Source organism: Cibotium barometz, chromosome 49 (genome assembly GCF_041138505.1).
Source record: "Cibotium barometz isolate CiBa-2024 chromosome 49, ASM4113850v1, whole genome shotgun sequence".
Classification (NCBI taxonomy): Eukaryota; Viridiplantae; Streptophyta; class Polypodiopsida; order Cyatheales; family Cibotiaceae; genus Cibotium; species Cibotium barometz.
In genome coordinates, this window is record NC_141094.1 from 41,957,466 (window position 1) to 42,101,644 (window position 144,179).

General features: G+C 39.8%; 2 pseudogenes; both read right to left on the reverse strand.

Annotated features, from left to right (window-relative positions):
* Positions 1-8,489: 8,489 nt before the first annotated feature.
* Positions 8,490-10,368, reverse strand: LOC147610603 (3-ketoacyl-CoA synthase 9 pseudogene; annotated as a pseudogene).
* On the reverse strand, positions 10,335-76,071 carry LOC147610604 (uncharacterized; annotated as a pseudogene).
* Between the last annotated feature and the right edge of the window lie 68,108 nt (positions 76,072-144,179).

Genomic DNA, 144,179 nt, shown 5'->3' on the forward strand with positions numbered 1-144,179 from the left:
CCTTGTGTAAGAGATATGTAATTCATTTTAAGTCACTCTAGAAGTATTGGGGGATTTTGAAAGTGATAAATGCAACTGTTTTGAACTATGAAAGTCGCTACATTGTAAAAGCTCTTCATTTGTGATATTTTGAACAAGCTACTAAGAGTATAAGTCATAGCTCTAATGTCCACGAATGAGAGTACAACCCACAGTATCTAGCTCCATGATACCAAATTGCATAGCAAGAGAGTATCTCTATGCATATCAACAGATCAACTAACCATGAGTTGTTAAGAACCACAAGTCAAATCCCATGACCTGTCTTGCATAAACTCTCAATGCATATTCTCAATCAACTAGCTCAATCTAGAGCTCTCCCAGTGGATCCAAAAGTATCCACCAAGTACTTTCCCAATGTCCAAAACAAAAGCTCAAGCAAGCTCTAGGCAAAACAAATGCTAAGAGTAAACAATGCTTAGAGTAAACAATGCATAAGCATAAACTACTAGTACTCTTATGCATTGTTTATGCTTGGCAAACAATGCCAAGCAGAAACAATGCATAAGCTCAAGACAAAAACTTTTGACTATAGTTCCAATTGAAGTCTCAAAACTCCAAAAGATTACTCAATCCATGGAGCATACCATAACATACATGACTAACACGATCCTCAAAGCATTTGAATCCAGAATGTTATATACAGATGACCAAAGAAGTATCACTCAAGCACAACTTGCCAAACATTTAGGAGTCATCAAGGGCCATAAGCATTTAAAATACATTAGCCCCAATGTCCACTACTCAATGAGACCATGCAAGTCCCATATAAGATGCAACCAAAAATACATACACAATGCTCCAACACTCAGCATCAATACCTGCTCAAACACTAAGTATCAACACTGCTCAAACACTGGTCCAAGACAACAATGACTTGAGATTTCCAAGCTGAGATTATATCAATCTCCCACTCCAACATCAAGCATTTACTACTAACAAATCACAGTGATTACAAAGCACATTGCGTCAACATGCATCAAACATAAATTGTGGACAACAAATTGGTTGAGAAACCATGATGTTCATGACCTGTAAATGGCTGAAAATTATCAAATGTACACTTTCATTCCAACTGCTCAAGACCAACACTAATGGCCACATCAAAATGACCCCAGCACATGTCCAAATGCAGCCCAAAAGTGGCTTGAATGGCGACCACAAGCTAGAGATGAAATGACCCAGCTGTTGCCTTCGTAAAATGTGCCAGAAAGTGTGGGGCTGATTTGCTGCTCATTGTGCTGGTTGCAATGTCCCACATCAAGGCATGAAAATCCTTGGCCAAAAAGTGTGGGACTGATTTGCTGCTCATTGCTGGCTGTAATGTCCACATCAAGGCATGAAAATCCTTGGCCAGAAAGTGTGGGGCTGATGTGGGACATTGCTGGCTGCAATGTCCCACATCAAGGCATGAAAATCCTTGGCCAGAAAGTGTGGGGCTAATTTGCTGCTCATTGCTGGCTGCAATGTCCCACATCAAGGCATGAAAATCCTTGGCCACTAAAAAGCCCCTGTGCAAACTCAAAGCCTCTGATCAAGTATAGGGAGAGATCTCGACAAACAACTCATAAGCTTTCGAGACGCAAACAAAAGTGACTCCGTTAGCCTCATGCTAAATCCATTGAAACAACCACAATACTTTCTTAAATATTATCCGAAACATCCACTTGCAGCATGGTTATAACAAAATTACCATGTCAATACATCTTGCTTAAATCATACATATGGGACCTATACATCTCATACACTCTAAAATTAGTTTTGCAAAAAACAAGATAGAATCTTGTGGACACATCTAGCAAAACTAATACATCTAATAGCTATACATTTTCTATAATCTGTACCGATTTTTATAGATGTACAAAAAGATAAATACACATTGTCGATGGTCACCTTCTCAAAATCTGAAGATTTCATTCTCCAATTTAAATTCCTACATCAGACAAAGAATATGAGTCAATGAGATTTTCATATTTTGAATTATTTTTCAAACTCATACAAAGTGTGTCTCATCAAACAAAGAAAAAAAAACAGATGCATCCTTGCTGCGTACCTAGTGATCCCTCACAAAATCATTAAAGACCTTCCAATCATTCTCATCAAGTTCATACTTGTTGCTGCCACAATCATATGTAAGGTTTGCGAGAGCGATGACGCTATCAATGCTTATCATATCAAGGTCGGTTAGGTTATACGTAAAGCACCTAGTTCCTTTTGCTTTTTGATACCAACCAAGTTGAATCTCCACCCCTGATGGCCTATTTGAAAGGCTAAATCCTCGCTTATATTCCACACATGCACCACTAACCATTCTTCTCATCTTTTGAACTCGTCCCAGATACCATACACTTTTGGCTTTCTTCTTGCCTCCTGAAGAGCTTGGCTTACATGACCTTGTGATCTTCCCTTGTACTATTTGTTCATGAAAGAACACAGCACAATCTAAACCAATGCCAAATAAATTCTCATTTGTCTCCATATACTTTTTTTCTTCTTTGGCATAGTACACACATTGTCGGACCCTGGTAAGTCTATCCTTTGACAAAGTTGGATTGCCATTGAGCTAGCTGACCAATGTAGACTTGAAGAGAAACTTATTGTCTTCAACTTCAACAACCGGGTTCACCTCTTCTTTCTCATCCAAAATGGAATCTACTACATGCCTTATTTCACTTGTAGAAGCATCCTCATCTGAATCTAATGCATGGCCCACCTCAGTAGGATATTCCTCATCTGTATCAGAGTCTTGTAGATTTGAATTTGCATATGTGTCAAACACTCTAATGGACCAAGGCTGCACCCACCATTTCTTGTCCTCTTTACCTTTTGGTCTCATTTGTAAGCGTTCACATAATTCTTGGGCACTTTGCAATCCTTTTTGCAAGGTAGCAATGACCTTCTCATCAGTTGAAACACAATCATAGTCACCTAAATTGGCTTCTTGCAAGTCCTCGTTAAGATTTAACTCTCTCCATATATGTTCCTGCTACTTGTGAGCTCTTATGAATGCCACACCATCCTCCTTGCATTCAAAATGGGCAAGCCTATTCAAAATGCCTATGCTATGAAGCATGTCCATTAAGTCATAAGTACGCTCTTGCCCAACCATACTTCCGACTTTGTTGAAGAAGATTTCAGTCGCATCTGTGCCGGTGAGATATAGACGGCACTTCAAGCTTGGGTGAAAGTCTCTGAAATACTTTATTAGCAACACCACAAAATGGCAACATCCAAGAATGTCTCCTTGCTAATGAAGTTTGCTGATAGTGTATATGTTGGATGTAATATCCAAGATCTCCAAATCTGAAAGAAAAAAGTCACTTTGGCTGCTAAATGAACTCTCCCTGCCAAGCTCATGTGTGGAGACAAGAAAATGTCAATATAGTCTCCACAAATTTCAAGGTAGGCTTGTGTCCCTACCATACTCCGCTCTTTTCTGTTCTGCCCATTGTTTGCCAATTCTCCCAAACACCATTGCACTTGTCTGCTACATATCCTTTGAGCTGCTACCCAATTTTGACGATCATCTTGCCTTCCCTGAGCATATGCTTGTCAACAACAAAGGAATCATAAAGTGTGCCTCTAAGATTGTCCTCTTGAAAAAATTTCTCTTTTAACATGCTTAGGTTTACTCAGAGCCTCCATAATTACCATCTTCTACATATATATATGAATACAAGTCTACCTTTGCACACCTATAAGTTGACCTCTTTAAACTCTTACCATTGGTTGTATATCATGCCCACTATCTTCTTATAAATAATAGAGCAAATAATTATATCATGCAAACTGTCAAGGTAAGTATATACTAAAGGCTTTACTATTTGGGTCTAGAAATAGACTCAAGGATGTTTGTAGATTTTTTCATAAATTATGGAGCTTATATTGTTATGTATTCTAATATTTTTTGAGTGCTTATCAAATAATATGCATATTTATGTATAGTGGTAGAATTTGTCCCAAAAAGTCCATTAAAAAAGTGTCTTATATTCATGAAATTTATAAAATAAATTTTTACTTGAAAAAGATTGATTTTTCTTTAAGTTATGTAGACTCCTATGTAATTTTGTAAGTCAAGTTTATTGTTTATAAATCTATGAAGGTCACAAGTATTTTCAATCTTGAAAAAAATAGTAAAATTCATGTATTTTTAAATTTATACATGGAATTCTATATGTGTTTTCAAAAAACTATGTTTTTAAGCCATTTTTGAGATTTCACACATTTTGAGAGGGAATCTTTTTAGGTAACCCTCGTCAGTTACCTATTTTGCTCGCATTAGTGTTCAAGTTTTGGAATGATGAAAATACTTCCGTACTACCTCAACATTGTCAAAGTTAGTATCCAAACCACTAGTAAATCATGATGGAGTATATAAATGAATGTGTAGATTGCAAGTATGATTAATGACAATCCCTTTCTTTGTGATTCTAGATTGTAATTCATGTAGATCACATTATTCAAAAGTGGTGGTATGTTATACAAGTTTTCCCTCATTCAAAACATATATTTCAAGATTAAGATGTTTGAGGAGGCCAAATCTCTGGATGAGATGCAAGTACTACCACAAATGAACTCATTGTAAGAAGATGATAATCAAAATGAACAAAATAATCTAGAGCAGGTGGATCAAGAGTGCGAGAAACATCATTCTAAAGAAGATGATGAGCCACAACCTATTGATCATGACAATGCTTTATTGGATGATGATAGTGATATTGACATTGAACCCCATCTTTTTATTGAGATTTCATGAGATGTAGAGATTGATTAAGTAATACAAATGGATCTATTACAAGATGGGATGGATTCATAATCTTGAAATTGTTTATGCAATTAATTCATTGCTCATTCAAAAAGTTTTCTTTCAAACTATCTCTTTAAAAAAAACATAGCTTTAAGGGTTTATGCCAGATTTGTTTTTTAAAACTACCGTTTTTTTCTCTATAAATATGATATGTACAACTTCAAATCAATTCCCAATCACTCTCAAGAAATTTTTTCATAGTTTAGCAACAAAAAAACGCTACTAACACAATGCTACTAGGTAGCATTATTTCAGGTCTAACAGCAATATTTCGTTGTTGAGCAGCAAAAAAACACTACCGAGCTGCGTTATTAGTAGTGAAAAAAGGTTGTTGAGTAATGTTAAAAAACTCCACACCCACGCTATAAGAACGCTGCTAGAAATCATTGTTGTGCTCCCAACGTGTTGTAGTGTCACAAAGAAGTATAACAAAAGAAAATCTTTTGATATGCATAAGAGATATACCAAAAAAATCTCTGATTCATAAAAGTTTTGCATAGCTCAATGCATAGATCTTATGCTCTTCCACATTAACCTATTCATAGAGCTCTATGTTTATATCAATGCATAAATCTTATGCTCTTATGTTATAAGCTCTTTTTATCTTATGCATAAGACCTCTATACATATCTCTTATAAAATAATAGATCTATACCTAAACTCTTATATATAAATTATGCTTATATATAAGAGCTATATACATACGGGTTAAAGCATGATAAGGTGGTATAGTTTCAATTAGTTGCTCACTAGCTTCTACTACTTGAAGAAGACCACCAGTACTACAAATAATGGAATAATGCCATATTTTGTAACTTCTTTTTTATTTTTGTAGACATTTTAAATGTTTAATAAGATTTAATGAACATGTTTTAATCCTCTAACTATGCCTAGAAGTGTTTCACAACCACTGTTTGGCACACAGGTCTTTGGTCCACCTATTCATGCATATACCCAAGCCCTTATGCATAACAACTCGACCTCGCATAAGCTCTTATGCATAATGCTTATGTAAAAGAAATATTATGGATAATCTCTTATGCATATAGCCTATTTTACCAAAGTTATGTGTAAAATAGGTTCAATGTTTATTACATAAAAGCATACAATTTTAGTAGGCCTTATTCTTTGATTTTTTTCATTCTCTCATAGTTTATCCATAACTTTAGCTATAGACATCATAATTTATTGTTTATGGGTCAAAAAGGTTTGCTCAAATCTCTCTTTGTAATGAGTTCAAGATATTAAAATTTAGAGACAGGTAGAGTACTCTAATCTCTCTTTAATTAGCTCAAGATATAAAAATTTAGTGATAGGTATACAATAATCTATCTTCGTAAATGAGCTCAAGATAGGTATACTCTAATTTGGGATTTTTGAATTGCATTTTTAGACCTAAGGTTTTACCTCGTGTATCAAAAATCCCAAAAATATAAAGAACATGCAAAACTTCAAACTTTACCCTCTAGGGTTTATTGCAAAGAGGGTTTTGAGATGATTGTTTTGAGCTAACAAACACTAAATTCTCACACATGTAGCAAAATTTATGAAAACAATTGTGCTCCCTATTTTTTTTGTAATAAGCATCCTCACAATGGGCTTATTGTTGTGAGGGTTATTTATCACATAGATAGGGAATATTATTCGGGCTTATTACAATTCTTTCACACCCAACACAAACATATTTTTAATTGTTTAGCATTGCAAAACATGTTGCAATGCCCTTGAGATTCCCTCAAAGCTGTTGTAGTGATTTATTGAGATTCGAATCTAATGTCCCAAAAAATGGCAGTATAAAAGGAGAAGGCACTCTTCTCTTCCAAATTTTTACATCAAGTCTCTTCCCCACCAAGGGAAAAAATAAGGGCTAATGTTCGCTAATGGGTGATTTTTTGGGGTTTTTCCAAAAAACACCCGGCATCTTAAAATATTCGCCCAAAATTTGGATGTTTTGAAGGGTTTTAGAAAATATTCACCCAATTTTGGACATTTTAGAGAATTTTTTGAAAATATTATCCCCATTTTCTATAATTTTAGATTTGCATAGGACGAATAATCGCCAACCCACCTACACTTCTATATTCATGGATGCATATTATTTTTTACCTTGTTTCCCACAAGATTTTCCAAGATGGCAAAGTAGGTGTATATAGGCTGCTTCACTTTGAGATACCACCTCCTTGTTTTGGGTCCAAATTTTGGAAGTCTTTGCCTTCTCTTCTTGCTTGCCCTTTATGACCCTTTCACATCTTTTCCTTCATACATGTGCATCATATTTTATGCATGTTAGGTTGCCCTAATATGTACTAGCATCTACACCCAATGTATAAGATACCCCTATAAGATATCCCTATAATGATTATAATAGTTCAACATATGTATTATTGTTGAGTTTATTGATGTAATATGTACTAGCATCTACACCCAATGTATAAGATACCCCTATAATGATTATAATAGTTCAACATATGTATTATTGTTGAGTTTATTGATGTAATAAACAGACCAATAGTTACATATACAAGGAACATAGTCCAAAAGGGTTTTTTACTAATCGAATTCTATAGGCCAGCAAGCAATTGGGATTCATATTAGATAGGATGAATGTCGTTTTATCTTTGAAGATAGGATGCGGGATAAAATATGGAAATGGCTAAATGAAGAGTGAATACTATGCAATTTGTCTAGTTTTGAAATCATCAGATGTATGTGGGTAACTTTTGAGAGATGAAAGGATGGTCATGATGTAATAGCCCTTATATAATATAATATATATTTTCCAAAAAAAGGAGAAGGCACTTAAAATCTTGACTTAAATTTGAAGCCCAAAGTAAGGTTTTATTTAAAAATAAATTAAACTTTCCCTCTTCACTTTAGACTATAAGGTGGCACCTTTCCATCCATTGTATTGCCTTAAGACTCAATTTCCCTCTTCACTTTAGACTAGAAGGTGCCACCTTTCCATCCATTGTTTCGCCTTAAGACTCAATTTTAACCTTCCTATCATTAATAAATTGTATCACTTATTTGCAATACATATTGTATGTTTGTAAATCTTCATGAAGAGAAATACCAAAAAGTACTCTATTTCCTTTGTGTATACAAATGACGCAAAGATGGACCAACTTACACCCAATGCCAATTTGGTGCATCAATAATTTTATAAGATTTCATGATTATAGTTTTGGAAAATTTTGGGGTGGGGAGGATAGCCGTGGTAGAGCTAGGAGCTATTAGTGTTGGGGGGAGACGAGTTCGAAGGAATGGGTTAAAAAAAGGATGTGTGAGTAAAAAAATCATCTCGCAATAAAAAATAATGAGCATCATGTGTTTTATATGACTAAGGATTATTGGGAGGCTTATTATAACGCTTTCAAACCCAACACAAAAAAACATGAGTTAGTGATTTATTGAGATTCCAATCTAACACAAAAAATTGACAAAATATTATGTACTAAATGAGAAGGCACTTGACATTAGGCCTAAATTGGAACCCCACCCCGTAAGGTTTTCTTAAACATAAATAAAACTTTCTCTCTTCACTTTAGGCTTTAAGGTGTCACATTTCTATCCATGGTAGCACTTTAGGTCACTTTAAACCTCTTTTAACCTTCTTGTCATTGATAAATTGCATCACTTATTTGCGATACACAATGTATGTTTCCATATCCTCATAGCTTGGTACCAAAAGATACTATTTTTACATGTATACAAATGACACAAAGCTAATCCAACTCACACCCGGTTTCGATGTAGTGTATCAATAATTTTATAAGATTTCGTCATTGTAATTTTGGTAGTGTATCAATAATTTTATCATTGTAATTTTTGGCAAATCTTGGGATGTTGAGGAAAGTCTAGCAAAGAACTTCAAAAGTCGAGGACAGTAGAACCGAGAGCTCTGATGGCTGAAAGGATGTGTTGAGTAAAAAATCATCTCAATTTTTTTAAAAAATATGGTAGATTTTCAAGTTTTACATAAAGCCTAAAACTGGCTTCAAATTTATTTAAGCACTGCTTGGCATTATGGGGTTACGACTTTTGAGAGCGGCAGGGTGCCTATGGATGCAGTCGAGCCAGGGACTATCAAGCGGAACTGAGATGTCATTGATGGCCTTCCAAACTGCACTGTTGCACTTGAAGCCAGACCCCAAAGCAAGCATCCAGACCTTGTGCCCTTTCTTGACAGTGCGCTTGGCCTCCATGTAAGCGAGCACGTACCACAAGCAGCTAGCAGAGGTGTTACCAAATCGGTGAAGGGTGGCTCGCGAGGCTTCCATGTGGTGATCAGAGAGGCAGAGGTTCTTTTGGACGTCGTCTATGACTGCACGTCCCCCGGCGTGAAAGCAGAAATGGTCGAATGCAAGCTTGAAGTCAGGCTGGTATTGCCTGACGTTCTGCTGCATGTTGAGGAGCTTTCTAGTGAGGAAGCTATTGATGTACAGCAGCTGCTCGGAGAAAGGCAGAACGCGAGGGCCAAGAGTGACTATGTTAGCTCTCAGTGCATCTGCTGCCACCCCCATAAGATCCTTTGATAACGCCACACCCAAAAACCTCTCTCCATCTTCTACCTGATAAGCACACGTGTGGGCCCTGTCACTCTTCGCCGTGTGCGTCCTCACACAATGCACAAACTCGTACTTGCATCGACCCCTCTCCTCTCGCTTGTTTGTCAGTAGCATCGCACCTCCCCCTAGCCTAAACAGGCAATTCGTCACTAATTGCGGCTTATTGTTCCCCACGTACCAATTAAGAGAGATGTTCTCCGTGCTTACCACCAAAGCATACTGACTAGAGTAAACCCTGAGCAAATCTCTAGCTAAATCGCATGCTATCACAGATGCACTGCAACCCATCCCGCCCAGGTGAATGGCTTTAACAGTCTCCTTCATCTTGTAGTGGTTTATAAGCATGGATGCTAAAGAAGGAACTGGGCTGTAGAGGCTACAATTGGTGATAACTATCTCAATGTTCCGTGGATCAACTCTTGTCTTTCTCAGGAGGCTATCTACACAGCCAAATAATACTTGCTTTGCTTCAAGACGAGCTATTTCATCCCTAGACTTGTTAATGTGGGCACCAGCAAGCATGTGGTGAGGCAAGTAGGTCTCTTCACCTAGCCCCGAACGGATAAAGATCCTGTTTTGAAACTCTAGGCTGGGTATGGTGAAGCTCCCAGTGAGCCTGGTGATATACTCCGACCTCTCATAGTTGCATTTCTGATCATCGTCGGGCTGAAAGCATGAGAAATCTACCAAGAAAACTGGCTTTGGCCTAAATTTCAGGTAAAACAAGGCTGCAGCAGAGGTGATGACAAAGACCCATATTGAGAAGAGAGGAGGCCAGCAGCTATGGCCTTTGCAAGCTTCCCTTATTAGCGTCAGAAACTCTTCATGCAGTGAGGTAATCAGAAAGATCATGGACACAGGAAAGAAAAGAGGCAAAGATTTTAGCATTGCGCAAGTGTACTAATGCAAGCAGCCAGGCGTTAGCTAGGTGCAGTTGTAGGCGAAGTTCCCTGTGTCACGTGTGCACACTGCAGATCAGCGGCGAGGCTCTTATTGATATGATGAGCTGCAAGATCCGCTGTGGCCGTGTCACAGTCAATCTCCTCTCGGCGGTGTGGCCGTGTGACAGTCAAGCTCAGCTGTGGCTGTGGAAGGAGGTTCATATTCATGGAGCCGGTAGACGATCGCTCATTAGGATCGAGACCGGCGAATGGTACATTCCAGCCAGCCTAGACGTACCGCACGTTAAAGAAGGTGCTCAGGTTGAGACAATAAAAAAACTCTGGTATCCTTTTGGAGAGCATGTGCGAAATTCAAGTTCAATTAACAACGGCCGTTGAAACTTAACATGAGAGGAAATTGCAGTTCAACCAACAGTGGTTGGCAGTTACCTAATCATCTCCACTCTGCCCGCTGCATGTGGAGGGCAAGATGTATAGGTGTCTAGATAGGAGCTGTTCCCACGGTCCAGAGTATTAATTTGGCCTACTCACCGTCACCAGCAGCCCTCCATCGGTGTTCTTCCTCCGGGTGGGATGAGCCTCCTGCACATTAAGGTCTAAACAGGATTCGGATTGCAAGAGGATTGATCGATTCACATACGGTTCTATTGACACATGTTGGGGTGAGATCAATCTACCTGTACGGGGCTTTTTTTGAAGTGATCCCACACCGTACCTACATGTGTGAATGAGACAAAGTGAGGCGGCTAAATGTATCCTAAGGTCTCGACTAGGCCGCTAAATGTATCCTAAGGTCTAGACTATCACCCACCCTTCTACTTATTTGATGGGATGGTTGAGGGACGTGGTTGGCCAAGGGGAAATGCTACTAGCCAAGAATCCGTTATCATATGCCACTCTTGTAAATTAGCAAAATTGAGATAATGTTTCACTTCTTCCTGCAATGTAGGTGCCAATATAGGCGTGTTCACTCACCCTCTCCGGTTTCCAAAAGCAAAGGAGGAAACCAGTTCTGATTTTGTCTAGCCTTGAATCTAACGATTCATATTTTTGAAAACTTTAATTATAGAACCGATTAACCTATGCATTTTTTAAATAAAACCAAGTTGACGTTAAAGGTCATCCTTTATTTCACTAGTTAGGGAAAAATTATTTTTGATATGCGTGAAAAAGGAATGTTAGATTTTGTAGTTAATACAAAAAGCCGAATGGGATACAAGAGAGACAATTATATGTGGTAGACTTTGGAGGCTCAAGTGGTCAGCAACTAGACAAGTCATGTGAGCAAGTACCATAGAGCAGCGCCATAGAGCAACACCATAGAGCACTTCAATGGGATATGAGAGAGCCAACTTTTCGTGGCAAACTTTGGAGGCTCAAGAGAGACAATTATACGTGGTAGACTTTGGAGGCTCAAGTGGTTAGCAAACTAGACAAGTCATGCGAGCAAGCACTGTAGAGCAGTGCCATAGAGCAGCACCATAGAGCACCTCAATATGGGATATGAGAGAGCCAACTATCCATGGCAAACTTTGGAGGCTGCTTTTGTTGGTCAATTGGTTAGCGATTAGACGAGTCATGTGAGTAACCCAATGTTCGAAAAAAACTACAATCTAGTGTATTAAGAAAAATTGGCCGAGATTTTAAGTAGCCTTTATTTTAAGGAATGATTTTTCATATGTTTTAGTTATAAAACTGGCATATAGTAGAGATTAAAAATTGGATAGATTTAAAAGTTATCCTTATTTTGACTAGTTGGGAAAAAACTTTAAAGTACTGGAACAAGCCATCAAGCACTAGAGAAATCCATAGAGAGCACTTCAATCATCAATGGGCTAACAGTCATTATTAAGACAAGTTGGCACATTAGGCTTTTTAAGGGTTCCATCTTGAGACAAGACCTTCAACCATCTAGAAAAAATACCTCTTTAGCTTTGGTATCTATTTTTGGTATTCAATATGGATCACTAAGAATCTGAAGGAGTTGGAGCTTTACATGAATTGTATACATGTCATAAACATCATCTTGATCCACTCTAAAACTTTAAGGCCATCATACTTGATCCGCTCTAAAACTTTAAGGCCATCAACAACCCCGAAAGAAAAAGAACTTACTTTGAAAATGGTAGCCTTTCTTGAAGGGAAATGAAATGTTGGTTGCTTTAGTCAACTCAATATGTACAAACCAATGCTGTGCATTTGAGGAAAAAGCCTAAGTAGGTTCGCACCTAGTGCTCAAACCAGCCTTGATAAGAATTTTGAAAGTTAAATTTAACAAAGGACTCATAAAAGAAGAAGACTTGTCCTTAATTTGACTAGTTGGGAAAAAACTTAAAAGCACTGGAGCAAGCCATCAAGCACTAGAGAAATCCCTAGAGAGCACTTCAATCATCAATGGGCTAATAGTCATTATTAAGACAAGTTGGCACATTAGGCTTTTTAAGGGTTCCATCTTGAGACAAGACCTTCAACCATCTAGAAAAAATACCTCTCTAGCTTTGGTATCTATTTTTGGTATTCCATATGGATCACTAAGAATCCGAACGAGTTAGAGCTTGACATGAATACATTTTATACATGTCATAAACATAATTTTGATCCACTCTAAAACTTTAAGGCCATAAAGCATGATCCACTCTGAAACTTTAAGGCCATCAACAATCTCGAAAGAAAAAGAACTTGCTTTGAAAATGGTAGCCTCTCTTGAAGGGAAATGAAATGTTGGTTGCTTTAGTCAACTCAATATATACAAACCAATGCTGTGCATTTGAGGAAAAAGCCTAAGTAGGTTCACACCTAGTGCTCAAACTGGCCTTGATAAGAATTTTGAAAGTGAAATTTAACAAAGGACTCATAAAAGAAGAAGAAAGAAAAAAAGAAAAAAAAGAGAAACATTAGTTAACTTTTGAGTAAAATTATTCGCATTTTATTTCTAGGATTAGTTTACTTCATGTTGAGTGGAAAAAAAGAATCTTATTTACATAGGAAAAATACTCAAGGTTTGAGATTTGGGTTTATGCTCTCTCTCTCTCTCTCTCTCTCTCTCTCTCTCTCTCTCTCTCTCTCTCTCTCTCTCTCTCTCTCTCTCAGTCGAAACATATTTGGGGATGCCCATTATTTTATTTTGGATGTGCCTTTTATTCATATCATCTATCAGGATTAATGTGTTTAATCAAGCTATGTGCGCACTGGTATGATATGATCAGGATTACTGTGTTTAATCAGTTGTATGCACTGACTATTTTTATTTTGGATGTATGCAAAGAATGAATGGCAGATTATGTGTTAATCATGGGTGGAACATGTGTTAGACCACTATGAGATATTTTTGAAAGACATGTGAATGCCTTTATGGTTTCATATTTAGGCATCTATATTTTTGTAAGACTAAGGCTTCATACCTTTTGTACATACCAAATAGTATTTTATACTTTTGGTAGACCCACACTAAAACAGAATGAGGGTTTAGTAGAATAGCAATGCTTTTATAACTAGAAGGGTACGGAGATGTCAGGCCCATTTTGCTGCTAAAAACGTTGCTATTTTCGATGCAACGGGTTCATTGCTCAACATAAAAAAGAGCAACATTTTTTTGCTGCTCTGCATAGCATAATATCGTTGTTGGATAGTGATATATCGCTGTGCAAAATATTGCTGCTATTGCAGTGAAATATTGCTGCTATTTTCGCTTCTGCTGGAGCAGTGAATGTACTGCATAGTAAAAAAAAACTAAGGCAGATATAAAGGACTCCCCAGTCTGCCCTAGCTCTTTTTTTTCTAATGTAGACACAATAAAAGTAACACAACTTCATGTCTTACTCATCGCCATGGACAAGTGGTGTAATGTAAAACTTGACAAATACAAAAACAAAGGACAATTGCAGTTCATGGTTTTAGGAATGTCGAAATTCAATGACAATACCTGGCGGAATTACATAAGTGTATGATTCCAAAAAACTCATATACAAGATAAAGCGTAATGAAAATCTATGGAGCTAGGGGCTACATTGAGGGGGTCTACATCTCATGCATTGTGATTATTAGTGTTCCTTGCATCTCCACCCCCTTCGTTTCTCACATTTTCATTGCTTCTTGCTTGGACATTTGCACCACTATTTCTAGTTACATGATCCTAAAACATAATAAAACGAACACAAGTGAAAATCAGTTATGCAAAACGAAGAGGTTTAGGGTTTAGGAATGTACTTACTTGCCATGCTTGCCAAGCATGTCCTCTAGTAACAATATATCCTTCGTCTTGGACCCTTTCAAATAGAGCTTCCAAAGCCCGTTGTAATGCAAAATCATATGCATCTTGCATAGGGGGGAAATCCACTTCTTGAAGCTATAGACATACAAACAAATGAACATTTTAGAAAGTTATTATTTAAGATAACCTTCTTTAATTAAAAGATAAGATACAATTTGAGGCTAATATATGTACTACAAATATTATTGGGATATCGACTCCTTCATGTGTAATATCATGTGTAACATCAACTCCTTCACATGTAACATCACGTCGCAAGTTATTTGCCATCTATCTAAGAAAAATCATAAATACTTAAAACTCTTATGCATATAGCCTTGTGCATATGGCTAATGCATGAGGCTACTGGCATGCCTAGGTATCTACTAGCATGCCTTGGTAGCTACCCACATGCATTGGAAGCTACCAACATGCATTGGAAGCTATCAGCATGCATAAGTAGCTATTCTACAAGCATGCATTGCAAGCTACCGGCATGTCTAGGTAGCTACCAGCATGTATTGGAAGCTACCGGCATGCCTAGATTGCTACTGGCATGCACTCAAAGCTACCGGCATGCACTGGTAGAGCTACCGGCATGCCTAGGTAGCTGTCAGCATGCCTAGGTAGCTACCGGCATACCTAGGTTGCTACCGGCATGCCTTGGAAGCTACTGGCATGCCTAGGAAGCTACAGGCATGCATTGGAAACTATCAGCATGCATAGGTAGCTACTACTGGCATGCCTTGGAAGCTACCAGCATGCCTAGGTTGCTACCGACATGCATTGGAAGCTATCGGCATGCATTGGAATCTATCGACATGCCTAGGTAGCTACCGGCATGCATTGGAAGCGACAGGCATGCATTGGAGGCTACTGTTATAAAGGTTATGCATATGGCTAATGCATAAGTCCCATGCATGAGGCTAAGGCATATGGCCATCTCTTGAGAGAAGCATAGCTCTCTAAAGGCTATCCATAGAGCATGGAAAAAAGAACAAACCCTAAACTTATAAACCCTATAACATGTAAAAGCATAGTAGAAAAGAAACATACAAGAAAGAGATCTCTTACCTTGTGAGGTTTGTATGTGTTGAAAACCTACAAAATCAAACCAAAAATAAGAAAAAAAAAGTATTAATAACAAACCCTAATCTTAAAATCCCTAAAACTTACAAACCCTATAAACATGTAAAAGCATGAAAGAAGAAACATACAAGAAAGAGATCTCTGTGAGGCTTGTATGTGTTGAAAACCTACAAAATTAAACCAAGTAAAGAAAAAAAAGTATTAAGAAAATTTAAGATCTCTTATCATATGAAGCTTTAATGGAGAGCTCTTAATTAGGGAAAAAGAAGAAGGAAAAATACTAGTAATAGTTAAGCTTCAATAAGAAGGAAAAAATAAGAAAATAAAACTTAAAAGAAAGGAAAGAGAAAGGAAATACTCACAAGAAAGCTTTCACGGAAAGATTGTTTGCATAGGAGATAAATGAAAAGAGTAGAAATACCTTGCTTGAGCTTGTGGGAGGATAGGGTAGGGGAGGTAGAAGTGATAGAAAAGGCATAAACTTGCAAAAAAACTCAGAGTACAAGTTTATTGTATTCAAAAGATAAAACTACGTGGCGAAAAAAGAAGAAAAAAAAACCAAGATATTTTTACATTATAGCAGCATTTTTTCACTGCAATACACGTTGAGCACTGGGCAGTGAAATATTGCTGCAAAAAAGCACGGCGTAGCAGTGTAAAAATATTGCGGAGTAGCGATAAATTACTGCTCAATATATTGAAAACCCCTGATATTTTTCTTTTGAAAATGCTACAAAAAGTTGTTGTGCTCCCGATGTGTTGTAGCACCAAGAATTTATATTAATGCTTTCTATATTTGTGTAGAGCTTACATGCTCATAAACTCAAAAGCACTTACTTGTGCTTTGTTTTTGAAATTATCTTTTTGAAAAGAAAGAACTTTTTCTAATACATATAAATATGGGAGAGTGATACAAGGGTCACACACTACCCAGGGGAGATTCAACCCACTCTTGTGTTGACGGTGACTTCTACTCAATCTCTCTCTTATTTATTTATGTAACATACCCATCTTCACCAATAAAGAAATGTCCATGTAATAGATAAATTTATGAGTTTTTAATCAATGATTTTATTATTTGAGTCATTTCTACTTAGAATCTTCAAATTTTGAGCCCAAATTTGGAATTTGCGTGCAATTTTACCCTAATATAGGATTTTACGGCATCCAAAACAGACACTGGATCAAGCTTATACGTAAATTTCAGTCATTTTTAGTTAAAAAGTGGCGACCTTTAAACCCTAATAAATGCACGACCGGGCGTCCGATTGACGAACGGTCTGAACCCCAACGACCAAGAGAACCTCTCGGATTAAAAAAAATTCACCCCCCGAGGCGGTCCGGCACGTAAATCAAGGCCGGCATCCCAAATTTGGGGACACCGCCCCAAAATTTGGACTGTACACACTTACCACGGTGCCCGTACGATGGCCACACAAGAACCAAAGGACGGTCGCCCATTGTGTGGTTCACACGTACCGCTACGTGGACACCCATGCTGCCCCTCAGGTACATGCGTACCACTCCTTTCCCTGTTCACCGACACCGTACCTTTTCCCTAGACCTATGCAGGCCACTGATCTACAGCCTTTGCTGGTACACCGTCCTTTTGTCTCTGCTTTCCGTAGCGCCCATACCGGTACCCCACAGTTATATAAACCCCCGGGATGCTCCATGGGCAACACATATTTCTGCGTAGCCTATGCTCTGCTGTGTCACCGTCCATCCCTGTGCAGTGTACTTGCTGTAGTGCAGCCACCCCTCTCACACTCCCTCATTTGCCCCTTTTCAGATAAGGAAATTTTCCTCTATCCCCCTCTTGCTCTAGGAGGCAGTGTCCTTAACTCTTCTCCCCCCCATGTGAAGAGACTTACAGCAGCCCTCAGCCCTTCTCCCCTTTTGTAAAACGTTTTTGTGTTAAGGACATCTCATAATTTCCCCCCGCCCCCCCTCCCCCATTTGCGTGGACTTTAGTAAGATGTTTTAGCCTTAAGAGAGGGTTCGTGCGCTATGGTCTTTTGCTCATATGATGCTCATACGATGAGCAAATGATCTCAGAATTGAGATCTGACTGAAGCGTTTCGACCGCGCGACAGCGAGCCCTACAAGATGACATCCAAGATGGCCCCTTCCCGAAAACGTCAGAATATTACCTCGGGAGGAGCGCGCAACAACGAGATTAGGGAAGATGTTCCCGATGCGGCTCCAACCCTCCCTTTACAAGCTCCTCAAGGGAATGGTGGCCAGGTTAGCTTGGTTATCTTTTAAAGAAGAGATTTTTTTTTATAGTGTTAATAAATGTGTATCTTTTCGTTTTAGAATAATGACATAAAATTGTATAAAGTTACGAATTGTGTGATGCTGTATTCAATAAATTGCATTGAAATTGTTATCTTCAAAGAGTGCAAGTTTTTCCTAGCTTCGATGCTAACTCCGTTCCGTGCTTGTGTAGCCGGGCGGCGTCGTTAACAAAGCCCAGGAATGGCACAAGGTATCCCTCATAGCATTGGGAGAATAAGGTTCGCCGATTGAGGCGAGAGATTATGATGCTGCCTAGTTCTGAGGGCCCAGGCTAGTGCGGTGAATAAGCCCACCCTAGTGTGCAGACATCCCTCTGAGGGGCGGGAGGATCGAGCGATGGAGCCTGAGAGGGCGACAGGCCGGCTTGAGTCCTCGCCCACAGCAGTCGACGACGATGAGGTGTATGGTCTCGTAGGGTTTTGCCCAGCATGTAGAGGCTGGAAGGCCGAATTCTAGATCATCGGCAATATAAAGGAAAAGAATAAAAGAGTCGGTTTGACTTGTATGAAATTGATTCATGTATAAACTTTTTTATAAATCTTGTCTTTGGCATTATTGTACTGTGGAAAAAGGCTGTTTTAACAAACCTTGTGAAAAGAGCCTTAATTAAGAAATATGTTTATTCAATCAGTGTGGTAGGATTAATTAGAAAACAAATTGGCGCGTGAGTAGGGTGAAAAGTGGGAGGATGGAATGCCCCGACGGCACCATCCTACGGACGGGTGGACCCGATTAGTCGGGTAGCTTTCCAACAGATTAAGTGAAAGTCCTAGGCTAGATAAATAGGTTCTTGGGCAACTCTATTCTAGAAGACTAGGCCAACGGCTGTGCCTTGCATGGATGAGGAAAAAAGCGTTGCCTCTAGAAATCAAGTCTACTAGTTGCCCAATTTATGATCAATTACCCTATGGGTGATTTGATTTTTAGAAGATCACGCTCCCCCTACGGGATAGGACTAGGTCTTACCTATGAATCGTATCCTTGAATCTCTACATGGTCAAGGTGTCGATAAATAGGAAATTTTCTCCAAGTTAAGACTTAGTGAACTATCTTAAGTGTTTTTCCTATTTTAGAAGGGGGGAACCTTACAATTTAATTGGTTTATTTTAGGTTTGTGGTTTCAATTTGTGCAAGTATATGATATGCTCTAATTTTGTGTTGAGATATTAGAGTTTCCTTCTCCAAGTGTCTCAAGGTCTTGATAGTGGTATCAAAGCTTTGGGGACCACTCAAGGAGAAGGATTTTTGAAGGAAAATTCAAAAATCAAGGTTTACCCAATTTACTTAGTGTAAAGAAGGCCAAAGGCTTAATTTTTTAGAATTTCACTTCAAACAAATCAAGGAGTAATATTATGAGAAGAGAAAAATCATGCAAAAAGCTATAACAAGGGTATAATTGCTTGTACTACAACAAAATGAGGGTGTAGGAGCACAAATAGTAGCGCTTTTATAACTAGAAGGGTAGGGAGATGTTGGGCCCATTTTGCTGTTAAAAAAGCTGCTATAATGGTCTTAGCAATAAAAACAGAAGTGAAATATCGCTACTCATAATAGCAAAATTTCACTGCTGAGTAATGATAGAACTGCGTGAAAAAACAAAGTTGGGGCAGATTCGGGAGTTATCACAGGACTCCCCTATATGCCCTAGCTTTTTTAAAAAAATACAAATATGGTAAAACTAACACAAGTTCATGTCCTACTCATTGTCATGGATACATGTAATGTAAAACTTTATAAATACACAAAAAAAAGACAATTGCAATTCATGGTTGGCAAATGTCTTAATTCTATTACAATACTTGGCAAAATTACATAAGTGTACGAGTCCAAAAAGGTCATATACAAAATAAATCATAATGAAAATCTATGGAGTTAAGGGCTACATTGAGGGGGTCTACATCTCTTGCATTTTGATTATTATTGTCCCTTGCAACTGCACCCTCTTCTCTCACAATTCCATTACTTCTTGCTTGCACATTTGCACCACTGTTTGTAGTAACACGGCTTGTAGTAACATGATCCCAAAACACAAGTGAATCAATTTTGTAAAAACAAAGAGGTTATGGTTTTAAGAATGTACTTACTTGCCATGCTTACCAAGCATGTTCTCTAGAAATAACAATCGGTCCTTTGTCTTGCACCCTTTCAAAGAGAGCTTCCAAACCCCGTTGTGCAATGCAAAATCATATTCCACTACTTCAAGATATAGATATACAAACAAATGAACATTGATTTTATGATGTTATTTAAGGGAACCTTCTTTTCTTAAAAGATAAGATACACTTTAAGGGTAATATGTACTTACAAAGATTGTTAGGATATCTACTCCTCCACATGTAACATAGTGCTGCAAGTTATTTGCCATCTATCGAAGAAGAAATATAAATACTAGAAACTCTTGTGCATACTTAAAACTCTTAGTGCATTGGAAGCTACCGACATGCTTTGGAAGCTACCGACATGCCTAGGTAGCACAGGGCATGCATTGGAAAAGCTACCGGCATGCATTGGAAACTACTAGCATGCATAGGTAGCATCGGGGATGCATTGGAAGCTACCGGCATGCCTAGGTAGCACCCGGATGCATTGGAAGCTACTGGCATGCCTAGGTAGCATCCGACATGCATTGGAATCTACCGGCATGCCTAGGTAGCACACCCAAGTTACCGGCATGCCTAGGTAGCATCGGACATGCATTGGAAGCTATCGGCATGCATTGGAAGCTACTGGCATGCATAGGTAGCATTCGGGATGCATTGGAAGCTACCGACATGCCTAGGTAGCACGCAACATGCATTGGAAGCTACTAGCATGCCTAGGTAGCACCCGGTATGCATTGGAAGCTACTCGGCATGCTAATATATAGGCCTCATGCATGAGACTTATGCATATGGCTAATGCATATGACTCATGCATATGGCCACCTCTTGAGAGATGCATGGCTCTCTAATGACTATGCATAGAAGCTTATGGTTAATGCCTAAGCCTCATGCATAAGCTTTATACATGAGCCTTATGCATGAGGCTTTGTGCACAAGTCTCATACATGTGGCTTATTCATAAGTATCATGCATAAAGCTTACATATAAGCCTCAAGCATGAGGCTTATGCATATGGCTAATGCATAATTCAATAAACGCGTTTCCTCTTCTCTCTTTGCAAATTTGCCACTTCCATTACTTTTCTTTAAGCATTGCACGCTGCTAATAAGCTTTTGTAAAAAGCTTAAAGCTTTAAGTTATAAAGCTTTATATTAAAAGCCTTAAGCCTTTAAAAGATTCTAGCAAAAGCTTATATTAAAAAGCTTTCTATTTGCAAGCTAGTTGGAGTTTTTCATCAGTCCAAAGGCTAAGTTCAAAGGCCTCCAAAGACCCCAAGTCATAAATTTGGAAATTTGGATCACTACAAAAGCAGATTTCACCAAAATTGATTTTTGGGGACAAAGGCAACCATTTCAAAGCACAATTGGGCTACTTCAACAAATTGATCTCGAAGGCTTCAAATGCCACTTACGGGCTTTGGACAATTGAAGCTGGAAATTCTTGCTCCACAAAATTACGACAACATACACCTTCAACAAATTCAAAGCAAGAACCATAAGTAGTACTATTCACATAATGTTTATTTACTTATCTTAATTATTTTCAAGTTTTTGTAAATTTACATTTTTTCTCTCTCTATCCCTCATCGTGTCAAACCCACAACCTCCTTCTATTTTCGAGAAACTTCTATCTCTTCAAGCTCAATTAAATAAAGAACAAGCTCAATTAAATAAAGAACAAGCTCAATGTGCATGCTCTTAAAATTGAATGCTATTCCTTCAAAGTATAAAATCAAAACTGCCTTTCAAATAACAAAGTATAATTGTACGGAGGAAGTTAAAAAATATTATTTTATCCATTGCACCATATTCTCAATCCTATTCATTTTTGGTTGCACCTTTGCATTTGTATGATGTTATTCTTGGAGTGCCATGGATACATGAGCATAACCCTCACATTGATTATGATTCACATGTCATACATTTTTAATTTAATGTTGAGAAATTTTTAATTCAATGTTTAGAATGTATGCTTAAAAGGATTAAGGGAAGCTAGTGATGTGCACTCCTTAGCATACCCAAGCTAAGCGAGCCATGAGGAAAATGAAAAAGACTTATCTAGTCATGGTTATGAGGTTTATTACTCCAAAGGACACCTCGCACCAACCATTCATTTCACAATTTTTAGATTTTTTATATGAAATAGTTACCTCCTGGATTACCTAATTCTAGACCAGAAGACCATAGGATAGACATTATGCCTGGTAGTATTCCTCCCTGTTGGGCTCCTTATAGAGTGAATTTTCTAGAGAAAAAACAGATCCAATCTCAAATTGAGGATCTACTTGGTAAGAAACTTATTAGGCCTACTGTTCATCATATGGAGCACCTATTATTCTCGTCAAAAAGAAGAATTATTGGTCAGCACATTCAAATTATTCTTTTGATGATGGTTTTCTTTTCTATCAAAAGAGATTATGCATTACTAAACCATTTAGGCAAACTATTATTGAATAATCTCATCAACCTCCTTTCGTTGGTCATAGAGAAGGATCATCTACTTTGCAAAGAGTTGCCATAAATTTCTTTTTGGCCTACTATGTGCAAACATGTTGCTAAGTTTGTTTCTAAATGTGTTGCTTGCCAAAAAACTAAGACTCATAAAGGAAAGAATTTTGGTTTGCTTATGCCTTTTCCTATTCCTAACGAACCATGGGAACAAAGAAGTATGGATTTTATAACTAGATTTCCTTTGACTGCTAAAAAATGATATAATTTGTACTATAGTGGATAGATTTAGCAAAACAAACTTATTTCATTGCTTGCAAAAATACATTGACTACATGTCAAGTTGCACATATCTTCATTAAACAAGTTTTTGTACATCATGGTTTACCAAAGATTATTGTTTGAGATAGAGATAATACATTTTGTATTGATTTTTGGATTACATTGTTTGATCATCTTGGTACAAAACTTGATCTCTCTGCTTCTTTTAACCTTGGATCTAATGGACAAATTGAAGTAACAAATAGCACAATACTTTATTTGCTTAGATTTTATGTTTCATCTCAACCTAAGCAGTGGAATAAATATTTGCATATTTTACAATTTGCATATAATAATTGTCCTCACACTACTACTGAGAAAGAACCATTTGAGATAGTCTATGGTAAGGCTTCTAGAGGATGGAGATTACTTTGTTAGAGACTTTGACCAAATTCATGAAGTAGTAAAATCAAACATTCAAAAAGCTCAAGAGAAATACATGAAGTAGACTAATCATAAACGCAAACATATCATCTTTAATGAAGGAGATTATGTGCTTCTTAATATTGAGAAAAGGAGACTAAAATCCATAGAGACTAACCCTATAGTTAAGTTAGGTCTTAGATTTTATGGAACTTTCAAGATAATAGTAAATATCAATGATAATGCATATAAGTTGGAGCTAGCTTCTACTTGGCATATATATAACTCTTTTCATATTAGTCTTTTCAGACCATTTTAGAGGACCTCTACCATCTCATCCTACATTAGAACAACCTCTTGAATTGGTAGCTAAAGAAGACCATCTTACGCTAGAGTCTATTATTGACCATGCGACCACCACTACACACACGGGTAACACTTATGTCAAGTATCTTGTGACCTTCAAGAACCATCCTATTGAAGATGCTAAGTGGATGCCAGAAAAGTTTTTCCATTCTTACCAAAATCTCATCCACTCTTATCATCCATGCAATTAAGGTCAATTGCAAACCGAGCATTGCAAACCGAGCAAGAGGGAATGTTAAACGGAACCTCTTTGGGGATGCCCATTATTTTATTTCGAGATATTTTATTTTGGATGTATCTTTTATTTATATCATTTACAAGGATTAATGTGGTTAATCAAGCTGTGTGCATTGGTATGATATGGTCAAGATTAATGTGTTTAATTATTTATTCTCACTAACTATTATTATTTTGGATGTAGGTGAAGAATGAGCAGAAGATTATGTGTTAATCACGAGTGGAACATGTGTTGGACCACTATGAAATATTTTGGAAGATATGTGAACACCTTTATAGTTTCATATTTAGATATCTTTAGTTTTGTAAGGCTAAGGCCTCGTACCTTTTGTACATACCAAATAGTATTTTATCCTTTTGGTAGACCCAAGACTTTACATTAGTGCTTGCTATATTTTGTAGAGCTTGCACGCTCATAAACTCAAAAGAACTTCCTTGTGCTTTGTTTTTGGAATTATCTTTTCGAAAAGCAAACACTTTTTCTAATACATATAAATATGGGAGAGTGGCACAAGGGCCACACTCTACCTAGGGGAGATTCAACCCACTCTTGTTTTGACCGGTGACTTCTACTCAATCCCTCTCTTCTTTATTTAATTTGGTTTATTTAAGGTTTGTGCTTTCAATTTGTGCAAGTATCTGTTATGCTCTAATTTGTGTGTTGAGAAATTAGAGTTTCCTTCTCCAAGTGTCTTAAGGTCCTCTCTCTCTCTCTCTCTCTCTCTTTCTCTCTCTCTCTCTCTCTCTCTATATATATATATATATATATATATATATTATATATGTGATATGTGGGTCAATGGTGGTGAGGCGAGAAAATGGAGTAGTTGTGGTGGCGCGGGAGCTATGCAGATGGTGAAAATGAACTATTGGGGGTTTAAAGCCAAGGTCCAGAACCTTAGTAATTTTAATAGTAAGGTTGATCTACACTATTATTTATTCACACACAATAAATAAAAGAACACACCCTTAATTTAGAAATCCTTAGTAGACTTTTGGGTTTGTGTGAAAATAATAATGTATCCCATATTCTTGGTGGCTAATGTTTATTCTAACTACATTCTTGAAAGAGAAAAATGGGTTAAAAAATAACATAAACTTCTTAAAACTATGCCCTCTCATAGTCCAAAATGCATCAAATGTGGACCAGAATGAAGCCAATGAACCTACCTAGAGCTTCTTAAGGCAACAACGAAGCAACTACGATGTAAGAACAAAACGCCAAGTACATCGAAAGGCTGGGCTCGCATCCAACCATCAATTATTAAAAGAGGTTTTTTACTCATAAATCAGTGGGCTCGCATCTAACCATCAATTATTAAAAGAGGTTTTTTACTCATAAACCAATGGGCTCGCATCCAACCACCAATTATTCAAAGAGGTTTTTTACCCATAAACCACCAACTTAGAATCCCTGGTTACACCATTGCATACATCACAACCATATATCTTATGATTTCCCTTTATGTTCCTCAACTTATGGATGTCTCGATCATGTAGATTTGCCCTTAAATAATGATATGTAAACATTTTCAACTCGATACATGTGTCATGGAGCTTATTGCTTCATATATTAGTTGGATTAGTGCTATATGCTATACATTAGAATGGTATAGCATATAGCACTAATCCAACTAATATATGAAGCAATAAGCTCCATGACACATGTAAGAACCAAACGCCAAGTACATCGAAATGTTGGGCTCGCATCCAACCATCAATTATTAAAAGAGGTTTTTTACTCATAAATCAGTGGGCTCGCATCTAACCATCAATTATTAAAAGAGGTTTTTTACTCATAAACCAATGGGCTCGCATCCAACCACCAATTATTCAAAGAGGTTTTTTACCCATAAACCACCAACTTAGAATCCCTGGTTACACCATTGCATACATCACAACCATATATCTTATGATTTCCCTTTATGTTCCTCAACTTATGGATGTCTTGATCATGTAGACTTGCCCTTAAATAATGATATGTAAACATTTTCAACTCGATACATGTGTCATGGAGCTTATTGCTTCATATATTAGTTGGATTAGTGCTATATGCTATACATTAGAATGGTGTTTTGGGACTTCCTTAGAGCACTTTGACCGCAACAATGATGGTCCAGCACACATTCTTTAGGGCTTAGACCCTCTAAACCGATGTCTTGCACTTCCCTAGGGCTTTTTGTTAATAAGGGAAACCTTGCAGTGATCCTCTAATATTCTTATATGTGCATCAATGTTGAGCATGAAATGGTATTGTATGTAATTTGAAATATTTTCATATATTTGTACCATGGTATTATATGTAATTTGAAGTGTTTTAATATATTTGTATCATGGCTCTTGATTAATGAACATTGTATTTAAAAATAATACAACTCACTTTTTATATTTTTTCCATACTTTGACATCTCAAAGCAAAAGGGACCATTGACAACAGCATAGCAAAGTTACTTGCGGTGGAATGCCCATGGAACCCAAGCCTTGACAAACATAACCTTTCCCACAATGAGTGTGCAAACCCGAGGTTGTTCCTCTTTACGTGCATTTTTTAATCTAATCCAGTAGAATCCTTGGTGGACCTAAGAGTTGGGCAACCACCGCTAGCTGTTGCCCATCCAATCCCACTTCGGTCACATGCAAATCTTGTAGTGCAGCCTAGCACCAATGACCATGCCCACCTAAAGGTGCCAACATTGACATAATTTGGAGTACCCCCACTCCTAGTGTGCACATAGCTCAATGGCATGATCATCCTTTTCCTTGAATCTAGGTCACTCCAATGGCCTAGCTTGCAACAAAAATAGTGTTTAGCATCGCAAAACACATTGCAATGCCCTCAACATTACCTCAAGCTATTGTAGTGATTTATTAAGATTCCAATCTAATGTCCCAAAAGAATGACAATATAAAAGGAGAAGACACTTAAAATCTTGACACGTAAATTTGAAGCCCAAAGGAAGGTTTTATTTGAAAATGAATTAAACTTTCCTACTTCACTTTGGAAAAAGCACTCGGATCTCAAGAGGATTGATTGGTTCACATGGACTAGATTATCACCCCAAGGCAATGATCCTGAAGGTGGCACATTATGCTTTTCAAGGGTTCCAAAGACCTTCAACCATCCAGTCAAAATACCTCTCTAGCTTTGATATCTGTTTTGGGTATTCAATAAGAATCACTAGGAATCCGAATGAGTTGGTGCTTGACATGAATACATTGTACACATAATCATCATGATTATCCCACTCTCAAACTTTAAGGCCTTCAACAACCTCAAAAAAGAAGTTATCTTGAAAATGGTAGCCTCTTGAAGGGAAATGAAATGTTTGTTGCTTTAGATTGCTTTAGACAAATCAATATGTACAAAGCAATGCTGTGCATTTGAGGAAAAATCCTATGTGGGTTCCCATCTCGATGCTAAAACCCATGATCAGAATTTGGACAAGTGAAATGTAACAAAGGACTCAAGAGAGAGGAAGAATTAGAAAAAGAATTAAAAAAGAGAAGAATTCACAATGGCCCCCTTTTTCAATTAACTCGAGAAAAATTATTCACATTTTATTTCTAGGATTAGTTTACAGCATGTCGAGTGGGAAAAAAAGAATCTTATTTATATAGGGAGTTGCATTTAAAGCGCAATCAGCGCGCTCTCTCTCTCTCATATGTGGGGCAATGGTGGTGGGCCAAGAAAATGGAGCTAATTGTGGGCGCGCGGGAGCCGTGGAGATGGTGCGGACTAGCTGCTGGGGGTTTGAAGGCCAGGTTTATCATCCCTTAGTATTTTTAAAAGTAAGGTTGGTTTATACTATTATTTATTCACACGTAGATAATAATAATTAAAAACAGCCTTAAAGAAATCCTTGAAAGACTTTCGGGTTCGTGTGAAAATAATAATGTATTCCACATTCTTGTTGGCTAATGTTTATGCTAAGTACATTCTTGAAAGAGAAAAAAGGGTTTAAAAATAAAAGAAACTCATTTGAATTATGCCCTCTCATAGTGCAAAATGCATCAAATGTGGACATGAATGAAGCCAATGAACCCACCTAGGGCATCTCAAGGCAAGGACAAAACAACTATGATGTAAGAACAAAATGCCAAGTACATCCAAAGGGTGGGCTCAAATCCAAGCATCAATTATTTTTTAACTCCGAGTAAAACACCAACTTAGAATCTCTAGTTAGACCATTGCATACATCACAATCATATATCTTATGATTTCCCTTTATGTTCCTCAACTTATGGATGTCTTGATCATGTAGACTTGCCCTTAATTAATGATATACAAACATCTCCAAATCAGCACATATGTCATGGAGCTTGTTGCTTGATGTATTGGTTGGATTAATGCTATATGCTCTACATTAGAATGGGGATTTTGAGACTTCCTTAGTGCACTTTGAGTGCAACAATGTTTTCCACCACACATTCTTTGGGGCTTTTTTTAAAGACCAATAATATATATACTATAAAAAGAAAAAGACAGCTTTACATAAACTTTCCATGCCCACAGTCAGCCCTTAATATCATCTGCATAAGAGTCACCATTCAACAAGCTACACATCAAATCCCATCTACCATCCTCTTAAACAAAAGAAGATTCACCCCAAGATAAGTGATATCCTAGAAAGATACATGCCTCAATCAAAGCTTTAGATGTGCAACCCCTAGGGGTCTGTTTTTCCAAAATCTCGCCCTTCATCTCCCCTTTTTGGAACCATATTTTGATAGTTGGTCTGGACCCCACTGGATTCTCAATCAATGCCACAAAGATGTAACTAGCTTGTTTGACCTTCTTATACCCAATGTCCCTTTGAAGCCATTTGGCTCTATCAGTGTCCAGACTTCTATTAACCTGTTCCAAAATCTTAGATTCACCTTAGTCCCTTCTAGCTAACACATCCTCCTTGAGACTGAGAGTAGCACCTAAATACTCCACCCATTTCCTAGCTATTAGACTCATCCCTTTCAATTCTTGCTGATTGTCATCCAGTATCCTTCCTACCACCTCTTTACCTCTCAACTTTTCAGATAGCTTGAACAAATATCCATCAGGTTTCCTTCTATTGGTAAAGGTTTTCCATTTATACCTAGCTTCTTCCTTCTTAGAACACTTCTCATCCTCACTTTTGAGCACAGTCTGGCACTTGAAACACCGATTAGTTAATTTCCCCACTTTCCTCTTCTTCTGAGATTCCCTTACCCTGGTACTTGAAATACCAATTAGTTAATTTCCCCACTTGCTTCTTCTTTTGAAGATATTCCAAGAGATTCCAACCATCTCTTTCTTTCCTGTCTACCCTCCTCAGCCCTTGATTTCCCAACTCCCCTAATTATGCTCTGCATTTCATTATCAAACAGTCTCCAAGACCCTTGCACATATCCTCTACCTTTAATTCTCCCTATGACTTCCTCAGTTTGCTGGACAAATAGCTCATCTTTTAAAAACACATGCCATCCCCACTTAAGGGGCATATGATCAGAAAGAGCAGTGTTGGAGCCAATAGAAATTTTAAGATTATGAGGAATCTAAGTGGCTTGGTGGGCTGAAGAAAACCCTATCAATTCTAAATGAAGAACCAAAGTATTGCAAGCTAAAATAGGTATGCCCCGGGTCAAAGTTCCAATCCCCCATCCCAAAACCATCTCTCAAACTTAATTTACCTCTTAGCCCTTCCTATTTCACCTTTTCATGTCCAATCAGCACAGTACTCCCCCCACATCTATCCCTTTGTTCCTGTACCATATTAAAGTCTCCCATAAGGATGCAGTGCCCCTGGCAGTTCAAGTTAGCGATCCATTCCCACATTCCACTCCTTACTTTATGGTTGTGAGCTCCATATAAGTTAACTATTTAGATCTTCTCTCCTTCCAAATCAATTTCTACTACCAAAATCCTCCCATTAGGATGATTAGCTATAATAATAGTACATAATAGTCATGACACCACTAAACCCTCCTTTCACCCCCCCATACAAAACATTCCAATCTCTAAACTTATCCTTTCTCAAAACTTTAGTCCCAAACAAATTATCTTCCTAGATAGCACAAATAAAAAAATCCCACTCCTTCATCAAACTCCAAAAAACAACACTCTTCTTTTTATCCTTTACCCCCTAAATATTCCAGGAACACCCACTTATTTTAATAAAACTCATGAGAGGGTTGTCTCGGGGACCATTTTTACCTCTTCTCCACTACCCCCTTGATCCCCTTCTTTTTGAATCCCCTTCTAAACTTCCTCCACCTACCAATTAGATTTTTTAAAAGTTTAGAATACATCACATGACCTAAGCCACCAGATTGATTGCTGCCATGGTTATTCCTTGCCCCACCCCCACTTGCTTTTCTCCTAGCCTCATCCTTAGCTTGACTCACATTCATTTTGCCCTTTACTATCTTCCATCCACCCTCTTCCCTAGAATCCTCAATATTTTTACCCTTGTCCCCTAGGCCTTTACCCTTATCCCCCTCCATCTCCCCCCTTTTCCTCTCTTTTCATGCACCGGGAAAGGGACCAAACTTCAACTTTGTTCACTCACGGGAACACGGATTATGGAAGGAGGCCGGAAGCAATTAATGCGAGAGAGTGGGATTGTAGCCATGGGAACATAAAAATGCACATAATTTTTTTCATATTTTTGTGTCGAAGTGCAATGTAAATCGTTTTAGGCCAATGTGGGTTCTAAATGAGAGTTCTAAGTGTATTAAGCAAGGCTCACTTATGGGGTTGTCCGCCCATGTGTGAAAGAGGTCTAGGGTTAGTGACATCTCTATAAAAGAGGTCTAGGGTTAGTGACATCTCTATAAAAGAGATGTTAGCTAAAAAAAGAGGACATTTTTGGCCATTCTCATAAGCTATTGAGTGAAGCTCTTGAGCTCTCAAGCTATGGCAACTCTCTAACTCTCTCTATTGTACTCTAATGAGAATTAAGCTCCAATGAGTATAGCTTCACTTCATTCTCTTAATCTATTTTAGCATCATTGAAGTAGATTAATCTATGATTAGTTGAATGCTTCTTTCTTTCTCTTGTGTATGCTTCATGCTTGTAGTGTGTGTGTGTGTAGTCTCCATTGATGCAAGCTCTTGCCCACTTCATTGGCAATGAGTTATTCATGGATAGACTCTCTCTATGAGCTTGTGGGTTTGTGAATGTTACATTCTATGCTTGCTTCAGCTTGTGGGTTAGTAGATGCACGCTTATGGATTTGCTGGCATTAGGGAAAGCTAAGATTTAATCAATGTTTGAATGGGATTAAGAGATTGCCATGCATTGCTTGTTCTCTTGATTAGTGTAGTGGGTTTAAGGGATTGAGAGATTGATTGAGGTGTTGAATGGTTGAATCGTCAAGTGGTGGTTCATGTATGTGAGCTCTCCCGCAAGGGATAAGCCTTCATGCACTAATCGGGTCGAGTCCTCGGATTGACATTGTGTTTCTCAACACATTTGTTGATCGGTAGTACTCTATATTGCACAGTAGAGAGAACCGCTCTACAAACTTCAACTCCAACTTTCCTAGTTCACCTTAATCCACCTCTACTGATTTAGGGGGTTTCAACTGTTCTATTCCATCAAATGCAGATGCTATTACCTTGCTTATTGCCAGCTTCATGCTTAGGCAGATATAATACCGGCCCAATCGCATGGGAAATTTCCCTCAAGGTGGGACAAAGCCATGGGGGTAACCCTATGAATTGAACTCACACAGGGAAGGATTAAACTAGACTTTTGTTGACATTAAAAAACGGATCGAAAGAAATCACATGCATAAGCTTATGATCCATGAAAATGGGAGATCTAGCGAATAGATCAAGGTAACTTGTGCCTTATTAAAAAGAACATTAAAGAAGCCTTTCCCTAGATAAAAGACCTGAGACACCACACTATCATGTAGAATGTCAACTTGTAACCTCCTTGCTACCTCAGCTTTCAAGGAGATATTTCCTGATGACCAGAAAATAATCACACTACACGAAGAGAACAATTCAATCTGGCTCCTCACCAGCTTGGAAGACACTTGCAGACACCATTTTTCACATCTTGTTAATGGTTTCTGATCTTGCGAGATGATCCTCTCATCTACTCTCTCAGGGGCAAGGACTTCTTACAATCCCTTCCCTCATCGTCGTTTGCGCGTGTCCTATTCATCTCAGCATCCACTCCATCCCCCCAGCCATTATCTCCTTCTTCCGGTCGATTCTCCCAAAAAAACTCCATGCATGCGTCTCATCACCTATCACTAAGTATGAGGACATGCACGTACACGTGTGAGGTAACCCCCACTCCCCCATGATCGTCGCCACCTAGTACCCACGTTAACTCTTGCTACTATCAATGAAAGATATGCACACCCTGTCCTCTAATAGTCTTCTAGCTGAATTCTCTACTGTCTTACATTCCTTGGGGCTTAGAGCTTCTAAACCAATGTCTTGCACTTCCCAAGGAATTTTAGTACCAAGGAAAACATATTAATAATCCTCTAAATATTCTTATGTGTGCAGCAATGCTGAGCATGAAAAGGTATTATATATAATTTGATATATTTTCATATATTTGTGCCATGCTATTATATGTAATTTGAAATGTTTTAATACATTTGTACCATGGCTCTTGATTCATGAAATTTGTATTTAAAAATGTCAAAAATCACTTTTATATTTTTCCATGCTTTGACATCTTAAAGCAAAAGGGACCATTGAGCATAGCAATTTTCCTTAAAACATGGTTTATAATTTACTAAGTAATTGCATAGGTTACATCATCCAAGATTTCATTAAAAAGATCTTGAAAAAACCTAGATAATCTAAAAAAGTGGTAGAATGCAAACTTCATTTTTAAATCAAGCTTGCTTTTTTTGCATATAATAATTAACAACACTGCTATTAAAAATTACTAAATTGACAAAACTATTTGGGATTAGTAAATTGTGATTTTAAAATTGACTAAGTGAGGATTCTCAAGAAAAAAAGAGAAAAATGTAAGGAAAAGAAAGAGAAATAAAAAAAGGAGGAGGAGGCAGAGAGAGAGAGAGAGAGAGAGAGAGAGAGAGAGAGAGAGAGAGAGAGAGAGAGAGAGAGAGGTGACACAACCCCTAGCAACATAACCCTACCATAAGTTAATGTCTCCCACATAGATATCTATATATCTATGTGTATATATATATATATATATATATACATATATACATATATATAAATATATATATATATGTATGTATGTATGTACATATATATATGTATGTATATATATGTATTTAAATATGTAAATATATATATATATATATATGTATATGTATGTATGTATACACACACACACACGCACACACACACGTATATACATATGTATATACGTATATATGTATGTATGTATGTATACACACACACACACACGCACACACACAGACGTATATATATATACGTATATACATATGTATGTATGTATGTATGTATGTATATATATACATACATACATACATACATATGTATATACGTATATACATATATACATACATACATACATATGTATATACGTATATACATATGTATATACGTATATATATATATGTATATACGTATATATATGTGTGTGTGTGTGTGTGTGTATGTATATATATGTATATATATGTATATATATATATAAATTTATATATATATAGATATGTGTGTGTATGTATGTGTGCATATCTAAATTATAGAAATTAAAAGACATGCAAAAATTCAAGAACATGCAAAAATTACAAAACATGTAAAAATTATAGAAATTGAACATACATTACTTCAAATTTCAACACTAATGCAACAACAATTTCAGCATTTCGTTTCTATCATTCTTTAAAAGAACATAGAAAACGGAAATATAACAAAAATAAATCATATGCACACATGCATTCAAAATGCATGGTGAGGCTATTCCTGCAGCGACGCCACTTATGGGAGGCCCTTGCAGCATAGAAAGAGTACATGCAGCATAGAAAGAGTACATGCACAAACCAACGTCACGAGGCTTTTCCTAACCGCAGTAGGAAGTATAAAAAAAAGCTCAACTAAGAAGCTAATCTTCCATAACCTAGCTCACAATTGCATGGGCAAGGTGTGTCACCCACCTCATGAATACCTATGCTCAGATTCTCATAGGAGACAATGTTGCCCCATGCAGCCACATTGTATGCTCCACTTCTCCACCACTTCTGCCCTCTAAAGGAAGCTTGACCCTCTTCTCACTCAATCTCTCTCTCTCTCCCACATACACTTACACATACATAATGAGCATATAATAGCTCGAGTTTAATTAGGCAGTCAAGAAACATAAGAGAGAAAGAGAGTAGAGAAAAAGAGCACTCTATTACTTGCATAAGATAATGAATGGTGAGAATACAAATTGACCCTTATCTTGCCCCCCCACAGCCTTCACACCTTGGCCGACCATACTTAAAATATAGGTCCATGGCTTTCTAAGGCTGCCTAGGCTTGTGTAAACACTCAATCTGACATGTAGCCTCCATAACTAATCTCGTGGCACACCTTTCATATCCCATGGAATGCCTTTCATAGACAAACAAGTCAATATTAGGTAATTTGGAAAAAATCTCACATTTTGGGAATCAATTACTCCATATAGTTTTGGACATATCTTAAACATACTAACTCCAAATTTGTCGGAGATCATAGATTTAGATTCTATTCTTCAAGATCTTAAACAATGATATGTCACATGAGGGGGTTTTGACAAACTTTTGGACAAGTTCACCATGCTCCCATTTTTCAAATGGGAATGGGATTTTTCCCAAATTATCTAATATGGTAATAAACGATGATTGCACAAGTAAAATATACAATATTAGCATTTTTAATATCAAAGATCAAATGAAGTGATGGTTGCTAAGGGATGACGGCCATGCTAGAGAGGTGTACAATGAGGGTTAACAAGCACCAACTAAATTAACAAGCTAAGTGTATTGGAGAGGAGTTGTGCAAGATGGTGAGCTCCTCAAAAGACTTATAAAAGAAACACTTTGAGATTGTTTTGAAAAAAAAAAAAAAGAGCATTAGAGAGAACCATAACAAAAATGATCACCTTATGCGAAAGAGAGGGTTGCAATAGTTATGTGAAAATATCCTCTAAAAATAAGAGAAAAAACTTAAATATTATGTGAGACAAAACAAGCCAAGCTACCACCAAGCCACACATGCTACATGTGCCCTACTTATTGTGAAGAAGAGCATAAGAAAAACAAATTTTTAAAGGAAGAAGCAAGTGGAGGAAAATCAAGGCAATAGCATACACAAATTGTGGTAAACGAATTTAATCCTACTCACATGCATAATCTTAACATTAATCCATCATCTAATGAATGTCTTCATGTAAACACATGCCTTCTCTTTTTGCATGCTTGAGGAAGAGAAGAGAGAGGAATTATCCATCATCTAATGAATGTCTTCATGTAAACACATGCCTTCTCTTTTTGCATGCTTGAGGAAGAGAAAGAGGAATTATGCATGAGCGTATATAAAGGTAGAGAGATGAGGGGTATGGCAAGGAGATGAGGTTGAGGATAAAGAGATAGAGGCAAAGGGTTAGAGATGAAGGTGTCAGATCAATGTGGTCATTTCATTTTATTTTAAATTTGATTGAGTTAAAAGTATACAAGTTGATAACAAAGTTGCAATGTGATGGGGACAAACTGAGAGCACTAAGGAGAGAGATGAGGGGTATAACAAGGAGATGAGGTTGAGGATAAAGAGATAGAGGCAAAGGGTTTGAGATGAAGGTGTCAGATCAATGTGGCCATTTCATTTTATTTTAACTTTGATTGAATTAAAAGTAAACAAGCTGATATTAAAGGTGCAATGTGATGGGGACAAACCGAGAGCACTAATTATACTCGACAATATTGTAACAAAGATTGTTTGAAAGGATCATGAAAATTGGGGTAGGACATTCTCCACAACAATTTCACATATTGAAATAGCTAAAAAGGTGACTACTTTCAAAACTTCCTTTCATGTCAGTGGGCAATTTCTCAAGTGGCTCAGCTTATCATGATTGATCCTAGCCACCAAGAGGTCATGCATTCTCAAGTCTTGACACCGTAGGGTTGTGTGTGACAGTGGTGGAGCTTCTAGATCAGCTACTTGGTGTCCCTCAAAAGGGGGCTTTTGGTGTTTGGGGGGGGAGAGACTCACTTCCATCTAACTTTTTAGATTTTAAGGCTTAGTGTCTTTGGATATATGCGCATACCACCAAGACTTTGAGCATATAATTCATGTCATGTGGAATCCCTCCAAGCTTCACCAATTAAATAAGTTGTTAAAAACCTAGATATGAGGCCGGTCTAAGAATGTACATAAAATCTGTAAATAAAGATGATTTATTGTGAAAATATGACTAACATATATTTGGCCACTAACCCAATATACCATGCTAGAATGAAGCACATTTAGGTGCATTATCACTTTGTGTGGGAGCAGATTCCAATAGGTGATGTAGATTTGGTATATGTTAGCATGGAGGATCAACTAGCTGTCATCTTCACAAAGGCATTGGGCACAAGAAATCTCCATAGGTTTAGGAAATTACTTGAAGTGTAGTGTGTGGAGTTGAGCTCGAGACGGAGTATTGAGATTCAAGCTCAACTACTAGTGCTACGGACATTGATGACCTGTGTGGGTGATAGATTCCATAGTAACCGATGAGTATACCATGCTAGAATGAATCACATTGAGGTGCATTATCACTTTGTGAGGGAGAAGGTTCTAGAAGGTGATGTAGATATGGTATATGTCAACATAGAGGATCAAGAGGCTGACATATTCTCAAAGGAATTGGAAAAAGAGAATCTCCACATGTTTAGGAGCTTACTTGGAGTGCAGTAGTGTGTGGAGTGAAGCGTGAGAAGTGTTGAGATATCAAGCTCAACTAGTGTTGTGGACATTTATGACTCACATGGGTGATAGATTCCGCACTTATGCCATTGACATGGTTGGGGAGTTTAGGGTTGATATGCCGCCAGATGACTGGCTATGTGATAGTCACTTTGGAGTACTAGAGTTATGGCATAGTTATAGCACCAGCTATAACTATTGTATATCGACCGACCATTGTATATTATTATTGTATATCGACCGACTATTGTATATCGACCGACCATTGTATATCGATCGACCATAGTTATAGCGCCAGCTATAACTATTGTATATCGACCGACCATTGTATATTATTATAGAAGAGTACTTTCCCTTATAGTATGTACTCTTGTCTTTTTAGTTATATGGATGTAAAGAAGAGAACAAGATAGAAGAAAATTTAGCCACCATCCATCTCTCTCTTGTGTCTTTCTCTTCTTGTGTGTGTGTGTGTTTTCTTCCAAGGAACTCAATCTCTCTCTCTTCCCCACAATCTCTTTAATTGTTTGTAACAATGTTTCGTTGCCCGTAAGTTACCAGTGATGAACACTTTTAGTTGCCTAAATGACTAAGAAACCACTGTTAGTAGTAATCCTTAGGAGTCCTTACTATGGTCTTGGACCTTGTCCAGACAACTATGCAGAAGTGCAACTTAGTAGGGAGTGGCAAGCTCTATTGAAATAGACTTTGAGAGCGTGTTGAAACATGCTTTTCAACTAGTCATAATGATAGGTGCTCAAATCATGCTAAAGAAATCTTGACAAGAAATACAATAATTTTTAACCTTTATTAGAGTTCAAGTGAACTTTCTTAATTGTTAGGAATTGATTGATGTAATCATCTCAAATGACGAGATGAATATTAGGGGAGGTTCATTCTTCAAAAATTCAAATGAGTAGGCCTTCTACTCAGATATAGGTAGAGGTAGAGGTAAATCATCATCTAGAGGGCATGATGGTGGTTAGTTTGGAAATCAAAGATAAAAACAATAATAGGAAGAATAAAGTTAGTGATCTCATTCAAGTGGAAGAGATCACTCTAGATGCAGGTGCCAAAGAGACCGAGGTGGTTGACAAAATCAAAATATAAATAGCATGGAGTGCTATCATTATGGTAAACTAGGGTACACTATAAAGGACTATGATAAAAATAAGAATGATGTCAAAAGTGAAAAATTACAACACAGGGTAGCTACACATCATCAAGTAAATAGAATGATGACATAAGTGAGCAGATGTTTATGATGTAGCATATGCTTAGTTCCACAACAAAGATTGGAACGAGGATGAGAAGATCTTTGGTATGTAGATTTTGGTGTCTATAACCACATGTCCACAGTGAGTGGTCTAGTAGGTAGGGAGTAATGAGAGAAGATCTATGGAGAGATGAACTCCTATCTCAATGCCTTGGTGTGTGTAAGAGTGAGATAGAGAGAGGGATACAGAAGAAGAAGAAGAGGCACGCAAGGGAGCATTACCTACAAGTTCACACACATACAACCAAGCAAGAAAGCATGCATCACATACAAGCTTACCACCATAACCACAAGAGAGTAAGAGGGAGAGAGAGGAAGACTCCATTGTGATAATAGGATTGTATATTCTTTTCATATTTCATAATTCACTTATATACATGAGCTCTCTTTTTACAATGGTCAGTCTCCCATTTAACAATTGGGGGCCAAAAATCAGTTCTCTAGTTCTATGTGCACCTAGGCTTATTGCTCATGACAAGCATTACACATGTCATAAGCTCGATCATCCCATATATCTTTTACATGAAGTGAGTAGGGGAGTTTTTCATAAAAATGGATTACATGAAGCAAAACCATGCTTAGAATAATGTTAACCAATGTGGTTAACATACCCCACCCTAGTTCAAGTCCATCCTCGAAACTTGCAAGAAGACTTAGCGGTAGTAGGAGTATGTGCGAACAAAATCTTATCTGATTTGGGGAACTAGGGGAATCAAATCTTTGTAGCTTATCGAGAACATGGTCTCCGTCATACCTTTGAAGGTTTAGAGACATGAGGTGGGAATCCACCACTAGATGCGTTCGTAGTAGCCAAAATGTTGCTTGAGTGTGGGGCCTTTGTTGATGCCGAATGTGAGGCCCTGGGTTCCTTCATGTTGATGCCGCGCTAGGGAAAATCTACCAAAAGGGTGGTGACGAGGTTAAAGAAGCTAATGGTGGCAATTATGGTTGGATCTAGCACCTCATCATATTTGGTGATGAATGCATTTATTTCGGCTAGCATGCTTTCTTTCGTTCATGGGTTTTGAGACGTGGGTTGAACCATGGACATTTTAACTAGCTTAGGTTATCCTTTTGTTCAGTGTGGAACAAGTCCTAGACCTAGCACCAATAGATGGAGAGTTAAGCTAGATTAATGTAGAGATTGTGGGGGGCTATAAGGGTAGCCTGTGTGTGCTACTACATAACTTCTTTTCCAAGACTAGAGTGCTGAGATCTCCTTCTTCTCCACCCAACCAAATGCCAAACGCTCACCATGGTTCCTATATCAAGATCCAAACTCTTTTAATAGCAAAAGTGATCTTCACATGTGCTCGAAAAGTCTTATTAGTGCTCGGCAACTCTTGGGTTCATACCTGGTCCTTTTGGTTTCCCTAAACCCCGCCCGTTCCCTTGTTTGGACAAGCGAGCTCTCTAGGATCCTGATAATGCTAATGTCATGACATTACTTCCCTCTTAAGAGAAGATTTCGTTCCCTTGTTTGGACAAGCAAGCTCTCTAGGCTCCTGATAATGCTAATGTCATGATATTACTTCCCTCTTAAGAGAAGATTTCGTCCTCGAAAATGAAATTCGGGAACCTCTTTTTGAGTGTGCTTACCTTTTCCTAGGTAGTACCTTATTTTGGTCCATCCTTCCACTTGACTAAACAATCCTGTTGTACATAGTGTCGAGTTCTTTTCTCTTGGAAACCGAAGACTTTTTCTAGTTCATGTGGGAAGGATGGGGGTTCGATAAGTTCTACTAGGATCTCTTGACTGACAAGATTATCGTCCTCACCCGACTTCTTTTTTAGTCTAGTGACATGAAAAGCTGGATGAACTTTGGAGCTTTTTGGTAAAACTAACTTATAAGAAACACTGCCTACTTTTTTAAGTATTGTAAATGGACCACAACACCTTGGAGATAGCTTCGGACTTCTCCTCCTTTTCAAAGATTCGAAATGTGCAGGAGCCTTTTAAAACACTTGATAACCTTCCTCAAAGATGATTTGTCTAGAATCTTTGTCTACATAATGTTTAGCACGATCATGTGCTCTCTTAACATTATCTTTCACGATTTTCATTATCTCTTGGGAGATCTTAAAGAAAATATTTAACTTTTTGTAGCTTTTATTTCTCGATTCCAACGGCCATTGGAGCTCGTGGTTAAAAACCATACATAAACATAAATGGACTAAATCCCATTGTTGAATGTTTGGCACTATTATAAGCAAATTCCAATATGGGTAAGTAATCTTTCCAATTGGTTTTCGTTTTTCTTACATATGCTCGTAGCATGTCTTCCAAGACTTGTTTGACTCTCTATTTTACCATCGCTTTGAGGATGATCAGCCGTACTCATACTTAGCATGGTGTCCAATCTCTTGAACACAGCACACCAAAAATTACTGTTCAACTTTGTATCTCTATCACTAAGTATATGGGCAAGTAAGCCATATAGTCGATAGATATAATGAATAGCCTTGCTAACTTAGGCGTAGTAATTATCATTTTTGTCAGAATAAACCAACACATTTTTGTCAACCTATCACTATGACCACCTAAACCGAATCATGGCCTCTATTCGTTTTAGGTAATCCAACTATAAAGTCCATTGAGATAATCTCCCACTTACCATTTGTGATATCTAGTGAGCTTAATAAGCCACCTACCTTTAGGCATTCTACTTTATTGACTTGGCACTTTTGGCAATTTAAGACATAGTCTTGGATGTACTTATTTAACCCAGAACAATAAAATTATCTCTTAACTAATGCATATGTCTTTCATATTCCAGTTTGACTAGCACTCAGACTATCATGACATTCATATAAAATTCTACGCCTAATGTCTAAGTCCGAAGGTATACATACTCTACCTTTATAAAGTAAGTAACTATTATCGATGGAAAAATTCTTCCAACGATTTCTTTCATCACTCGCAAACAAGTGACATGTCTCCTTGAGACATCTCTCGAGACTTACCCCTCTATTGGAAGTGTTTATCTTGTTAATGGGGCTATCTTTATTTTTAATTAAGGGATCCCTCTTCTCTATATGACACTCCACACATGGGCATAATGTGGATCATCAATGCATTTCCGCTTAAGTGATTCCAAAAAATCACTCTTAATTTGAGTAAAACTTCAACTTGTTAACCATGGGCATGTGACTCAAAAAATCGTCTACCACATTACATAATTTCCTTTTCTATATCACAGTTGAAAGTCAAACTCTATATCGCAGTTGAAAGTCAAACTCTACCACATTACATAATTTCCTTTTCTATATCACAGTTGAAAGTCAAACTCTTGCAGCAACTGTGCCCATCGAGCTTTGCATCCTTTCAACTTTTTTTGACTAGATATCCATTTGATAATCTCATGATAAAAGACTATCTCAAATATGGCACCATATAAATAATGCATCCACTTCTTTAAGGCATAAATTATAGCATATAACTCCCTTTCATAAGATGAATAATTTTGTTGAGCTATGTCAAACTTTTTACTTTCAAATGTAATAGGTTTTCCCCCTGTAAGAGGACTTCTCCTACTGCATCATTACTAGCATCCGTCTACCACAAAGGGTTGATTCGGATCAACAACTTGGAGAATGGAAGCTATAGCGATAGCTACCTTAATTTTTTCAAAACTTATTTGTTGGGAATCGCCCCAAATGAAGCTCTTTCCCTTTCTTTTAAGCTGATCCGTCATGGGAACATCTATCTTAGCATAATCTCGAACATACTTTCTATAGAATTCAGACAAACCAAGAAAAAATTGTAATTCTTCTAAGTTTGTGGGATGCGACCATTTCAATATAGCTTCAACTTTCACTAGATCCATACAAATTCCATCTTCTGAGATTATGTGGCCTAATTATTAAATTTCTTTTATGAAGAATTCACATTTGAATGCTTCGTATAAGTAACTTAAATACTTGTAAGTGTTCGAGATGTTCTTTCTTAGTATACGCCTGTAGATCAGGATATCATCTAGGAAAACCACAACAAATTTTACTAAATAGCATGATCAAAATGTTAACACGCTGTAGTAACAGCAAACATTTTTGCATATAGCACATTAGATTCCAAAATGTTGCATAGCTACCAGCACTTAGGGGGATGTTCCGGGTACAAGATGCACCACCACCAGTTCTACCACCGCATGGCTAAAATCAATCAAGTATTGATAGAAGATACGTAAGAAGATGTTGATGTGGTATGTGAAGTAGAACTTAGCAGAGACTACTATGAGGAAACGGTGGAGGTCACGCTTGAATACTATGTCCTACAGAACAATATGCCAGTACCTGTGTTTCAAACCAAGGTATAGTGGAAGGGCAAGGATATGAAATCGAACTTGAGAAGAGGATTGCTACAATGTTTTGGCTACAGAGGACCGCATCGAGTCCCGTTGAGTGCCCAAATAAGAATATAGTTCATATGCACCAAACCCAACAAGTGACTGCTATGCCCAATGACATGCCAGTACTCACCTGTACTACTAAATGTGGTATTGATAATTTAATCAAGGATTGTCAATACCGTGCAAGTGGTTCAACTCCTATGGCCAATCAAGCCACCATCCAAACCACCATGATCCAAACCACTAGTGTGTAACTTGGAAATATCACACCACTCAATGTCCTGAGACAAGAGACCAAGCTCAATTAGGAGACAAGGGAAAGAACCAAGCAGATGCAACTATTTCTAGAACTGGCCACAGGAGAAGGGTGAAAAATGTGGGTAAGGGTGACACAAGGGTCACAATCCAAGATGGATCTAACGAAGATACAATCAACACCTCATCCACCCAATCAAGAGAAAAGAGGGATCAAAGGGTCAACCACAAAGGGCCAGACCTAGAGGAGCAAAGGGAGAAACCAATAACTCCTAAAGGAGTCGGTGAGTAGCCCAATGCCAATGAGGAAATAAGAAAGCTCAAAGACGCTAGGGCCTTAGTCGAAGAATGCCAACGGCTTCATGAAGCCAAGATAAGGGCTAACTGAGTGAGGGATACAATGTATCCCCACAAATCAAAAAGGGAATTGGACATACCTACTCCAATTCTAGAAGAAATAGAAGAAGGATACCAAGCAAACAAAATGTCCAGAATGTTTGAGAAAAATGCATTAAGTGAGTCCATCCATTCCTTCCCTATGGATGAATGCAAGTCACACACCTGGGAAGAACCCTCAATCTCCAAAGAACCCAGAGACATAGGAAGTCTTGCGGCTATACTGTCCATGCCTATAGAAATGTCGTTCAGGAAACAGTTACACAATTCAGCAACCCTATGGAAAGACATAAAAGAATGGATAGAAGGTGGACTCAAGCCATAAGCCAGCTGATACTATAGATGAGGGTCTACCACCTCTGGCAGAAAGAACCTTAAGACACAAGGAAAACCTGAGTCATTAAGATACCAGGTAATTAACTGGGACGTTATTATAAAAGCGATGATACAAACGCTACAATCCCAATTCATCATAATGGGTATCAAGCACTGGCTATCCTGGATGGTGGGGCGGGGGTTAGCATCATCACAAAACGTTGTTGGGAGAACTGGGGAAAACCCGATCTAAAAAGGCAGATCTAATTGTTAAAATGGTTGACAGAACATCTTCAAGGCCCATTGGAGTTCTTGAGAATGTAAAACTCAAACTCTTTACGTTTCGCTACCATCATACATTTTTGGTCATGGACTTCCTGCGCCAACCTGATTCATATGGCATAATATTGAGGATACCCTTCATGAGGGAATCCAAATTGGTGCATGATTGGGAATAAGATCATGTGTATGTATGTAGGAGGGATTCACAAATTTTAAAGATAGATCTGAGAACATGGAAAGCACATCCCATGGAAGGGCAATTGTTTGGTAATTATTCGGTCGCGAAACGGACCACATCTGTACAAATATGCCAGTCCTTGGTGGGAAGTTCCAAGGAAGAAGAGGAAATGGAAATTTATGTGTCACTTCCTCCTCCAGACTTCAGTGAAAACTGGAGTTGTATGTGTTAGCTACCATAGATGTGATGCAACCCAGGGGGACCCAGTATGTGGAATCTAAAACTGTCCCCACAACTGTATGGTTAATTGGCATACCATTGACAAAGCATCAAAAGAGGATACCTTGAGTATAGAAGGGACCATAGCACAATGCTGTACCAATGCTCAACGCTTCAGAAAGTGGCAAAAATAGAAACGATATAATGCCCTATTACGAAGAAAACCCACGGATGCCTAGGGCTGAGATACCTTGAGGCCACTAAGGTACACGATGAGTTATCTAAGGATTGGGGTGAGGAGTTGAGCAAGATATCATTAGAGGGAAGACACAAGGAGAAAATCACCCTTCAAGAGCTAGAAACACCTAAGCTTACAAAAGCTGGGCGTCAAAAACACAATAAAGCCTTGGAAGAAGTGAAATGTGAGGCTAGAAAGATCATGACTAAAACCAAAAGTGAAAATGAAGACAAATCATACTTGCTCTCAATACCCGACCACTTTAAAACCTATACTGTTGACGAGTGGAAAGTGGTCCGCCAACTAAGGGCAACAAGGGTTAAGGATGATGGGCTATCCACATCATATGATGGCCTGGTGTGGAAGTCAAGGAAGTTGATATTATGGGACCGGGGGAGGAAGCTCGACCCATATACATTGCTAAAGGACTTGACTTTAGCTTAAGAAGATGATCTCCTTGCTCTCCTTAAGGAATTTAAGGATTTTTTTGCTTGGAATTACAAGGAGATGAAGGGGGTACCACCTCAGGTAGTATATCATACGATTCCAATCATGGAAGGGTTAAGGCCAACCAGGCAAAAACCATACCAGATGAACCCTAAGTATGTGGCAATTGTAAAGGAGGAAATAGACAAGCTCATTGCTGCGGATTTCATCTATGAAATCAAACATATGGATTGGTTCTCACAAATCATAATAGTGCCAAAAAAGAATGGGCATTCACTTCTTGGTGAGAAGGAATGGGTGTTCGAGATGAGATCGATTGGAACGGGCACGGCAAGATGGTGCCACGAGAATTCGCTTTAAGGTTGGCATGGGCATTTTGCTTTGGGCTCAGGAAGGAACGAGTGTGCGAGAATTGGAATAGACGTGTGCTCGTGGGTGAATGGGCATGTGGCATAGTCAGATAAAGATTTTTTCAAATTTGATTGGCTTGCTTCTCCTTATTTAATTTCACTTTAATGAACATGAGGCCTAATTTCACTTTAATGAACATGAGGCCTAATTAAATGCAATTAAACTAATTTTAATGCTCCTACCAAATTTAGGCAAGAAATCTAACAGATTTGGTTTGCAAGCAAAAGGAACGGGCATGGCAGAGTTGGAATGAGCATTCCCTGAAGTTTCCATGATCGTTTGACTCTTTCCATGATCGTTTGACTCTTTAAATGCTTGGCACATAATGCGATTTTGCCTCGGAACCTCTCCAACAGCAGGCTGATTTAGGAACCTTCCTAGGGTCTTTTGATGTTTTTGTTTTTACAAGGAGATGGAGCTAGTCTCTAGCTACTTATTGATAACTATAATGCATGGTTTAAGCTAATGCAGAAATTGAAAATTGCTTGAATGTTAAGGGCAAATAGGGGCATTTACTTGCTTCTTCCCTACTCTCTCAGTGAAGTCTTCAATGCTTTGATGCTCAACCAACGATCGAATCTCTGGGTAATCTCCAACAAAACACAAAACAAACAATGTTAATCAACCAACCGGTGGGTTTGCATCCCAACTAAGAAAAATCTTCCCATTTCTTGAATGGTTGTCTTACAATAATAGGGGTGAGTGGCATCTTGTCCTTTTATTGTGGGATAGCAAAGCGTTGACATTCTTTGCACCTTTTGACAAATTCTATGGGGTCTCTGAATAATGTAGGCCACCATAGTCCTACTTGAAGCACTTTTCGAGCTGTGATCTCTCCAGCAAAATGCCCACTTGCTATCCCTAAATGAGCTTCATCCAATATTGTGACGAACTCACCTTCTCATTTGGTGCATCTTGCAGCTAGCTTGATAAGCCACTGCATTTTATCTATGTTCAAAGGTATTTCCTATGAAAAACCATGAGCTAGATAATCTGAGATTTCCTCGCTCCATTCGGGTACCGTGTCCAATTTGAACAAACAAACATCAGGGAGATCATCTCCAACACCAGTTGTTGGTTCCCCATTTGGAATTCTTGACACATGATCGGCTAACACATCCTGTGTTCCTTTTCTTACCCTGACTATAAGTTGAATTCCAACAATAATAGCAACCATCGTGTGATTCTCCCTATGGTGCAAGGCTTATTCACTAGGTATAATAAGGCTTGATGGTCCACGAAGAATATGAATTTGTTGGCCAAGAGGTAAAATCGACACTTCTTGATGGCATAAACCATGGCCAATCCTTCGCTCTCTGTGGTGGTGTAGTGCACCTTTGCATCATTTAACTGACGACTAGCAAAGTAGACTGGATAGTCCAATTTGAATTCACCAGGCGGGACTAGTACACAACCAATAGCAAAATTTGATGTATCAATATGTACGTGAAATATTAGATCCCAATTGGGGGGTCGTAGAATTGGCACGCTAGCCAATGCTTGTCGATCATATGCTTCTTGGCATTCCTCAGTCCATTCAAAGACAATGAGTAGCTTGTACAATGGTTTGGCTATTTCAACATAGAAACTTATGAAGCGGCAATAATACCCTAAATGGCCCATAAATCTTTACACACCTTTGTAATTGGTAACAATGGAAGCTCCAATATCAACTTGAACTTATTATCATCCGTGGATATACCATTCTTTAGGACAATGTGTCCCAATATGATACCATGTTTGACCCAAAATTGACACTTTAAAGGATTCAGGGATATACGATATAATCGACATCGCTCGAACACTTTCCTTAAGCATGCCAGATGATCCACCCATCGAGAGTGTGCACACAGATCGTTTCAATACTTCCAACCACTTTTGTAAGTAGTCCTTGAAAAGGCTGTGCACATCAACTGTTGAAATATTGTTGGTGCATTGGTGAGACCAAAGGGCATAACCTTGTATGCAAACGTCCCCCACATTGTATTGAAAGTTATCTTATGCTAATCCTCTGGTGCTATGGACTTTATTATAATTGGAGAATCCATCCAAGAAGCTTCTTCCCCAGCCACTCTTTCCAAAACATGTTTGACAGTACCAACAAAAGTGCGAACCTCCCTAGTAGTGTAGAAGGACCCTAGACCAGAGGGCGAGAGAGCCTGAACCACAATGCATGGATAGACAATCTGTCCAGAAACTTGCTCCTATCTCTCCAACTCATTCTTAGCAAAGCCTTGCATCAAGGCTTTGCAATTTTATCATGGGAAACACACAGGCTATAGAACCGCAACTTAGGGTGAGAAATATGGATCAACCTCAAGAAAGTGCAGCTCGTCCACCTCTAGATCCTAGAGTGGAAGTTGGCCAAGAAGGCAAGAGCCATCAAACCCAGATCATCCAGCTACCAAACTGGAGAGCCATACCCATCTCGGGGGTGGCAGACTCATTCTGAGCCTCAAAAACCCTACCAAACCAAGAACCAGGTCCATGTTCCTAGAGGCCTGAGGCATCACACTAGAGAGAATGGGTCTACCCAGGCTCATCACCACCACAAAACCCACCAACCTATTAGTAGTACCCAAGCAGGACCCCGTGGACCACAACCAGGTCCTCCCAGAGGAAAAATACCCTTACTTGCTTACTATTCGCCTGGTTTTGCTCCTCCACAACCTATTCCCCAACCTCAACCACCTACACCAGGGGATGCCACTGGCATTAACGCCCTGCACCAGTTCAACCTAGGCAGGAACAAACCAAGCCAACAAACATCTGTAAGTTTATCATGAAGTTTGATGGGACAAGTGATCTCATTACGCACTTGGAGATGTTTAATAAGATATGTGAAGCATTTGGCCATATAGATGATCAGACCAAGATAAGTGCCTTTGGCCTCACCTTGGATAGCAAAGCAGGCCAATGGTTTAGATCCTTGAAAGAGGAAGATAAAGCTTCCTTTGAGGCTTTAAAATAAGCTTTCAAGGTAGGGTACTCTCGTCAAGGTACCCAATGGAGCCCTGTTGAACAACAAAGATTGCATAAAAAGAGTCAGATATCTCCACTCATGCTGTAATACCGCAGACAAGCTCTTTGATGAGAGACTTATTGGGAGATTTCTGGAAGGACCCCTACACAACTTCTTATTCGCTTTGGGTCACACCCCTTTTGAACAATGTTGCAAGAGCTTGCTTGATGCATAATTTCCAACACTTGCATAATTTCCACCATGTTGTGCATAATGTCCACCATGTTCTGCTCTACCCCCTCTCAAAGCATTTTGTTTGCGGAAACAATCACGTGCCATATGACCAATTCCACATTTTGCATAGATGTTTGTTGGCCTTGCCAACGTCCTCCTCTACCACGAGGATTACCTCTGCCTCTCTGAGGGGTATATCAACCGCCTCTAGCACCATATGTAGGCTGACAATTCTGTTGTGGTGACCTATCCTACCATCCACGACCATTACCATGGCCACGTGATGCAAATCTCCCCCTGCCTCTAAATCCCCTTTTAATAGAAAGCTTGATTTCTGCCATTATCATCATGGCTAGTAAATGCATCATGAAAAGAGTCACTGAGTTTGATTTCCTCAACAAGCAAGACTAAAACCAACTCATCGAAATCTCGTAAACCTATACTCCGAACCGAGATGGATGTATCAAAAGACTTATACTCCTTGCCAAGACCACGCAAGGTAATGTCTACCAAATCATCATCAGGCATGGGGGCATTGATTGTTGCCAATGCATCTGCATACTTCTTTATCTCCTGTACATAATCATGGATGCTCCTTCCTTTCTGTTTCACATTATGAATCTGTTGTCTCAATTGAGACTTGCGACCGCGAGTACTAGTGTCTGTATCAAACAGCTTTACCAATATATCCCATGCATCCTTGGGATTCTCAGCATCATGTATATGTATGAGTATAGTATCTGAGATACATATAGACAGGTAATGCAAAACTTTGTATGCTCTTTCTGACCATTGCTTTATGAGCTACAACCTGTTGTTGTGTAGGTTGTCGGGGTAGTTCTGGCTCTGGCTTCGTACCTATAACAAGATTCCAAAAACCTTTTCCCTTCAAAAAGCTTTTGATCCTGTACTTCCATGCCTGGAAGTTCTTCCTATCCAACTTTTCACCCACAATTTGTACTGGGTTGTTTGACATATTTGCTTAATGCAAATGCACCTTCCGCACATGTCCAAATCTGTAAAAAATGAGCCTTCCTTAGCTCAACCACACTTTAATGAGTGTTCTAGATACTCCAAAGTACTCAAAAAACTTAATGTTTGATGTAGAAAATCAAACTAATTGCATCCAAAATGAACTGGCATACGTAGTCCGGGGTACCCTATTTTGGCACGCTTTCCAAGGCTTCAAATTGCAATGTATGTTGAAAATACAAGTGAATAGGGTGTGTGTGGGAACAAGCTCTTGGATAGAGGCTGTAAAAGAGGAGATGTAATTGTGAAAGAACCTGTGAAAAGGTGAGAAGAATCTACTGGGAGAGAATAATGGGTAGCATGAGGGAATTTAGGAGTGTGGAGTTATTCTGGGAGATAATCAGGGAAAAGAGAAGAGGTGGAGAGAATCAGGCAAAAGGTGGAGATATTCAGGGAGTGAATAATGGAGAAATCAATGGGATTTGATGCTTGATGTAAACTCTATAAATTGAGGCATAGCCCTAATGAGAATTTGCTGGTTTTTGAGTATCCATGCCTACATTAATCTATGTGCTAATTATTCACTAATTATGTCTTAATCACTTGCTAATCACTTTGTTAATTATGTTGATTCTAGTGTTTGATCCACCATAGCTCATCATTTAGCTCAAATTTCAACATGGTATCAGAGCCATGCCTAGAATCAACCAGATTTATGAGCCCATTAGTGAATTAATCAGGATTAGTAAGTAATTAGCAAAAAAAATCAGTTTTTAGTGAGTTTTTCATCTTCCCCTTCACCCCCAGCCAGTGGAGGACTCCATTCTCCTTGCACACATAACATTAGGCTAAGCCCTCTTAGGTACTCATAGTAGACTCATAGGGCTACACACATCTCAAATCTTGTGGGCTAATTCAACGCAGAACGCCGGCGGGAGCTCGATTTGCAGGCTACGTTTTTCTGAGATGTTTTTGACATTGCAACTTCCACAGATCAAAGCTCTCTAATTCCTCTTAGCCCAAGGGGTAATCAAGCATGCTCTACAAGCTGGTGAAGACAGAAATCAATTTCATCAAGTCTACAGAGAGATCCAAGCTCTTTATCAAATCTGCAGGTGACTTTGGTAAAACAGAGATTAAGCTTTCATTATTTGGTCAAATCTTGTGTTTCTTGGCTTAATCCTCTACTAGACTCATTGCTATTGATGCCTTTGAAAGCATTTGAGATCATTTGAAGTGGAAGGCACCGGATCTGAGCTCCCCGCATACTCTGTTTTTTGTACACAAACCAGAGCATTAATTTGCTAATCAGTGATTAATCAGTGCTAATCACTATACTTTGGTACAATTGAGGGTTCAAATTAACCATTAGGTATCTGATACAGATCCCTATAACTTCAGATTTCAAATCGGAGTTGGTTTGATACTCCAACCATCCCGTACAAATTGGTTACCCTTAATTTAGTGTAATTTCTGGAAAATTGTGCTGATAAAAATTGTGAAAATCATCATTTTGCATTTAACCCTTGGTTAATGCCTGTAAATCTCACTCAAATTCAAGATTATTCATAGCCAGAGTTGCATTTGGAATGTGCATGAGAATGAATGCTATACGCATTATGTATTGGGCACATTTTATCAGTGTAAAAATGGGAACAGACACTGCCCTTGTCCAGATTAAGGCAAGAGGTAAGACCTCCCACATAAATTTGGGTTTGCATTGCATAATGATACAAAATAAACATAAAAAGCCCAAAGGAACTGTCAGCAAAACATTGAAACATGTTGCTCACATGGAGCAAAATGACCTGACGGACGAGCTCATGGCCCCAGCCATGAAAGAAGAAGAATATCTCTTCCCAAGAAGAGGATCCACACCGAGAAGAAGATATGAAGGAAGACATGGACACGAGAAGAGAAGCTGCCACAAGAAGAGAAGCTGCCCGGAGAAGAGAAGCTGCCCCGAGAAGACTGAAAGAAGAGACGGACGTGTGGAGAGAAGCTGCCACGACAAGAAGACTGAAGACAAGAGAAGATGTGAGGCTCCAAAGAGTGAGGAGCCATGTGAAAATCTCTGAGAGAGAGAGAGAGAGAGAGACCCCACAACCCAATGTAACCTGCCCCAATAAAGTAAAACCACCTCTGAGCCACCGATGATGTAGGCCACGTGGTAGATGTATGTGTGAGCACTTTAGTCAAGGTCGCGGGCAACTATAGTAAGCCTTGGACACATAGAGAGAGAGTGTGTCAAGGACTATGGGTTTAGGGATCTGAGGCACTGGTCGCAGGCTATCAAGTAAGAGGAAAACTTGATATAGGGTCCAGGTGTGCTGAGATAACTTGAGGGGAGGAGTAGACACTGGTCGCGGACTACCAAGTAAAGGGTGGCAAACTTGGTATAGGGTCTAGGTGTTCTAGGAGTATTCACTTGAGGGGAGGTGTTGAAAATACAAGTGAATAGGGTGTGTGTGGGAACAAGCTCTTGGATAAAGGCTGTAAAAGAGGAGATGTAATTGTGAAAGAACCTGTGAAAAGGTGAGAAGAATCTACTGGGAGAGAATAATGGGTAGCATGAGGGAATTTAGGAGTGTGGAGTTATTCTGGGAGATAATCAGGGAAAAGAGAAGAGGTGGAGAGAATCAGGCAAAAGGTGGAGATATTCAGGGAGTGAATAATGGAGAAATCAATGGGATTTGATGCTTGATGTAAACTCTATAAATTGAGGCATAGCCCTAATGAGAATTTGCTGGTTTTTGAGTATCCATGCCTACATTAATCTATGTTCTAATTATTCACTAATTATGTCTTAATCACTTGCTAATCACTTTGTTAATTATGTTGATTCTAGTGTTTGATCCACCATAGCTCATCATTTAGCTCAAATTTCAACAATGTAGTGGTTCAATCAAGTGTGTATAGCTTGCATTGACACCTAAACAAGCTCAATGTTGCATATCAACACCAACCAAGGTGCGTACATACCAAATTTGTCAGATCCCCTTCTCTGTTTTGAGAAAAACCAGTAAAACCAGAAAAGACCAGTAGTAAAATTGCTCTAATTCCTTTGATTCTTGTCCAAATTGAGAGACCAGGCATTCATTAGCTTAGCATTGATGTATACTAACTCCATGTAAAAGGAATTAGACCAATTGTTTAAGATGAGAGAGTAATTAGTCGATTAATCATCCTCTGTTTCACTAATCGTAGTAGACAACCCATTTACTTAGCTCATTTCCAGCTCCATAATGCATAATTGCTTCAACCAAACATATAGCATCCTTTTCAAGTGTATGTACCACACAATTGCTAAGAAGATTTTGGAAATTTTCAACCACAAGACTTGACTGTTTGCCTCCACTTAGCAAAATGGTGAGAAAACTGCTCTGTTCTTTCCCTACAGGCTGTGACGCCTGCTCCTGGAGGAGAATTGGTGAGTTCATAAATGTATTTGAAGATAGATATGGGTGCCCAACACTCCTAGGCATGTACTCAATCCATCAATTGAGTGATGTTTGTAAAAACCTAGCTTTAGTTGCATCCACAATGAGCATCATTTCTCTGTTTTTGTGAAGGGTTCAAACCAATGATTTTCCTCTCACATAAATGCATCAACTTGGCTCCAAATTCAATATAGGGCTTGCACATAAGTTGCCAATACATTAATCCTTGTCACATATGTTGAGATTCAAGCTCGATGTCAGTGTGAGCCAGCTATGCTATGTGCTGGCATGTTAGGTAGGAACATGTGTGAGACAAAAATGACCGCGTGTCCAGCTGGTCATAGTGTGTGGACATTAGCTAGGGTTAGATGTGTATGGACACAACTCATGGTGTGTTATGTGTATTATGGATTATGGCTTTATGCATTGTGTGAGTAGGGAGATGGCTTCCCTCTATGGTTAGGGTTTGCAATATACATTAGGGTTTGCTCCTGCCATGGTGTTGTTCCGTGTGATGATGGTTACATGTTTCGTCGATGATGGTTGACTATGTTTCCATGGATTGTATCCATGATGCCATGGTGTTGTTCCATGATGATGGTTACATGTTTCATTGATGAAGGTTGACTATGTTTCCATGGATTGTATACATGATGCCATGGTGTTGTTCCATGATGATGATTACATGTTTCGTCGATGATGGTTGACTATGTTTCCATGTTTCCATGTTTCCATGGTGATGGTTATATGTTTTGTTGTTGTTGGTCATTCCAAGCTATATGTTGATTGTGTTTCCATGGATTTTATCCATGATGCCATGGTGTTGTTCCGTGATGATGGTTACATGTTTCGTGAATGATGGTTGACTATGTTTCCATGGATTGTATCCATGGTGCCATGATGTTGTTCCAGTTACATGTTTCGTCGATGATGGTTGACTATGCCATGGTGTTGTTCCGTGATGATGGTTACATGTTTCATCGATGATGGTTGACTATGTTTCCATAGATCGTTGTTCCATGGTGATGGTTATATGTTTCGTTGATGTTGTTCATTCCAAGCTATATGTTTTGTTGATGTTGGTCATTTCAAGCTACATGTTTCGTTGATGTTGGTCATTCCAAGCTACATGTTTCATTGATGTTGGTTCACTTGGCTAATCTATATTGGTTGATTGTGTTTCCATGGATTTTATCCATGATGCCATGGTGTTGTTTCGTGATGATGGTTACATGTTTCGTGAATGATGGTTGACTACGTTTCCATGGATTGTTACCATGATGCCATGGTCATTGGATGCACCGTGCCTTGGCTTTGGCTCATCAGATTGACTAGGTTTATTTAAGTCTATCAATGTCTTTTGTGGTCAACAATGCAACCATGCAGGTCTAAATGGCTATATGGGTGATCTTGTCTTGCCATGAGAGAGGACAGGGTCAGTAGTAGCAGCTCTTTTCATAATCAGAATGATGGTCTATATCCTTATGTGACTGATCAATGGTTGGTCAAGTCTTGGAATTCAATCTATGGCAACTAACAAGAAATTCCATCGAGCATATTTCCCGAGAGGTTTGATTTCTCGTCCCGTCAGCTTATGAGGTTTATGTTCACGACATGTTATCCTGACTACATGTCAGAGGTTTATGTTCATGACATGTCATCCTGACTACATGTCAGAGGTTTGATTTCTTGTCCCGTCATCTTACGAGGTTGGTTTATGTTCACATCATGTCATCCTGACTACATGTCAGAGGTTTGATTTCTTCTCCCGTCATCTTACGAGGTTGGTTTACGTTCACGTCATGTCATCCTGACTACATGTCAGAGGTTTGACTTCTCTTCCCGTCAGAGGTTTGATTTCTCGTCCTATCAGCTTATGAGGTTTATGTTTACATCATGTCATCCTGGCTACATGCTGCCTGCAGGATGTAAAAGGTTTGATTTCTTGTTCCGTCATCTTATGAGGTTTACTATCCTGATTGTGAATGTCACAAGTTTGATTTCTTATCCCGTCATCTTACGAGGTTGGTTTACGTTCACGTCATGTCATCCTGACTACATGTCAGAGGTTTGATTTCTCTTCCCGTCTCAGAGGTTTGATTTCTCGTCCTATCAGCTTATGAGGTTTGATTTCTCGTCCTATCAGCTTATGAGGTTTATGTTCACATCATGTCATCCTAGCTACATGCTGCCTGTGGATGTCAAAGGTTTGATTTCTCGTCCTATCAGCTTATGAGGTTTATGTTCACATCATGTCATCCTGGCTACATGCTGCTTGCGGATGTCAAAGGTTTGATTTCTCGTCCCGTCAGCTTATGAGGTTTATGTTCACATCATGTCATCCTGGCTACATGCTGCCTGCGGATGTCAAAGATGGACGTGCGCACAGCTTTCTTGAATGGAGATTTGAATGAAGAAATTTACATGGAGCAGCCAGAAGGATTTGTTATAGCAGTTGTTATCTTCGGCATTTGATATGGTGGATCTTGGAGAGCTTCACTCGTGTCTTGGCATTCAGATTCAAAGGGATCGCAGCAAAGGTATTTTATTACTTCGACAGTCAAAGTTTATTGAAGATACTATTAAGAAGTTTGGTTTGGAATCTGCACATTCAACAACTACTCCTTGTCTTGCGAGTTCCATGAAAAACACTTCTGATGGTGGTGGCCAGCTTGTTACAAATCAACCATATGCTAATTTGGTTGGATGTCTTCAAGTTGGTTTGAACACTCGTCTTGACATTTTGTTTATTGCTAAACTATCTCGGGCAACATCTTGCATGTCCTCAGCAAAGCGCGTGTTGAAATACTTGAAAGGCACTGCAGATTATGGTTTGGTTTATCAACGACAATTCACATCCGACTCCATTCCATCTCTTTCTCTTTTGGGTTACACACATGCAGATTGGGCTAGCTCACATTTATCTATGCAATCTACTAGTAGCAATTGTTTCTTCATCAATGGTTGTCTTATTTCTTGGACCAGCAAGAAACAACGTTGTGTTGCAGTTTCTACAACAGAATCTGAATATGTTGCGGCATCACTTGCAGCTCGTGAACTCATTTGGCTTCGACAAGTGTTGACAGATATTGGCCATTCTCCTCTTTCTAGTACACCCTTGCGGTGTGATAATCAGAGTGCTATTAGTCTTGCAAAAGACTATGTCCAACATAACAAGTCAAAACATATTGCTGTGCATTACCATTATGTTCGATACGAAGTACACAAAGGCACTATCATGATTGAACATTATCCAAGTGACCAGATGATTGCAGATATTCTTACCAAAGGTCTCAATGAGTCACGCTTCATTCTCTTGCGCTCAGAGCTTGGAGTTGCCTCGGGCTCACCCTTTCTAGATTAGTCTCTTTACTCTTATGGTAGCTTTGTACATATATCGTTGTAATCTTCTAGACACCATGCACTTTGCACATTTCACAATTGCACACTATGACCTCTTGGTCCTTTTGTATATTTGTACATAGATGCACAATGCACTTTCACATCATTACTTCTGGTTCATATTTTCACATTTGTATAGGGGCTTGGGTTTTTCCCTTGTACTTCCCAAGGGTTTTTTCATCCATAGCTAGGGACCCTTGTTTGAGTGGGGGTGTTGGAGCTCTATATATAGCTCACTCTACCTAACTTGGTCTCACCTATATATATGTATCTTCTCCTCAATATGAATCAGTCTTTGGGAGCGTACATGATATGTCTCTTGTCTCGTCTCTTTCTCTCTACATTTCAATAGCTAGGGTGATGCTCAATGAAAAGAGCATGCCAGATTACTATTGGGTAGAAGCATGTGCTATTGCAGTGTATATACTGAACAAAACACCTACAACAGCCATTCATGGAAGTACGCCAGAGATGCGGCTTATAGGTTATAGGCCAGACATTGGACACCTCAAAGTTTTTGGATGCATAGCTTATGTACATGTGCCTGATGAAAGAATAAGGAAGTTGGTTCCTAAGGCAGAAAAATGTGTGTTTGTTGGATATGCACAGGATCGTAAGGCATACAAATGTTATAATCCACAAACTAGACAAGTGGTCATCTCACGAGATGTGGTGTTTGATGAGCTTGCTAGTTGGTACAAAGCAAAAGATGAGGGTGTCATTGAGTCACTTGAAGCAGATGTGCCTGTGAATTTGCCACAAGCAAGTTCTAGTTCTACTTCTATGTCTGGGCCAGCAAAAGCAGAAGCAGAAGCTGAGAGTAGTACTGTACGTCTATGGTCACGACGTTTGAGGCATGAGAGTGTGAGCACTGGGAGTAGTGCTGTGGATAAAGGAAAGAAGAAGGTTGAAGGAATTGGAATTACAGGTTATGAGTCGTCCAGTTCAGAGAGTTTGGATGAGGAGCTTGGCATACCTGTTTTATGCACACCTGGTGCAAGGCAGGATAGATATGTGCCACCACATGCTAGAGTGATAGGTGTTCAGAGTGATCCGCATGCATTGCGGAGATCCCAAAGGGTCAGATATCCCGTTGACCGGTTGACATATCGAGATTTTGCTATGCATTATGCATATATGACATCTATGGTGAAGCATGTGGAACTACATGCTATACAGAAGCTAAGCATGTATGGGAGAAAGCAATGGATGTTGAGATGGACGCATTGGTTCATAATGACACATGGGATTTGGTTGCATTACCATAGAATAAAAATGTTACTGGTTGTAAATGGGTTTACAAAGTAAAGTGCAAGTCTGATGGTTCCATTGAAAGACATAAAGCCAGATTGGTAGCTAAGGGTTACTATGATGAAACATTCAGTCCAGTGGCAAAGATGGGAACAGTGAGAGTAGTCATTGCTATGGCTGCAGCTAATGGTTGGGAAATGCATCAAATGGATGTCAAAAATGCATTTCTAAATGGAGACCTACAAGAGGAAGTGTATATGGCACAGCTAGAAGGTTATGTACACCCAAGATATCCCACTCATGTATGCAGATTGAAAAAGGCATTATATGGTTTGAAGCAAGCACCTCGTGCTTGGAGTGATAAGATGAGCAAATATCTTATCTCTCTTGGTTTTCAGATTTCTACAGTAGATTCTTCACTCTATGTGAAGAAGACAGAACATGGGATTGTTTTACTCGTCATCTATGTGGATGACTTGATTATCACAGGTGATCATGGTACAGATGTGATGCATGTTAAGAAAGCTTTGAGTGGGTAATTTGACATGAAAGACCTTGGTGAGTTGAGATACTTTCTTGGAATTGAAGTGATCAAAGACCATGCAGGTACATGGTTAGTGCAATGCCAATATGCATTGGATATGTTGGCAAAATATGGCATGACAGGGTGTAAGCCTATGAGTACACCTTTGGAGCAGAATGTAAAGTTGCGGGCTGATTTTGGTGAAGAGTTGGATGATCCATCTATGTACAGAAAGATGGTTGGTAGTCTCATTTACATGACTATCACACGCCCGGATTTGAGTTATGCTGTGGGGCTAGTAAGTCAGTGCATATGCAAAGCCCCAGAAAACCTCATTTGGATGCAGTGAGACGCATCATGCGATATGTGAAGACCACTGCACATTATAGTCTACTTTATGAGAGTGGTAAAAGCTTGGATATACATGGCTACACAGATGCTGATTGGGTAGGTAGCTCATATGACAGGAGGTCTACTAGTGGTTATGCTTTTACACTTGGAAGTGCCGTGGCGAGTTGGAGTAGCAAGAAGCAACCTACAGTTGCTTTATCTAGTACTACAGAGGCTGAATACAGGGGTGCAGCCATTGCTACTTGTGAGGCAATATGGTTAAAGAATCTCTTGGCAGATTTGAGTGAGCCTATTGATGGCAAAGTTGTCATTCATTGTGACAACATGAGCAGTATACAGTTGGCCAAGAATCCAGTATTTCATGCGAGGACCAAACACATAGAGGTCCATTATCACTTTGTCGTCAGAGAGAAGGTGCTGGATGGTACAGTTGATCTATAGTATGTGAAGACTGATGAGCAAGTGGCAGATATCTTTACAAAGCCACTTAGCAAGGAGAAGTTTGAGTACTTCCGTACTATGTTGGGAGTACATGGGATGAGCTTGAGGGGGAGTGTTGAGAGCTTTGACATCCCAAGCTCATCTACATCTTCATCGGCAGTACATCATGAGCTTGAGAGGGGCTGTTTGAGATTCAAGCTCGATGTCAGTGTGAGCCAGCTATGCTATGTGCTGGCATGTTAGGTAGGAACATGTGTGAGACAAAAATGACCGCGTGTCCAGCTGGTCATAGTGTGTGGACATTAGCTAGGGTTAGATGTGTGTGGACACAACTCATAGTGTGTTGTGTGTACTTTGTTGGGCTTGCTGTTTCGTATACGTGAGCTGCGATAGCTCTTACGGCATTGTGGTTATGGATTATGGCTTTATGCATTGTGTGAACAGGGAGATGGCTTCCCTCTATGGTTAGGGTTTGCAATATACATTAGGGTTTGCTCCTGTGTGTGTCTCCTCTCCCTCTACCACTTTTTCAACAACATACATGTTCATTTGCGAGATTGCATCTATTTTCACAATACATCACTGCTTTCAAGCTCCAATGGAAAGCTTGCAAAAAACCAAAATTTTATTTTGCTTTGGGCAACCCTGATTTACCTTATTTGTGCTTGAATCACCTGCAATCCACTCAAGGGTGTTTAGTAGTCCTTACCCGGTAGGCCAAGCTCTCAGATTTGATAGAAATCAGTGTGCTCCAAGCTTCACAGCATCAATGGCAAGCTTCTTAGCTTTTCTTCATAGCTTATTCTTCCTCTTCTCTCACTCACTCATAAACCCTAATAGAGAGCTCTAGGCTCTAATACCATGATGAAAAATAGGTAGAGGAAGAGGAGACACACACAGAGGAGCAAACCCTAATGTATATTACAAACCCTAACCATAGAGGGAAGCCATCTCCTTTCTCACACAATGCATAAAGCCATAATACATATTATACAACACACACTATGTGTTGTGTCCATGCACAGCTAACCCTAGCTAATGTCCACACACTATGACGAGCTGGACGCGGTCATTTATGTCTCACACATGTTCCTACCTAACATGCCAGAACATAGCATAGCAGGCACAAGCTGACATCGAGCTTGAATCTCAACACAAGATGGAAGAGTAAGGTATCATCATTTCCATTGAGCACTCCAAGTGGTTGTCACTTATAGCCATGATCCCAAAAAAAGACTAACAAGATTAGGATATGTGTAGACTTCAGATCCCTCAATCATTGCCAATCAAGGAGGATATATTTTCCTTGCTCTTCATAGAGAGGGTTTTGAAAGATGTGGTCAGCCATATGCTCTATTCCTTCACGGATGGGTTCAATGGATCTATAACCAGGTAGTGATTGATGAGAAGGATCAGCTCAAGACAGCATTTGTCACACACAAAGAGGGTTTTGAAAGATGTGGCCGACCATATGCTCTATTCCTTCACGGATGGGTTCAATGGCTCTATAACCAGGTAGTGATTGATGAGAAGGATCAGCTCAAGAAAGCATTTGTCACACACAGTGGGGAACATATGCCTACAAGAGGATTCCTTTTGGTCTTTGCAATGCCCCAACCTCCTCCTCCCAAAGGGCCGGCACCAAGATTTTCCAGGAGTATTTGAATGATTTCTTACGCATCTTTTTGGATGACTTCTCTAACATCAGCAGGAAAAAGGTCATGCCAATGGTGGTGGTGCTCGGGAAGTGCCAGGTATAGGGTCTCTGCCTCTAAAAATTAAAAATTTAAAAATCCCCCGTTTAGTAGTTTTTCCATCACAAAAGAAGAAGAAGCCCCCTTGTAGTATTTTTTCCACAAGAAAAAAGAAAGCAAAAACAAAAACAAAACAAGAAACACAAGGAAAAAAAAAAACCTCTCTCTCTCTCTCTCTCTCTCTCTCTCTCTCTTTGCCTCTCTCTCTCTCTCTCTCTCTCTCTCTCTCTCTCTTGTCACCCCCTTTATCTCAGTCCCTCACTGACCAGCCCCTCTCTCACTCGCGACCCCCCCTCTCTCACTCGCGACCCCCCTCTCTCACCTCACCCCACCGACCAGCCCAAAGCCCTCCCCCTGTCTCACATCACCGACCACCACCCCCCTCCCCCTGTCTCACATCACCGACCACCACCCCCCCTTATCTCCTCTCTAATTAAAAATAGGGAGAGGGAGAGGAGACACACACACACGAGCAAACCCTAATGTATTATCAAACCCTAACCATAGAGGGAAGCCATCTCCCTTCTCACACAATGCATAAAGCCATAATCCATAATCTACTATACACTACTTGTGTTGTTTCCACACACCACTAACCCTAGCTAATGTCCACACACTATGACCAGCTCGACGCAGTCATTTAGGTCTCACACATGTTACTACCTAACATGCCAGCACATAGTGAAACTGGCACAAGCTGACATCGACCTTGAATCTCAACATCTCCTCTCAAGCTCATGATGTACTGCCATAGATGAAGATGTAATCAAGGCTCTCAACACTCCCCCCCTCAAGTTCATCTCATGTACTCCCAACATAGTACAGAAGTACTCAAACTTCTCCCTGCTAAAGTGGCTTTGTAAAGATGTCGGCCACTTGCTCTTAAAACTTCACATACTGCAAATCCACTATACCATCCAACCACACTTTCTCTCTGACAAAATGAGTGGACCTCTATATGTTTGGTCCGTGCATGAAAAACTGAATTCTTGGCCAACTGTATGCTGCTCATGTTGTCATAATGAATGACAACCTTGCCATCAATAGGCTCACCCAAATCAGCCAAGAGGCTCTTTAACCATACTCCTTCACATGTAGCAATGGTTGCACCCTTGTATTCAGCCTCTGCATACTAGATAAAGCAGCAACAGGTTGCTTCTTCATGCTCCAACTTACCACTGCACTTCGAAATGTAAAGGCATAACCACTAGTAGACCTCCTTTCATACGAGCTACAAGCCGAATCTGCGTCTGTGTAAGCCGTGTACATCCAAGCCTTTACCATGCTCATAAAGAAGACCATAATGTGTAGTGGTCTTTACATAGCGCATAATGCATCTCACTCCATCCAAATGAGGTTTTCTGGGGCTCTGCATAAATTGGCTTACTAGCCCCACAGTATAACTGAGATCCGGGCATGTGATAGTCATGTAAATAAGACTGCCAACAACCATCTATCTATACATAGATGGATCATCCACAACTCTTCACCAAAATCAGCCCGCAGCTTCACATTCTGCTCCAAAAGTGTACTCATTGGCTTACATCTTGTCATCCCATATTTTGCCAACATATCCAATGCATATTGGCGTTGCACTAACCATGTCCTTGCATGGTCTTTGATCACTTCAATCCCAAGAAAATATCTCAATTCACCTAAGTCTTTCATATGAAACTGCCCACTCAATGCCTTCTTGACATAGAGTGAGGAATCTGCTGAAGAAACCTGAAATCCAAGGGAGATAAGATATCGGCTTATCTTATCACTCCAAGCACGAGGTGCTTTCTTTAAACCATATAATGCTTTCCTTAATCTGCATACATGAGTGGGGTACCTCGGGTGTACATATCCTTCTAGCTATGCCATATAAACTTCCTCTTGTAAATCACCATTTAGAAATGCATTTTTCACATCCATGCTCTCACTGTTCCCATCTTTGCAACAACTGGAGTAAATGTTTCATCATAGTCCAAGCCTTGGGTTTGTGCATAACCCTTAGCTACCAACCGCAATTTATTGCGCTCTCAATGGAACCATCTGATTTGTATTTCAGCTTATAAGTGTTAATGGCATGAAGCCCATGTGTGGACAACCCCAGGTGTGCACGGGGACGTGGTGGACAGTGTGAATGGCATCAGATTGGAGTTAAAAAGGAAGCCCATGTGTGGACAACCCCAAGTGTGAAGGGGGCAAAGAGACTTTAATTTAAAAAGGTTTTATAACCTTTGGTGGGCAAAAATTAAAGTTATAAAGGTTTTAAAACCTTGGGTGGCCCAAAAGCTATTGTGGCAGGCTACTCCACTTTTGGAGGATGGGTTTTTTTTTCTTTCTCATGCTTTTGGGAGAGGCCTACTTAATCTGGAGTGTGCGCTTTTCTCCTGGAGAAGGCTGCTGCGCAGGGGCTGAACTGTGTGGGTCTCTCCCTCTCTTTGGTGAAAAGCTGCGTAGGGCTGCAGGACAGGAGCTCGGGGGGTGCACCTCAAAATATGTAAGTCTACCACGTGCGATCATTAGGTGGGGTTTTTTTAATCCAAAATATTGGGTAAATTTATAGAAATACAATTACAAGTGGGGTATTTTAATTGTACTTTGGAAAAAAAACCGTAAGTTTATAAAGAAAAAGGGGTAGTTTTATTAGCTCAAAATTCACAGATAAGGGGATTTTTAAATACCGCTTGAACGCACGTCGTAGGAGGGGCTTCCATATAGTGGACCCCCCTGAGAACAGGAGATGGGCTGAACTGCAGGTGTGCTTCAGGGCTGCAGCCCAGCAGAGGAGGGTGTGCGTTTTCTCTCTCTGGAAAGTGGCAGCGCTACAGTACATACAGGGCCGACTCAACCTCTCTCTCTCTCTCTGTGGCAACTGTCAGCTTGGCTTGCACGTGGCTGGACTACACGTGGACTGAATAGAGAGTCGAATATCACGTTGTCGGGCTGTTTGCAGGTGGCGCACAGAAGCTGAACTGCACGTGGGGGTTCTCCCCTACTTGCTACTAGTTGGGCGAGTGCTAAAGGGGTACACATGCTTATGGAGGGGCTGGCGGCCTGTTTTTGGGTGTTTAAATTCTGTGTGCGCAAAAGTTGAGGGCTGAATAGTAGAAGGAGGGCTGAAGCTGCGGCACATGCTCTTTTCTCTCTCTCTCGCTTGGTACACAGGAGGGCTGGACTGCAGGCGCTCAGGGTTGCATGCTCTTCTCCTAGGTGGCCAGAGGGCTGGTTTCTCTGGACATAAAGGCGGACAGGGGCTGGTTTTTCATGAACATAGACATCATGTCGATGGCGTTCAATTGATGGAACTTTCAGCTTCTCTTTGCTTTGGTTCGGGACTGTTTTGAGATCAGTTCGAGGACATTTTATGGGCTGTCTTTGTTTGGCTGCAAATTTAGCTATGTACATGGGTTATTGGTTGCAAGTATAAGGTCACCTGGTTATGTTTCTTGGCAGTGATGCAAGCACGCATGGCTGCGTGCTCATGGAGCAGATTGTTTTTCTTCGTGCTAGAAAGGAACAGAGGGACTTACAGTTATGGGCATCTCTATGTTGCCAGATGTTTCATGAGGGAACATGTAACTAGATGTATGTTGTTGTTGGCACTATTGTTGAATGGTGCCATGAATGGTTCTGTATGGAAACAGGACAGAAGTTTCAAAGGGAAAAAGGCCTAAAGGTTTCATGTGGAAACAGGTTGTAGGTTTCTCGAGGAAACATGTTTTTGGGTTTCTCCAGGAGATAGGTCACATGTAGGCAGAAGGTACAGGAATGGACACATGTTTGGTACAGCCTTGCTATTGATTAGACAGGGAATCCATGACAGAGATGGATAGTACCCTTGGAAGGTAGAGAGGGTTGGTACAGGTGTGTCGACTATATGGTATGCTGTGCTGTGATATGAGTTCTCTTTTGAGAGACAGTTTGGGAGTCTGTGTTGTGATGCAGAAGCATTGGATGTGTCAGGGTGTGATGCTGTTCACAGGGTGAGAGGCTATGGATGGTTGTGGAAGCCCTGATCATGGGAGAAGACTTCTGTATGCAAAACTCAATGTGAGAGAGTCTTTCAAAGAGTGAACAATGGCTGGACTTGTTTGTGGATGCCGAGTGGACAAGAAGCCAATGATGGGATTTCTTTGGAGGCTTCAGGGGTTCTACTGTGACAGTTGAGTTCCCAGCCTTATTGTAATCAAAGCTCTTTTAATCAATTAAAGAAATACCGCAAGGGGCGCCACTGTGTTTTGGGGCCAATCGGTGTCCGTGTACTGTTTGCAGGAGCACTCTAGCTCCCCTTGTTTGTTTTCCTTTTCTAGGTCCTCAATGGCATTGAAGTGTTTTATGTGCGAGTGTTTGTTTCACCGCCCTCAGGCCGGTTTTTCAAGGTTTTGTTGCCGGGACATGGTCGACTTTCTCAAGTGGGCGAGCCCAGGATTGCTTTGGTGGTTGGGACATCGTCGACTTTCTCAAGTGGGCGAGCCCAGGGTTGCTTTGGTTGGGACATCGTCAACTTTCTCAAGGAGGCGAGCCCGTGGTTGTCACATCAAAAGCTTCAACATGAGGAACGTGAAAAGGAAGTACAGGAGACAGTGCAAGGTTGTGTGTCTTTGCCTATATGAGGTGAAGAGCAAGAGCTGAAGATAAAGCTCAGGAGAAAAGACACCAAGAAGTAGTCAGCCCCCACAGGAGAACAAGAAGCAGTTGAAGTGTTATGGTGCAAAACATTCGACAGTTTGTCACCAGTTGTATCTTCATAGAGGCTTCATGGGTTCGGAAGACAGTTTCTTTCTATGTTTAGCAGTGGTGATCTACTATGCTTCATCGAGGACTTGTGCTTACCACTTGGGTGGAGTGCAAGTAGGTTTTGGTTGCCTGAGGATGTATCAGATGAGGCTCAGACGGAAGCGAAGGAACTTGACAAGGTTCTTATTCCTAAGCAGATACTGGCACATAAGGAAAGAAAGGTACAAGGTAAAGTTTCCCGTCGCTATCTTGTGAAGTTCAAGAGCTGTTCACTGATGGATGCGAAGTGGATGGAGGAGGTTCACTGATGGATGCGAAGTGGATGGAGGAGGGTGACTTAGCAGATTCACCTCAGGATTTGCAGCTTTATCTTGATGCCTTTGAGTTGGAGTCAACTCTTGTTACGGCTCATTCAGGTTCAGCAGAGCATAGGTCTGGAGCATTGCCTCATGCTCAAGAGGGGGGTAGCACCTCCGCTCCCTTGTTACAGATAGGCTCAATTGTCATCTAGGGAGTCGCTTGGTGACATCTTTGTATTCACCCGAAGGTACTGAAGCTGACAGTACATCTGCTTATGGGACTTCTATGATATCGTGTACTAGTCACATGAGATGGTAAAGTTGGGTATGGTTCATAGTCGGCTGCACCTTGAACTATAACTACAACTATGGATAACTCTATGGAGGACATAAGTCTTGCGAGGAGTCCTAGAGTTGGTTTGGTTCATGGCTATATGGATCAAACTCTATTTGTGCATGTATGCATACACTTTTTGAGGTAGAGGTATTTTTGTATTCTGGTGCCATTGGATCCTGGTACCATTGAGAATACATTGGGAAATACTCTGGACTGTGTGGTGTGATGCATGTATGTTGGTATGATACATCAAGTGCTTTATTATGTTCATGGATGCACCACTGGGGGTGTGACTCTTGTGGGATGCACCACTGGGTGTGACTCTTGTGGGATGCACCACCCACTGGGTGTGACTCTTGTGGGATGCACCACTGGGTGTGACTCTTGTGGGATGGCCATGAGACATATGTGGGAAAGTACTTAGTGGATGTAGTGTTTGGATGCATTGAGTGCTTTCATATGCTCATGTTTTACCTTCAGTACTGGGTCCTGCGGGATGTCCATGGGCATACTTGTGAGCAGCCCTTAGACTGTCACTATAGAGTAGGTAGAGCATCTTGAGGAGCATATTGTTTGCGAATGCATATATGTGTCATGCATATGTTTGTCATATGTAGAATGATGCATGGTTTTGTTTTTGGCCTAACACAGTTAACGTGTTTCCATGTGATTTTAGACTTTTGCTGTAGGTTCTGAAGGAACAAGTAAGAGGTGTTTGTCACTTTGGCGTGACAGTATGGCCTATTGTGCAGGATGATTGTTTTATCACCCAGATACATTGGAGGGCCATTGCTTTTGTCATATGGGGAGTCTTTGCTCATAAGATGCCTTATTGTACCATTGAGTGCAATCGAGGACGCTTGCTATTTTTCAAGAGGGGGGTGTGTCACGACCCTGTGTTTTTCTCTGGACAGTATGCAGGTGTGCACGGGGACGTGGTGGACAGTGTGAATGGCATCAGATTGGAGTTAAAAAGGAAGCCCATGTGTGGACAACCCCAAGTGTGAAGGGGGCAAAGAGACTTTAATTTAAAAAGGTTTTATAACCTTTGGTGGGCAAAAATTAAAGTTATAAAGGTTTTAAAACCTTGGGTGGCCCAAAAGCTATTTTGGCAGGCTACTCCACTTTTGGAGGATGTGTTTGTTTTTTTCTTTCTCATGCTTTTGGGAGAGGCCTACTTAATCTGGAGTGTGCGCTTTTCTCCTAGATAAGGTTGCTCCGCAGGGGCTGAACTGTGTGTGGGTCTCTTCCTCTCTTTGGTGAAAAGCTGCGCAGGGCTGTAGGATAGGAGATGGGCTGAACTGCAGGTGTGCTTCAGGGCTCCAACAGCGGAGGGTGTGCGTTTTCTCTCTCTAGAAAGTGGCAGCGCTGCAGTACATACAGGGCCGACTCAACCTCTCTCTCACTCTGTGGTGACTGTCAGCTTGGATTGCACGTGGCTGGAGGACTACACGTGGACTGAACAGAGAGTCGAATATCACGTTGTCAGGTTGTTTGCAGGTGGTGCACAGAAGCTGAACCGCACGTGGGGGTTCTCCCCTACTTGCTACTAGCTGGGCTGAGTGCTAAAGGGGTACACATGCTTATGGAGGGACTGGTGGCCTGTTTTTGGGTGTTTTTTTGTGTGTGCAAAAGTTGAGGGCTGAATAGTAGAAGGAGGGCTGAAGCTGTGGCACATGCTCTTTTCTCTCTCTCTCGCTTGGTACACAGGAGGGCTGGTCTGTAGGTGCTCAGGGTTGCATGCTCTTCTCCTAGGTGGCCAGAGGACTGGTTTCTCTGGACATAAAGACGGACAGGGGCTGGTTTTTCATGAACATAGACATCATGTCGATGGCGTTCAATTGATGGAACTTTCAACTTCTCTTTGCTTTGGTTTGGGACTGTTTTGAGATCAGTTCAAGGATAGTTTATGGGCTGTCTTTGTTTGGCTGCAAATTCAGCTATGTACATGGGTTATTGGCTACAAGTATAAGGTCACCTGGTTATGTTTCTTGGCATGGGAGTGATGCAAGCTCGCATGGCTGCATGCTCATGGAGCAGATTATTTTTCTTCCTGCTAGAAAGGAACAGAGGGACCTACAGTTATGGGCATCTCTATGTTGCTTGATGTTTCATGAGGGAACATGTAACTAGATGTATGCTGTTGTTGGCACTATTGTGGAATGGTGCCATGAATGGTTCTGTATGGAAACAGGACAGAAGTTTCAAAGGGAAATAGGCCTAAAGGTTTCACGTGGAAACAGGTCATAGGTTTCTCGAGGAAACATGTTTTTGGGTTTCTCCAGGAGATAGGTCACATGCAGGCAGAAGGTACAGGAATGGACACATGTTTGGTACAGCCTTGCTATTGATTGGACAGGGAATCCATGACAGAGATGGATAGTACCCTTGGAAGGTAGAGAGGGTTGGTACAGGTGTGTCGACTGTATGGTATGCTGTGCTGTGATAGGAGTTCTCTTTTGAGAGACATTTTGGGAGTCTGTGTTGTGATGCAGAAGCATTGGATGTGTCAGGGTGTGATGCTATTCATAGGGTGAAAGAATTACTGCGTTATGTGTCCATAGCCCGGTTTCACCAGCCGCCTCAGGGTTGCCTCCCAAGCCATAGAAAAATGGGAAAAATAAGGGAAAAAATACGAAGAGTGAGGATGCAACCACCAGAGGAATGGAGGATCGAGGTTTTGTATCTCATCTTTTCATGAGAGTCGTCTCCTGGCAGGTTATCATGTATCTCCTGGCTCGGGTTTCGAGTTCCTTTCCAGCCAGGATCTATTCTTGTGCGCTTTTGCCGCACAGGTCGTAGCTGGGGACTTGCCGAACACCGTATGCGAGCCACAAATGGCTACAAGCATACAACCAGGAAAGCAAGCTCAAACAGAATGCAAAGGTGTGTCACTCACCGCTCTAACTATCGCCGTGAAGGATTCCTGCATCACAGCAGTGAAGGAGGAGCCGTCGTCGCCGCTCTACCGTCACCGTGCCGCTACACAGTGCTCGATCGCTCTCTCACTCTCTCTCTCTCTCTCTCTCACACACACGCAGGAGAAGGAAACCAAGAAGATAAGGCAAGAGCACTCTTGTATTCACAACACATGAGAATGAGGGTTTTAGGGTTACATTTGGCTCCTATAGGTGACTTGGCCATTCACACATGGGCGCCCATACATGGCCGGTCGATCCTAACCCTTACCCTACTGATATTCAAGGTGCGCCTCTCATCGGCGATCACCCAATCCCTTGATCCTTAACATATGGTGCCGACAAGCCCGGCCCATGACTCAGAATATTTAAATTAATGACGTAAAACATAGTACGTCTCAATGTCCGTCAATAGGTTAACATGCCCCCCTTCCTGATGTAGATTCCGTCCTCGGAATCTATGGTATGGTAAGCTCGATAGGGTTGTTGTGGTAGACCGTCTGCAAAAACAGGGGAGTAGAGTGAAAGTATGCTGGAATTCAAAAGATATAAAGTGTATAAATTCAAGCATGTTAGACCACAATGGATGTTGCTATGAGACTTAGTTTAAGGGGTCACATGAATGAGCTAGTGTAGCAAATTAACAGGAGTTTAAAATTATTGAAAGTAAATCAATAGTTAGCAAGGTGTCAAAGGTTAATCAAGGTTTATAACTGGTCTAAGTCAAGGAAAATAACCAAACTTAATAAATAAACAGATGACCACACTATGTCTACTCTAAGAACAAGTTAATACCGCGAGCCTAGGGACACAAGAAACATCAGAGTTACAGGAGCCTTTTGCCTTAATTTTTTTATGCACGTGATAATTTTTACACATAATGGCAACCTTTCTAAGGCAAAACTAACATCGATCCTGGTACCATGTTTAACACAAAGCATTATCCAGGAATCTATTAGTTCACCTTAGGCAAGGCTACCCCCTACCAACCAAGGCATCGGTCTGGAGTAGAATACTCCTTGCCTACCAAGTATCAATAAGGTGATAGGCCAACATTAAAACACATCATAGACTTGTATTGCCATTTATTGTAGGCTTTTTTTTTAAAAAAAAATTCTTTTGATCTTCTCTCCTGAACTATAATTTGTCTTGCATCCTTTCGACAAAGGGGTAAAAGCTATGTCCTAGAGGTCAACACACACATGGCTAGGTGTCAAACATTAAGATGGTTTGATCCTAGACCTAAGACAATCGTATTCCAAGGTTAACTAAAGACGTCATGCTGCCTAGGAATATATCCAATAAAGTTAAGCTCATTAATGATTTACACTAGCACATCAAGCAACTTCAAAAACTAAGTAGTACATTGACAATTTCCATGTGGTCATGCATTATAGTTCATGCAATTAATTGAACCGTGAAAACGAAAGAGAGTGGGTATGGAAGAATTACACCTATATTTTGGAGATCTCCTTGATTCGATGAGAAAAATGCCTGCAATTTGATGAGATATTTATGTATGAGCGTTGCGGCTATCTCAGGACTTGAAAGCGAACCCACCTCAAACTTTTCCACGTGTACAACCAACTAACAAGTGCTATACCTCGAGAGGCACATCAGTGTGAAAAATTAAAGACTCGTTTAAGGAATCCAAACTAGAAAAAAATTAAAAACACTAACCTTCCTACGAGTCACCACACTACTACTGAGGATACGGTAAGAGGATGTTGTAGAGTCCTGGCTCTAGCCCTAAGGCTAAGCCTCTATTCGCATCATCTAAATAAATAAAGTCAACCTCAGTAGTGCCATGAGTTTCATCCGTCCATTCATCATTGTTAGATATTTCCTTTTCATTTTTCCATCCACATAAACTCATCAAGAATGTAACCATGCGAGGATAGTCATCTTGTGGAAAAGGAAAGCATTGGGCTATCGGGGATATGTCCTCTACGGAGTAGGGGTCAGGCATGGTCAATAGGCAAATTAGCCATTCTAATTCCTCAACATTTTCCTCTCTGGCTAGTACATCTATATGATCCCATTCAGTTTCAATTACAGGATAGCACATGTGAAATATCTGAGAAAGGTACAGGTGATACCTCTCACCAAAGGTGGATGAAGTGTGTGATGCTCTTGCATTTGCCATATCTGCAAACACAGATATAGCATCAGGTTTATGACAGGTCAATCTAGTTTCTGATTGTATACGGATATTTCTCCTATTTTTGTGCTCTTGCTCTTTTTACTATTTTTTGTTTTTCTTTTCTTTTCTTTTTTATGTATGAAGCTATATATATACATCCCCTTGAATTTGGCAATTACATGGTCAAGGGAGAAGGTTAAGGAGGAAGCATTAGAATGTCGAGCGTGAGTACATGCTCCCCCTTTCCTTGGGTAGATCATATTTTCTGCAATGATGTTGCAGCCTCTTGGAACCAATTTGTCCAGCGGGTCATAGGTTGTGATGTGAGCAAATAGCTTTTTATGACGCTTGTGGCCACATCCAATTGCAGAGATGGTAGTGTACGCTCCCATTGACGAATGGAGGAAATGGTTTCCGACGATACTTTTACAAAGGGAGACATAGACTCATTGGTCTTTTGTTGGGTGTTGACAAGAGTAGGTGTAGAGCATGTAGAAACTTCTATATCAGCGTGTGCCTGGCATGAGGAGCTAGAAGCTTCATGTGGCTCCCCCCTTCCTGAGCTAGGTGGTAATGATCGATATTGTTTGGGAATCCAAACTAACTCTGGAAGAAGTGGTGTGGAGCACTCTTTTACCTTTCCCTTACCACCACGGTCTTGAATTATCATTGGGGTGGCAACATTTGGTTTGCAAGGTTTTACAGGTGATGTAGAGGGATTTAACTTATGTTTAGGGACCCAAATCTGGTCATTCCCCTCGTAGTACCCTTGGGCTACTAATAATTTTTTAGGGATCCATCGTGATGTTACATTGCTCTTTCTTAGGTGGGTAGCTATTTTCTTCCTACTACGAGGCTTCTTGTCTGAACGAGATTGAGCAGGGGAAGTAGCTGTTAACAAAGCTTTTGGGACCCATTTGTAGGTATTTTTTGGCATAGTAAGCGGAGCTTTAGAGACCACCCTGCATGTTTCTACTCTTGGCATTAAAGCGTTAGAGGGGTGGCAAACAATCAAAGATGGTTTTGCCACTGGACTTTGTGATTTTTCATTATCTAACATTTGAGTGGATGACTTAGGTGCGAGATTTTGAGCAGTCAGACCTAGTGTTGGTTCTTGCATTGTGGCTCGTCTGGTTGCCCAATCGATATTGCACTTGGTGGCCATCATCCATTTGTGCCCTAAGTTTACAGTTCCTTCCATGGTACCCGTAGGCATAACCAAAAAACTTTGAATTACGGTCCCCTTCTATCCTTCTCCACAAGGGCATTGTATACAGCCAATTGTCTTTCTTCGTTTAGCCGCTCAAGGATATATAGATGCTCTACTAAGGGATTACCATCCCAACCGTCTGAGTAGCAACACGAAGACTAGGAATGACAAATTCCCACGGCATGACTGCTTCTTGGCCATATACCATTTTGAATGGTGTGCAATTAATAGCCACTTTTTTTGTACGCAGTACGATAGGCCCATAAAGTTGTCATAAGCTTTCGATCCCAATCCGTGCGATGAGCTTCAACTGTCTTTGTCAAAACAAAGATTAATGTCTTGTTTGTACTCTCGGCTTGGCCATTCGCTTGCGGATAATAAGGAGTAGATTTATGATGGGATATCATGAAATTTGTTGTGAGCTCCTTAATCACGTCATTTATAAAATGCGTCCCATTGTCGCTCACAAGTTCAAAAGGACAACCGAAGCGTGTGATTATATTTTCAAAGAGGAACTTGGCTGTTGTCCTCGCATCTGCCTTACGTGTCGCTTTCGCTTCAACCCATTTGGTCATATAGTCAGTGGTCCCATAATAATATAGTGAGATTGTGTGTTTCGAGCTGCTGGGCTAATTGGACCTACAAAGTCTAAACCCCACTTTTCAAATGGTTGGTTTACTTTGATTGGATGTAGGGGCATCTGATCTTTCCGTTGGGGTTTCTTGTATCGTTGGCATTCATCAAAGAGTGATGCATCTTGGAACATAGTGGGCCACCAATACCCTGATTGTAAGATCTTTCGCGCAGTTAAGTCTCCTGAGAAGTGACCACCGGCTACGCCCATATGTGCCTCTTGCAAAATGTATAGATACTCATCCTCTCGGGCACAATGCCTAAGAACGTCATCCTTTCCTCTTTTATAAAGAGTCCCGGCTATCAGGCAATAGGGTTCGCATTCTTTGATCAGCTTTCGAGCTAGATCTTTACGAAGCTCCTTGGGTGGAAAGCCATTAACCAAAAAGTTAACAATCTTCTCACTCCATTCAGGCATTGTCTCCACCATGAACATGGAAGTGTCAGGTAAGTCATCATCAACCCCCGTAGGAGCCTCACCATTAGGTATGCGAGACAAATGATCAGCCATAACATGTTTTTTGCTAGGTCTCACAACAATAGTGAAATTAAACTCAAGAAGAATCAATAGCCATCGTGTGATTCTTCCTGTGGAGCATGGTTTGTTTACTAGATACAACAATGCTTGATGATCCACATAGAAAACAAACTTGGTGGCAAGGAGGTAATAATGAAATTTCCTTACTGCATATATCATTGCCAACCCTTCTCGCTCTGTAGTGGTGTAGTTCATCTCAGCATCGTTCAACTGGCGCGACTGGCAAAGCTGATAGGGTAGTCTAGCTTGTGTTCTCCAGGTTGAGTTAACACACACCCAATAGCAAAGTTTGATGCATCAATATGCACATGGAAGATTAAATCCCAGTTAGGCATTCTCAAGATTGGAGCACTCGCCAAGGCCTTCTTTAACAGCTCATAGGCACAGTCACATTCTTCAGTCCAAATAAACTTGATGAGAAGCTTATACAAGGGTCGAGCTATCTCGGCGAAGAATAGAGTAAATCTTCGATAATAACCAACGTGGCCCATAAAGCGTTGGACTCCCTTATAGTTGTTGGGTGGGGGCAATTCCAGAATGACCTTGATTTTACTCTCGTCACTGGAAATCCCATTTTTGGACACTATATGCCCTAAGATAACTCCGTGCTTAACCCAGAATTGGCATTTGAAAGGATTCAATGAGATGCGATATAATCTACACCTTTCAATTATTTTTCGTAAACACATCAAGTGCTCGTCCCAAGAGGAATGAACACAAAGATCATCTAAGAAGGCTTCACAAAAGTCCCTTAGATATTCCTTAAAGGCTGTGTTTATCAATCGTTGGAATGTTGCAGGTGCATTGGTCAAGCCAAAAGCCATGACGCGAAAGGCAAACACTCCAAACTTCGTGATAAATGCTGTTTTAGCTTGGTCCTCGACTGCAATTGTGATCTGATTGTAACCCGAGTACCCATCTAAAAAGCTATATGCCTCCTTGCCTGCAACTCTTTCAAGCACATGTTCAAAATATGGCAAGGGGTAATGGCTGCATTAACCTTTTTGAGATCAACGTTGGAAGATCTGCTCTTAGTAGGACTCTTCTTTCTTTTCTTCTTCTCTTTGGCAGAGGTCTTTTTCTTTTTGGATGAGCCATCCTTGACATGGCTTTCCTTCTCATCCTTTTTTCTTTTCTTTGAAGTTGTACCCTTGGCTCCTTTATTAGGTGGAAAGGGGGAATCAGGATCAATTGGGTTGATAGATCTGTCCAAAACCATAGACACTGCCTTCTCCCTTACCCAGCTTACCCAAGAATCTGTATATTCATGCAACTAAGGCAAAAGAAAATAAGAAAATTTCTTAATATGACAAAGTCACTAAATGTATTGACCAAATCAATCAATGCTATTATTACATGAACTTACATTAAGTGTTGTCATTCTAAATCTTGACTCAAGATATCTCCAAGCATTAGCAAGCACCATCCATCCACAAGATGTTGAGTCTAACTGCAAAGGAACTTCCTGAGATTGAAGTACTTAAAATCTTCAAGTTTGTAGTCTTCATAGGTGGAACCTAGAAAACTCAAGATAAGTTTGGCAGCACTGCAAGCATAAAATATTGAGGGTCAACCAAACAATTGAAAACATACAAAATATTGCTCTAGAACATAAACCATGGTATAGTTGATTCTTACATTTTACTTCTCCCATGAATGGATGCTAAAGAATTCATAAAGATAACATCTCTATCCAATAGATTGAAGATAATAAGACTCCAATGGCCTCTGTGATAAGATGAATACTGCAATTAGTTGTGAACATTGTTATGATGGACAAAAGATAATTGAGTGTGAGTCTTACACTTCAACATAAGGGTATACAATGTAATTGCATGTCAGCATATCAAAGTTTTTGAGAAAACTTGCAAGATCCCCTTGCCTATTGAAAAGGCACTGTGTAACAAGGGGATCAAGAATGTTCACTTGCATAGCCATTGAGTCAGGAAGATCCCTCATAAGACATCTAGAGACATAAACAAAACATATCAACAAAATATGGAATCTGAGAAATTCATCAAGAAAGCAAAAGGAAATCCACACAAACCTCAGACAGATGAAGAGAACTGTGTCAGATATCTTAATATTGTGATTCACAAGCATACTTGTGTCTTCAGGGGCAATGTCACAATAAACCTCATCCTCTCCATGCATGGAGACATCTACTATCATTTGACCTGTTACATTCTGATAAAGCTCTGAATTGGATGCATGAAGAATTTCAGCTTGTTGAGAAAGAATGGCATCCTCTGTAATCTTCTCCTGCTCTCTCTCTTTCTCCACTTCTTCTTTAATATCCTGAGCTTTTCTTGTACTATAAGTATGAGAAATATCTTCAATAACAACTGATTGTTTGGGTTGTCTTGCTGGAGGAATATTAAGAATTTCAAAAGCCCTCATATCTTGACTTGGAATGGGTTCCAAAGCTTTGTCAAACTTGTATCTAAGTCTGGACACAAGCACAAAATCTTTGCTCATAAGAGTGATCCTATGAGCAAATGCAGCAGCAATGTATCCATCATTCATAAAGTCGATTAAAAAATCTTCAGCAGCCTCTTGAAGACACATAAGGGCCTGTGACTCCCATCGGACTTTATCAAGATTTGTGTTTCTCATTTTGCCAACTAACCTTTCTGATATGTCTTTGACAACCCGAATAAATGGCAGTCAAGGGATGAGAAGACTTGTAGATTTTTGTGCCACTCTGATCTCTCTTAATGACTTCACCTGATAGTTTAATCTCTTTCTTGCTGTTGCCCTAGCACGAGGCTCTGGAGGAGGCTTTTCTTGTTTTTCATCACTAACTGACTTTTTGGAAGATCCTGGTTTGTCATCAGCTTTTTCAGTCTCCAAAAGGGGGTAGACTCTCCTTGCAGTCTGTTTTGTCCTCGCCATTGAAGTTAAAGAAAAACAAGAGACCCGATGGAGGTGATTTGTGTGTAGAGATAAAGAAAACTCACAGTGGCCCGAACGAAGCGATGAGGCGCATCCAAATTTGTTGGATAAGCACTATCGCTTGATTCGGGCAATGACAAAAAGAGATGGAACTAAGCGATTGAAGGCTTCCAGAAGTATTGGAAATAGGCAATCGCTTGGTTCTAGCTTGATTTCGAATGGCCAAGTGATAGGTCAAAAATCCAGAATGAAGCGACTGGGCGGATCCAAAGTGGATGGATAAGCACTATCGCTTGATTCGGGTAATGACAACTGGAGATGGAACTAAGCGATTGAAGGCTTCCTAAAGTATTGGAAATGTGTAATCGCTTGGTTCTAGCTTGATTCGGTATGTCCAAGTGATAGGGTAGGATTCGGAACGAAGCGATGAAGGAGGTTCGATTGATATGGATGAGGTCTATCGCTTGATATGGGTGAGAAGAGTAAAAGGAAATTCCGGGAAATTTGGAGGAGTGATCTCGCTTGATACCGTGTTGGTGAAAAATAAAAATGTTTTCAAGAAAATTAACTTTTTATACCTTGAATCCGTCGTACATAGGACCGTTGGATACACGTGTCATGCAATCATTTTTGCCACGTGGCACGAACGGTCACTATTTAAGGTGTTTTTGTCACGCTCCACGTGCTCCATCAAATTTTCTCAAAAACTCTCTCAATTTTTTTCTAAACTTTTGGACCACTTATTTTCGCTTAGTCAAGCTGTGCCATATTGTGACTTCCAAGCCCTATTTTGCAAAACCCTCTGTTTTTTTTTCAAACCTTCAAATTGCCAAAGCCAGCACCAAGCGATAGAAGCATTCCAAAACTTTTGGACCACTTATTTTCGCTTTGTTCGGGCTCTTTCATATCAAGACTTCTAAGCCTCCTTCAGATTTATTCAAGTGTTTTTCTCAAATATCATAATGAGTAAAAGTGTTGAGGGACGACATGAACTTGTTGAAGAAAGCCCAAGTGAAAGACTCTTGAATGCTATTTTGCAAGATGGTCATTACATGAAGGTATACATAGATGTAGTGGAGATATTCAATCCAAGGTTTGTTCTTTCAGATGTTTTGGTGAAGCTTAAGGACATTCTTGAAGAGGAGTACAAACAATTTGAAATGTCAATTGAAGCTCATTGTTTTCATATCGGAGACAATGATTTTTGTCACCTTACTGATTTTACTCAGCTGTCAGTGGTTGGAGAAAGCCAAAGTAACAAAGAGGTTCAGTAGATTTTCAAATAGAACCTCTTTCATGTGTCCTTCATCCATTTCTTGTCCAATTCATAAAAAGCTTTGTAACCTTGTCCCCAAGGATGTCTCCTTTCTTTTCTTTCTATTTTTGAGAGCAAAAATACAAGATAAAGAGCAACAATCAGAAATTGATGCAGAGAAGGAGGAAGAAAACTTAAATGTCACCATAGTCTCAAAGCTAGAGAAAAGTGAGATTTTAGAAGAGGAAGAAATTGATGTTCAAGCTGAGGAGAAAGAAAGTGCCAATCTTGATGTTGCTGAATTTAGGGCTTTCACTGTTACTGAAGAGCCCTTAAAGGAAGCATATCTGAATCCTCTGTAACTGTTCCAAGCCTTCCTTTCTTCTATATCAATGAGAAAGATTTTATTCCTTTGTCCTATCTTCAATGTCTCTTCAATATCAGGGAAGACTACTGTATTGCAGCAATTTCAGAAGCTTGTGAGGTGACCAAAGACTTTATTGATACAGAAGTAGAGTCAAAGAAAGAGTTTTTGGCACTTTTTTTGCAAACATCTGACCACTCATTTATCCGTGCTCCTGATGCTCTTACCTTGTGCCTTAAAAGAGTGGATGAGGAGAAACCTTCCCTTAGAGATGAGGATTTTGAGAACAGGCTTATTGAGTTAGGTGTAGAGTCTTTTGGCAGAGATTTCAAGCTTCAGGCAGATTTTCATAAAGTGGAAAGGGTTGGCTCATGCAACTTGATGAAAGACAAAGTAGTTATTGAGGATGAGTTGTAGAAGGTAGTTTCCATTTAATCTTTTGCAAAATGTTATTGTGATTGTAATTTTTTTAAAGTGAGGTTTTTGTCTTGCAGATTGAATTGCTTTTTGATAAGGATGATTTTCTAGGAAGAGCTAAAGGCAGCAGAGTGAAAGCTACAGAGACTAGGTCAAGAAGGCCTTCATCTGCTCTCATGCACTACTTACCTACATTGGATAAGGCTGTGTTCTGTGCATTCCACATGAACTTCTCTGAAGATGCTGAGTTGCCAATATATGCCTTGAAGGTGTTGTCAAGGTTTATGGGATACACTCCCCTTCAAATAAATGCTAACAAGGTCTTGATTTTAGAGAGAGCTGCTACTCTTAGAATCTTTGGATATGCTGTAGGTTTCAATGCCTCAAGAGCAGGATACTTTCTTTGCTACTCTAGCTATGCAGCTGCAGCTGAGGAGTCAGATATCAATCTTCGTGGAGGTTATAGAAGGAGAAAATTTTTGAGATACAGAGGTGACATGCCAAATAGTCCCAAGAGAATCAAAAACTAATGTACACAATATTTTGCAAGAACTGATTATAATTCAGCAAATATTTTGTAAGAGGTACAAATGTGTAAGTAAATCATTAGTCTCTATCTTGAGGTGTTTGTGTAGTTTCAGATTGCTGGTTCTTTGATCTCATCCTTTGTAATTGCCTCCTGTAGAACCAATTGAATAATTCTTTAAGTGCATTGCTTCTTCTTTGACCACCTCCTCTTCTGGTACATCTAAAAAAGGAAGTTCTCGCTTGATAGTGAGACTTTTCCATTCCTTGTGTGTTCCATGTTGCAAGGGGTCCTTCTGTAGCAAAATATGGTCCATGCAAGTAAAGAATATGCTACAAAGACAATTCTTTGTTAGTGAATTTAAGAAATTACACTTTAATTTTAACTGTTTTGATAAGTCTGAACACTCACCAAGTAATAAGTTATGTCTTTTTCTCCCCAGGCATCTATGATAGCTTTTATTAAAATCTTTATTGATTTTTTGAAATCATCTGCATAAGTATTTGAACCAACTTGTTGTCTTAGGACTTTGAAAAAATCGTCGAGTTTTTTCCAAACTTCCATACGTTTGTTGGCTACATCTGGTCTACTTTTGACATTTGTGGTAATGACACATAGATGTTTCCAGCAGTTCCACATTGCATTGACTTGTTTGGTGTCATGGTTGCTCAAAAATCTTCTTGCTTTTGCTCCTCCTATTGAAACATCTTGCAGAACATCACTTGTACCTCTCTAGAAAGAACAGGATCTTTTTTAAGATGCACTTCGCCACCATGGAAACCCATTTGAGAGAGCAAGGCTTCACATTTTTCTATGCACTCATCTGCAAGTTTAGTCGGCTTAATATAATATCCATAGTCCAGATGAAGTCGGAGCAATTTGTCCAAGATTCTTATCTCTGCATGCATTGTACATATATGCACATTTTTCAAATGTATTGGTAGAATTGGATCCCAAATTTTAACAGAAGTTGGATAATCGACAACATTCACATTATTTCTGGATGGTGGTTTTCCAATCTCATTTTTTGCAAAGCCATTCTCTTGTCCCTGTGGTTGTTGCCATGCAATAAAGACATGGATATTTGGTATTTGCTCCTCCACATACACCAAACATACACTTCAACGCCTTGAGGTCGGCACTCAAATGCCATTCCACAATGAAATCACCTATGTCGTCTACATGAAGGTGTTTACCTGCATTTTGGCTCTGAATAACTGAAGGAATGTCTGTTTGTGAGAAGAGCCACTTTAATGTTTCATGACTCTCTACTGGCACATGAGCTGATCCAATCCACCATAGCTCCATTTCTGATTGAGTTTTGTGGTATGGAGAATCAAGCTTACCTTGGCTATAGTCAATGCTTTATTCATTAGGGATATAGATATTCTTTTCATTTTTTGACATTTTTGGATTTGAGCTTCATCTAATTTTATAACAAATACAAGTTTTCCTTCACAATCTATTTCTCGAATGTTGTAATATCTCACCATTAAAGATTGGACTTTTCTAATGTTCATCCAAATATTATTATAAACGTTGTATTCAAAAGATGATTTTTTTTCTCTCTCATATGGCATTGTTCCCTCAATATAGAAATACTCTCCGAAATGTTTGGAAATTTTCTCATTTAACAGAGTTCTATATTTTCCAACATTGTGAGGTCTAGGAAACCCAAAAGCTTTGATTTTGTAATACTTAAGGACCCTGAACTAGGTTTTAGAGATGGCTCTGTATCCCTTTCTACTCACTCCCACTGTGTCACAAACTTCTTGCATTTGGGAAGGCTGGACCAATAAGTCCATATCTTTTAGTAGATGTTGAAAGACTAGTTTTTTTTTTAGTTTGATTTTCAGGAAGTTTCAAAAGTTTCAAGATATCCGACCTATTCATAAGCTCATTCAAAAATCTTACCCTTTCTTGAGCATTAGACATGTCAAATCCTAGAAGGGTAGTAACATGATCTCTTACAAGTTTTAACCTTTTTTTCCTTTGTCCAGATCTCTCTGTCAAGTTAACTACATCTCGCATTCGTTTTACTCGTGCTCTTAACCCTATTGGAGTTTCTTTTAAGGTTTTCAATTGATCATTTTCTTGTTTCAAAGACACTATTTTGTTTTCAAGTTCTATAATTTTTGTTGCATTCAAAGATAAAGTATTTTGAAGACATGTAATATATTCTGCATGTGATTGAGTTAGTCTTGAACTATAACCAAGTAAGCCATCCACCCCATCACCAACAAATCTAATCAAATCATGTGGTGTGTGAAAAGAAGGATACCGTCCTGTTCTGGGATCCGGTGGATATAGACTTCCATTTGTCCATAGGTCAATACGTTTTTGGCCCTAATGCCTTGATTTGGTTGCATCTGAGTAGCGATCTTCTGTAGCCTATTAGGGCACTCCACTACACGATGCGGTCCACCACACTCATAGCATTGAAGAGGTGGTCTCCTCGCCAAGGTATTAAGGTTTTGCCCTCTTGTGGCGAGAGCAGCCGTTTGATATACAGGCTTGACTTGCCCGAAATGATCCTCCATGTAGTACTGGGGAGTCATTTCAAACGTATCAATCCCATATGGAGCAGTGGGGTCTATCTCCTCTTCATAATCCCCACACACACTATGTGACTCACAACCCATCTGGTTTATTGGGGTAATCCTTGGATGTGGAGGTTGTGGTCCTAGCACTGGCGGTGGTAACGGCACAGACTGGACTACATTCGGATTCCTTGGAACTATGTGCTGTGTCGGTTGCTTGACAGGTTGTGCAGGCATTAGCGTGGATACTTGAGGTGTGTTTGACCAGGCTAGTGGTGCGTGATTTGCCAACATTCGCTTAAGTACTAGGCAATCTTTAGATTGATGGCCATACTTACCACATGCATTGCAATTCCCATTGAATTTGACTCGAAATGTGGGACATTCACTCGTGCTATGTGGTCCTAAGCAAACCGAACACCATTGTTGCTCTCTTCTTGGGTACATATGGCTATTTTGAGGAGCTCGATTACCCCTAAAGTATTCTTGGAGAGCCTTAGTAAGGTTGGTCACAGACATTTCAGATATCTTGGGCTCCTTGGCAATAGGTTTTACCGTCATTGGCTCGTGCCCAGATACTTGCGAACTAACGGATTTTGTCTCCGAAGTCACCTTTTTACCTGCAATCATTAAGTTGTCTTCTAACTAGATTGCATTGGCAGTGACTGCTTCCCACGTTGTAAGACCTCTAATGACTAGGCCATTGTATATGTCCTCGTGGCGCAATCCTCGAATGAATCTATCAAGCAGGTGGTTATTATTGAAGCACTCATCGGGAGTGCAGCAAGAATTTAGATGCTTCAATCGACTTATAAAGTCTCTCACTGACTCCCCTTCGTCGCGTTCAGCTTTTTGGAGTTGAGATGCTACTCCCCAAAGCACACCCTCACATATGTATTCTTTCAAGAACAATCTCTTGAGAGGGGTAGTGAGTGCGCTCTTCAACCCTTAAGGTTCGATACCGATCTCCGGCCTTCCCACTCAAGGTTAAGCCTAAGGCTTTACACTTATGCAGCATTGTGCTCTTCCAAGGAATCACACACGTGTTCAAAGACTTCAATGTGCTTCCTAAAATCCTCATTACCACCACTGAAGTTTTGAATGAGCTTAGCCACTTGTACTGCCTTGCTTCTAGGTTCTCTCTCAGGCATGCCCCGCATGTTTTCTGCAATAGATTGTCCGATCGTCTGAGCAAACGCTGCGAGATCACCTAGGTGAGCAGGTATAGCTGGTGGAGGCACTTTTGGGATAGCCTGGTTTGATAGGAGTTGGCGTTGGTCTGGGTAGGCAGCTGACGTAGGATATGATATGTGACTAGGCCTAGCTCCTCTTGGATAAGGGTTGTGATAAAGTGGTCGTGGAGCATACGCCATTGGCATACTAAGAGGCGTAGGAGCTACATGAGCATGAGTAGCGATAGGTACATATGGTCGATAGGCAATGGCACACACTGTTGTATGTACTGTTCCACTAGGTAGCAGCGTCGTACTAACTACATCGGTAACAGGTGCACGCATTGAGACTCCAGGCGAAACAACATACGAAGGGTCTATGGGACTCACCAAGGGAGTCTCCAATTGTGATAGGGTTGGTTGTTTGGCCTTGCCCGTATCCAAAAACCTCATAGGGCCAGTGGAAACTAGGTTCACTCCCCTATTTTGCCTCTCAAATTGAATAATTCTATGAAGAACCTCACATATCATGTGTTGTTGCTCCTCTAGATTAGTGGCGCTAGATGTAGATCGTATGACTTCTAACCAACCTACATGGTATGTGTAACCCGTGTATAGGTCAGTTAGAGTCTCTGTGTGTAGATCATATTCCCAATTTTCATTGAGAAATATCCCATATAGACTTGGAGTGCCAAACGGTTCTCTTGAAGTGGACGCAATGTCACTTCTTATGGATTGACTTCTAGGGGCCTCTACTTTAGGAAGCGCGTCGGAAGGTGGTAGTTCAGTAGGGCCTTCATTAAACGAAGTGGGTAGAATATCCACATAAACACTCTTTGGGAGGGTAGGGTCTACATGAGATGTGAATGGCGAATCCACTACCCCTCCTTCTTCATTTACCTCGCTTGTCGCATGTTCAGAGCGTGTAGCTCTACTAAAGGTCTCTATTAGATGACTAAACATGCTAGATCCGGGTTGTGGGGCCCACACCGGCATGTTTTGGCTTGTCTCCTCAGGGTTCTTGGTAGGGTGCCCTTCCATGGCTTCTGAGTTAGAGGACGAGTCACTAGCCGCTATTCGTGGATATTGGGTTGCACTTCCTTGGGTTCCAGCGGAAGGCCAAGATGCTAACGTGGAGGGATGGTGTGAGCCTGCGTAAACTGAAACGCTTTCTAGTGGCTCAGGCTCTAGCACCTGACCAGAGCATAGATGCATATGACGTGGTTACCCTACGGGCGTTGGTGACTACCCTTGAAGCCCACACAAGTGGTTTCTCGGGTGTTTCGCACCCCGTTTTTACTTGTTTTTATATTGTTTTTAACCCGTTTTAAATCCCCTTACTTATGGTCGAACCTGAACTAGGACGTGTGATAGCTTGAAACGAGCGTATCATTTAAAGGGTCCTAGCGTGCTTTACAGCACCGTGTTCGCCTATCCAGAGCTCCTGTGGTCCTCAAAACAGTCTGTTTCCTTGTGGTGGGGGAAAGGGTGAAGGCCTATTTGCTTGTGGAGGAAAGGGTGAAGGCTTTATCCCACATGCTCACTTCACTCCTTGGGGAGTGGGCTACATATAGGGCTCAACTTCCCATAAGCTCTCACTTGAAAGAAAGCTATGGAGGCTCACTCTCCTATATATATATATATCAAAAGGCCGAGACCCAGACCGGGGTTGGGGTCGGGGTCAATTGGGGGTTTTTCTTTTCAAAAATTTTTTCTCCAATTAAAAAATCTTTTCTCTCCACAAGTTTGGTTTTTTCTTTTAAAATAAGATTTAATTTAATTTAATTTAATTTAATTTAATTTAATTTAATTTAATTTAATTTAATTTAATTTATTTTTTAAAATTATTATTTTTTTAGATAAGTTTTCTAGAGTTTCTTTCTAGGGTTCAGCCTTGGCCGTGGCGCAGTTCGCACACAGCACAGGTCTGGGAATTCAGAAATCCCCCCTCACGTAGAAAACTAGAGAACAGAACGTACGCAGAACGGAAATATAACAAAAGAAACAAAATTGCAGAAGATAAATTACAGAAACAGATTGCAAAACACGGAAACATCTCAACAACAAACACACAGTCGCCTTTCCTATAGTGTAGATTTCACTTCACGTAGCAGCCCGAGCTGCAAACTGGAGCTTGGTGTGCAGGGCATCTCCCCGGCAGCACAGCGGCGCCAAAAATGTGCGCTTTTGCCGCACAGGTCGTAGCTCGGGACTTGCCGAACATCGTATGCGAGCCACGAATGGCTACAAGCATACAACCAGGAAAGCAAGCTCAAACAGAATGCAAAGGTGTGTCACTCACCGCTCTAACCGCCGCCGTGAAGGATTCCCGCGTCACAACAGTGAAGGAGGAGCCGTCTCGTCGCCGCTCTACCGCCTCGCCCGCCGCGCCGTGCTGCTACACAGTGCTCGATCGCTCTCTCACTCTCTCTCTCTCTCTCTCTCTCTCTCACACGCAGGAGAAGGAAACCAAGAAGATAAGGCAAGAGCACTCTTGTATTCACAACACATGAGAATGAGGGTTTTAGGGTTACATTTGACTCTTATAGGTGACTTGGCCGTTCACACATGGGCGCCCATGCATGGCCGGCCGATCCTAACCCTTACCCTGCTGATATTCAAGGTGCGCCTCTCATCGGCGATCACCCAATCCCTTGATCCTTAACATATGTGTATGAGCATAGCATCAGAAATGCATATAGACAAATAATGCAGCACTTTGAATGCTCTCTCTGACCATTGCTTATGAGCAATAAGCTGCTGCTGTGTAGGTTGCCGAGGTAGCTCAGGCTCTGGCTCAGCACCTGTAATGAGATTCCAAAATCCTTTCCCTTTCAAGAAACTCTTTATCCTGTACTTCCATGCCTGGAAGTTCTTCCTATCCAGCTTTTCACCCCAGCTTTTCACCAACAATCTGAACTGGATTGTCCGACATGTTGCTCAATGCATACACCTTCCGCACACTTCAAATCTGTAAATGAGCCTTCCTCAGCTCAACCACACTCCAATGAATGTTCCAGATACTCCAAGGTAGCCAACAAACTCCAAATTTGATGTAGAAAATCAACCTGTAATCATCCGAGATGAACTGACTCACTCAGTGCGGGATACCCTGAATTGACACGCCTTCCAAGGCTCCAAATCGCAATGTAATGGTGCAATCAAGTCTAGGCAACTTGCATTGACACCTAATGAACCTCAATGTTGAGTATCAACTCCATTTGACATGTGTAATTATCAATTTTCGAAAACCCCTTTTTCTGTTTTTGGAAAAACCAGAAAAACCAGTAGAAAATTTGCTCTAATTTCTTCAATATTTCACCAAATTGAGCAACCAGGCATTCATTGGCTTAGAAATAGTGTCCATCAACTCCATGTAAGAGGAATTTGTCCAATTGTAAAACACCAAAGATTAATTGCTCAATTAAAATGCTCTGTTTCTCTGCAACCAGGGACAGCCTATTTTAATCAGCTCATTCCCAGCTCAATTAGGCATCATTGACCAAAAAAATCACATAGCCCTCTTCTCCAAGGTGTAAAGCATCCAATTGCTAAGGAATTTGTGGAAGTAATCAAGCACATAAGTGAAATTTGGCCTCCTCGTGTGAAAAATACCAGAAAACTGCCCTGTTTTCTCTGTATGGGCTGCGCCGCCTGCAAATCAGGGGTTTTGGAGTGGTTGTAGAGTTAATTGATGATGGATAATAGTCCCCAAGACACCTAGGCATATGTGTGACCCATCAATGCTTGGATTTTTGCAAAAAACTCACTCCAAATGCTTCAAATTTGGGCTTCTTTTTCACTGTTTTGTGAGAGCTCAAAAAACCAGAATTTTCACTCAATCAAATACATCCAAATTGCTCCAAACTTTGTTCAAGGCTTGCACATGGGTTGCCAATACATACCTCTTTGACAAATGCATATGTCTTTTGCCAGAATCACACGTATTTCCACCATACATCAATATTCCCAAGCTTTAATGGAAAGCTTCAAAAACCAGAATTTTTCTTTGCTTTGATTTGCTCTATTTTGCTTTGCTTTTGCCTGTTTCACATGCAATCCGCTCAAGGATGTTTAGAAGACCTTACCCGGTAGGCCTAGCTCTCAGATCTGATAGTATTTGGTGTGCTCCAAGCTTCACAGCTCCAATGGACAGCTTCACAGCTTCTCTTCACAGCTTCTTCTTTTCCCTCTTCACTCACTCACTCATAAACCCTAATAAACAGCACAAGGCTCTGATACCATGTTGAAAGAACGGTAGAGGGGGAGGAGAGACACACACAGGAGCAAACCCTAATGTATATTGCAAACCCTAACCATAGAGGGAAGCCATGTCCACTCTCACACAAAGCATAATGCACTAATCCATAATCCACACAACACACAATGAGTTGTGTCCACACTCTACTAACCCTAGCTAATGTCCACACCCTATGACCAGCTGGACATGCGGTCATTTATGTCTCACACATGTTCCTACCTAATCTGCCAGCACATAGCATAGCTGGCTCACACTGACATCGAGCTTGAATCTCAACACTTGTGTCTTGAAGGTGAGAAATCATCAGGGATAAAACTAATTCTTGTTGCCAAGCCATGAAGGAGATTAAGAAAGAAAGGAGATTGATGGGAGTAAGATTACTGTGAGCGACAAGTAAAGTTACGACTTATATAAAGGAAGGAGCTAGTGTAACCTAGAAGCCAACGGTAACTTGCCACTGAAGTTTTACCGTCTTTCCATGATTTGAGTTTGACACATTTTTCTATAGAAGGCATTAAGAATTTTGAGATGAGGAGATAAAAGAAACTTGTAGGCTAAGTCACCTACTTTCATTGAATTCAGATATAAGGTCACAATATCTGGAGGATAACTTCTTATACTCCCCAAGAGATAAAGAACTTATTTTGGGCTGTACTCGAATGAAAACCAAAACCTTGGTATCCAAAACACCGATTCTCACTTCTGAACTCATTGTTCTAAATCCTTAAAACAGGTGGGACTCCTGAGAAGTATTCTAGGAAAAGGGTCTTCCTTTTTTTAAACAGAACTTTCTTTTATTTTAGAGAGGGAATAATTATAAGATCAGAAAGGGAGATTCTTACTCCTGTATACCTCGAAGGCTGGGGAGGAATCTTACATTCTACCCCACTTAAAAAGTGCGAGATGTCCTCATCTCGCAAGGTAGAGGACAGCTCTTTTTCTTAAGATCCAATTTTATTCTGGGGTTCCTTATATTCAGGTCAACCCAACAGAACATTGGGATAAATATCCCTTATATAGAACTCATCATTAAATAACAATTCATTCAGATCATGTCATTCATATCTTTCACATGATAATGGTCCATTAGACCGAAAAGTTTCCTTCGGAACATTCCTCCACGGAAATTTCAATCAAGCAAGTTCTCAATTTGACATCCCTTAACTTGATCTACCGGTCAAGTATTAACAGTAGCAATCTAACAGCACAACCCACTAATCTCATCGTGATTTGCTGAATTCATTATCATCATTCTAGTTATGAATATCATCACAGGGACTCGTCCCATTCCCCCTCATTGTGGTTTCATTATATTTCAACTAATTTTTAAAAATCATCATTTTTCAATCAGAATTTTCAATCAGAATCCAAATCAATTCATCCATTCTCAAACAGAATTAAAAATCATATCAATCACATTCGAAATCATCATCTAGATAGCATTAACGCTTATAATTTCAAGTCTTAGATTTATTCGTATATACTGTCAGTAAAGAGCTGCAGTATACTCTCGGTATATACGGGTAGTCACGGTCCTTAGAATTATAAGGTAAATACTATCATGTCTAGGCCTCAAGCAAGTCAGGGATTCTATATAATTGCGGTACTTCCATCTAAAGAACCAATTACCAATTTATGAATTTCAGTTTGAATATCAAATTGTATGAATTATATCACACAATTATAACCTTTTTGTGTTTCTTGATAAATTTTTGACATATTTGTCTTCTCAGTTGATCTTTATTAACCAAATGCTCTGATACCAACTGTAAGATCCCTGTTTCCACCGAGCAACGGATTCGGGGTACTGGCAGTGGCAGTAGCGCTTCTCGTGCGGGACAGGGGTCCCACACTCGGGGCCTCGCCCACCACGGATATCCGGATAAGAGACTAGTCCGTCGGTTGTTCCAAAACCGAACCCGGAAAAACTTACTTTACCGGAAAGCACGGGCGATTCTACCAGGATAACTTTTTACTCTAACGTAGTCAAGATCATTTCTGATCGAGATGATCCAATTACATCTATAAGGTACTTAGTCAGTTCAAGGAAGAAACTTGCACTTGGATCATTGGGATCAACTCTTTTTTCCCTATTCAAGAGGCACAGCCGTTGATTCCTATCCATAGAACAGTTACTGTCCGGGATTTATTTTTTCTATCGTAAAAACAAAACTTTGAGTCTCGATTTACGGATCCATCAGTCCAGCCTAACCCCATCCGATCCCATGGGTTAGCCAACCACCCAACCACTGTAGTGATGGGATCCAATTTGGAATTTGGTTAGGTTTTGTCCCGGGTACCAAGGAAAAGAGTTCCAAGGCCCCCTGGCCAGAAGTTCATGCAAACATAAAACTAGCCACACCACTTACACACCCAATATGAAATTGCCTTTTTCTTAGCATCAGCTAACTTTAAAACAATCCTTTAATGAAACCATAGTACCACTGATCACAATCTTCCAATTTATCCGGTTGATTCATAATTTCCCATCATTCTTTCATCAGAGTATCTATGGCATCATTGGCAACTAGAACGCTCACCACCTGTCCGCACAGGGGCCTTTTCAATAGTTCCTAGCCATAATACTCGGCAATATAATCACTTATAAAAATCAAGATGGACTCTCGTTGAAGATCAGCAAGATCAACCAACAGATCCATAGAAAGAGCCATGGACTCATCCATTGAAGACCAGCAAGGTCAATCAACCAGATCCATGCCCGGTTTCACAAAACAACTCTTACTCCTTGTTCCAATATCTTCCTCGATGCACGCGTGGGTATCCTAGGCGACGCAGAGCCCGAGCACCGTATGGTCAGCACCCTCTAGGATCCTTCGTAGGTGAACTAGCGCTTCACTCATAGGCCGCTTCCTTGGTCCCTCATCCACCGTACTACCGGAAGCTCACCATTTTAATCGAACCGAGGTTGGTCAAGACCTCGGCCGACTTTGCTACGCGAGACGTCCTCCATTGACTCTCCGTCAGCAGTTGCAACTTTATCAATTAGGTCTCCACGACCTTAATCACAAGACGGTCAAAATGCTTCCCCAGCATTCTTGACATAAAATAGCCATTTACAAACAGCATTTACAAACAGTTTACAAATACAGTTTCTATATTAACTCTCATTTTTCCACATTATCCCTCATTAATCCATATTACTTATTCCACATTCCATTTATATGTGTACTCATCCAATCACATTATTTTCCATCTCTTCACTTCAGATTCCTTCACATCACATATCATATATTTACATCCATATCCACATCCATACATCCACATCTACATGCTTACCTCCATTTTCACATCCTCATTTATACATCCACATCCCATATCCACATTCATACATACACATCCATATCCACATCCATACATCCACATTCTTACATACACATCCATATCCACATCCATACATCCACATCCACATGCATACATCCACTATCACGTCCTCATTCATACATCCACATCCACATACATACATACATCCACATCCACATTTCCATTCACATCTATACATCCACATCTACATCCATATTCACATCCATACATCTACATCTACATGCATACATCCACATCTCCATGCATACATCCACATCCACATTCACATTCACATCCATACATCTACATCTACATGCATACATCCACATCTACATCCATGCATCTACATCCACATCCTCATTCACATCCATACATCCACATTCACATTCACATCTACATGCATACATCCATACATACACATCCACATCCTCATTCACATCCATACATCCACATTCATGCATCCACATCTACATGCATACATCCATACATACACATCCACATTTACATCCATGCATCCACATCCACATCCTCATTCACATCCATACATCCACATTCATGCATCCACATCTACATGCATCCACATCTACATGCATACATCCATACATACCCATCCACATTCACATCCATATTCTCACCCTATCACAACCCATATACATCTTATCCCATCACATACACTTCTTACCTCATCCCATACACATCCTATCACTTCTTAACTCATCTTATCACATCCTAACTCATCTCATATGCATCTTATCATATCTTATCACTTCCCATATCTTTTATGCATACTTCTATGCATGAAATTCAATTATGCTAAAAGTAACACTTTTATAATAAAATAATCATCTCTTATGCATACCTCTATGCATGAAATTCAATTATGCTAAAAGTAACACTTTTATAATAAAATAATCAACTTTTATGCATACCTCTATGCATGAAATCCAAATATGATAAAAGTCACACTTTTATAATAAAATAATCAACTTTTATGCATACCTCTATGCATGAAATCCAAATATGATAAAAGTCACACTTTTATAATTAAATAATCAATTTTTATGCATACCTCTATGCATGAAATCCAAATATGATAAAAGTAACACTTTTATAATAAAATAATCAATTTTTATGTATATCTCTATGCATGAAATCCAATTATGATAAAAGTCACACTTTTATAATAAAATAATCAATTTTTATGCATACCTCTATGCATGAAATCCAAATATGATAAAAGTAACACTTTTATAATAAAATAATCAATTTTTATGTATATCTCTATGCATGAAATCCAATTATGATAAAAGTCACACTTTTATAATAAAATAATCAACTTTTATACATACCTCTATGCATGAAATTCAATTATGATAAAAGTAACACTTTTATAATAAAATAATCATCTTTTATGCATACATCTATGCATGAAAATTAATTATGCATAATATAAAAATCAATTTCTCTATGATTACAATGAATATCTTCAATTAATCTAGGATGATAATTCCTAGAATATGGTAGAAAGTCCTCTTTTCATGCTTTGAATGAAATTATTTTATGCGTAATTTTTATAAAAATTTTGCCATAGCTCCGCTGCTATGACTGATTAATCTCAATTTTTCTAAGGGATAAAGCTCATCATTAAGAATTAATTAGAATGATCCCTAATTGGTCAATAATCCATAATGGATTGAATCATCAATATACATAAACTAAAAGCATAGAAAAAAGCCATTAATTTGGCCTGAAGCATAGCTTAATCTTGGATTAAGGAAAAGCTTTATGAAAAGCTTCATTTGGATTGAGAATGGGTCATGAGTATGACCATTTCTTAAGTGAGAGAGAGAAAAACCATTAGAATTAAATATAAATAGAATTTTATGTAATTCTTTACTATCATTAATTAATTAACTTCAATAGCATTTTAAAAACCATACCAATTAAGCTTCTCAAGCTTGAGAGGGGTTGAGAAGAGAGAATCATTGAGAAATTATAGAAAAGATCATAATTCACTATACTTATCTTATAATTTGCTTGATTATTTGTTCACGGTAGAGGCCCCCAACCAATCAATTGGTTTAGTATGTTGATGGAGCCACCAATGGGGATTGAAGAAAGAGAGAAGTATCAAAAACTAGTGAATTATTAAAGAATTCACAGTTCTTGGCTTAGGTAGAGTAGAGTAACAATGCATAAGACACTCTATATTTTGGCTTAGGTGGAGTAGAGTAATAAAGCATAAGACACTATATATTTTGGCTTAGGTGGAGTAGAGTAACAGAGCATAAGACACTATATATTTTGGCTTAGGTGGAGTAGAGTAACAAAGCATAAGACACTATATATTTTGCAACAAGGGGGAGGCTTCTATTTATAGGAAAAATTGAGCTCCTAACCAAACAAACCGATTCTAGAATTTTCCAAGTCAGTTTGGTCACTTTTTGACCATTTTTAGGTCAGTTAAGCTAACTTTTTGGAACTAGACTTGAATGAGGAGAGAGGAGAGATAAAATATCTCAATTTGTATGAGTTTAAAACTTATTCAAGCATGTGAAATATGCACCTCCTTTAAAGAACTCCCCTTTCTTACATATGTGTCATAATGGAATCATTTTAATATTGCTCATAGTTTTTTATTAATAAACCTTGTACATTTTCAACTCTTCATCTTATGTGAAATATGCACCTCCTTTAAAGAACTCCCCTTCCTTACATATGTGTCATAATGGAATCATTTTAATATTGCTCATAGTTTTTTATTAATAAACCTTGTACATTTTCAACTCTTCATCTTATGTGAAATATGCACCTCCTTTAAAGAACTCCCCTTCCTTACATATGTGTCATAATGGAATCATTTTAATATTGCTCATAGTTTTTTACTAATAAACCTTGTACATTTTCAACTCTTCATCTTATGTGAGCATTTAAGGGACTCCCCTTCCTTACATATGTGTCATAATAAAATCATTATTCCCAAAATATCTCATATTTTTAATATTGCTCATAGTTTTTTTTACTAATAAACCTTGTACATTTTCAACTCTTCATCTTATGTGAGCATTTAAGGGACTCCCCTTCCTTACATATGTGTCATAATAAAATCATTATTCCCAAAATATCTCATATTTTTAATATTGCTCATAGTTTTTTACTAATAAACCTTGTACATTTTCAACTCTTCATCTTATGTGAGCATTTACTCATTTTTGGGTATCTTCTTTTTTACAATTTGGATTTATCTCCTCCCTACACATGGATTGATGCTATTGGCCCATAGGAACCTTAATTGGACCATAATCCAAAGATTTATGAAAATCTAGACCCTTAGACTAAGGTTCTTTATACCTATTTCTAATTAATTCCAATTGCACATTGGAAAATTCTTTTTGAATTTCTGTTTCAGGGGAATTCATCTTAATTATATGAGATATTTTTCTATTCAAAAATATTCAAAATCTACATATTCTCTCTCTAGAATAATTTTCTCTCTCTAGGTTAAAACAGTTAGAAATAAGGTCTTTATATTTCTGAAGAGGGATTGATTACAGGGGAAGATACTAGACATCAAAAGGGGTTGAGGGAGGAATCTTACATTCTACCCCACTTAAAAAACGCGAGATGTCCTCATCTCGCAACTTGGGATAATTTCGCAAGATGCACGAATATGAGACTTAGAGAAAAATTTTAATCACGATTAACCACCAAGAAAAGTCTTAAAGAGAGCAAGATTCAAAATAAGAACAAGATTTAAACTTTATTCATTCACGGAACTTATACAGTAAAGATAGAAGAACTCTTTACACTTCCATAAGCCCGTCCATCATATATCACAAAAGCAGTCCTCACAAGCTGCACAAGTGTAGGGTAACTCATCTATGGAAATGATTCTGCTGGTTATTGCCGCACCTATCTCAGTGGTATGAGGTGATCTAACAAAAGGACCTCTGAGAGGTAAGCCAAAAACGGGGTAAAGGCATATCTTCTCATGAGGAAGAAAACACGCCAGTAAGAAGACCCGCTCAGAAAACCCAAGATGCCTTGATCTCATGACGCAGTAGTATCGGGGACCCAAACCCAAAGCTTCAATAACCATGGCCAAGCGGACATTGTTACGAAAGTGCTGCTGACCCCGGTTATGTTTTGATAGGTCTGCCATTTGGTCTACGCTACAGAAGTTCCTAGGTGAGGAAAAAGTGAGCGCTCATACTGTTCTATAAAGTCTTTCTTCACAGACTCTCTTGTGTCTTGAAGGTGAGAAATCGTCAGGGATAAAACTAATTCCTGTTGCCAAGCCATAAAGGAGATTAAGAAAGAAAGGAGATTGATGGGAGTAAGATTACTGTGAGCGACAAGTAAAGTTACGACTTATATAAAGGAAGGAGCTAGCGTAACCTAGAAGCCAACGGTAACTTGCCACTGAAGTTTTACCGTCTTTCCATGATTTGAGTTTGACACATTTTTCTATAGAAGGCATTAAGAATTTTGAGATGAGGAGATAAAAGAAACTTGTAGGCTAAGTCACCTACTTTCATTGAATTCAGATATAAGGTCACAATATCTGGAGGATAACTTCTTATACTCCCCAAGAGATAAAGAACTACTTTTGGGCTGTACTCGAATGAAAACCAAAACCTTGGTATCCAAAACACCGATTCTCACTTCTGAACTCATTGTTCTAAATCCTTAAAACAGGTGGGACTCCTGAGAAGTATTCTAGGACAAGGCTCTTCCTTTTTTTAAACAGAACTTTCTTTTATTTTAGAGAGGGAATAATTATAAGATCAGAAAGGGAGATTCTTACTCCTGTATACCTCGAAGGCTGGGGAGGAATCTTACATTCTACCCCACTTAAAAAGTGCGAGATGTCCTCATCTCGCAAGGTAGAGGACTGCTCTTTTTCTTAAGATCCAATTTTATTCTGGGGTTCCTTATATTCTGGTCAACCCAACAGAACACTGTGATAAATATCCCTTATATAGAACTCATCATTAAATAAGAATTCATTCAGATCATGTCTATCTTTAACATGATAATGGTCCATTAGACCGAAAAGTTTCCTTCAGAACATTCCTCCACGGAAATTTCAGTCAAGCAAGTTCTCAATTTGACATCCCTTAACTTGATCTACCGGTCAAGTATTAACAGTAGCAATCTAACAGCACAACCCACTAATCTCATAGTGATTTGCTGAATTCATTGTCATCATTCTAGTTATGAATATCATCACAGGGACTCGTCCCATTCTCCCTCATTGTGGTTTCATTATATTTCAACTAATTTTTAAAAATCATCATTTTTCAATCAGAATTTTCAATCAGAATCCAAATCAATTCATCCATTCTCAAACAGAATTAAAAATCATATCAATCACATTCGAAATCATCATCTAGATAGCATTAACGCCTATAATTTCAAGTCTTAGATTTACTCGTATATACTGTCAGTAAAGAGCTGCAGTATACTCTCGGTATATACGGGTAGTCACGGTCCTTAGAATTATAAGGTAAATACTATCATGTCTAGGTCTCAAGCAAGTCAGGGATTCTATATAATTGCGGTACTTCCATCTGAAGAACCAATTATCAATTTATGAATTTCAGTTTGAATATCAAATTATATGAATTATATCACACAATTTTAACCTTTTTGTGTTTCTTGATAAATTTTTGACATATTTGTCTTCTCAGTTGATCCTTATTAACCAAATGCTCTGATACCAACTGTAAGATCCCTGTTCCCACCAAGCAATGGATTCGGGGTACTGGCAGCGGAAGTAGTGCTTCTCGCGCGGGACAGGGGTCCCACACTCGGGGCCTCGCCCCCACGGATATCCGGATAAGAGACTAGTCTGTCGGTTGTTCCAAAACCGAACCCGGAAAAACTTCCTTTACCGGAAAGCACGGGCGATTCCACCAGGATAACTTTTTACTCTAACGTAGTCAAGATCATTTCTGATCGAGATGATCCAATTACATCTATAAGGTACTTAGTCAGTTCAAGGAAGAAACTTGCACTTGGATCATTGGGATCAACGCTTTTTTCCCCATTCAAGAGGCACAGTCGTTGATTCCTATCCATAGAACAGTTACTGTCCGGGATTTATTTTTTCTATCGTAAAAACAAAAGTTTGAGTCTCGATTTACGGATCCATCAGTCCAACCTAACCCCATCCCATGGGTTAGCCAACCGCCCAACCACTGTAGTGATGGGATCCAATTTGGAATTTGGTTAGGTTTTGTCCCGGGTACCAAGGAAAAGAGTTCCAAGGCCCCCTAGCCGGAAGTTCATGCAAACATAAAACTAGCCACACCACTTACACACCCAATATGAAATTTCCTTTTTCTTAGCATCAGCTAACTTTAAAACAATCCTTTAATGAAACCATAGTACCACTGATCACAATCTTCCAATTTATCCGGTTGATTCATAATTTCCCATCTTTCCTTCATCAGAGTATCTATGGCATCATTGGCAACTAGAACGCTCACCACCTATCCACACAGGGGCCTTTTCAATAGTTCCTAGCCATAATACTCGGCAATATAATCACTTATAAAAATCAAGATGGACTCTCGTTGAAGATCAGCAAGATCAACCAACAGATCCATATAAAGAGCCATGGACTCATCCATTGAAGACCAGCAAGGTCAATCAACCAGATCCATGCCCGGTTTCACAAAACAACTCTTACTCCTTGTTCCAATATCTTCCTCGACGCACGCGTGGGTATCCTAGGCGACCCAGAGCCCAAGCACGGTATGGTCAGCACCCTCTAGGATCCTTCGTCTCGCAGGTGAACTAGCGCTTCACTCATAGGCCGCTTCCTTGGTCCCTCATCCACCGTACACCGGAAGCTCACCATTTTAATCGAACCGAGGCTGGTCAAGACCTCGGTCGACTTTGCTACGCGAGACGTCCTCCATTGACTCTCCGTCATCAGTTGCAACTTTATCAATTAGGTCTCCACGACCTTAATCACAAGACGGTCAAAATGCTTCCCCAGCATTCTTGACATAAAACAGCCATTTACAAATAACATTTACAAACAGTTTACAAATACAGTTTCTATATTAACTCTCATTTTTCCACATTATCCCTCATTAATCCATATTACTTATTCCACATTCCATTTATATGTGTACTCATCCAATCACATTATTTTCTATCTCTTCACTTCAGATTCCTTCACATCACATATCATATATTTACATCCATATCCACATCCATACATCCACATCTACATGCTTACCTCCATTTTCACATCCTCATTTCTACTTCCACATCCCATATCCACATTCATACATACACATCCATATCCACATCCATACATCCACATTCATACATACACATCCATATCCACATCCACATGCATACATCCACTATCACGTCCTCATTCATACATCCACATCCACATACATACATACATCCACATCCACATTCCCATTCACATCTATACATCCACATCTACATCCATATTCACATCCATACATCTACATCTACATGCATACATCCACATCTCCATGCATACATCCACATCCACATTCACATTCACATCCATACATCTACATCTACATGCATACATCCACATCTACATCCATGCATCTACATCCACATCCACATTCACATCCATACATCCACATTCACATTCACATCTACATGCATACATCCATACATACACATCCACATTTACATTCATGCATCCACATCCACATCCTCATTCACATCCATACATCCACATTCATGCATCCACATCTACATACATACATCCATACATACACATCCACATTTACATCCATGCATCCACATCCACATCCTCATTCACATCCATACATCCACATTCATGCATCCACATCTACATGCATACATCCATACATACCCATCCACATTCACATCCATATTCTCACCCTATCACAACCCATATACATCTTATCCCATCACATACACTTCTTACCTCATCCCATACACATCCTATCACTTCTTAACTCATCTTATCACATCCTAACTCATCTCATATGCATCTTATCATATCTTATCACTTCCCATATCTTTTATGCATACTTCTATGCATGAAATTCAATTATGCTAAAAGTAACACTTTTATAATAAAATAATCATCTCTTATGCATACCTCTATGCATGAAATTTAATTATGCTAAAAGTAACACTTTTATAATAAAATAATCACCTTTTATTCATACCTCTATGCATGAAATCCAAATATGATAAAAGTCACACTTTTATAATAAAATAATCAACTTTTATGCATACCTCTATGCATGAAATCCAAATATGATAAAAGTCACACTTTTATAATAAAATAATCAATTTTTTTGCATACCTCTATGCATGAAATCCAAATATGATGAAAGTAACACTTTTATAATAAAATAATCAATTTTTATGTATATCTCTATGCATGAAATCCAATTATGATAAAAGTCACACTTTTATAATAAAATAATCAACTTTTATACATACCTCTATGCATGAAATTCAATTATGATAAAAGTAACACTTTTATAATAAAATAATCATCTTTTATGCATACATCTATGAATTATGCATAATATAAAAATCAATTTCTCTATGATTACAATGAATATCTTCAATTAATCTAGGATGATAATTCCTAGAATATGGTAGGAAGTCCTCTTTTCATGCTTTGAATGAAATTATTTTATGCGTAATTTTTATAAAAATTTTGCCATAGCTCCGCTGCTATGACTGATAAATCTCAATTTTTCTAAGGGATAAAGCTTATCATTAAGAATTAATTAGAATGATCCCTAATTGGATCAATAATCCATAATGGATTGAATCATCAATATACATAAACTAAAAGCATAGAAAAAAGCCATTAATTTGGCCTCAAGCATAGCTTAATCTTGGATTAAGGAAAAGCTTTATGAAAAGCTTCATTTGGATTGAGAATGGGTCATGAGTATGACCATTTCTTGAGTGAGAGAGAGAAAAACCATTAGAATTAAATATAAATAGAATTTTATGTAATTCTTTACTATCATTAATTAATTAACTTCAATAGCATTTCAAAAACCATACCAATTAAGCTTCTTAAGCTTGAGAGGGGTTGAGAAGAGAGAATCATTGAGAAATTATAGAAAAGATCATAATTCACTATACTTATCTTATAATTTGCTTGATTCTTTGTTTACGGTAGAGGCCCCCAACCAATCAATTGGTTTAGTATGTTGATGGAGCCACCAATGCGGATTGAAGAAAGAGAGAAGTATCAAAAACTAGTGATTTATTAAAGAATTCACAGTTCTTGGCTTAGGTAGAGTAGAGTAACAATGCATAAGACACTCTATATTTTGGCTTAGGTGGAGTAGAGTAATAAAACAAAAGACACTATATATTTTGGCTTAGGTGGAGTAGAGTAACAAAGCATAAGACACTATATATTTTGGCTTAGGTGGAGTAGAGTAACAAAGCATAAGACACTATATATTTTGGCTTAGGTGGAGTAGAGTAACAAAGCATAAGACACTATATATTTTGCAACAAGGGGGAGGCTTCTATTTATAGGAAAATTGAGCTCCTAACCAAACAAACCGATTCTAGAAATTTCCAAGTCAGTTTGGTCACTTTTTGACCATTTTTAGGTCAATTAAGCTAACTTTTTGGAACTAGACTTGAATGAGGAGAGAGGAGAGATAAAATATCTCAATTTTTATGAGTTTAAAACTTATTCAAGCATGTGAAATATACACCTCCTTTAAAGAACTCCCCTTCCTTACATATGTGTCATAATGGAATCATTTTAATATTGCTCATAGTTTTTTATTAATAAACCTTGTACATTTTCAACTCTTCATCTTATGTGAAATATGCACCTCCTTTAAAGAACTCCCCTTCCTTACATATGTGTCATAATGGAATCATTTTAATATTACTCATAGTTTTTTACTAATAAACCTTGTACATTTTCAACTCTTCATCTTATGTGAGCATTTAAGGGACTCCCCTTCCTTACATATGTGTCATAATAAAATCATTATTCCCAAAATATCTCATATTTTTAATATTGCTCATAGTTTTTTTTACTAATAAACCTTGTACATTTTCAACTTTTCATCTTATGTGAGCATTTAAGGGACTCCCCTTCCTTACATATGTGTCATAATAAAATCATTATTCCCAAAATATCTCATATTTTTAATATTGCTCATAGTTTTTTACTAATAAACCTTGTACATTTTCAACTCTTCATCTTATGTGAGCATTTACTCATTTTTGGGTATCTTCTTTTTTACAATTTGGATTTATCTCCTCCCTACACATGGATTGATGCTATTGGCGCATAGGAACCTTAATTGGACCATAATCCAAAGATTTATGAAGATCTAGACCCTTAGACTAAGGTTCTTTATACCTATTTCTAATTAATTCCAATTGCACATTGGAAAATTCTTTTTGAATTTCTGTTTCAGGGGAATTCATCTTAATTATATGAAATATTTTTCTATCCAAGAATATTCAAAATCTATATATTCTCTCTCTAGAATAATTTTCTCTCTCTAGGCAGTTAGAAACAAGGTCTTTATATTTCTGAAGAGGGATTGATTACAGGGGAAGATACTAGACATCAAAAGGGGTTGGGGGAGGAATCTCGCTCTTCATAGGACTCAGCCAGGACCCTTCAAAGGAGAAGGGGAGAACCTGGGCGAGGCTGTGGAGAAATGGGTGGAAGCCATGGAAGAGTATTTTGACGTCACAGGATACAATCAGCGGAGCAAAATGGCTCTTGGCCGGCTGAAAATAGTGGAAACAGCCAAGGTAGCATGGAGAAACTACTGTGACACCAATCTTCTGGACAAAAATACTCAATCCTGGAATGATCTAAAAACCTATCTAAGAAAGAGATTTTGCCCTCCTGGATTTTTAGAAACCAAAATGAACGAATTCCTAGAACTAAAGCAGGAGAGCAAATCCATCGAGGAATATCACCAGGCCTTTGCCCTTTTACTCAAATATTCACCACCTCTTGGTGAAGAGCAACTCATGGCCAGGTTCATTCAAGGAATGAACAAACCCTTGGACACACTGGTCAAAAACGCCAAGCCAGTGTCCATGGCTGAAGCAGTAAGAATGGCAAAAGATTTTGCCAAAGCTTTTGTAGTAAAGGTCCCACCAAAATCTACACCTTCTAACTTTAAGAGATTCCAAGCCCAGGGAAATACTTCCAACTTTCCACCCCCAAAGAGGCAGCAAGGCCTGGATCAGAATCAGGATGCAGGAAGATTCAGAAGTGAAGGAAGACCCTTCCCCCCCCAGAGTACTTTCTCAGGAACCTCACCATTTTCAAAAAATCAAAAGGATGAGCTCGGAACTGAAAACCGATGTTATGGATGCCAAGGTTTTGGTCACCAGTTAAAAGACTGCCCGACTCCTACCATATCAAGGAGACAGGGAAGTCAAGAACCCCGAATTCAGAGACCAACCCCTTCATTCCAGTCTAGTCAGGGTCGATCTCGCCCTAGCCAGGAAAACCCCAGAAGAATTCCAGCCCAGCCATCTGCCTCTATCCAGAGTAATCTCAGAACTCCTTCCCAGAATGGGAACAACAAAAGAGAAAGAGTTCTACCTCAGACTGCAGCAGCCAAAGCAGTCACAATTTCAGATATAGTAGAAGAGGAAAAAGGGCAGATCTATGCTGCAATTGAAAATCAAGGACCTAATCAGCAGTTCTCCGTCATCCATACTCCAGCAGAGTATCAGGGTAAGCCTTTTAAGCTTTTGATTGATTCAGGCAGTTCTCATTCATTCATTTCCCCTGGATGCTTGCGTAAGCTAGTCTTAGAACAGAAATCAGGGAAACCTATGCAAGTTGAATTGGCCAGTGGGAAGACTCTTTTCACTCACCATGAGACAGATCTTATCCAGTTCAATCTAGATGGTAATGTAACTAACTGTCAGTTCAAAGTCTTACCTTGGAGTTTTTGACGGAATCCTTGGAATGGATTGGCTCCACAAATATCAAGCTGACATACACTGTCACAATGGAACCATTTCCTTACATGACCTTCACGGGAACAAAGTCCATGGAACTGGAGTTTCCGGATCCCCAGACCTTCAGTTAGTAAAAGCTTCCAAGTTACTGAAAGGACTTAGGAAGAAGCAGCAAATTTATGTGGTCAAAATGAACCCTGTAGACTCAAAGCTTAAAGTTAAAGAACCAGAATGGTTAAGTGAATTTGATGATCTCTTCCCAGCAGAGCTAACTGAAATGCCTCCAATTTGGGAAATAGATCATGAGATTGAATTGACCCCTGGAGCTCAACCAGTAGCCCTATGCTCTTACAAAATGCCAGTTCCTGAAGCCATTGAACTCAAGGAACAGCTTAGGCAACTGTTAGAACAAGGGTTTGTAAGACCCAGTGTTTCACCTTGGGGTGCGCCAGTTCTCTTTCAGAAAAAGAAAGATGGAACACTTAGACTCTGTGTGGACTACAGAGGTCTAAATCAGCTGATAGTTAAGAATAAGTATCCTATCCCAAGGATTGACGAGCTTTTGGACAGGCTAAATGGAGCCCAGATCTTCACAAAAATAGATCTCAAATCCGAGTATTACCAAATCAGGATCAATGAACCAGATATACCAAAAACAGCCATCAATACTCGCTATGGGCATTATGAATTTACTGTCATGCCGTTCGGATTAACTAATGTCCCAGCTACATTCAATCGCCTAATGCAGGACATCCTCAGAGAATACTTGGATGACTTTGTTCTAGTTTTCTTTGATGACATTCTGATTTACTCAAGAAATGCAACCGACCATGAGACTCATGTCCGAAAAGTTCTTGAGATTCTAAGGAAGCATCAACTCTTTGCCAAAAAGAGCAAATGCACTTTCTCTGCCGACCACGTTGAATACTTGGGCTTTCTGGTATCCAAAGATGGAATTTCTCCAGATTCTGCAAAAATCCAAGCTGTCATAGATTGGCCCAAACCAAAGACAGTGAAAGAAGTCAAAGGATTCTTGGGATTGACTGGTTGGTATAGAATTTTTATACCAAAATATGCTCTCATAGCTTCTCCCCTAACTAACCTTCTCAAAAAGAATATCCCATTTCAATGGTCTGCCAAGTGCCAAAGTGCTTTTGATAAGCTGAAGATTCCTCCCCCAACCAATTAAGAATTTGGTTAGGTTTTGTCCCGGGTACCAAGGAAAAGAGTTCCAAGGCCCCCTAGCCGGATGTTCATGCAAAAATAAAACTAGTCACACCACTCACACACCCAATATGAAATTGCCTTTTCACAGATTCAACCAGTTTAAAATAATCCTTTAATAAAACCATAGTATCACTGATCACAATCTTCCAATTTATCCGGTTGATTCTTAATTTTCCCATCATTTCTTCATCAGAGTATCTGTGGCATCATTGGCAACTAGGACGCTCACCTGTCCACACAGGGGCCGTTTCCTAATCCCTAGCCCATAATACTCGGTAATATAATCTCTTATCAAGATGGACTCTCGTTGAAGATCAGCAAGATCAACCAACAGATCCATATAAAGAGCCATGGACTCATCCATTGAAGACCAGCAAGGTCAATCAACCAGATCCATGCCCGATTTCAGAAAACAACTCCTACTCTTGTTCCAATATCTTCCTCGATGCACGCGTGGGTATCCTAGGCGACCCAGAGCCCGAGCACCGTATGGTCAGCACCCTCTAGGATCCTTCGCAGGTGACCTAGCGCTTCACTCATAGGCCGCTTCCTTGACCCCTTATCCATCGTACCGGAAGCTCACCATTTTAATCGCATCGAGGCTGGTCAAGACCTCGGCCGACCTTGCTATGCGAGACGTCCTTCATTGACTCTCCGTCAGCAGTTGCAACTTTTTCAGTTAGGTCTCCACGACCTTAATCACAAGATGGTCGCAATGCTTTCCCAGCAATCTTGACATAAAACAGTCATTTACAAACAACATTTACAAACAGTCACAAAATACAGTTTCTATATTAACTCTCATTTTTCCACATTATCCCTCATCAATCCACATTGCTTATTCCACATTCCAGTTATATGTGTACTCATCCCATCACATCATTTTCCATCTCATCACTTCAGATTCCTTCACATCACATATCATATATTCACATCCATATATATATCTACATCCACATCCACATTCACATCCATACATCCACATCTACATCCATACATCTACTTTCACATCCACATCTACATGTACATTCATGCATCCACATCCATACATCCACATCTACATGCACATTCACATCCATACATCCACATCTATATGCGTACATTCACATCTACATGCATACATCCACATCTCTATGCATACATCCACATCCACATTCACATTCTCCTCCATACATCTACATCTACATGCATACATCCACCTCCACATTCACATCCACATCTATACATCTACATCTACATGCATACATCCACCTCCACATCCACATCCACATCTACATCTACAATTATCCCTCATCAATCCACATTGCTTATTCCACATTCCAGTTATATGTGTACTCATCCCATCACATCATTTTCCATCTCATCACTTCAGATTCCTTCACATCACATATCATATATTCACATCCATACATATATCTACATCCACATCCACATTCACATCCATACATTCACATCTACATCCATACATCTATTTTCACATCCACATCTACATGCACATTCATGCATCCACATCCATACATCCACATCTACATGCACATTCACATCCATACATCCACATCTATATGCGTACATTCACATCTACATGCATACATCCACATCTCTATGCATACATCCAAATCCACATTCACATTCTCCTCCATACATCTACATCTACATGCATACATCCACCTCCACATTCACATCCACATCTATACATCTACATCTACATGCATCCATCCACATCTCTATTTACATCCTCATCTATACATCTACTTCTACATGCATATATCCACATCTCCATGCATACATCCACCTCCACATTCACACTCACATCCATACATCTACGTCTACATGCAAACATCCACATCTCCATGCATAATGAAACTCTTTTAATTAATCTAGGATGATAGTTCCTAGAATATGGTAGGAAGTCCTCTTTTTATGCTTTGAATGAATTTATTTTATGCGTAATTTCTATAAAAATTTTGCCATAGCTCCGCTACTATGACTGATAAATCTCAATTTTTTCCTAAGGGATAAAGCTTATAATTAAGGAAATAATTAGAATGGTCTCTAATTGGATCATCAATCCATAATGGATTGAATCATCATTATACATAAACTAAAAGCATAGAAAAAAGCCATTAATTTGGCCTCAAGCATAACTTATGAAAAGCTTCATTTGGATTGAAAAGGGTCATGAGTATGACCATTTCTTAAGTGAGAGAGAGAAAAACCATTAGAATTAAATATAAATAGAATTTTATGTAATTCTTTACTATCATTAATTAATTAACTTCAATAGCATTTCAAAAACCATACCAATTAAGCTTCTCAAGCTTGAGAGGGGTTGAGAAGAGAGAATCATTGAGAAATTATAGAAAAGATCATAATTCACTATACTTATCTTATAATTTGCTTGATTCTTTGTTCACGGTAGAGGCCCCCAACCAATCAATTGGTTTAGTATGTTGATGGAGCCACCAATGGGGATTGAAGAAAGAGAGAAGTATCAAAAACTAGTGAATTATTAAAGAATTCACAGTTCTTAGCTTAGGTAGAGTAGAGTAACAATGCATAAGACACTCTATATTTTGGCTTAGGTGGAGTAGAGTAACAAAGCATAAGACACTATATATTTTGGCTTAGGTGGAGTAGAGTAACAAAGCATAAGACACTATATATTTTGGCTTAGGTGGAGTAGAGTAACAAAGCATAAGACACTATATATTTTGCAACAAGGGGGAGGCTTCTATTTATAGGAAAAACTGAGCTCCTAACCAAACAAACCGATTCTAGAATTTTCCAAGTCAGTTTGGTCACTTTTTGACCATTTTTAGGTCAGTTAAGCTAACTTTTTGGAACTAGACTTGAATGAGGAGAGAGGAGAGATAAAATATCTCAATTTTTATGAGTTTAAAACTTATTCAAGCATGTGAAATATGCACCTTCTTTAAAGAACTCCCCTTCCTTACATATGTGTCATAATGGAATTTTTTTAATATTGCTCATAGTTTTTTACTAATAAACCTTGTACATTTTCAACTCTTCATCTTATGTGAGCATTTAAGGGACTCCCCTTCCTTACATATGTGTCATAATAAAATCATTATTCCCAAAATATCTCATATTTTGAATATTGCTCATAGTTTTTTTTTACTAATAAACCTTGTACATTTTCAACTCTTCATCTTATGTGAGAATTTAAGGGACTCCCCTTCCTTACATATGTGTCATAATAAAATCATTATTTACTAATAAACCTTGTACATTTTCAACTCTTCATCTTATGTGAGAATTTAAGGGACTCCCCTTCCTTACATATGTGTCATAATAAAATCATTATTCCCAAAATATCTCATATTTTTAATATTGCTCATAGTTTTTTACTAATAAACCTTGTACATTTTCAACTCTTCATCTTATGTGAGCATTTACTCATTTTTGGGTATCTTCTTTTTTACAATTTGGATTTATCTCCTCCCTACACATGGATTGATGCTATTGGCCCATAGGAACCTTAATTGGACCATAATCCAAAGATTTATGAAGATCTAGACCCTTAGACTAAGGTTCTTTATACCTATTTCTAATTAATTCCAATTGCACATTGGAAAATTCTTTTTGAATTTCTGTTTCAGGGGAATTCATCTTAATTATATGAAATATTTTTCTATCCAAGAATATTCAAAATCTATATATTCTCTCTCTAGAATAATTTTCTCTCTCTAGGCAGTTAGAAACAAGGTCTTTATATTTCTGAAGAGGGATTGATTACAGGGGAAGATACTAGACATCAAAAGGGGTTGGGGGAGGAATCTCGCTCTTCATAGGACTCAGCCAGGACCCTTCAAAGGAGAAGGGGAGAACCTGGGCGAGGCTGTGGAGAAATGGGTGGAAGCCATGGAAGAGTATTTTGACGTCACAGGATACAATCAGTGGAGCAAAATGGCTCTTGGCCGGCTGAAAATAGTGGAAACAGCCAAGGTAGCATGGAGGAACTACTGTGACACCAATCTTCTGGACAGAAATACTCAATCCTGGAATGATCTAAAAACCTATCTAAGAAAGAGATTTTGCCCTCCTGGATTTTTAGAAACCAAAATGAACGAATTCCTAGAACTAAAGCAGGAGAGCAAATCCATCGAGGAATATCACCAGGCCTTTGCCCTTTTACTCAAATATTCACCACCTCTTGGTGAAGAGCAACTCATGGCCAGGTTCATTCAAGGAATGAACAAACCCTTGGACACACTGGTCAAAAACGCCAAGCCAGTGTCCATGGCTGAAGCAGTAAGAATGGCAAAAGATTTTGCCAAAGCTTTTGTAGTAAAGGTCCCACCAAAATCTACACCTTCTAACTTTAAGAGATTCCAAGCCCAGGGAAATACTTCCAACTTTCCACCCCCAAAGAGGCAGCAAGGCCTGGATCAGAATCAGGATGCAGGAAGATTCAGAAGTGAAGGAAGACCCTTCCCCCCCCAGAGTACTTTCTCAGGAACCTCACCATTTTCAAAAAATCAAAAGGATGAGCTCGGAACTGAAAACCGATGTTATGGATGCCAAGGTTTTGGTCACCAGTTAAAAGACTGCCCGACTCCTACCATATCAAGGAGACAGGGAAGTCAAGAACCCCGAATTCAGAGACCAACCCCTTCATTCCAGTCTAGTCAGGGTCGATCTCGCCCTAGCCAGGAAAACCCCAGAAGAATTCCAGCCCAGCCATCTGCCTCTATCCAGAGTAATCTCAGAACTCCTTCCCAGAATGGGAACAACAAAAGAGAAAGAGTTCTACCTCAGACTGCAGCAGCCAAAGCAGTCACAATTTCAGATATAGTAGAAGAGGAAAAAGGGCAGATCTATGCTGCAATTGAAAATCAAGGACCTAATCAGCAGTTCTCCGTCATCCATACTCCAGCAGAGTATCAGGGTAAGCCTTTTAAGCTTTTGATTGATTCAGGCAGTTCTCATTCATTCATTTCCCCTGGATGCTTGCGTAAGCTAGTCTTAGAACAGAAATCAGGGAAACCTATGCAAGTTGAATTGGCCAGTGGGAAGACTCTTTTCACTCACCATGAGACAGATCTTATCTAGTTCAATCTAGATGGTAATGTAACTGACTGTCAGTTCAAAGTCTTACCTTGGAGTTTTTGACGGAATCCTTGGAATGGATTGGCTCCACAAATATCAAGCTGACATACACTGTCACAATGGAACCATTTCCTTCCATGACCTTCACGGGAACAAAGTCCATGGAACTGGAGTTTCCGGATCCCCAGACCTTCAGTTAGTAAAAGCTTCCAAGTTACTGAAAGGACTTAGGAAGAAGCAGCAAATTTATGTGGTCAAAATGAACCCTGTAGACTCAAAGCTTAAAGTTAAAGAACCAGAATGGTTAAGTGAATTTGATGATCTCTTCCCAGCAGAGCTAACTGAAATGCCTCCAATTTGGGAAATAGATCATGAGATTGAATTGACCCCCGGAGCTCAACCAGTAGCCCTACGCTCTTACAAAATGCCAGTTCCTGAAGCCATTGAACTCAAGGAACAGCTTAGGCAACTGTTAGAACAAGGGTTTGTAAGACCCAGTGTTTCACCTTGGGGTGCGCCAGTTCTCTTTCAGAAAAAGAAAGATGGAACACTTAGACTCTGTGTGGACTACAGAGGTCTAAATCAGCTGATAGTTAAGAATAAGTATCCTATCCCAAGGATTGACGAGCTTTTGGACAGGCTAAATGGAGCCCAGATCTTCACAAAAATAGATCTCAAATCCGAGTATTACCAGATCAGGATCAATGAACCAGATATACCAAAAACAGCCATCAATACTCGCTATGGGCATTATGAATTTACTGTCATGCCGTTCGGATTAACTAATGCCCCAGCTACATTCAATCGCCTAATGCAGGACATCCTCAGAGAATACTTGGATGACTTTGTTCTAGTTTTCTTTGATGACATTCTGATTTACTCAAGAAATGCAACCGACCATGAGACTCATGTCCGAAAAGTTCTTGAGATTCTAAGGAAGCATCAACTCTTTGCCAAAAAGAGCAAATGCACTTTCTTTGCCGACCACGTTGAATACTTGGGCTTTCTGGTATCCAAAGATGGAATTTCTCCAGATTCTGCAAAAATCCAAGCTGTCATAGATTGGCCCAAACCAAAGACAGTGAAAGAAGTCAAAGGATTCTTGGGATTGACTGGTTGGTATATAATTTTTATACCAAAATATGCTCTCATAGCTTCTCCCCTAACTAACCTTCTCAAAAAGAATATCCCATTTCAATGGTCTGCCAAGTGCCAAAGTGCTTTTGATAAGCTGAAGATTCCTCCCCCAACCAATTAAGAATTTGGTTAGGTTTTGTCCCGGGTACCAAGGAAAAGAGTTCCAAGGCCCCCTAGCCGGATGTTCATGCAAAAATAAAACTAGTCACACCACTCACACACCCAATATGAAATTGCCTTTTCACAGATTCAACCAGTTTAAAACAATCCTTTAATAAAACCATAGTATCACTGATCACAATCTTCCAATTTATCCGGTTGATTCTTAATTTTCCCATCATTTCTTCATCAGAGTATCTGTGGCATCATTGGCAACTAGGACGCTCACCTGTCCACACAGGGGCCGTTTCCTAATCCCTAGCCCATAATACTCGGTAATATAATCTCTTATCAAGATGGACTCTCGTTGAAGATCAGCAAGATCAACCAACAGATCCATATAAAGAGCCATGGACTCATCCATTGAAGACCAGCAAGGTCAATCAACCAGATCCATGCCCGATTTCAGAAAACAACTCCTACTCTTGTTCCAATATCTTCCTCGATGCACGCGTGGGTATCCTAGGCGACCCAGAGCCCGAGCACCGTATGGTCAGCACCCTCTAGGATCCTTCACAGGTGACCTAGCGCTTCACTCATAGGCCGCTTCCTTGACCCCTTATCCACAGTACCGGAAGCTCACCATTTTAATCGCATCGAGGCTGGTCAAGACCTCGGCCGACCTTGCTATGCGAGACGTCCTTCATTGACTCTCCGTCAGCAGTTGCAACTTTTTCAGTTAGGTCTCCACGACCTTAATCACAAGATGGTCGCAATGCTTTCCCAGCAATCTTGACATAAAACAGTCATTTACAAACAACATTTACAAACAGTCACAAAATACAGTTTCTATATTAACTCTCATTTTTCCACATTATCCCTCATCAATCCACATTGCTTATTCCACATTCCAGTTATATGTGTACTCATCCCATCACATCATTTTCCATCTCATCACTTCAGATTCCTTCACATCACATATCATATATTCACATCCATATATATATCTACATCCACATCCACATTCACATCCATACATCCACATCTACATCCATACATCTACTTTCACATCCACATCTACATGTACATTCATGCATCCACATCCATACATCCACATCTACATGCACATTCACATCCATACATCCACATCTATATGCGTACATTCACATCTACATGCATACATCCACATCTCTATGCATACATCCACATCCACATTCACATTCTCCTCCATACATCTACATCTACATGCATACATCCACCTCCACATTCACATCCACATCTATACATCTACATCTACATGCATACATCCACCTCCACATCCACATCCACATCTACATCTACAATTATCCCTCATCAATCCACATTGCTTATTCCACATTCCAGTTATATGTGTACTCATCCCATCACATCATTTTCCATCTCATCACTTCAGATTCCTTCACATCACATATCATATATTCACATCCATACATATATCTACATCCACATCCACATTCACATCCATACATTCACATCTACATCCATACATCTATTTTCACATCCACATCTACATGCACATTCATGCATCCACATCCATACATCCACATCTACATGCACATTCACATCCATACATCCACATCTATATGCGTACATTCACATCTACATGCATACATCCACATCTCTATGCATACATCCAAATCCACATTCACATTCTCCTCCATACATCTACATCTACATGCATACATCCACCTCCACATTCACATCCACATCTATACATCTACATCTACATGCATCCATCCACATCTCTATTTACATCCTCATCTATACATCTACTTCTACATGCATATATCCACATCTCCATGCATACATCCACCTCCACATTCACACTCACATCCATACATCTACGTCTACATGCAAACATCCACATCTCCATGCATAATGAAACTCTTTTAATTAATCTAGGATGATAGTTCCTAGAATATGGTAGGAAGTCCTCTTTTTATGCTTTGAATGAATTTATTTTATGCGTAATTTCTATAAAAATTTTGCCATAGCTCCGCTACTATGACTGATAAATCTCAATTTTTTCCTAAGGGATAAAGCTTATCATTAAGGAAATAATTAGAATGGTCTCTAATTGGATCATCAATCCATAATGGATTGAATCATCATTATACATAAACTAAAAGCATAGAAAAAAGCCATTAATTTGGCCTCAAGCATAGCTTAATCTTGGATTAAGGAAAAGCCTTATGAAAAGCTTCATTTGGATTGAAAAGGGTCATGAGTATGACCATTTCTTAAGTGAGAGAGAGAAAAACCATTAGAATTAAATATAAATAGAATTTTATGTAATTCTTTACTATCATTAATTAATTAACTTCAATAGCATTTCAAAAACCATACCAATTAAGCTTCTCAAGCTTGAGAGGGGTTGAGAAGAGAGAATCATTGAGAAATTATAGAAAAGATCATAATTCACTATACTTATCTTATAATTTGCTTGATTCTTTGTTCACGGTAGAGGCCCCCAACCAATCAATTGGTTTAGTATGTTGATGGAGCCACCAATGGGGATTGAAGAAAGAGAGAAGTATCAAAAACTAGTGAATTATTAAAGAATTCACAGTTCTTAGCTTAGGTAGAGTAGAGTAACAATGCATAAGACACTCTATATTTTGGCTTAGGTGGAGTAGAGTAACAAAGCATAAGACACTATATATTTTGGCTTAGGTGGAGTAGAGTAACAAAGCATAAGACACTATATATTTTGGCTTAGGTGGAGTAGAGTAACAAAGCATAAGACACTATATATTTTGCAACAAGGGGGAGGCTTCTATTTATAGGAAAAATTGAGCTCCTAACCAAACAAACCGATTCTAGAATTTTCCAAGTCAGTTTGGTCACTTTTTGACCATTTTTAGGTCAGTTAAGCTAACTTTTTGGAACTAGACTTGAATGAGGAGAGAGGAGAGATAAAATATCTCAATTTTTATGAGTTTAAAACTTATTCAAGCATGTGAAATATGCACCTTCTTTAAAGAACTCCCCTTCCTTACATATGTGTCATAATGGAATTTTTTTAATATTGCTCATAGTTTTTTACTAATAAACCTTGTACATTTTCAACTCTTCATCTTATGTGAGCATTTAAGGGACTCCCCTTCCTTACATATGTGTCATAATAAAATCATTATTCCCAAAATATCTCATATTTTGAATATTGCTCATAGTTTTTTTTTACTAATAAACCTTGTACATTTTCAACTCTTCATCTTATGTGAGAATTTAAGGGACTCCCCTTCCTTACATATGTGTCATAATAAAATCATTATTTACTAATAAACCTTGTACATTTTCAACTCTTCATCTTATGTGAGAATTTAAGGGACTCCCCTTCCTTACATATGTGTCATAATAAAATCATTATTCCCAAAATATCTCATATTTTTAATATTGCTCATAGTTTCTTACTAATAAACCTTGTACATTTTCAACTCTTTATCTTATGTGAGCATGTACTCATTTTTGGGTATCTTCTTTTTTACAATTTGGATTTATCTCCTCCCTACACATGGATTGATGCTATTGGCCCATAGGAACCTTAATTGGACCATAATCCAAAGATTTATGAAAATCTAGACCCTTAGACTAAGGTTCTTTATACCTATTTCTAATTAATTCCAATTGCACATTGGAAAATTCTTTTTGAATTTCTGTTTCAGGGGAATTCATCTTAATTATATGAGATATTTTTCTATCCAAAAATATTCAAAATCTACATATTCTCTCTCTAGAATAATTTTCTCTCTCTAGGTTAAAACAGTTAGAAACAAGGTCTTTATATTTCTGAAGAGGGATTGATTACAGGGGAATATACTAGATACCAAAAGGGGTTGGGGGAGGAATCTTACATTCTACCCCACTTAAAAAACGCGAGATGTCCTCATCTCGCAACTTGGGATAATTTCGCAAGATGCACGAATATGAGACTTAGAGAAAAATTTTAATCACGATTAACCACCAAGAAAAGTCTTAAAGAGAGCAAGATTCAAAATAAGAACAAGATTTAAACTTTATTCATTCACGGAACTTATACAGTAAAGATAGAAGAACTCTTTACACTTCCATAAGCCCGTCCATCATATGGTCACAAAAGCAGTCCTCACAAGCTGCACAAGTATAGGGTAACTCATCTATGGGAATGATTCTGCTGGTTATTGCTGCACCTATCTCAGTGGTATGAGGTGATCTAACAAAAGGACCTCTGAGAGGTAAGCCAAAAACGGGGTAAAGGCATATCTTCTCATGAGGAAGAAAACACGCCAGCAAGAAGACCCGCTCAGAAAACCCAAGATGCCTTGATCTCATGACGCAGTAGTATCGGGGACCCAAACCCAAAGCTTCAATAACCATGGCCAAGCGGACATTGTTACGAAAGTGCTGCTGACCCCAGGGTGTTACCCTAGTTATGTTTTGATAGGTCCGCCATTTGGTCTGCGCTACAGAAGTTCCTAGGTGAGGAAAAAGTGAGCGCTCATACTGTTCTATAAAGTCTTTCTTCACAGACTCTCTTGCGTCTTGAAGGTGAGAAATCATCAGGGATAAAACTAATTCCTGTTGCTAAGCCATGAAGGAGATTAAGAAAGAAAGGAGATTGATGGGAGTAAGATTACTGTGAGCGACAAGTAAAGTTACGACTTATATAAAGGAAGGAGCTAGCGTAACCTAGAAGCCAACGGTAACTTGCCAACTGAAGTTTTACCGTCTTTCCATGATTTGAGTTTGACACATTTTTCTATAGAAGGCATTAAGAATTTTGAGATGAGGAGATAAAAGAAACTTGTAGGCTAAGTCACCTATTTTCATTGAATTCAGATATAAGGTCACAATATCTGGAGGATAACTTCTTATACTCCCCAAGAGATAAAGAACTTCTTTTGGGCTGTACTCGAATGAAAACCAAAACCTTGGTATCCAAAACACCGATCATCACTTCTGAACTCATTGTTCTAAATCCTTAAAACAGGTGGGACTCCTGAGAAGTATTCTAGGACAAGGCTCTTCCTTTTTTTAAACAGAACTTTCTTTTATTTTAGAGAGGGAATATTTATAAGATCAGAAAGGGAGATTCTTACTCCTGTATACCTCGAAGGCTGAATATTTTTGGATAGAAAAATATCTCATATAATTAAGATGAATTCCCCTGAAACAGAAATTCAAAAAGAATTTTTCAATGTGCAATTGGAATTAATTAGAAATAGGTATAAAGAACCTTAGTCTAAGGGTCTAGATTTTCATAAATCTTTGGATTATGGTCCAATTAAGGTTCCTATGGGCCAATAGCATCAATCCATGTGTAGGGAGGAGATAAATCCAAATTGTAAAAAAGAAGATACCCAAAAATGAGTAAATGCTCACATAAGATGAAGAGTTGAAAATGTACAAGGTTTATTAGTAAAATACTATGAGCAATATTAAAAATATGAGATATTTTGGGAATAATGATTTTATTATGACACATATGTAAGGAAGGGGAGTCCCTTAAATGCTCACATAAGATGAAGAGTTAAAAATGTACAAGGTTTATTAGTAAAAAACTATGAGCAATATTAAAATGATTCCATTATGACACATATGTAAGGAAGGGGAGTTCTTTAAAGAAGGTGCATATTTCACATAAGATGAAGAGTTGAAAATGTACAAGCTTTATTAATAAAAAACTATGAGCAATATTAAAATGATTCCATTATGACACATATGTAAGGAAGGGGAGTTCTTTAAAGGAGGTGCATATTTCACATGCTTGAATAAGTTTTAAACTCATAAAAATTGAGATATTTTATCTCTCCTCTCTCCTCATTCAAGTCTAGTTCCAAAAAGTTAGCTTAACTGACCTAAAAATGGTCAAAAAGTGACCAAACTGACTTGGAAAATTCTAGAATTGGTTTGTTTGGTTAGGAGCTCAATTTTTCCTATAAATAGAAGCCTACCCCTTGTTGCAAAATGAAAAGATGCAGGGGGGAAGAGAGCTTGAGCTCTTGCAAGCACACACACACACTCACAAAACCTTAATAGACAACACACAAGGTGAGAGGCTGAAAATCTTCTTCTTCTCTACTCAACACTCAACACACCATATACAAGATAAGAGTACACAATAATATGAAAGGTACTCAACCAATACATACACGGGTTCTCTATAGTGTGAACCCGACTAAATGAGCTGGTGCTATAACTATGCCAGTCTCTAGAATAGCTGTCACACAGCCTATCATCCCACTGGCCGCATATCTCCCATAGTCTCACCAACCATGCCAGTGGTGTAAATGTGGGGCCTATCCCCCAGGCGGGTCATCAGTGGCCACCGCCTCACTAAACGAGCTCGATATCTCAACACTCCCCCTCGAGCTCAACTCCATCTCATGTACACCAAGCGAAGCTCTGAATCTGCGGAGCTTCTCTGTATCCAACGCTTTGGTGAAGATGTCAGCTACCTGATCCTCTGTGCTGACATAAACAAGGTCAAGGTCTCTTGCCAAGACCTTCTCTCTGACGAAGTGGTAGTGGACCTCTATGTGCTTCGTACGAGCATGAAAGACTGGGTTCCTGGCCAACTGTATACTGCTAATGTTGTCACAGAAAATGACAACTTGTCTATCCACCACTGATAGACCCAAATCTGCAAGTAGCTTTCTCAACCAAGCTACCTCACATGCTGCCATAGCAGCTCCTCTGTACTCGGCCTCTGTACTCGATAGAGCAACCGTAGGCTGCTTCTTGCTGCTCCAAGTCACAGCAGCACTCCCCAAAGAAAACATGAATCCAGGGATTTCATTGACGTAAACGAGAACATGTGAACATGTTAATAACATATGTTAATAACACAAAAAATCTTGCGATCACATGTTATATTCACAAAGCTTTCACAAGGGCCTAAAAAATTTATCTTTGTCGGGCATAAAAAATCTTCTTAGGTGGCCACTGACCTACTATTATGTGAAGATGGTAACATGAGAACATGTGAATAGCTTATTCCCATGTGTAGCCAAGCTTTTAAGGGGTTCCCAAATGGCAAGTGACCTGTTATTTTGTGAACGGTAACATGAGAACATGTGAATAACTTGTTCACATGTGTTATTATCACAAAAAATCTTGTGATCACGTGAATATTAAATCCCTGCATGAATCCACTGGTAGATCTTCTGTCTGAGATACTACCAGCCCAATCAGCATCTGTGTACCCATGTACACATATCTCTGTCCCAGTCTCATAGAATAGTCCACAATGCAAAGTAGACCTCACATACCTCAGTATGCGTCTCAGTGCATCTAAATGCGGTTTCCGTGGAACCTGCATAAACTGACTCACCAACCCAACAGCATAGCTCAAATCTGGTCTGGTGATCGTCATGTAGATCAAACTTCCTACTATGCTCCTGTACATAGTAGGATCCTCCAAGATCTCTCCTGAATCTGCACTCAACTTGCCATTCTGATCCAATGGCACAGAAATAGACTTACAGCCTGTCATACCATACTTGGACAACATGTCCAAGCCATACTGTCTCTGCAGTAATCCAATACCATGTGGTGACCTAATCACCTCAATGCCCAAGAAATATCTGAGCTCCCCCAGATCCTTCATCTCAAACTTCTGTCTAAGCAAGATCTTTACATCAAAGATCTCTGCATCATGGTCCCCCATAATGATCACGTCATCTACATAGATGACAACAAGCACAACCCCTCTATCACCATGTCTCACATACAATGAGAAATCTGCATTGGCTACATGAAAGCCAATAGTGACAAGATATTCAGAAATCTTGTCAGACCATGCTCTTGGTGCTTGTTTTAAGCCATACAAGGCTTTCTTTAACCTGCAAACATGCTCGGGGTGACCCACATCCTCATAACCAGGTGGCTGCAACATATACACCTCTTCTTGTAAATCCCCATGCAAGAATGCATTCTTTACATCCATCTGATGTAAAGACCATTGCTTTGACGCAGCCACTGCTATCACAACTCTCACCGTTGCCATCTTGGCAACTGGGCTGAAAGTTTCCTCATAATCAATCCCATATGTCTGTGCATATCCTTTGGCTACCAATCTAGCCTTGTACCTGTTTATGCTCCCATCACTGTTATGTTTAACTTTGTACACCCACTTGCATCCAATGGCTTTCTTGCCTTCAGGCAATTGCACTAAATCCCAAGTCTCATTTCCATATAGTGCATCCATCTCCTCATCCATGGCTTTCTCCCAACACACATTTCCAATAGCCTCATCAATGCATGTGGGCTCAACAACCTGCACAACCTTTGCCATATATGCATAGTGATGTGCCACATAACCATCATAGGTAAATCTCTGCACAGGATTTCTCACTCTCCCAGATCTTTGCAGCTTCTCATTCATGGCTTCCATAGCCTTCTTTACACCAGGTGTTCTCATAGCTGGGATCCCAAGCTCCTCATCAAGACTCATATCTGAGCCACTAGACTCTCCATCAACATGAGAATGCCCTGCAGAAATGTCAGGCATACCAAGGGGCTCAACCACTTTCTCTTTTCCTTTACGTGATGTAGTAATCACATTTGGAGGACTGGTATTATGACGCAGCCTGCCACTCCAAGGTCTATCAATAGACCCACTAGATGAGGACTCTCCTGGTCCACTCAAAGACTGTGATTGCTGACCTGCATTCTGTGCAACCACACTTCCACTCACATCAGCCCCAACAGCTTCTTTTTCAGCAGCATACCAGCTGCTCATCTCATCAAAAACAACATCCTTGCTTACCCTCAACTCACGTGTAGCAGGGTTATAACACCTGTATCCCTTTTGCTCAAGGGAATATCCAATAAACACACATTTTTCAGCTTTTGGATCCAGCTTAGTTCTCAGCTCATCTGGCACATGCACATATGCAATGCATCCAAAGACTTTCAGATGAGACAAATCTGGTTTTCTGCTAGTAAACCTCTCCTCTGGAGTTACATCATGTATGGCTGCAGTTGGAGTCCTGTTCATGATGTATACTGCTGTAGAAACAGCCTCAGCCCAATAGCAATGCGGCATATTCTTCTCTTCCATCAATGCTCGCGCAATCTCAGCAATGTGCCTGTTTTTTCGCTCAGCAACTCCATTTTGCTGCAGAGTGTATCTGCATGTATACTGTCTCCGAATACCATTCTTCTTCAAATATTCAGAGAACTCATTGGAGAAGTACTCTCCCCCTCCATCTGACCTTAGGCACTTTACATATTTTCCTGTTTGCTTTTCAACCAAAAATCTGAAATTCTGAAAGTGAGTGAACACCTCACTCTTCTCCTTCATGAAATATACCCACACTTTCCTTGTGTGGTCATCAATGAAAGTCACATAATACCTGCAACCTCCCATAGATATCGTCTTCGTAGGACCCCATACATCTGAATGCACAACATCTAGTGCATTTCTGCTCACATATCTGTTACGTGGAAACACATGCTTTGTTTGCTTCCCAAATTGGCATGCTTCACAGATTTTATGCATACCTTCCACTTTAAATTTTGGCAGCCCTGTCACAATTCCTTTTGTCTGCATAGACTTCAATCTCTGCACATTCACATGTCCAATTCTTTTATGCCATATGTCTGTGTCTGCAACAATTCCTGAACCATTTGCAAACATCGCAGCACTCATCTCAGGCATGTCTACATCCAACGTAAGCATTTTGCCCACTCTGTTGCCTTTTGCAACCAACCTGCACTTGTCTTTGAAATCTTCAACATAACACCCATCAGGGTTCAACCGAACCTGCAAACCCTACTCAATCATCTGGCCAACTGAAACCAGATTCTTTGTTATGTTCGGTACATGAAGTACATCTGCAAGGTACTTCACTTTGCCATCCTGCATAGACAATGGCACATCTCCAACGTGGGCGATTGGATGAGCAGTGTCATTCCCTGTTTCCACAAAACCTGGTCTTTCCGGGTTTTTCATCTCCTTGAACCACTCTCCATGACTCGTCATGTGGTTTGAAGCGCCTGAATCCACATACCATACATTATCTTTTTGTGCTGCATCAACATTTTCAGACATGGCATTCACGACATGCTGCATAACAAACAACCTTTCATTATCCTCATTATTTCTGCTTGAGGATGCATAGTTGTTTTGCTGCACTTTCCCATTTTGCATGTCAGCCTGCTTCTTATAACATTCTGACTGCACATGTCCAGGCTTACCATAATAATAGCATTCACGTGCATCATTATATTGCCTTTGCCAATTTCCACGGCCTCTTTGGCTCCCCCTGCCTCTAAATTTGCCTCTTCCACCTGCGTGTTGTTGTTGTTGTTGTTGATTCTGGGACTGTTATTGTTGCTGCTGCTGACCATAATTCTGATTACCTGTTCGGCCACCTCCTTGACCGCGTCCACGGCCTCCTCTACCTCGTCCTCTTCCTGAACTCGTGTAGAAAGCCTGTTGCTCTGAACTGTTTTTACTTTGTGAAGACTGTTGGTCTTCACCCAAGTTCTTCTCTTCGATAATCAGCATAAACACCAAATCTGTAAAGTTAGGAATGTTTTCCCGAGTCTGAATAGACGTCTTGAACGCCTTGTATTGTGGCCCGAGACCACGTAGACAGACTTCCACCTTGTCATCATCATCTACTGACACACCAATAGATGCAAGGGATTCCACAATACCCTTTATCTTCAACGCATAGTCATTCACAGACATGCTCTTTTTCTCCACAGTATGAAGTTCATTCTTCAACTGTATCTTACGTGCCTTGGTATTTGTTTCATAAAGCTTTACCAAGGTGTCCCACGCCTCCTTGGGGGACTTGGCATCCTGAATGTGCCCAATCATGGTGTCCTGTATACTAATGGAAAGCCAATACATAACCTTCTTGGCTCCTTGGTTCCAGTCTTTAAACTCTTTCACATCTGCAGCAGTCGGATTTATATCCGGTATCTCCGCCGGTGCCTCTTCATGCTCACCTTCTATGTAGTCCCAATAGCCTTTTCCCATCAGGAAATTCGTCAACCTGGATCTCCAAGCATGGAAGTTATTCTTGTCCAGCTTCTCAGCCACAATCTGTGTTATGCCATCATTAGACATCTTGCCAAACACACAATTTTACCAGAAACTGCACTCTGGTTTTTTTTTGCACAAATGCTGTATTTTCTGCAGCGGTACTGTAGTACTCTCAAATGTCACAACCAGTGACTGCAATGTACATACATACACCCAATGGCAACTGTAGACCTCTTTGCAGCACCCACAGTGTCTGCACAGTCAATCTGTCTTCCTGCAGTTCTTAAAACAGAGTTCTGCAGAGAATCGATGACTTACCCGCAGTGCTCGAAATCGCTTGCTTTCTGAAAAACGGAGGTCCAGACGCGCCCGAAACGCTTTTTCGGCCCAGGAATTTTAGTCCAAAGGACTCCGAAGGACTGTATAGTTGCCCTATAGCTTTACTCCCGCGAAGAAAGCTCCTCAATCAGAGATCGTTGCCGGTGCCTCCCGTAGAGCTCCCGACAAGGGTGTAGTCACCAACAGAATAGGGAAGAGTAGTTGCAGCTCTTACCCTCGTACCGCTTCCTGTGGTTCTCTTGCTTGCAGCTCAGCCCTTAGCACGAACCAGGCTCTGATACCATGAAAAGATGCAGGGGGGAAGAGAGCTTGAGCTCTTGCAAGCACACACACACACTCACAAAACCCTAATAGACAACACACAAGGTGAGAGGCTGAAAATCTTCTTCTTCTCTACTCAACACTCAACACACCATATACAAGATAAGAGTACACAATAATATGAAAGGTACTCAACCAATACATACACGGGTTCTCTATAGTGTGAACCCGACTAAATGAGCTGGCGCTATAACTATGCCAGTCTCTAGAATAGCTGTCACACAGCCTGTCATCCCACTGGCCGCATATCTCCCATAATCTCACCAACCATGCCAGTGGTGTAAATGTGGGGCCTATCCCCCAGGCGGTTCATCAGTGGCCACCGCCTCACTAAACGAGCTCGATATCTCAACACAAAATATATAGTGTCTTATGCTTTGTTACTCTACTCCACCTAAGCCAAAATATATAGTGTCTTATGCTTTGTTACTCTACTCCACCTAAGCCAAAATATATAGTGTCTTATGCTTTGTTACTCTACTCCACCTAAGCCAAAATAAAGAGTGTCTTATGCATTGTTACTCTACTCTACCTAAGCCAAGAACTGTGAATTCTTTAATAATTCACTAGTTTTTGATACTTCTCTCTTTCTTCAATCCCCATTGGTGGCTCCATCAACATACTAAACCAATTGATTAGTTGGGGGCCTCTACCGTGAATAAAGAATCAAGCAAATTATAAGGTAAGTATATTGAATTTTGATCTTTTCTATAATTTCTCAATGATTCTCTCTTCTCAACCCCTTTCAAGCTTGAAAAGCTTAATTGGTATGGTTTTTTAAATGCTATTGAAGTTAATTGGTGAATAGTAGTGAAGAGTTACATAATTTAATAAATGCTATTGAAGCTAATTTCCATTTATGTTTAAATTCTAATGGTTTTTATGTAATTTCTCTCTCTCACTCAAGAAATGGTCATACTCATGACCCATTCTCAATCCAAATGAAGCTTTTCATAAAGCTTTTCCTTAATCCAAGATTAAGCCTGCACCACAAGGTGAAGTGTTTCATGTGCCAACAACTTGTATCTTGTCAAGGGTGTTGGAAAGACCATTCTAATTATTTCCTTAATGATAAGCTTTATCCCTTAGAAAAAATTGAGATTTATCAGTCATAGTAGCGGAGCTATGGTAAAATTTTTATAGAAATTACGCATAAAATAATTTCATTCAAAGCATAAAAAGAGGACTTCCTACCATATTCTAGGAACTATCATCCTAGATTAATTAAAAGAATTTTATTATGCATGGAGATGTGGATGTTTGCATGTAGATGTAGATGTATGGATGTGAGTGTGAATGTGGAGGTGGATGTATGCATGGAGATGTGGATGTATGGATGTGAATGTGGATGTGGATGTGGATATATGTATGGATGTGAATATACGATAGGTGATGTGAAGGAATATGAAGTGTTGAGATGGAAAATGATGTGATGGGATGAGTATACATATAAATCGAATATGGAATAAGTAATGTGGATTGATGAGGGATAATGTGAAAAAATGAAAGTTAAAATAGAAACTGTATTGTAAACTGTTTGTAAATGCTGTTTGTAAATGACTGTTTTATGTCAAGAATGCTGGGGGAGCATTTTGACCATCTTGTGATTAAGGTCGTGGAGACCTAACTGATAATGTAGCAACTGCTGAGACGGAGAGTCAATGAAGGACGTCTCGCGTAGCAAGGTCGGCCGAGGTCTTGACCAGTCTCGGTGCGATTAAAATGGTGAGCTTCTGGTACGGTGGATGAGGGGCCAAGGAAGAGGCCTATGAGTGAAGCGCTAGGTCACCTGCGCGATGAAGGATCCTAAAGGGTGCTGACCATACGGTGCTCGGGCTCTGGGTCGCCTAGGATACCCACGCGTGCGTCGAGGAAGATATTGGAACAGAGTTGGAGTTGTTTTCTGAAATCGGGCATGGATCTGGTTGATTGACCTTGCTGGTCTTCAATGGATGAGTCCATGGCTCTTTATATGGATCTGTTGGTTGATCTTGCTGATCTTCAACGAGAGTCCATCTTGATAAGTGATTATATTGCCGAGTATTAAGGGCTAGGAACTATCAAAATGGCCCCTGAGCATTCTAGTTGCCAATGATGCCATAGATACTCTGATGAAGGAATGATGGGAAATTAAGAATCAATTGGATAAATTGGAAGATTGTGATCAGTGATACTATGGTTTTATTAAAGGATTGTTTTAAACTGGTTGAATCTGTGAAAAAGGCAATTTCATATTGGGTGTGTGAGTGGTGTGACTAGTTTTATTTTGCATGAACATCCGGCTAGGGGGCCTTGGAACTCTTTTCCTTGGTACCCGGGATAAAACCTAACCAAATTCTTAATTGGATCCCATCACTACAGTGGTTGGGCGGTTGGCTAACCCATGGGATTGGATGGGGTTAGGCTGGACTGATGGATCCGCAAATCGAGACTCAAACTTTTGTTTTTACGATAGATAAAATAAATCCTGGACAGTAACTGTTCTATGGATAGGAATCAACGGCTGTGCCTCTTGAATGGGGAAGAAAGCGTTGATCCCAATGATCCAAGTGCAAGTTTCTTCCTTGATCTGACCAAGTATCTTATAGATGTAATTGGATCAGCTCGATCAGAAATGATCTTGACTACGTTAGAGAAAAAAATTATCCTGGTGGAATCACCCATGCTTTGCGGTAAGGGAAGTTTTTCCGGGTTCAGTTTTGGAACAACCGACGGATTAGTCTCTTATCCGGATATCCGTGGTGGGTGAGGCCCGAATGTGGGACCCCTGTCCCGCGCGAGAAGTGCTACTTCCGCTGCTAGTATCCCGAATCTGTTGCTCGGTGGGAACAGGGATCTTACAGTTGGTATCAGAGCATTTGGTTAATAAAGATCAACTGAGAAGACAAATATGTCAAAAATTTATCAAGAAACACAAAAAGGTTATAATTGTGTGATATAATTCATACAATTTGATATTCAAATTGAAATTCATAAATTGATAATTGGTTCTTCAGATGGAAGTACCGCAATTATATAGAATCCCTGACTTGCTTGAGGCCTAGACATGATAGTATTTACCTTATAATTCTAAGGACCGTGACTACCCGTATATACCGAGAGTATACTGCAGCTCTTTACTGACAGTATATACGAGTAAATCTAAGACTTGAAATTATAAGCGTTAATGCTATCTAGATGATGATTTCGAATGTGATTGATATGATTTTTAATTCTGTTTGAGAATGGATGAATTGATTTGGATTCTGATTGAAAATTCTGATTGAAAAATGATGATTTTTAAAAATTAGTTGAAATATAATGAAACCACAATGAGGGGGAATGGGACGAGTCCCTGTGATGATATTCATAACTGGAATGATGATAATGAATTCAGCAAATCACTATGAGATTAGTGGGTTGTGCTGTTAGATTGCTACTGTAAATACTTGACCGGTAGATCAAGTTAAGGGATGTCAAATTGAGAACTTGCTTGACTGAAATTTCCGTGTGGAGGAATGTTCCGAAGGAAACTTTTCGGTCTAATGGACCATTATCATGTTAAAGATATGAATGACATGATCTGAATGAAATGTTATTTAATGATGAGTTCTATATAAGGGATATTTATCCCAGTGTTCTGTTGGGTTGACCAGAATATAAGGAACCCCAGAATAAAATTGGATCTTAAGAAAAAGAGCTGTCCTCTACCTTGCGAGATGAGGACATCTCGCACTTTTTAAGTGGGGTAGAATGTAAGATTCCTCCCCAGCCTTCGAGGTATACAGGAGTAAGAATCTCCCTTTCTGATCTTATAATTATTCCCTCTCTAAAATAAAAGAAAGTTCTGTTTAAAAAAAGGAAGACCCTTTTCCTAGAATACTTCTTAGGAGTCCCACCTGTTTTAAGGATTTAGAACAATGAGTTTAGAAGTGAGAATCGGTGTTTTGGATACCAAGGTTTTGGTTTTCATTCGCGAGTATAGCCCAAAAGAAGTTCTTTATCTCTTGGGGAGTATAAGAAGTTATCCTCCAGATATTGTGACCTTATATCTGAATTCAATGAAAGTAGGTGACTTAGCCTACAAATTTCTTTTATCTCCTCATCTCAAAGTTCTTAATGCCTTCTATAGAAAAATGTGTCAAACTCAAATCATGGAAAGACGGTAAAACTTCAGTGTGGCAAGTTACCGTTGGCTTCTAGGTTACGCTAGCTCCTTCCTTTATATAAGTCGTAACGTTACTTGTCGCTCACAGTAATCTTACTCCCATCAATCTCCTTTCTTTCTTAATCTCCTTCATGGCTTGGCAACAGGAATTAGTTTTATCCCTGATGATTTCTCACCTTCAAGACGCAAGAGAGTCTGTGAAGAAAGACTTTATAGAACAGTATGAGCGCTCACTTTTTCCTCACCTAGGAACTTCTGTAGCGCAGACCAAATGGCGGACCTATCAAAACATAACTAGGGTAACACCCTGGGGTCAGCAGCACTTTCGTAACAATGTCCGCTTGGCCATGATTATTGAAGCTTTGGGTTTGGGTCCCCGATACTACTGCGTCATGAGATCAAGGCATCTTGGGTTTTCTGAGCGGGTCTTCTTACTGGCGTGTTTTCTTCCTCATGAGAAGATATGCCTTTACCCCGTTTTTGGCTTACCTCTCAGAGGTCCTTTTGTTAGATCACCTCATACCACTGAGATAGGTGCGGCAATAACCAGCAGAATCATTCCCATAGATGAGTTACCCTATACTTGTGCAGCTTGTGAGGACTGCTTTTGTGACCATATGATGGACGGGCTTATGAAAGTGTAAAGAGTTCTTCTATCTTTACTGTATAAGTTCGGTGAATGAATAAAGTTTAAATCTTGTTCTTATTTTGAATCTTGCTCTCTTTAAGAATTTTCCTGGTGGTTAGTCGTGATTAAAATTTTTCTCTAAGTCTCATATTCGTGCATCTTGCAAAATTATCCCAAGTTGTGAGATGAGGACATCTCGCGTTTTTTAAGTGGGGTAGAATGTAAGATTCCTCCCCCAACCCCTTTTGATGTCTAGTATCTTCCCCTGTAATCAATCCCTCTTCAGAAATATAAAGACCTTGTTTCTAACTGTTTTAACCTAGAGAGAGAAAATTATTCTAGAGAGAGAATATATAGATTTTGAATATTTTTGGATAGAAAAATATCTCATATAATTAAGATGAATTCTCCTGAAATAGAAATTCAAAAAGAATTTTCCAATGTGCAATTGGAATTAATTAGAAATAGATATAAAGAACCTTAGTCTAAGGGTCTAGATTTTCATAAATCTTTGGATTATGGTCCAATTAAGGTTCCTATGGGCCAATAGCATCAATCCATGTGTAGGGAGGAGATAAATCCAAATTGTAAAAAAGAAGATACCCAAAAATGAGTAAATGCTCACATAAGATGAAGAGTTGAAAATGCACAAGGTTTATTAGTAAAATACTATGAGCAATATTAAAAATATGAGATATTTTGGGAATAATGATTTTATTATGACACATATGTAAGGAAGGGGAGTCCCTTAAATGCTCACATAAGATGAAGAGTTGAAAATGTACAAGGTTTATTAGTAAAAAGAACTATGAGCAATATTAAAAATATGAGATATTTTGGGAATAATGATTTTATTATGACACATATGTAAGGAAGGGGAGTCCCTTAAATGCTCACATAAGATGAAGAGTTGAAAATGTACAAGGTTTATTAGTAAAAAACTATGAGCAATATTAAAATGATTCCATTATGACACATATGTAAGGAAGGGGAGTTCTTTAAAGGAGGTGCATATTTCACATAAGATGAAGAGTTGAAAATGTACAAGGTTTATTAATAAAAAACTATGAGCAATATTAAAATGATTCCATTATAACACATATGTAAGGAAGGGGAGTTCTTTAAAGAAGGTGCATATTTCACATGCTTGAATAAGTTTTAAACTCATAAAAATTGAGATATTTTATCTCTCCTCTCTCCTCATTCAAGTCTACTTCCAAAAAGTTAGCTTAACTGACCTAAAAATGGTCAAAAAGTGACCAAACTGACTTGGAAAATTCTAGAATCGGTTTGTTTGGTTAGGAGCTCAATTTTTCCTATAAATAGAAGCCTCCCCCTTGTTGCAAAATATATAGTGTCTTATGCTTTGTTACTCTACTCCACCTAAGCCAAAATATATAGTGTCTTATGCTTTGTTACTCTACTCCACCTAAGCCAAAATATATAGTGTCTTATGCTTTGTTACTCTACTCCACCTAAGCCAAAATATATAGTGTCTTATGCTTTATTACTCTACTCCACCTAAGCCAAAATATAGAGTGTCTTATGCATTGTTACTCTACTCTACCTAAGCCAAGAACTATGAATTCTTTAATAATTCACTAGTTTTTGATACTTCCTGTTCCCACCGAGCAACGGATTCAGGGTACTGGCAGCGGAAGTAGCGCTTCTCGCGCGGGACAGGGGTCCCACACTTGGGGCCTCGCCCACGGATATCCGGATAAGAGGCTAGTCCGTCGGTTGTTCCAAAACCGAACCCGAAAAAACTTCCTTTACCGAAAAGCACGGGCGATTCCACCAGGATAACTTTTTACTCTAACGTAGTCAAGATCATTTCTGATTGTAAGATCCCTGTTCCCACAGAGCAACGGATTTGGGATACTGGCAGCGGAAGTAGCACTTCTCGCGCGGAACAAGGATCCCACATTCGGGGCCTCACCCACGGATATCCGGATAAGAGACTAATCCGTCGGTTGTTCCAAAACCGAACCCGGAAAAACTTCCTTTACCGGAAAGCACGGGGATTTCACCAGGATACCTTTTTACTCTAACGTAGTCAAGATCATTTCTGATCGAGCTGATCCAATTACATCTATAAGATACTTGGTCAGATCAAGGGAGAAACTTGCACTTAGATCATTGGGATCAACGCTTTTTTCCCCATTCAAGAGGCACAGCCGTTGATTCCTATCCATAGAACAGTTACTGCCCGGGATTTATTTTATCTATCGTAAAAACAAAAGTTTGAGTCTCGATTTACGGATCCATCAGTCCAGCCTAACCCCATCCATTCCCATGGGTTAGCCAACCGCCCAACCACTGTAGTGATGGGATCCAATTAATAATTTGGTTAGGTTTTGTCCCGGGTACCAAGGAAAAGAGTTCCAAGGCCCCCTAACCGGATGTTCATGCAAAATAAAACTAGTCACACCACTCACACACCCAATATGAAATTGCCTTTTCACAGACTCAACCAGTTTAAAACAATCCTTTAATAAAATCATAGTATTACTGATCACAATCTTCCAATTTATCCAATTGATTCTTAATTTCCCATCATTCCTTCATCAGAGTATCTATGACATCATTGGCAACTAGAACGCTCAGGGGCCATTTCGATAGTTCTTAGCCCTTAATACTCGGCAATATAATCACTTATCAAGATGGACTCTCGTTGAAGATCAGCAAGATCAACCAACAGATCCATATAAAGAGCCATGGACTCATCCATTGAAGACCAACAAGGTCAATCAACCAGATCCATGCCCGATTTCAGAAAACAACTCCAACTCTGTTCCAATATCTTCCTCGACGCACTCGTGGGTATCCTAGGCGACCCAGAGCCCGAGCACCGTATGTGACCTAGCGCTTCACGCATAGGCCCTTTCCTTTGCCCCTCATCCACCGTACCGGAAGCTCACCATTTTAATCGCACCGAGGCTGGTCAAGACCTCGGCCGACCTTGCTACGCGAGACGTCCTTCATTGACTCCCCGTCAGTAGTTGCAACTTTACCATCACGACTTTAATCACAAGATGGTCAAAATGCTCCCCCCAGCATTCTTGACATAAAACAATCATTTACAAATAGCATTTACAAACAACATTTACAAACAGTTTACAATACAATTTCTATTTTAACTTTCATTTTTCCACATTATCCCTCATCAATCTACATTACTTATTCCATATTCCATTTATATGTATACTCATCCCATCACATCATTTCCATCTCATCACTTCAGATTTCCTCACATCACATATCGTATATTCACATGCATACATCCACATCTATATGCGTACATTCACATCTACATGCATACATCTACATCTCTATGCATACATCTACATCCACATTCACATTCACCTCCATACATCTACATCTATATGCATACATCCAACTCCACATTCACATCCACATCTATTCATCTACATCTACATGCATACATCCACCTCTACATCCACATCTACATCTATACACCTACATCTACATGCATCCATCCACCTCCACATCCACATCTACATCTATACATCTACATCTACATGCATACATCCATATCTCCATTTACATGCATCCATCCACCTCCACATCCACATCTCCATCTATACATCTACATCTACATGTATACATCCACATCTCCATTCACATCTACATCTATACATCTACATCTACATGCATACATCCACCTCTACATCCACATCTACATCTATACACCTACATCTACATGCATACATCCACATCTACATCTATAAATCTACATCTACATGTATCCATCCACCTCCACATCCACATCTACATCTATACATCTACATCTACATGCATACATCCATATCTCTATTCCCATCTACATCTATACATCTACATCTACATGCATACATCCACATCTCCATTCACAATAATATTCTTTTAATTAATCTAGGATGATAGTTCCTAGAATATGGTAGGAAGTCCTCTTTTTATGCTTTGAATGAAATTATTTTATGCGTAATTCTATAAAAATTTTGCCATAGCTCCGCTACTATGACTGATAAATCTCAATTTTTCTCTAAGGGATAAAGCTTATCATTAAGGAAATAATTAGAATGGTCTCTAATTGGATCATCAATCCATAATGGATTGAATCATCAACATGCATAAACTAAAAGCATAGAAAAAAGCCATTAATTTGACCTTAAGCATAGCTTAATCTTGGATTAAGAAAAAGCTTTATGAAAAGCTTCATTTGGATTGAAAATGGGTCATGAGTATGACCATTTCTTGAGTGAGAGAGAGAAATTACATAAAAACCATTAGAATTTAAACATAAATGGAAATTAACTTCAATAGCATTTATTAAATTATGTAACTCTTCACTACTATTCACCACTTAACTTCAATAGCATTTAAAAAACCATACCAATTAAGCTTCTCAAGCTTGAGAGGGGTTGAGAAGAGAGAATCATTGAGAAATTATAGAAAAGATCAAAATTCAATATACTTACCTTATAATTTGCTTGAATCTTTATTCACGGTAGAGGCCCCCAACCAATTAATTGGTTTAGTATGTTGATGGAGCCACCAATGGGGATTGAAGAACGAGAGAAGTATCAAAAACTAGTGAATTATTAAAGAATTCACAGTTCTTGGCTTAGGTAGAGTAGAGTAACAATGCATAAGACACTCTATATTTTGGCTTAGAGGTGGAGTAGAGTAACAAAGCATAAGACACTATATATTTTGGCTTAGGTGGAGTAGAGTAACAAAGCATAAGACACTATATATTTTGGCTTAGGTGGAGTAGAGTAACAAAGCATAAGACACTATATATTTTGTCTTAGGTGGAGTAGAGTAACAAAGCATAAGACACTATATATTTTTCAACAAGGGAAGGCTTCTATTTATAGGAAAATTTGAGCTCCTAACCAAACAAACCGATTCTAGAATTTTCCAAGTCAGTTTGGTCACTTTTTGACCATTTTTAGGTCAGTTAAGCTAACTTTTTGGAACTAGACTTGAATAAGGAGAGAGGAGAGATAAAATATCTCAATTTTTATGAGTTTAAAACTTATTCAAGCATGTGAAATATGCACCTCCTTTAAAGAATTTCCCTTCCTTACATATGTGTCATAATGGAATCATTTTAATATTGCTCATAGTTTTTTTATTAATAAACCTTGTACATTTTCAACTCTTCATCTTATGTGAAATATGCACCTCCTTTAAAGAACTCCCCTTCCTTACATATGTGTCATAATGGAATCATTTTAATATTGCTCATAGTTTTTTTTTAACTAATAAACCTTGTACATTTTCAACTCTTCATCTTATGTGAGCATTTAAGGGACTCCCCTTCCTCACATATGTGTCATAATAAAATCATTATTCCCAAAATATCTCATATTTTTAATATTGCTCATAGTTTTTTACTAATAAACCTTGTACATTTTCAACTCTTCATCTTATGTGAGCATTTAAGGGACTCCCCTTCCTTACATATGTGTCATAATAAAATCATTATTCCCAAAATATCTCATATTTTAATATTGCTCATAGTTTTTTACTAATAAACCTTGTACATTTTCAACTCTTCATCTTATGTGAGTATTTACTCATTTTTGGGTATCTTTTTTTTACAATTTGGATTTATCTCCTCCCTACACATGGATTGATGCTATTGGCCCATAGGAACCTTAATTGGACCATAATCCAAAGATTTATGAAAATCTAGACCCTTAGACTAAGGTTCTTTATACCTATTTCTTATTAATTTCAATTGCACATTGGAAAATTCTTTTTGAATTTCTGTTTCAGGGGAATTCATCTTAATTATATGAGATATTGTTCTATCCAAAAATATTCAAAATCTGAATATTCTCTCTCTAGAATATTTTCTCTCTCTAGGCTAAGACAGTTAGAAACAAGGCCTTTATATTTCTGAAGAGGTATTGATTACAGGGGAAGATACTAGACATCAAAAAGGGGTTGGGGGAGGAATCTTACATTCTATATTCTTCAATGGTTTTGTTCTCCTGTTTTAGCTCTACTGGCATCATTGGCAACTAGAACGCTCAGGGGCGGTTTTGATAGTTCCTAGCCCTTAATACTCGGTAATATAATCACTTATCAATATGGACTCTCGTTGAAGATTAGCAAGATCAACCAACAGATCCATATATCCTTCACTTTGGAATCTTTCTGCATCTTGATTCTGAACCGGTCCTTGCTGCCTCTTTGGGGGTGGAAAGTTTGAAGTACCTTCCTGGGCTTGGAATCTTTTAAAGTTAGAGGGTGCAGGCTTTGGCGGGACCTTTACTACAAAGGCTTTGGCAAAATCCTTTGCCATTTTTACTGCTTCAGCCATGGACACTGGTTTGGCATTTTTGACAAGTGTGTCTAAGGGTTCGTTCATTCCCCGAATGAACCTGGCCATGAGCTGTTCTTCATCTAGAGGTGGTGAGTATTTGAGTAAAAGAGCAAAGGCCTGGTGATATTCTTCAATGGTTTTGTTCTCTTGTTTTAGCTCTAAAAATTCGTTCATTTTGGTTTCCAAAAATCCAGGGGGACAAAATCTCTTTCTCAAATAGGTTTTTAAGTCATTCCAAGATTGAGTATTTCTGTTCAGACGGTTGGTGTCGCAGTGGTTTCTCCATGCTACCCTGGCTGTTTCCACTATTTTCAACCGGCCAAGAGCCATTTTGCTCAACTCATTATAACTTGTGACGTCAAAATACTCTTCCATGGCTTCCACCCATTTCTCCACAGCCTCACCCAGGTTCTCCCCTTCTCCTTTGAAGGGTCCTGGCTGAGTCCTATGAAGAGCCTTGCGAACATCAGGGTCAAGTTCGTTATCTTCAGAGACAGGGTCTAACTGCTGACGACTACGGTTTCCTCGTCTCATGATTCTGTCAAAATTTATATATAAGAGAGAGAATAGTTATAAGATCAGAAGGGAGATTCTTATTTTTGAATACTTCAATAACTGGGGATAAATTTTACACTGATCGAGATGATCCAATTACATCTATAAGGTACTTAGTCAGTTCAAGGAAGAAACTTGCACTTGGATCATTGGGATCAACGCTTTTTTCCCCATTCAAGAGGCACAGCCGTTGATTCCTATCCATAGAACAGTTACTATCCGGGATTTATTTTTTCTATCGTAAAAACAAAAGTTTGAGTCTCGATTTACGGATCCATCAGTCCAGCCTAACCCCATCCAGTCCCATGGGTTAGCCAACCGCCCAACCACTGTAGTGATGGGATCCAATTAAGAATTTGGTTAGGTTTTGTCCCGGGTACCAAGGAAAAGAGTTCCAAGGCCCCCTAGCCGGATGTTCATGCAAAAATAAAACTAGTCACACCACTCACACACCCAATATGAAATTGCCTTTTCACAGATTCAACCAGTTTAAAACAATCCTTTAATAAAACCATAGTATCACTGATCACAATCTTCCAATTTATCCGGCTGATTCTTAATTTTTCCATCGTTCCTTCATCAGAGTATCTGTGGCATCATTGGCAACTAGGACGCTCACCACCTGTCCACACAGGGGCCGTTTCCTAATCCCTAGCCCATAATACTCGGTAATATAATCTCTTATCAAGATGGACTCTCGTTGAAGATCAGCAAGATCAACCAACAGATCCATATAAAGAGCCATGGACTCATCCATTGAAGACCAGCAAGGTCAATCAACCAGATCCATGCCCGATTTCAGAAAACAACTCCTACTCTTGTTCCAATATCTTCCTTGACGCACGCGTGGGTATCCTAGGCGACCCAGAGCCCGAGCACCGTATGGTCAGCACCCTCTAGGATCCTTCGCAGGTGACCTAGCGCTTCACTCATAGGCCGCTTCCTTGGCCCCTCATCCAACGTACACCGAAAGCTCACCATTTTAATCGCACCGAGGCTGGTCAAGACCTTGGCCGACCTTGCTACGCGAGACGTCCTTCATTGACTCTCCGTCAGCAGTTGCAACTTTTTCAGTTAGGTCTCCATGACCTTAATCACAAGATGGTCACAATGCTTTCCCAGCAATCTTGACATAAAACAGTCATTTACAAACAGCATTTACAAACAGTCACAAAATACAGTTTCTATATTAACTCTCATTTTTCCACATTACCTGTTCCCATCGAGCAACGGATTCGGGGTACTGGCAGCGGAAGTAGCGCTTCTCGCGCGGGACAGGGGTCCCACACTCGGGGCCTCGCCCACGGATATCCGGATAAGAGACTAGTCCGTCGGTTGTTCCAAAACCGAACCCGAAAAAACTTCCTTTACCGGAAAGCACGGGCGATTCCACCAGGATAACTTTTTACTCTAACGTAGTCAAGATCATTTCTGATCGAGATGATCCAATTACATCTTTAAGGTACTTAGTCAGTTCAAGGAAGAAACTTGCACTTGGATCATTGGGATCAACGCTTTTTTCCCCATTCAAGAGGCACAGCCGTTGATTCCTATCCATATTACAGTTACTGTCCGGGATTTATTCTTTCTATCGTAAAAACAAAAGTTTGAGTCTCGATTTACGGATCCATTAGTCCAACCTAACCCCATCCATTCCCATGGGTTAGCCAACCGCCCAACCATTGTAGTGATGGGATCCAATTAAGAATTTGGTTAGGTTTTGTCCCGGGTACCAAGGAAAAGAGTACCAAGGCCCCCTAACCGGATGGTCATGCAAAAATAAAACTAGTCACACCACTCACACACCCAATATGAAATTGCCTTTTTCACATATTCAACCAGTTTAAAACAATCCTTTAATAAAACCATAGTATCACTGATCACAATCTTCCAATTTATCCGGCTGATTCTTAATTTTTCCATCATTCCTTCATCAGAGTATCTGTGGCATCATTGGCAACTAGGACGCTCACCACCTGTCCACACAGGGGCCGTTTCCTAATCCCTAGCCCATAATACTCGGCAATATAATCTCTTATCAAGATGGACTCTCGTTGCATCCATATAAAGAGACATGGACTCATCCATTGAAGATCAGCAAGGTCAATCAACCAGATCCATGCCCGATTTCAGAAAACAACTCCTACTCTTGTTCCAATATCTTCCTCGACGCCCACGTGGGTATCCTAGGCGACCCTGAGCCCGAGCACCGTATGGTCAGCACCCTCTAGGATCCTTCGCAGGTGACCTAGTGCTTCACTCATAGGCCGCTTCCTTGGCCCCTCATCCACCGTACCGGAAGCTCACCATTTTACTCGCACCGAGGCTGGTCAAGACCTCGGCCGACCTTGCTATGCGAGATGTCCTTCATTGACTCTCCGTCAGCAGTTGCAACTTTTTCAGTTAGGTCTCTACGACCTTAATCACAAGATGGTCACAATGCTTTCCCAGCAATCTTGACATAAAACAGTCATTTACAAACAGCATTTACAAACAGTCACAAAATACAGTTTCTATATTAACTCTCATTTTTCCACATTACCTGTTCCCACCGAGCAACGGATTCGGGGTACTGGCAGCGGAAGTAGCACTTCTCGCGCGGGACAGGGGTCCCACACTCGGGGCCTCGCCCACGGATATCCGGATAAGAGACTAGTCCGTTCGGTTGTTCCAAAACCGAACCCGGAAAAACTTCCTTTACCGAAAAGCACGGGCGATTCCACCAGGATAACTTTTTACTCTAACGTAGTCAAGATCATTTTTGATCGAGATGATCCAATTACATCTATAAGGTACTTAGTCAGTTCAAGGAAGAAACTTGCACTTGGATCATTGGAATCAACGCTTTTTTCCCCATTCAAGAGGCACAGTCGTTGATTCCTATCCATAGAACAGTTACTGTCCCGGATTTATTTTTTCTATCGTAAAAACAAAAGTTTGAGTCTCGATTTACGGATCCATCAGTCCAGCCTAACCCCATCCAGTCCCATGGGTTAGCCAACCGCCCAACCACTGTAGTGATGGGATCCAATTAAGAATTTGGTTAGGTTTTGTCCCGGGTACCAAGGAAAAGAGTTCCAAGGCCCCCTAGCCGGATGTTCATGCAAAAATAAAACTAGTCACACCACTCACACACCCAATATGAAATTGCCTTTTCACAGATTCAACCAGTTTAAAACAATCCTTTAATAAAACCATAGTATCAGTGATCACAATCTTCCAATTTATCCGGCTGATTCTTAATTTTCCCATCATTCCTTCATCAGAGTATCTGTGGCATCATTGGCAACTAGGACGCTCACCACCTGTCCACACAGGGGCCGTTTCCTAATCCCTAGCCCATAATACTCGGCAATATAATCTCTTATCAAGATGGACTCTCGTTGAAGATCAGCAAGATCAACCAACAGATCCATATAAAGAGCCATGGACTCATCCATTGAAGACCAGCAAGGTCAATCAACCAGATCCATGCCCGATTTCAGAAAATAACTCCTACTCTTGTTCCAATATCTTCCTCGACGCACGCGTGGGTATCCTAGGCTACCCAGAGCTCGAGCACCGTATGGTCAGCACCCTCTAGGATCCTTCGCAGGTGACCTAGCGCTTCACTCATAGGCCGCTTCCTTGGCCCCTCATACACCGTACCGGAAGCTCACCATTTTAATCGCACCGTGGCTGGTCAAGACCTCGGCCGACCTTGCTACGCGAGATGTCCTTCATTGACTCTCCGTCAGCAGTCGCAACTTTTTCAGTTAGGTCTCCACGACCTTAATCACAAGATGGTCACAATGCTTTCCCAGCAATCTTGACATAAAACAGTCATTTACAAACAGCATTTACAAACAGTCACAAAATACAGTTTCTATATTAACTCTCATTTTTCCACATTACCTGTTCCCACCGAGCAACGGATTCGGGGTACTGGCAGCGGAAGTAGCGCTTCTCGTGCGGAAGAGGGGTCCCACACCCGGGGCCTCGCCCACGGATATCCGGATAAGAGACTAGTCCGTTCGGTTGTTCCAAAACCGAACCCGGAAAAACTTCCTTTACCGGACAGCACGGGCGATTCCACCAGGATAACTTTTTACTCTAACGTAGTCAAGATCATTTCTAATCGAGATGATCTAATTACATCTATAAGGTACTTAGTCAGTTCAAGGAAGAAACTTGCACTTGGATCATTGGGATCAATGCTTTTTTCCCCATTCAAGAGGCACAGCCGTTGATTCCTATCCATAGAACAGTTATTGTCCGGGATTTATTTTTTCTATCGTAAAAACAAAAGTTTGAGTCTCGATTTACGGATCCATTAGTCCAGCCTAATCCCATCCACAGTGTCATGGGTTAGCCAACCGCCCAACCACTGTAGTGATGGGATCCAATTAAGAATTTGGTTAGGTTTTGTCCTGGGTACCAAGGAAAAGAGTTCCAAGGCCCCCTAGCCGGATGTTCATGCAAAAAATAAAACTAGTCACACCACTCACACACCCAATATGAAATTGTCTTTTCACAGATTCAACCAATTTAAAACAATCCTTTAATAAAACCATAGTATCACTGATCACAATCTTCCAATTTATCCGGTTGATTCTTAATTTTCCCATCATTCCTTCATCAGAGTATCTGTGGCATCATTGGCAACTAGGACGCTCACCACTTGTCCACACAGGGGCCGTTTCCTAATCCCTAGCCCATAATACTCGGCAATATAATCTCTTATCAAGATGGACTCTCGTTAAAGATCAACAAGATCAACAAGATCAACCAATAGATCCATATAAAGAGCCATGGACTCATCCATTGAAGACCAGCAAGGTCAATCAACCAGATCCATGCCCGATTTCAGAAAACAACTCCTACTCTTGTTCCAATATCTTCCTCGACGCCCGCGTGGGTATCCTAGGCGACCCTGAGCCCGAGCACCGTATGGTCAGCACCCTCTAGGATCCTTCGCAGGTGACCTAGCGCTTCACTCATAGGCCGCTTCCTTGGCCCCTCATCCACCGTACCGGAAGCTCACCATTTTAATCGCACCGAGGCTGGTCAAGACCTCGGCCGACCTTGCTACGCGAGATGTCCTTCATTGACTCTCCGTCAGCAGTTGCAACTTTTTCAGTTAGGTCTCTACGACCTTAATCACAAGATGGTCACAATGCTTTCCCAGCAATCTTGACATAAAACAGTCATTTACAAACAGCATTTACAAACAGTCACAAAATACAGTTTCTATATTAACTCTCATTTTTCCACATTACCTGTTCCCACGGAGCAACGGATTCGGGGTACTGGCAGCGGAAGTAGCACTTCTCGTGCGGGACAGGGGTCCCACACTCGGGGCCTCGCCCACGGATATCCGGATAAGAGACTAGTCCGTTCGGTTGTTCCAAAACCGAACCCGGAAAAACTTCCTTTACCGGAAAGCACGGGCGATTCCACCAGGATAACTTTTTACTCTAACGTAGTCAAGATCATTTTTGATCGAGATGATCCAATTACATCTATAAGGTACTTAGTCAGTTCAAGGAAGAAACTTGCACTTGGATCATTGGAATCAACGCTTTTTTCCCCATTCAAGAGGCACAGCCGTTGATTCCTATCCATAGAACAGTTACTGTCCCGGATTTATTTTTTCTATCGTAAAAACAAAAGTTTGAGTCTCGATTTACGGATCCATCAGTCCAGCCTAACCCCATCCAGTCCCATGGGTTAGCCAACCGCCCAACCACTGTAGTGATGGGATCCAATTAAGAATTTGGTTAGGTTTTGTCCCAGGTACCAAGGAAAAGAGTTCCAAGGCCCCCTAGCCGGATGTTCATGCAAAAATAAAACTAGTCACACCACTCACACACCCAATATGAAATTGCCTTTTCATAGATTCAACCAGTTTAAAACAATCCTTTAATAAAACCATAGTATCACTGATCACAATCTTCCAATTTATCCGGCTGATTCTTAATTTTCCCATCATTCCTTCATCAGAGTATCTGTGGCATCATTGGCAACTAGGACGCTCACCACCTGTCCACACAGGGGCCGTTTCCTAATCCCTAGCCCATAATACTCGGCAATATAATCTCTTATCAAGATGGACTGTCGTTGAAGATCAGCAAGATCAACCAACACATCCATATAAAGAGCCATGGACTCATCCATTGAAGACCAGCAAGGTCAATCAACCAGATCCATGCCCGATTTCAGAAAACAACTCCTACTCTTGTTCCAACATCTTCCTCGACGCACGCGTGGGTATCCTAGGCGACCCAGAGCTCGAGCACCGTATGGTCAGCACCCTCTAGGATCCTTCGCAGGTGACCTAGCGCTTCACTCATAGGCCGCTTCCTTGGCCCCTCATCCACCATACCGGAAGCTCACCATTTGAATCGCACCGAGGCTGGTCAAGACCTCGGCCGACCTTGCTACGCGAGATGTCCTTCATTGACTCTCCGTCAGCAGTTGCAACTTTTTGAGTTAGGTCTCCACGACCTTAATCACAAGACTGTCACAATGCTTTCCCAGCAATCTTGACATAAAACAGTCATTTACAAACAGCATTTACAAACAGTCACAAAGTACAGTTTTTATATTAACTCTCATTTTTCCACATTACCTGTTCCCACCGAGCAACGGATTCGGGGTACTGGCAGCGGAAGTAGCGCTTCTCGCGCGGGAGAGGGGTCCCACACCCGGGGCCTCGCCCACGGATATCCGGATAAGAGACTAGTCCGTTCGGTTGTTCCAAAACCGAACCCGGAAAAACTTCCTTTACCGGAAAGCATGGGCGATTCCACCAGGATAACTTTTTACTCTAACGTAGTCAAGATCATTTCTAATCGAGATGATCTAATTACATCTATAAGGTACTTAGTCAGTTCAAGGAAGAAACTTGCACTTGGATCATTGGGATCAATGCTTTTTTTCCCATTCAAGAGGCACAGCCGTTGATTCCTATCCATAGAACAGTTACTGTCCGGGATTTATTTTTTCTATCGTAAAAACAAAAGTTTGAGTCTCGATTTACGGATCCATTAGTCCAGCCTAATCCCATCCACAGTGTCATGGGTTAGCCAACCGCCCAACCACTGTAGTGATGGGATCCAATTAAGAATTTGGTTAGGTTTTGTCCTGGGTACCAAGGAAAAGAGTTCCAAGGCCCCCTAGTCGGATGTTCATGCAAAAAATAAAACTAGTCACACCACTCACACACCCAATATGAAATTGTCTTTTCACAGATTCAACCAGTTTAAAACAATCCTTTAATAAAACCATAGTATCACTGATCACAATCTTCCAATTTATCCGGTTGATTCTTTATTTTCCCATCATTCCTTCATCAGAGTATCTGTGGCATCATTGGCAACTAGGACGCTCACCACCTGTCCACACAGGGGCCGTTTCCTAATCCCTAGCCCATAATACTCGACAATATAATCTCTTATCAAGATGGACTCTCGTTAAAGATCAACAAGATCAACCAACAGATCCATATAAAGAGCCATGGACTCATCCATTGAAGACCAGCAAGGTCAATCAACCAGATCCATGCCCGATTTCAGAAAACAACTCCTACTCTTGTTCCAATATCTTCCTCGACGCCCGCGTGGGTATCCTAGGCGACCCTGAGCCCGAGCACCGTATGGTTAGCACCCTCTAGGATCCTTCGCAGGTGACCTAGCGCTTCACTCATAGGCCGCTTCCTTGGCCCCTCATCCACCGTACCGAAAGCTCACCATTTTAATCGCACCGAGGCAGGTCAAGACCTCGGCCGACCTTGCTACGCGAGATGTCCTTCATTGACTCTCCGTCAGCAGTTGCAACTTTTTCAGTTAGGTCTCTACGACCTTAATCACAAGATGGTCACAATGCTTTCCCAGCAATCTTGACATAAAACAGTCATTTACAAACAGCATTTACAAACAGTCACAAAATACAGTTTCTATATTAACTCTCATTTTTCCACATTACCTCTTCCCACCGAGCAACGGATTCGGGGTACTGGGAGCGGAAGTAGCACTTCTCGCGCGGGACAGGGGTCCCACACTCGGGGCCTCGCCCACGGATATCCGGATAAGAGACTAGTCCGTTCGGTTGTTCCAAAACCGAACCCGGAAAAACTTCCTTTACCGGAAAGCACGGGCGATTCCACCAGGATAACTTTTTACTCTAACGTAGTCAAGATCATTTCTGATCGAGATGATCCAATTACATCTATAAGGTACTTAGTCAGTTCAAGGAAGAAACTTGCACTTGGATCATTGGAATCAACGCTTTTTTCCCCATTCAAGAGGCACAGCCGTTGACTCCTATCCATAGAACAGTTACTGTCCCGGATTTATTTTTTCTATCGTAAAAACAAAAGTTTGAGTCTCGATTTACGGATCCATCAGTCCAGCCTAACCCCATCCAGTCCCATGGGTTAGCCAACCGCCCAACCACTGTAGTGATGGGATCCAATTAAGAATTTGGTTAGGTTTTGTCCCGGGTACCAAGGAAAAGAGTTCCAAGGCCCCCTAGCCGGATGTTCATGCAAAAATAAAACTAGTCACACCACTCACACACCCAATATGAAATTGCCTTTTCACAGATTCAACCAGTTTAAAACAATCCTTTAATAAAACCATAGTATCACTGATCACAATCTTCCAATTTATCCGGCTGATTCTTAATTTTCCCATCATTCCTTCATCAGAGTATCTGTGGCATCATTGGCAACTAGGACGCTCACCACCTGTCCACACAGGGGCCGTTTCCTAATCCCTAGCCCATAATACTCGGCAATATAATCTCTTATCAAGATGGACTCTCGTTGAAGATCAGCAAGATCAACCAACACATCCATATAAAGAGCCATGGACTCATCCATTGAAGACCAGCAAGGTCAATCAACCAGATCCATGCCCGATTTCAGAAAACAACTCCTACTCTTGTTCCAATATCTTCCTCGACGCACGCGTGGGTATCCTAGGCGACCTAGAGCTCGAGCACCGTATGGTCAGCACCCTCTAGGATCCTTCGCAGGTGACCTAGCGCTTCACTCATAGGCCGCTTCCTTGGCCCCTCATCCACCGTACCGGAAGCTCACCATTTTAATCGCACCGAGGCTGGTCAAGACCTCGGCCGACCTTGCTACGCAAGATGTCCTTCATTGACTCTCCGTCAGCAGTTGCAACTTTTTCAGTTAGGTCTCCACGACCTTAATCATAAGATGGTCACAATGCTTTCCCAGCAATCTTGACATAAAACAGTCATTTACAAACAGCATTTACAAACAGTCACAAAATACAGTTTCTATATTAACTCTCATTTTTCCACATTACCTGTTCCCACCGAGCAACGGATTCGGGGTACTGGCAGCGGAAGTAGCGCTTCTCGCGCGGGAGAGGGGTCCCACACCCGGAGCCTCGCCCATGGATATCCGGATAAGAGACTAGTCCGTTCGGTTGTTCCAAAACCGAACCCGGAAAAACTTCCTTTACCGGAAAGCATGGGCGATTCCACCAGGATAACTTTTTACTCTAACGTAGTCAAGATCATTCTAATCGAGATGATCTAATTACATCTATAAGGTACTTAGTCAGTTCAAGGAAGAAACTTGCACTTGGATCATTGGGATCAATGCTTTTTTCCCCATTCAAGAGGCACAGCCCTTGATTCCTATCCATAGAACAGTTACTGTCCGGGATTTATTTTTTCTATCGTAAAAACAAAAGTTTGAGTCTCGATTTACGGATCCATTAGTCCAGCCTAATACCATCCACAATGTCATGGGTTAGCCAACCGCCCAACCACTGTAGTGATGGGATCCAATTAAGAATTTGGTTAGGTTTTGTCCTGGGTACCAAGGAAAAGAGTTCCAAGGCCCCCTAGCCGGATGTTCATGCAAAAATAAAACTAGTCACACCACTCACACACCCAATATGAAATTGTCTTTTCACAGATTCAACCAGTTTAAAACAATCCTTTAATAAAACCATAGTATCACTGATCACAATCTTCCAATTTATCCGGTTGATTCTTTATTTTCCCATCATTCCTTCATCAGAGTATCTGTGGCATCATTGGCAACTAGGATGCTCACCACCTGTCCACACAGGGGCCGTTTCCTAATCCCTAGCCCATAATACTCGGCAATATAATCTCTTATCAAGATGGACTCTCGTTAAAGATCAACAAGATCAACCAACAGATCCATATAAAGAGCCATGGACTCATCCATTGAAGACCAGCAAGGTCAATCAACCAGATCCATGCCCGATTTCAGAAAACAACTCCTACTCTTGTTCCAATATCTTCCTCGACGCACGCGTGGGTATCCTAGGCGACCCAGAGCCCGAGCACCGTATGGTCAGCACCCTCTAGGATCCTTCGCAGGTGACCTAGCGCTTCACTCATAGGCCGCTTCCTTGGCCCCTCATCCACCGTACACCGGAAGCTTACCATTTTAATTGCACCGAGGCTGGTCAAGACCTCGGCCGACCTTGCTACGCGAGACGTCCTTCATTGACTCTCCGTCAACAGTTGCAACTTTTTCAGTTAGGTCTCCACGACCTTAATCACAAGATGGTCACAATGCTTTCCCAGCAATCTTGACATAAAACAGTCATTTACAAACAGCATTTACAAACAGTCACAAAATACAGTTTCTATATTAACTCTCATTTTTCCACATTATCCCTCATCAATCCACATTGCTTATTCCACATTCAAGTTATATGTGTACTCATCCATCCCATCACATCATTTTCCATCTCTTCACTTCAGATTCCTTCACATCACATATCATATATTCACATCCATACATATATCTACATCTACATCCACATCCACATTCACATCCATACATCCACATCTACATCCATACAACTATTTTCACATCCACATCTACATGTACATTGTTGCATTCACATCCATACATCCACATCTACATGCACATTCACATCCATACATCCACATCTATATGCGTACATTCACATCTACATGCATACATCCACATCTCTATGCATACATCCACATCCACATTCACATTCTCCTCCATACATCTACATCTACATGCATACATCCACCTCCACATTCACATCCACATCTATACATCTACATCTACATGCATACATCCACCTCCACATCCAGATCCACACTTACATCTACAATTATCCCTCATCAATCCACATTGCTTATTCCACATTCCAGTTATATGTGTACTCATCCCATCACATCATTTTCCATCTCATCACTTCAGATTCCTTCACATCACATATCATATATTCACATCCATACATATATCTACATCCACATCCACATTCACATCCATACATCCACATCTACATCCATACATCTATTTTCACATCCACATCTACATGCACATTCATGCATCCACATCCATACATCCACAT